Source organism: Ictidomys tridecemlineatus, chromosome 8 (genome assembly GCF_052094955.1).
Source record: "Ictidomys tridecemlineatus isolate mIctTri1 chromosome 8, mIctTri1.hap1, whole genome shotgun sequence".
Lineage (NCBI taxonomy): Eukaryota > Metazoa > Chordata > Mammalia > Rodentia > Sciuridae > Ictidomys > Ictidomys tridecemlineatus.
The window spans coordinates 53,386,720-53,530,898 of NC_135484.1; the positions used below are offsets into that span (position 1 = coordinate 53,386,720).

The 144,179-nt window shown below is 34.5% G+C and overlaps 2 protein-coding genes, 1 non-coding gene and 1 pseudogene across 8 annotated transcripts; 3 read left to right on the forward strand and 1 right to left on the reverse strand.

The window, feature by feature from the left end:
* Window positions 1-3,372: 3,372 nt before the first annotated feature.
* Window positions 3,373-50,462, reverse strand: Cdc40 (cell division cycle 40). 2 transcript variants are annotated; one of them, XM_013360718.4, is made up of 16 exons: window positions 50,365-50,462; window positions 49,915-50,164; window positions 38,001-38,087; window positions 30,074-30,203; window positions 25,459-25,542; window positions 22,854-22,993; window positions 21,624-21,720; window positions 20,191-20,330; window positions 19,213-19,287; window positions 17,051-17,096; window positions 14,880-14,981; window positions 13,226-13,341; window positions 12,858-12,991; window positions 7,838-7,914; window positions 6,342-6,486; window positions 3,373-5,236 (listed from the first exon to the last, which is right to left on the reverse strand). In XM_013360718.4, the coding sequence occupies exons 2-16, from the start codon at window positions 50,101-50,103 to the stop codon at window positions 5,059-5,061; spliced, it is 1,740 nt and encodes a 579-aa protein (XP_013216172.1). In that variant the 5' UTR covers window positions 50,104-50,164; window positions 50,365-50,462; the 3' UTR covers window positions 3,373-5,058. The 2 variants fall into 2 exon arrangements, with proteins under 2 accessions (XP_013216172.1, XP_040139139.1); XM_040283205.2 differs by lacking the exon at window positions 50,365-50,462 and having other exon boundaries at window positions 38,001-38,083; window positions 49,915-50,053.
* LOC101965552 (ATP synthase peripheral stalk subunit b, mitochondrial pseudogene) lies at window positions 23,350-24,298 on the forward strand (annotated as a pseudogene).
* A 39-nt stretch (window positions 50,463-50,501) lies between the features above and the next one.
* Window positions 50,502-110,394, forward strand: Wasf1 (WASP family member 1). 5 transcript variants are annotated; one of them, XM_078019506.1, is made up of 10 exons: window positions 50,536-50,641; window positions 51,800-51,939; window positions 92,418-92,578; window positions 98,902-99,036; window positions 100,752-100,905; window positions 101,909-102,026; window positions 104,441-104,613; window positions 106,337-106,516; window positions 107,972-108,600; window positions 109,538-110,394. In XM_078019506.1, exons 3-10 carry the CDS (start codon window positions 92,446-92,448, stop codon window positions 109,693-109,695), a joined length of 1,680 nt encoding a protein of 559 aa, XP_077875632.1. In that variant the 5' UTR covers window positions 50,536-50,641; window positions 51,800-51,939; window positions 92,418-92,445; the 3' UTR covers window positions 109,696-110,394. The 5 variants fall into 5 exon arrangements, with proteins under 5 accessions (XP_021585404.2, XP_077875632.1, XP_005330219.2 ...); XM_040283206.2 differs by lacking the exon at window positions 50,536-50,641 and adding an exon at window positions 50,976-51,107; XM_021729729.3 differs by lacking the exon at window positions 51,800-51,939 and having other exon boundaries at window positions 50,502-50,641.
* A 20,328-nt stretch (window positions 110,395-130,722) lies between these two features.
* Window positions 130,723-130,828, forward strand: LOC120889409 (U6 spliceosomal RNA). Its single transcript, XR_005733305.2, has one exon. It is a non-coding gene; the product is annotated as a U6 spliceosomal RNA (small nuclear RNA).
* The last annotated feature ends 13,351 nt before the right edge of the window (window positions 130,829-144,179 follow it).

Genomic DNA, 144,179 nt, shown 5'->3' on the forward strand with positions numbered 1-144,179 from the left:
CTAATTCACAATAGTTGCAGGTGGGGGGTGGGAGTAGAGTGGGGGTGGTTTGGAGGAATATAAGTACTCTGGGTTAGACAAAGAGGAATGAAAGTAAGGGAGAGGGAATGAGAATAGAAAAGATAGAGAATGAATTGGACATTACTACCCTATGTGCATAAATCACTACACAACCAATGTAATTCTACATCATGTACAACCAGAAGAATGAGAAGTTATTCTCCATAAGTCAAAATACATTCTACTATCATGTATAATTAGAATAAAAAAATTTTTTAAATTCCATAATAGCACAGAGATGCTTAATCTCTGCTTTAGCTCTGAGTCCAAATAAACGTTTCTCTTGAGAAACCAAAACCTCAGATCTGTTCAAGTTCAATAATTGAATTTGTCTTAAATCATATGGTGAGCAAAACCATAAGCTGAGAAATTATGATAAAAAACCTGTATCAAGGGTACATGATAGGAGCAGATGTAAAACGACTCTGAAGGGACATTTCACCAATCCAGGTTACAGGGATTTACTCAGAATAGTAAGACTCAGCTAAGATGAGCTCATAACAAAACATTACAAGTGGTAAGGAAAGAAAATGATTCCTCATGAGGTAGAGCTTACAAACATAAGGAATATGGGAACTTTCAGCCTCGTACTTGAGATTATAAACAGTTTAATATGATTTTTCCCAAAAGACTACATAGAAACATTAAGAAAATAAGACACTATGAAAAAGAATACGTAGAAATAAACAAGTACAAGTAGACCTTCCAAAAAGGAAAATAGTTGCTGAAATGAGAAACCAAATGGATTATAGAGCAGATTAGATACAGCTGAAGAGACCTTAAAGTGAACTGGATGATAGATTTGAGGAAACTACTCAAAATATAGCACAGAAAAATGTGAACATTTATATTTCCTATAAAAAGCTATTTTATGAGCTGTTTTAATCTTAGAATATCTTGCAAAAGATGAGGCAGTAAAATTGAATATCTGAGCTCTTCTGTAAAAAAGTGGCTGTAGGATAATACCATGAAATATGGTAGCCATTAGACACCTTTGCTATTGAGCACTTAAAATGTGGCTGACTGAGGAACTGAATTTTACTTTGTTAGTGTTGGGATTTGAATTCAGGATCTCACATTTGCAAAGCATGTGGTTTACCATTGAACTCCACTCATTTTAAATATTTCCTTTGATTACTTTAAGTTAAAAATTTTACATTTGATTTAGTTATTAGAAAAAAATTATATTTATAATAACTTGGGAGGTAAACATGTGTATGAAAAATTTTTTTTGGATAAAAATTTAGTGTCTGAATTGAGATGAATGTCAGTATAAAATATATACCTTATTTCAAAGACTTAGTATAAAAAATAGGTAAATTACTAATTTTTAAAATAATTGGACATATGCTGAATAAAACTTTGGATATTAAGTCAGACATATTAATAAGATTAATTCCCCATTTAAAAAAACTGCTATTAGGAAAGTTAAAATTATATATATGACCCACATATTTCCATTGGCCAGCACTGTACTAGAACATAAATTCATAAAACATAAAATGTTTGATAGTCCTCCACATCTAAAAATCTAAAATGCTGGATATTGGAGAGAGGCAAGTGGGGAATTTAAAAATTCATGTGAAGACAGCTCTTGCAGTTATAGGAAGCTATAGAATCAGAGAGTTATCTCTTTAACTTATTGCCATTAAATATGAAGCCATTCCAGGTGTTTTGGCTATAATCTATTCTATTTCTATTCCCTTAAGTTCCAGACAAAATTGTAGTTTTTAGGTTTAGAAAAGTAGAAGGCATAAACATAAACATGCACATATATTTTTTTGACCAGCTAAATTTCTCTATGGCTTTGTGTATTTCAAATAGTCTAGATTTTTAAATGTACAAGATAAATTTGGGTCTCTATTTCAGGTGGTTCTCATCCTTAGTGCAATCTTGCTAAATGATCATTTGGGAATTTTGCCAAAAGTTTTAACTTTGATTTGGGAGGTCTGTTTTGGAAACAAGAATTGTGCATTTTAGAAAAGCTTCCCAGGGATTTCATAATGTGTGTGTCTGTCTATATCTATTTATCTATGTATCAATCATCTAATTTTTACTGGTATCTCGTTAGCTCATTCAGTTTATTTACCCACAGATTAAACCAACATTTTATAACATAAATTCTGAACCAAGTGCTGTGATAGACAGCTTCCTACTATTGGATCTTCTCTTCCTCTCAGGACCCTTAGTACTTGCTTTGTTTATACTGTATTTAATTAATTATTTTATGACTCACTACGAATGCTGGCCTTGATTTTAACTGTAGTCCTATTCAAATATGTAAAAATTAAAAAATAAGTGTCTCTGATGAAATATGGCATCAGTGTTACCCAGGTTTCACCTTGAGACCCACATTTAAGACTACTGATGGATATTGTGCCGTGGATGCCACTTTACCCTATACCTGAATTCATCATGGCTCCTGTAACTATCTATTGCTTTCTTCTGAATTTTATATCTGGGTAAGCAACACAATCCCCAGGTGATTCCAATGCAGATGACTCAGTTCACACCAGTCTTCGAGGATAGCCTCTGTAATTTCTTTTTTTTTTTTAAATATTTATTTATTTTTTAGTTTTCGGCAGACACAACATCTTTGTTTGTATGTGGTGCTGAGGATCGAACCCGGGCCGCATGCATGCCAGGCGAGCACACTACCGCTTGAGCCACATCCCCAGCCCCCCTCTGTAATTTCTTGCTGGTGTGTGATCTTTATGGCTGCCATTCAAGGGTTTAAGACTTCACTGTTGATGTTTTCTTTTAGGTTTTAATTTATAAACATGCTAAGGATACCAGCCAGGCCTACAATGTGTCCTCAAGAATCACATGTAGTAGAAACTACATGTTTCTACTCAGAAATAAGCCTGTTTGATGCTACTCACAGTTCTTTATCTTAAATTTGTCTCCTTAAGACAAAATATCCCCAGCTTGTGCTTCAATATTTGAATGTCATTCACTTACATCTTTTGCTAAACCATCACTTTTATTCTAACTTTTAGGAAGGAAATCTATCCTGGTGTGAAAAAATAATCTTGAGACTTTTTTGTTTTAAAAGCTAGAAAAGAACCCCATTTGTGTGTGTACACTAAAATTGGGTGTAACCATGACCTAGCATACCACTAAGGGTACTTACTGCCTTGTATTTTTATCATTTAATCAGAATAAATATATTACTAAGTATACTGCACCCACAACTAAAGCATCATATTTTTTCTATACCACGCATTTAAATCTTCAAATGGTTTACTCTGGTGTCTCAACAGACTTAAGACTTAAAAGGACACTAACAAAGAACATTTCAACCACACTGTCTACAAAAAAATGTTTTATTCAAAAATAGGATCTTTTCAAAAAAGAGAAAACTTTTATATACAGTTACTTAGTTTAGAAACAGTCAAAAAACAATAGAATAAATCCAGATTAAGAAATTATGATTTGTAACATATACAATACTGGTGCTGAATAACAGTTTAAATGTATGAATTCTTTTTGTCCCGTCACATTTCAATAATTCACATTTGTTTTACCAGTGATTGGGACTAAGGGAAGGTGTTGTCTGAATTCTTTCCTCTTATTTGCCACCCTTCCTGGGCAGATACAAAAACGGCAGGATCTAGGCAGTGTGCTTCTATCTCTTTGTGTGCCTGTATATCAAAAACTATACCTCCTTCATCTTTATCCTCTTTTACTATTTTCTTCTTTGAAATTTATTTGTATGTGGCTACAGAGCCTGGTCATATTTTTAAATTTAAAAATGGAAGCTCTCTAAGGGAAAGGAGCATGTACATGACTCCTAGCTTAATGCTCCTAGGTTATCAACAATCAACATGATTTTGCTCTTCAAGTCAGTACTCTGCATAGCTATAACCAATCTGATATAGACTTAAAACAGGAGAAAGGGCTTGAAAAACTTAAGTACTATTAGCTACTATACTTCAGAGGCTACCTTGATTTCATAATCTGAAATTTTTATTTTCAAACTGGTAAAGTCTAGCCACCTTGTAGCATTATTATTTTTTTTCAAAGATTTTGAAAGAAGTTTAGTATTTTTCAATCTTAAAAAGTTGGGTTGTATGTAAAATCAGAATAATTTTAAAGACAAAACATGACTTCAAAGAAATTACAAACTAACATTTTGGAATATGCCCTCATACCTTAAATTCTAGAAGGAGCATTTTAGTAGTAACATTGGTGAAACAATGACCTTAGGAGATCCTGATTTCTGGAAGTGTAGCCAGGTCCTTACTGAGAGTGAATAGTAATGAAATTCAAAGCCTTGGTGCATTCTGTTGAGTTCTATCTTCAGAAATAATATAACTCTTTGCTTACAATAGCTCTGTCTGTACTGATCAGTTAGAAAGTAGAGAAAAGAATTCTGGGCTGATTTTTATTTTACACTGTTAAAAATTAGAGGAATGCTGCAGTCAAAGAAGGTTAGTGACCTACAACTAAAAATATGCAACATATGTCATAAAAAATAGTGGAACCCATGAAGCCCAAAGGATAAGAACTTGATGCACTGAAAATAATGGGAACAGTAATTGTGGGTGGTTTTATCCTTCTTTCAGACACATATTAAATTATATTATCCCTGGTCTTTACTGCCCTTTTGAATAGGTAATTATATGGTATCTTTTGGAGTCATTAATTACATTATTTCCCCTAGAATCCCCAAACCACTAGGGATTCTTTCTTGATCTCAAAGAGATCTTTTCAGTAATGCCATGGGGACAAACCCCAACTGCCTGCCAACAACAACTACTCATTGAATAGTCAATGGTCATTCTTTGTATAAATAACATCTATAAAGAACAAAATGAAGTTGCCAATGAAATTAAATGAAGCAAATTTATAAAGCTTTTTTTAAACAATGGGTCAACTTCATAAGGAAAACATTATGTATAAATCAAGTTGTCATCCAACACATTTAATAATTAAATATAGTTAAATATGACATTGGATCAAAAATGATCCTAGATAGTTTCAGGACTAATCCCATTAATCCCACAATTTAATGAGACCATCCCAGCCACATGTAATGACCTTAGATGTTTCATGAGGATGCCACACTGCACCTATACACACTTTATCATGAGCTTTAAACCGGCTATAGAGTTTTGTGGTCTTCCAGTCCCAAATGTTTAATTTTCCATTTCCATCTCCTGAGATCACATAGCTGCAACAGGAAGAAAAATTCAAAATTATTGTTTTTCAAATACCTTCAACTGGTAAAGTGGATGAAGAACACAGGCAGATCTCATTTTTTAAATTTAACATAAAAATATCATGGTAAATATACAAAACTCAGAATAATAAGGTAGAACATGACGCAGTCTATAATTTGAACTTCTACAAAAATACCTCCCTAAAGAGCTACCAATCAAAGAGTAGAAAATTATTTTTAGCTGGGAACACTGGGAATCCCAGGGGCCATAATAAATGACACATAACAGTCTCTGAACAGTCAAAATAGTGTAGAAGAACCAATTTCACATACAGTCAGTGAACATACTAGACACATTCTATCACAGAGAACTTTACTATCTTCATAATTACTTTCTATCTTCAAAATCCTTTGAATAAATCTAAGATTGAGTCACAGGTAGAAATCTAAGGCACAATTATTGGGATTTCTGAATTATCTCTACCTTTTTAATATATTTTAATGAAGAATGGGGAAAGGAATGTGGAATTTCACTCTTAACAAGACTGTAGGCTTCATGAATCAAGTGTGATCTAGAAATATTCAAAAGCTGGATTTCAGTTTTTAGTAAAAATAAGCTACAATAAAGTTGTTCCCTTCAACATTATCATATAGAATTAATTTTCTGGTATTCACTCAATCATAGTCATACAGTAATTGTAATACTCCTAGCCAGCTTAGAAAAGCAAAGAGAAAATAAAGCATTGTTGATACAGACAGGGATTTATAGGTGGTTAAAGGGCACAGGTCTAAGTAATAGTGTGTGGTTTTTTGTTTTATATCTTGTGGTGCTGGGGATTGAGCCCAGGGCTTTGTGCATGAGAGACAGGCACAACTGAGCTATATCCCCAGCACCAAGTCTAAGTAATATAAGGATAAAATCTATAGTAAAACCTAAAGTAAAGCAAAATATAATTTTCATAACTTGTTATTGCCTTTTTATCTGGTATTTTGATAGATTACACATTCTCATAAAATTAAATATGTGAAAATGATTTCTGAAGTATTGTTACTTGTACATGACAGTTTAGGTTTCATATATCTGAACATGAGAATAAATCAGAAGATTTAAACTTACCTCATGTCTGGTGAAAAGTCCACTTGACAAGCATAGCCTGCTACCATATGTCCCTTAAAAATTTTTTTCTTATTTAATCTGAATCTGTTCTGTGCTCCAAAAATTAAGATTTGGTTGTCCATTGATTGACATGCTAGCCATTTCCCTGTAAAGTCAATAAATGACACATTTTAGAGAAAGACTAAAAAAATTAAAATAAAAACTTTATTTTAAATGTTTGCTGTCATTATTATTTTTTGTTCCCAAATACTTTATTATACTAGAAAAAAACTTACCATGTTATCCATTAAGTGTGAAAAATATGTCACTGTTAAGAGTTATTTATATGTTAAGTAATGAATTCTGTTCCTATGATCCTATTATCATTGAGTACTCTTCAAATAAAAGGAAACAGAAGTTCCAAGCTTAGTTTTAATAGAAACAAATTAAATTTATAACGTGAAATTAATTGTAGTTGCCACAGATAACAGAACCAAGGAAAAAATGTAACCTATTTCTGACAAGTATGAAATAAAGAAAGATCATACTGGTAAGAAAATCTCTGATTATCAAATAAACAGCTCCAAAAAGTATGATTAACAAAATTACAGTAATTATTTTTAAAAGTGCTTTTCTGTACCCAGGATTCAAAGCCCTTAAACCCTAAACTACAATATTTACTTGTGTCTTATATATTTGTAAACATTACTAAGAAAAGTTCTAACCTTGACCTTGTTCAAGATGGGTACGAACATGATAAGAAAAGTACATAATATTGTGATTACCAAAGTAGGATCCAATTAAGGTTGCTCTTCTCATAAGAATGATAGGGCACTTAATAACTATTTTCACTCCGCCTGTGGCAGATGTACCAATGGAGGAATAGACTCTTCTTTGTCTCTATGACCTTGTTCTACACTTACAGTAGTTATGTGAGTTAACAGTGGCTTCAAAGATGATGTTCCCCAAATCTCAGACCCTTTACTTTAATATCCTCATGTAGAGCTATAATCATATCAATATATTTTCAGTATGTCTGAAGCACAAATTATATTTCACTTAAAAGACAATGGATTATTGAATAGGAAACAGTACGAAATAATTTATCTTCTTTATATTTTTACTTGAGAAAATCCTAATAAATTGCTAAGATGTTCTCATTAGAGTAACTCAGACCAAAATTCCCTATCCTCTTGAAAGCAAAGAGCTTATTAAATAATTTAAAGAACCTGATTCTATTGGGAGATTAAAACAACAACAACAAAACCCTAGTCACATAGAATTCTTAGATGCTCAGTCAATGTTACCTGAAAACTGTTTATTTTTTCAAAATGAGAGTGGGTGAGGTGATTCACACATAAAAACCAGTAATTATTTCTAATATTGAAAACATTTCCTTATATGACACTGAGACAAATTTTCCCCAGGAGGGAATGGACAAAGTTCCTATGAATATAGCAATTAGACTATCCTGTTTTAGGAGCTCATTTAAGATCACATTCTATGTATGAACTTACCATTTGGAGACAAAGTCACTGCAGGCATTGAGTGCATACTGGGTTCTGCTATATACTTGAAATCCACAGGGATATCCCTAAAATTTTAAAATAGCATATCAGAACAAGTAGTTAAGACAATAAAACTTTTAGCAGGAAAATTATCTCTGAAATGGAGATATAGTATTAAAGTAAAAGCAAACTCTTGAAATGATATATTTATTAAATCTTTTCATTAAACTTTCTGGAGGAAGAAAAATCACAAAATGATACTGTTTTGCTTATTAAAGCTTTTTACTTTATAAATGATTTTCCATGAAATATTTTATTTTCAAACTCTGAAAATTCAACTTTGACCTTAATATTTTTTTAAAAAAAATTGTTATATTTAATAACTCATCATAAAATGTACTATGGTAAGTCAAAACAAGATGTCTGTGCAAGCCTACAAGGAACGTTCTTTTAACTCAGCAATGCAAACAGACAGCAGATAGAGCTATATGGATCCGTGTGCTGGTCTATTCCATCTAGAAATAATGATCAAGTCTAGGGAGATTAAGTGCTTGGTACCTAGACTATTTTCAAAATATATGCTGAGCATTTCAAAAGGGTATGGTAGGAAAAAAAAAAAGCATTAAAAACAAAACCAAAAAATTTCATGTGAGTGATACAAAGGATAAAACAAAACCAATAAATTTGCAAAACCAGTTACCTAAATTTAAAACCATTGAAAATTCTAACTTTTTCATTTTTACTATTCTTCATAAAAAATTATGTCAGGGCTGGGGTTGTAGCTCAGTGGCAAAGTGCTTGCCTAGCATGCATAAGGCACTGGGTTTGATTCTCAGCACCACATATAAATAAATGAATAAAATAAAGGTCCATCAAGGTCTAAAAAAATATTTAAAATATATCATAATTCTAAAAGGAGTTTTGATCCTATTGTTTCTCATAAGATTTTTTTTTTTACAGAGTAATATCTAGGAAATGTAATTTGATGAATAAAACAAACACAAAATAGCAATTTCAATTTCAAGTTACAATTCAAGTTCTAATACTTCGATTAACTAAAAAATAATAATAATGATAATGACAACAAGAAGAATGATACTTTGTTTCATGTAAGAATTTTCTCTATCCATTTATACAGCCATCTGAAAGAAGAAACAAATGATTAGAGAAAACTTCTCTTCAGGTCTCTTGGTTAGAGGGGAAAAAAAAATCCCAGGCATAAAAAGGGGAATAACACTGTCAGATCACCAATCCTCAGACCTCTAAGGCAGCAGTGAGATCTGACAGCTACTAAAAAAAAAAAAAAAAAAAAAAAAAAAAAGCCTTGGTCAAAAAAGAATTCATATTTTCCCTCCTCGTATTTATTATTAGTTGCTAAAAATTTTATGTCATGGATTGAAAAATAAGGGCATTTTCTAAGTTAAATTGACCATATTTCAGATTCATATTAATCAATGTTTTACTACACATAAACAAAAAAATAAAATGGACCTTTATTTTAAGGAATCTTGGTACAACAAAGTTTAGAACAACAATTGAATCTGAACTCCTCTGTGGACTTCATTACTTCTAGTAGAAATGTCTGCTAGGCATAGTTAAATTTAATAAACACAACACTTTTCTAATTAGATTCTGCAATGCAGTATAATAAGCTAGTAACTTATCTTCAAATAATCTTCAACTTGGAAATGTATTCATAAAAAAAAAGTAACAAGTTTACAAAATTTTAAAGAGAAAAGATAAACAGTGTTTATCAACCTCTGTAAAATTTCTTTTTAAAAGTATTTTACAGAAATAAATACCTTTGGGAGAAAACATGACAATGACATTTCATGCATTTATCGAGTTAAAATGCCATATTTGCTGAATATTGAATATAAACTCCAATTCTCCTTCAGAACTACATAATAGTCTTAGTTTCTGATTGTGCTGTTTAAGAAAGTCAAGGTTCCTTTGATTTGTTTTCTTTTCTCATTATGCTACTCTAAGCAGGAAGAGGGAAGATAAGCTTGGTAAGCACCACTTGTCTAAAGGCCCTGGTGAGGTTAATTTTCCTGGGGTCAGCTCTCACTTTGAGATGACGACCTCCCTTCTACGCAAGCCACCAGTATCACTAGTAATTACTCTTGGTGGTGGCTATAAGACTTCTGGGGATCCTGAGCTTCCTATTTGCCTTTGCAACAAGACTGATCCTCACATTCTCTATCAGTTCCTTCATTCATCTAACTGCTCAGCCACATAATTAAGAACTCGAGTTTTGGAATATAATATAACTAAGATCTCAAGTTTTGGAATCAGTTTAACCCAAGTTTGAATTCTGGCCTTTTCCTGTCCTATATAACCTTGGGCAAATCAATTTAACTGTTTCAGTTTTCTTTTACAGAAAATGGGAATAAAAAAGTACCTATCTCATAAGATTGTACATTAAGTCAGAGTTCAAATAAAACACTTAGCATAGTGACTGGCATATAAAAAGGGTTCCATAAATGTAACAGCACTAATGATTACAACAACGACTGCTATATTAAGTCAGGGTTAACTGAAAATCTCAAGGATGTCATCATTTGTAACAAAACAGTATCATGACTTTTTAGCAGTATTAAGAGAGAGGGATAAAACACTAACATTTAAATATTTACCAATTTGTTTTACACCACTCTACATTTAAAAAGGGAAATGAAATGTCATCTGAAGGTAGAAACATCTAAATGTTTAAGTATAAACAAACTGTTAACATACATAAAATAAAACATGTATGTTTAAGAAAGAGTACTGGGACTGGGGTTGTGGCTCAGAGGTAGAGCGCTGGCCTAGTATACGTGAGGTACTGTATTTGATCCTCAGCACCAAATAAAAATAAAATATATTGTGTCCATCTATAATTAAAAAAAATAAATATTAAAAAAAAGAAAGAGTACTGTGCAAATGATTTAAGATGACTTCTGTAAAACTTGGTGTCCAAATGGCATGTCAGATCTTCTCTTACACTTTAATGAGTTACTGTCTTCATGGTTTTCAGAGTCTGAAATACTAATTGCTTTTGTGCTAATTGCTTACAAAAAAAGTAATGCTTTGCTATCTTATTTACTGTTGTCATTGTATGATCCCTGCTCTATGTATGCCTTTTCCAGCCACCCACCAATGGCTACCATGGATATCTGAACTGCCCTGATGCTAAATACCCTAAGTGCCCATATTCCACCAGACAGAATAGAGAATAAAGACTTTGGGTCACTTCCCTCAATTTTGCAGCTTGGAGATGTCATTGTCCATTTTTCCAAAGACATGGAATGAAGAAATTCACAATGGGAAAATGTGACAGTCGTCCACTTTATGCTTTGAATATATAGCCCTGCTGTTCTGCCACTGAGACTTATTTTTAAAATAAGTCTCTTCTTGATGTAATCTCTCCTTTCTGATCTTCCCCCTGATCTCCTCCTCCCTAATCTTCCCATCCCTAATTTTGCCTACCTAATCTCTCCAAACAGGGTTCCTTTTGAATCACCTCTTTAATAACCTCCTATCCCCCCTGATGGGCAGAATCACAGCCTCTGGGACAGGAATTCCCTGTGTTTCTTCTTTGCTAGCAAAGCAATAAAACTTCTTTTCCTTTTTCTCAAGAAAACAAAAGCAAAAAACTTAGTGTTCATATCCAGATTCTCTATAAGAAACATCATTTCTGAAGTAAGAAAGCTTTAGTTATGAGGCAGTCTTATACCATGGACCTCAAGAGTGATACTATATGCAACTACAAAGTACAATCAACTCTACTAGTTGGGAATAACTTGGATAAATGTGATAGTGGTGAAGAGTGTTAATTCTTCAATTATTAAAACTGTCCTGACAATGATTAGGGCCTGCTCAGCTCTCCAAAAGGATGTACACTGAGAAGGAAATCAAATTCAAGACTTCCCACTTTCCTTAAGTGTAACAACTTCTGAAGGTAGAAAGATGCATTTTCTAGTCCTTGCAAGGCTATAATCATAGTTGAATTATGCTTCATAAATGGCTACAAAAACAAGCTGGGTTCCATCTACACATTCATTTTAACCAAAAGATTATCTCATATTTCTTTACAACTTAATTATATTAAGTTATAAAATATAAAATATTTATAATTATAATTATAATATAATATTTATATTTAAATTATAAAACATGATCTATGACAGTCAATGAAACTAGCTTTAGTATTTTGAACTTTAGAAAAATGATTTTTTTCCCCTAGGAATGCAAAAGTAACCAATATAGTCTGATTATATTCTATAATTAAAACATCTGTAAAAGGATGATGATATGGGACAACTTTCAATATTGAATAATCATAAAATAGACATTTAAGGAACAGAGAAATAATGAGTATTTTCTTTGAGTTTTTTCTAAGGCATAATCCCTACATAACCAATATAGCCTATATATTTGTGGCTCCTACTTCTTATCAGCCAGTTATTTTGCAAAGATGAATAAAATAACTAATAAACAATGTAAGATAGCACAATTTAATGTCTATCATCACTATATGACAAGTACTCAAGTAAATATTCTTTGGATATTTATTACAGTTGAGTATTCTTTGGAAAGATTATCTAAAAACTGTGAAGACAGCCTGTTTAGAGTTTATGTCCAAATTGTGGACACTTAAACAGTTAACACACTGATTGGCAAGCCAGGATCACAGCTGTGAAAATATTTAAATAACTGCATATTATCAGGCTTTGTCTTTGGCTACACATTTTAAAAATTGCTTGTTTTGTATAAAGTAGTAAATTTTCTTTCTTTCTTTCTTTTTTTTTTTTTTTTCCTTTTCTGGTACTGGAGGTTGAAACTAGAGCTGTGTGTATTAGGTAAGCACTAAGTTACATCCCCAGACCTGTTAAAATTTTTATTTTGAGACCGGGTCTCACTGAATCACCCAGGCTGGCCTAAAACTTGCTATCCTTCTGCCTCAGTCTCCCAAGAATCTGGGATTATAAGTGTGTGCCACTGTGCCTTAGCCAAAGCAGTAGATATTTTACTGATGGAAACTCACCATTCCCAAACTCTTAGGCTCTTATCATCAGATGTGCTCACGAATCTCCTATTTTCATCAACAAAAACAATGGTGTTGACAGCTCCCAAATGCCGATCATATTCCTGCACAATTTCTCCACTTCGAATGTCCCACTGGATAGCAAACAAGAGCAAAGGTAAAAACAGAGATATAATTTTGGACAGTGGAAAGGAAAAAGATCTCTAAGATTTTTTATAAATTGACTGTTTTCTACTAATAGATACTAACAGAGTATCAGTAATCTCTATAAGTAGCAAATATTAAATGTGCTAACATTCTGTAATCCACTCCCTAATACAACATAAAGCTTAGAAAGCTTAATAAAAATACTGAAGGAAAAGACTTACTTGCACGATCTTTTTATCAGACATCCCAGCCACAAAGAGATTTTGTTTATCTTCATCAGGATTGAATTTGACACAATAGGGTACTTTCCTGTTTGTAAATCTTGATATACACTGTCCTAAAACCAAAAACTCAAATTAAATAAAAAATAAATTTGACCCCTTAAGGATGACAGTGGCATTAAGATCTATGGTCATTTGCTTAATAAATTTTGAGGAAAGGAAGTTTGCTTCTTCTTTTTTTTTTAAGATGGACACAATATCTTTACTTTTTAAATTTATTTTTATGTGGTGCTGAAGATCAAACCCAGTGCCTCAAATGTGTGAGGCAAGCACTCTACCACTGAGCTACAACCCCAATCCATGCTTATTCTTTGTTATAAACTACATTGTTCCCTTTCATAGTTTCCAGTCCTGGGGATTGAACTCAGGGCCTCATGCATGCTAGGCAAGTGTTCTGCCACTAAGCTATATCCCGAGACCCTTTCCATGGATTTTTAATAATTAAAAATAATTTTTCAAAACTATATCTGTGCCATCAACTGTTGAATAGATGAATATAATTTCATCAATTTAATGGAATATTTTGAGCAACAAAAAAGAATAAGTAATTGGCACAAGCCTTATGGGTAAATCTCAGATACTATTTTGTGTGAAAATAGATACAAAAGAGAAATTAGTTTATACAAGTTCATAGATACAGTTACCAAAAAGCAAAATGAAAACCACTGAACATCTATGCATTTTATAAATTTCATGTATATTATTCCTTGACTTTAGAAAAGACCTTAGAGTGGGAAGCTCTCAGCCCTGGCTATACAGCAGAATTACCTAGTCCATAGCCTGGACCAATTATACAAGGACCTCTGAAGGTTGGACCCGGATATCAATAATTTTGAAGCTCTTCAGATGAATACAATGTACAGCCAGAATTGAGAATCACTGCTAATGAGGTGAAGAACATGGACTTTGGCATCAGAGACCTTGGTTTGAACCCAATTGTATCACTGACTAGCTGTGTAACCCCAGAAAGTTATCTTTAAGCCTCAGTTTTACATTTATAATGTAATACTAGTACACACCTCACAGAGATATATTAAGATTACATGACATACTGCATATCAATGCTTAGCGTAATTGGTAAATATTAGTTATTATCAATAATCTTTAAACTCATTAAGATAAAAGATAATTTTCTAATAGTATAAAATTATAATGGCCACAAAATACTGATGCAATTAATATGGTTACAAATATGTAAAACCAACTGGTCAACAGGAATTTAAACCTACATTTTAATCAATTTGAGTAATTAAATTTAATTATACTCATAGACATTTATGTAGTTTCTTTATTTATAATGTACCACGCTAGGAAACATATGAGGACAAAAAGATCAATTAGATGGTCTAGGGAATATTTCAAATTTGCTTGTCCATTAACATGTTTACTTTATAAATTATATGTAGTAGGAACAGTTTCATAGTGAAAGAACTGCTTTTATAAATGAGTTTTAACTCAAACATATTTAACTGATAGTCAATGGTGGGACAATCAGCAGTGAGAGGAGGTGCCATTTTATTGGAGTCAGCTCATACCGATTCATATAAATGCTAACTTAGAAGATAAAGGTTTCTTAGTTTTAGTGCATTCTTACCTGTTTCAGTATCCCAGAGTTTAAGATATCTGTCATAGGCTGCACTAAGGAATTGTGTTCCTGCAGTATTGAAGCAGATGTCCCTAACAGCTTTACTGTGACCTAAAGGCAGAGGCAACAGAAATGGCAGTGAGATCAACATTTATATCTTCAGAAACAGCATTAAACAGTGGTTCCCAAGGAAGGAAGTTAGTCAAGATCATTGAACCCATCTTCTGATTTACTGACTTATAATCCAATATGGGTGTGCAATGAAGAGTGGGAATTTTTCTCCCTTACAGATGCTCCTCAGGTGATTCTGATACATAATGTTTGGGTAAGAACCAAGAGAACAAGTGTTAAGTTCTTCTTTTTTAAAAATTTGTAATGAGAATCTCTTAATATACAGTATAGACAACTGATAACTAACTAGCCAAGAATTTATGGAAACATAATTGACTGATTATTGCCAATGAAAACAAATGATGATGAAATTTGGGGGTTCACTATCAGGTTGCTCACTAGGCTGGAAATGAAAATAAAATGACTTAAACCTAAAGTTTATGAAACTGTAGCCCTTGTTTTATAAATGTATGTTTGGATAATTATGATCATGTTACCAAATTTTATAGAAAATGATTCAGACTCTCACAGATGAATGAACAATTTAAATATGAAACAGTTCTTATTTTAAGACAGCTTTTTAAGAATAAATTAATTTTAAGGCGCTGATTATGTTTTAGTTGGAAATCAATCTTGCCAGAATCAACTCTTTTGAAAGTTAACAAACAAAAGGTAGCTAAACAAAAGCAGAAACTTTCCTGTTTCTCACCACACCTACCATGACCAAGACATGTACAGTTGTACATAATGTGTATGGCACAAATTGTCAACCACATGTAGCAACCCTAAGCCTGGACTACCACTGAACTCCAGTCAGGCAGTATGCACCATAGCAATTAGAAATTCTTTTCTACAGCAAGAGTCCCAGTCAGAGCTGCTGTAATCTTCCTACATAAGAGAATTTCAGTTTTTTACTGAAAAATGGTCTGCCAGTACAGGGGAGGCAGATGGAGACCAAACCCACTATATCTTGACAGAGACATTTTGTTCCCTGACACAGCTAACAGCTTTCCATAAGTCTTCCTTTAGGCTGCATGCATGGTACCTTGGATGGTATTTATTTGCAGAGTTCCTAAAATCTTAACAAAGCACAGCAGAACAGACTCCCACTTTAATCTAAAAACAGAGCCACCACGACTTACACAAACAGAGTTTCAATGCGGTTTGGTTAAATTTGGAAAGAGTAATGAGCTTTCATATGGAATGACAAAGACAATAAACCTTTCTCTACCAGGAAGGCTAGTCTGTCACACAGCTATCCTCCCTTTGGTCCTCTTCTTTACTTCAAGTTCTCTCGATCTTGTCCTTTTTATCCCTCAGCTGCCAATTCCCAACCTCTCTTTCAAGTTGGACATCTGGCATTGCTTACTGGGTATTTTAACTTTGATATCCCAAAGGCAGCTCAGATTCAACAAGTCTAAACCCTCATCATCCTCGCATTCCCTCCTTTGGTGAACAGCACCACCATTCTTCCAGCCACCTAGGAATCACCCTAGATTTCTACCTAGATTTACTATATCCCATTACCAGACTCCATCAATTTCAATACTTAACAGGTCCTTTCTTCTCTCTCTTGCTTTGATTCAAACTCTCACCATCTCTGATCCAGATTAATAAAATAATTAATTTCCTTTCTTCTAATCAAAGCATTCTCCAGATTGCTATGCGATTTTCTGCAAACTTCCAATCATGGTACAACTTCCCTACAAGAGCTGTTCAATGGCTCTCTGATGCCCTTACAATAGTCTAAACTCTATTAATGGCACACAGTCCTCTGTACTCTAGTTCCCCTTTGACTACTTTTCTCTGTGCTTTTGCTCTCACTTACACCCTGGGAATTCTGCTACCTATATGGTTCCCCCAAAGCAGTTTGCTTTCTTATACCACATTTGCTTCTGCACTTCCCAGTTCTGTCTACCTGGGGGGACTGGCTCATTTTAATAGGCTCAGTTCAAGTTATGAACACTTTCCTTTACATCACTGTACTAAAATTACTGGTGTTGATGTTATCTCACTTTAAAAAGTCTTCCCCCAAACAGATTTATAGCCAGGGACAAAAGAAGTATTACCAATAAATGTTCTCAGACATCGCCGGTCACCATAAACCTCCCAGAGCTGGAGAAAAAACAAAATACATAGACATGTTAGGTTTTTTTTGGTGCTAGGGACTGGACTCAGGGCCCCATATATGCTAAATATGTGCTTTGCCACTGTGCTCCGCCCCAGCCCTGGAGATATTAAATTTAATAAAAATTTTAAACCAGTAATAATGTCATATTCCGGCTATGTATGTGCATATCTGTGTGTATAGAGGATTTAATTATTAAATTTTACTTAGCACCACCAGTTTGTGTTATATTACTTGGAGCACATACACATATATACACATACACGTTCTTATATAACTAGAATTTTTTAAAGATCTTTTCATCCAAAGTGATATAAAACACCTGCATCAAAATACCAAGAGACCTTGACTACAGAATGAGTTAATCCAGGTGGTTCCATTTATCATTGCTCTTTTTTTATACTGTAGTTATTTTCTATGATAAAAAGTTTCTACTTTTGTAATACTACAAACTTTATTACAACTGCCATGTATATAACATTTTGATAGTAAAAAGCTTTTAAATACTTTTCTAATGTAACAAGTATAATAGAAGCAGTGGGAAAATAATGATCTAGACTAAAATAACAGTCTCATAATTCTCATCATATCCAAAGTGCATGAATACAAAAGCTTCAAAACTAGCTTTATTCTTGCCTGCCTCAAATCCAATCCTTGACAATACTGCTAGTGCTCTAAAATAGAAAGCATTTCCTGGCCACCCAGTGCCAGGAGGATAAAGTCTTACTTCCCGCAGCATGTCACAAGAGGATTTCTGGGACCTGGTCCTTTTCCTATTATCATTCTTTGTCTCTTAAATTTTATGCTTGGCCAACCACAAAACTTGTAGTTTTCGGCACACACCATGCTGTTCCATTCTATTTGCTCTTCTCAAACGTACTCTATTCCTTCCCTTTAACTTAACTTTCCTACTGAGGAAGCCAGAGTACATGCACCTTGTGCCTGCCTCTATAACGATCATTTACCTCATCATACAACGATCACCTTATGGGTAGAGATAGTGCTTTAACATTTTTTTATCCTCACCCCCTTCACATAATGGCTACCTAATGAGTGTTTACATACGTGAATCTAACTAAATTCTGTATTTTTTTTTTAGTTGGTCAAAAAAAAGATCATAACCTCAATTTACATAGTTCGTATAAAGTAAAGGTTAAAGAAGTAAGAGTTTTTACTATAACTGACTCAATTAGTGACAAATCGAGACAAATTATCTCTATTAGAGACAAATGTCTAAATGGTTGCTCTCATCCAAAGATGCTGTCTTTATATATTCTTAATATTCATGCATTATTAAGAAGGAAAAAGCTTTAACGATTCAACTTTCCAAGCCACAAGACCATTATAGGGTTGGTATTTATCGAACCACTGTAAAGATAATAGTCACAGTGAAGACCAAAAAACACAAAAACTATCCTTTTAGATTTAAGATTTATTTCAAGGCTTTCCCCATATCTAGGTTGACATGAAACTTTAGATATGAGAACTATGAGCCTATTGTTTTAGTCTAGATCATTATTTTTGTACAGCTTCTATAATATCTTTCGATTCAGGAAAGTTCAAAACTAAAGTCTTTCAGTATCAAAATGCTATACTTGTGACAAACAAGTCTTCTGTACCACGTACTACAGAGTTGAGCAGAAGGTAAAGGTGGAACTTCCTAAGACTACAGTGGGAGAAGAGACTGAGAGCACTTCTGCTACTTGTTATCTAAAAGTATTCAAAGAAAAAGGATAAATCACATTGTTTATTCTGAAAATGGGATTTCTATAATGTGTCCTCTCTACCTCATTTGGTTTTGAGGAAAAATGAACACTATTACATATCTAAAACCTCTATAAAAATGCAAGACTAGTGATTAAATATTTCTGTGTCTAATGCTAAACTGATTGGATTACATTCTAATCAGTATTCTAAGCTTTAAAAAGAACCTAGCCAACTGGACCACATGGCTATATTTGAAGTTTGGAAACCGTTCATAAATAGCTGAATTTACAGGACCTAAGAGAAAATTATAAGCCTCCAATTGCCTAACACCCAAATTTATTTACAATTAACCAGATTTAACTAGTAACAAAGCTGCCAGTGTTATCAAAAACTCACCTTAATTTTACAATCCATGGAACAAGACAGCAATAAATGACCAGAGAGGGGAAACAATCTGACTGCACTGACACCCTGTAAAAAGGTATCAGAGTTATAAACCAGAAGCATTTTGAATATTGGCTAGAACACAAGACAAAGAGGGTAAACTTTAAGCAACCTAAAAGCAACCTTTTCTATTTTTCTTCATTCCAATCATCATGTCCCAGAATAATCATCATTAGTATTCCAAGAGCAGGCCTTACTGACACTAAGCTTTTGAAGGTATTTTTTTTTTAACCTTTAATATTGACTTTCTCACTCAAGGGAATCCTGAGTCCATCAAATTGCTAATGCCCCCACTTCATTTCTTTCTTTTATGTAGTTCCTTTGCTCTTTGCAAAGAGCTGGAAATTAACAGCTGGAATTGTGCAGATGACAAAGAATATCAACATGGAAAATTTTCATGTATCTTGTCTTTGTGTTATTACCTTGGCTTATAAACCACAGAGCATCTCATCTCTGCAATGGGATAACCCCTCAAAACCAAGGCAACATTACAGGCTAAGCAGGAGACTTGATGCTAGGACCAGGTTGTGACTCAACTGACTTGGTGTCCAAGAAGAAGCAGACTGTGACTGGAACTTGCAGAGAAAGGGCTGTGCTGGGGTCAGGACACCCAACCACAAACACAGGTGTCATGGCCACGCCAGAAGGTTTTCATGACTGATACATGTGAGCGTCTCCAAAGTCTAATCCAACATCAACTTCAATATGACTCCCCTGTCCTATCTTTACTTCCCTATATACTCACCAGAAATACGGAATGATCCACATCCATGATTGAAACTTTACATTGGCTTCACTATTATAACATTTTACAATCCATGGAACAAGACAGCAATGAATGACCAGAGAGGGGAAACAATCTGACTGCACTGACACCCTGTAAAAAGGTATCAGAGTTATAAACCAGATAGAAACAGCCAACTTGCTTACCTTTGTATGTCCAGACCACACATGAATTTGTTTTTTGGGAAGATAACACTTTTCAGGTGGCACAGTTGACCGCAGATTGACACCAACATCCTGAGGTATGTGAAGATAGGATCTGCCTTGATAGTCATACATTTCTTTAACTGAAACAAAAGGCAATAACCAAATAATTTACAGCCACAAAATCTATATTCTTAAAATGATAAACATTTCATTTTTAGGGCTATTGCCTTTATCAAGACTTAGGTAATAACACTCTGGTGATGTTAAGATTGTAGGTTAGTTAAAATTAGCTGCCTGAAATCCTTGCTATCATTTCCAATTAGAAGCAGTATTTTGGAATTCCTGAATTCCTAGAGAGTATTACACCTTTAAGATCTATATTTCTTTCACTCAGTCATATACTTTAGTGATATATAATAAAGACTTCACTGCAGTATAATAAGAGTGAGTAAAAAAATAAATAATACTTGGGCCTCATGAGCACTGGTAAAGAATCAGAAGCAAAACAGGCTAAGAAAGAAATTAAAACAAAAAAATATAGACTATCCTTCTTCCCACTTTCTGCTTTTATGCCTTTCTGGTTCCTTTCTATTCCCCTTTTCCTGATTTTCACCTCAAAATTTTATAATAGTCATGTGGGTGACTTAGATGGCATAGCGTACAGAAAGCAGTTAGTAGTATGCCTGGCACAGAGTGGGTATTCAATAAATGTTGAATGGTATTGCTGTTACAATTATACACGCCATAATACTAAACAGATTCCTTAAATACAAAACTGGAGCCTGATAAACCAAATATGGCCTGATTATACCTAAAAATCTGATGTGATAAAACATCAGAAAAAGCAACACACTATTTGTGCAAAAGAATCAGTAATCACTATGTAATTTCCTAAATGTAACTAATCATTAATGCATAGGTACATTCTAGAATATTTGTAATTTATTTTGGTGAATATGCATTTTCTTCCACAAGTCAAGGCAAGTATGAGTCTTAATCTCCAGTTTACTTATATTTAATGACATTCATAAACTGTGAAGATATATGAATATTTGGATTGTGTTAAAAATAAACAGTTTAATGATTCAGGCATCATTAATATATGAAAAGAGTCAACTTTATCTTAAGAAACAGCATATTAAGAACCATACAAGTTTCTTCTTTATTTTTAATTTTTTTAAAATTCACTAACACTTCAACAAAAATTGTATGTGGCTATCATTAGTCATGCTACTACTTTTTTTTTCTCCTTTATTAGCACAAGGAAAAGTCTGCTGTGATTTTTTTGGGGATACAAACTGTAAAATTATAATTATTCTTAATATTATGATTGTATGGCAGCTGACAGTAAAGGCAATTGGTATTACATGAACAGAGAACAGACTACATATGTGAGCTTTTTCATGAAATGAAGAAGAATGAAAATACATTACCATGTAAGATTGTCTTCTCCTCCCCAGGTTTCTCTTCTTCCTGTTTGCCTTTCTTCTGCCTCTTTGCTGTGATTTCATCCAATTCTTTTTGTTCTTCCTAAGAAAATGAAGGAGTGAATTTTAAAACAAATGTTTGAGAATCCCACTATGTCCAAAATTGGTTATAAATTCTTTATAATGAGGTCTTCATTTTTGTGAAGTAATTGCTATAAATATACTTCCCCAAAGAATAATTTCAATTCTTCCATAAGCAGAGATTGATTATCTCTTCCACAGATTACAAAATGGAAATAAACCTATAATGGATACTAGATAATATTTTTAAACCAATTTTATACAAGCTCATCCTTCTGGAACATCTAGAAATAAATTGAACATGTTATGCTAATTGTTCAAGTGAAAAGACAAGGCAATTAGAAAATCTGGTACCAGAAAGGAAAGGAAACTGAATTTTAGTACATAATGTTGTTCTTCAATAAATAGCTTTTACATAGTCATGAGGGTATAAGCAATTACTATAGATTTGTGACCATTTTGGCATGAGCTGGGGAGGGAAGTGGGAGAGCAGTAAATCTGTATCTATAATAACAATCTAAAATAAATAAAGAAATAGCAGCACATGTACATTATTAAGCTAATAATGTACAATAAAAAACAGCTAGAAGATAAGCTGCATGAGGCCAGAATTTTCTTGATCTTGCCCACAGCTATATCCTAGGACCTAGACTGGTGCCTGGCTCATAGAGACAAATGGGATTATGCAGGTGGGGAAAGAAAGGGTGGAGTTCTGTATTTTAACTTTACTGACTTCATAGTAAAAAATTTTAAAAAATAATAGATAAAATTTAAGATTTTTGAATAAATTAATAAGTAAAACCCATCATCAATTCCAATATGAAAAAAAAACCCCTGATTTTGTAGTTACTATCTGAGTGCCTGGTACCAGAAAAACAGCTATCATGGCAGTTTAAAAGCTTTATCAAGGCAATTTAAAAAAAAAAAATTGCGCAATATTCTATTTTTATAAGAAAGTACCAAAGAAAGTAAAGCAGAAAAAAAAAGTAAACAAAAATAGTACAGAAAAATTTATTGTATTTTCTTAACAAAGGCAGAGAAATTCTGAGGAGTCACTTGGTTCTCTAAGAGAATCTGAAAAGTTTATTAATAGAGATATGATTTGTAAAGACATAGCATACACTTGAACTGGAAATGAAAAAGATCAAAGCTTACTTCTGAAGGTTTGGCTACATCTTTTTCGTCCACATATTTTGCCCACGGTCCCAAGAAACCATCAATATTAGATGCATCGTTTTCTTTGAACTTTTTCCTCTTTTCTGTTTTCTTTTGACCAGTTTCAAATACAGTTAAACCTACGTTAACAACAACAAAAAGAAATTATAAATATATGCATTTTCTTCAAAAACATCAGCATACATATGATTTTATATAGTTAAAGAAATGTGATTGTTCAAGAGACCAAAAACAAAATTAAAAGGCAAATGAATCTGCAACATATATTAACTAGCTCAAGTTACATGAAAAGGGATTGAACCTTGTGAGGAGAGAATCTTCTAACCCTGTTGTGTTTTGCAAATTTTGCTATATTAAAAGAAAAAAAAAGATATCCAATCCTACAATGTACACAGCCTTTTTAATGAATCAAAAACCTGTATCTGTAGACTTTTACTAATTCTGAAAGAAACTCAACAACTGATGTTGCTAAATAATGATAAAGCTACTTTTGAAAGTAAGAATTGTAATTTATTGCTTAAAAACAGGGCTGAGGGTTGGGATCAGAGGGACATTAAGGCTGCTGCCTAGACATTGCTGACCACACTCTCAGGTGATACTTTCTGCCGCCACAACAATGACCCCCTGTCTCAGAATGCAGCCTTCCTAGGACCAGGAAAAAAGTACCTTTCACACAGGGCAGCCACATCTTGCCCCTCTACCACCTATGCATATGGAGGAAAAGTTCTTCTTGGGCTGATCCCTGAGGAATTCTTCCAGTTTCTTTATCCTAAAACTTGTGTAACAGGACCCTACATGCATGAAACTATATTTTCTATCCAAAGAAATTTATATGACTGCTCCAGAGACCTTTTCTACCACATCAATAGTAGATTAATTGTCTATGTGATTAAAAAATATGGTGCCTCTATTGGAAAATTTATTGAAAATCTAAATGAGCATAAAATTGCCCAACTAGAAGAGGTGAAACAGGCTTCCATCCAATAAATCCAACATGCAACTGAGTTGTAGAAGTCACAGCAGGTGCTGGTTCAGAAGTGCCATTATCTTTTTGATGTCCAGAGGAATAACATTGCTATGGCCTTGAGGTTTCTTACCAGGAAGGGCGACAAAGTATACAAGGAGGTAAAGAATTGCCTGGATTATCATATCTCTGCAGAATATTATGCATTGAAAGGAACAGGAGTACAAGATAAACTGGGTGGAGAAACACGTTGTACAGAGTATTTCTGCACAGCAGGAAAATGAGACGATTGCCAAGTGCATTGCAGATCTCAAGCTGCTCCCAAAGAAGCCTCAAGCGCAGCCAGTTATGTAAATGTATCTGTCCCAGTTGAGACAGCTATACAGTTGACTGAGTAAATGAAAACTAGTCTACGTGACAAAATCTTCCTCTATTGCTATCTACTGAAATTACAGTTTATGTTTCCTAAAAAAGAAAAGTTCAAGTTTCCTTGGGAGATTACCAACTTACAATTTAAATTTATAATTAATTCCATCATCTTGCAATTAAGTAATGATTAAAACAAAACAAAAAACCCAAACCAAAAACAAAACAGGGCTGAATTAAAACCATATTAAGTACTTAGTAATGTATTTTTACTATGCATGTAATAGAACAATATAAATTAAACAAGGTTTCTCAAAATTTTGGTATTTCTTTCATATGATCTCATTCTAAAACCGATCTCTAATATCACCTTTAGTAAAAAGAAATGGAGGAAGAAAGATGTTTCTGAGATTTTTTAATTTATCAGTAGGAGATGGCATACTATTTATTAGATTGCAAAAAGAAAGTTTTACAGGAGTCATAGTGAAGGTTAACTAAGAATCTAGCTCCATATACATAAGAAAGGGGAAAATAGTTCATATTAATTCAAATTAATTTCCTTTAGGCTGTGTTACAACAAAAGCATGGTAAAGTCTATTTTAACAATCATCAAGCACAGAAGGCAGTTTGATCATACAGGGTCTATTTTTATTTAAGTAGAAGTGTCCCTGTGTAACCTGAACTTTTTTTTTAAAATGGCATTTTATAGATGAGATTCAGTAGTCAGATGAGCTTTGTGACAAGTTAGCATTTAGCAAGCATGATGCCTTGCCTTGTTATAAAAGATGAATATGAACACAAGCATATTTAAAACATATATTCAGACTCAAGCCATTAAAGAAATCCTTCAAAGACAATCCTCACAGACTTACAAAATGAAACTTTACTTCTTTTAAAATTTAGCTTTACTTACTGTGGAGATGCCAACAGCCAAAATTATCTATACATTAATTATAATTTATTGAATGATTTCTATAGGGTTGGCATGTACCAAGTACTCAAAATAACCCCAAATGATACATAACCACCATCTTCCTTACAAGGTTACACAGCTAGTAAGTAGTAAAAACAAGCTCTAAACCATAATAGTTCTAAACTATATTGCTCTAAACCCTATCACTCTATTATTTCAACTTAAAAAAATCAAGAGCTAAATATGGGTTCTTTCCTACTATCTAATTACTGTGAGGCACTAATTATGAATGTGTATGTGCGCGCGCACACACACAATATTAACTATTTTAAATAAATTACCTTGATTTTTTTCAGCTTCTTCTACAGAACCAATGTATTTAGTAGACACTTGATGATTATCCAATGAAGGGTCCAATGCATAACCTGAAAGGAAAAAAGTGCAAACTACTGACTCAATTTTGCCACTTATAATTCATTTTATTACTACCATTCAAATATACCCATTTCATATTTTCTTTCCCAGATATTAAAAATGGTCTCTTTAACTATGGACCAAGTCTTCTTTTCTGAGCTCCATTTCTCTTTACCACAATTAATCCATATTCTAGGCTGGACCCTGAATGACTTCAGCAGAATAAAATGTATCTTAGAGGAGGAATTTAACATCTAGCTATTATATACTAAAAGCCTTTCTGGCTATGAAATCAACTTTAGTTTCAAACATTTGAAGAGCTTAAAAATACATGTGCATTATATGTTTGGAAGTTTAGAAACTATTTCCTTTTTCTTTTTGGTAATGGATATTATAGTTTATAATATATAAACTATTAAATTAAAAAAAGAAATAGGGTAGAAGTTAATCACATAATGTCTAGCTATTATTTTGAAAATGCTATTCTCAGTAAGGACTGTCTTTCCTCTAATCTTAATCTATTTCTACTTCAAAATCATTATTTATATTTCTTTGGTAAGAGAAGATAATAAGGATAGCTGGTGTATAGATATATTCCTTCAACTAGTTCGAGTGTGTACCTACATTTGGTCTCCAGTGGTCTAAGAGAATGAAGGGAAACAAAGCCTACCTAAATTAACTCAAATCATTTTTTTTTTCTTTCCTCCAGTGGGTGTGCTAGGACAATAAACATTTGGTTTAATCTGTTTCACAAAAATCTGGTATATTAACAAAAGAGAGTTGATCATTCATTAGTCTATGGTCTACAACCCATGTGAACAATCACAAAGTGCATAAAAAGTACTAACTCATTTTTTTTAAAGGGCCACATCCTAATGGACATATCTAACATTTTTATTTTGCAGCTAAAGATTAAAGGGAACTAATTTTGGGGAATGGAAAAAGATTTGTCATGAAACATACTTTTAAAACAAGCTAAGGATGTAGGTGCTCAACTCACCCTCGTGATATGCTAGAATAGAACCAACCACCTGGCTATTAGTTCATTTGGATATAGTTTTTTTCAGCATTAAAATATGTTCTTAGCCAGAGAAGAGAGCTTGATGGCAGAAAAGCAGCTTTGGAGTTGAATCTCTGAAATCACAGGTTCAAATCCCATGAGTTATTTTAGCTTTTACCTTTTTGTACCAAACAGTGTTCTATGTGTGATTTTTTAGACAATGAGACTTTTATAAGGCTCATATAAAATTCAGACCATCATACCCTGAATTAAAAATTCCCATCTCAGCCATAAAACCTTATTTAGAATGTAAATTCTACCATGGAAGGAGTTTTATATCTATATAAATGGCATTGTGTGATGTGTTTGGAGAGGTGGAGGTTGAGAGAGAAGGGTGTCCCTGGTCCTCCTTATCTCTATGTAAGCACCAATCCCCAAATCTTCTGGCCATACACAGTTTTGTTTCAATTAAAGGAACTTATGTTTCCCTCCCGTTTTTCTTTGTGGTAAAGATCTTTTATTGCCACTTGTATCCCCTCCCCATTCCCTACTACTCCAGGTGATTAGTGAATAAAATTAGTCTCCGGTTACAAGCAAGAGACATTAAATATTTATCCATATACACTACTACAAATCAGCCAGTGATAGAACAAACAAGCTCTAACTAATACTATGGAATTTCAGTCCAAATGGTTTTCTATTACTCTACATCTCAAATAAATGAATGTATCTGCACTATAATTCTTAAAGGTTCTTGTCTATCTTTCGGAAGCCTATTTTCTATTTTACTTTTTTAATGGAGTTCATGTCTACTTTCTTTAGGAAGTAGCATCTGAAATGGCTATAATAATACTAATTTATTACTATATCGTTAAAACTATCAATACTAATATTCTGACAGATATTTACACTATAAACAGTGTAGACACTATAAACAATTGGCAAAGAAATGGTTGTGAATAAACGAAAAATCCTTTAAAATCAATGGTCAGAAAAATCAAGTCAAAATAAAGAAACAGTGTTTTGATTATCAAACACAGGAAAAAACAATCACATATATGGATCTTAGATAAGGAGAAACAGAACTTTCATTCTTGGTGGTGGTAGAATTGAGAACTACTTGACCTACTTTTAGGAATTCATATAAGAAAACAACAGTGAAAAAACCTGCAAAGTTTTATGCTCAATAATATACACTGTCACATAAAAAGGCATTTTACTAGCCGGGTGTGGTGGCACATGCCTGTAATTCTAGTGGTTTGGGAGGCTGAGGCAGGAGGATCTCATCAAAGCCAGCCTCAGCAACAGTAAGGCACTAAAGCAACTCAGTGAGACCCTGTCTTTAAATAAAATACAAAATAGTACTGGGGAATGTGGCTGAGTGGTCAAGAGGCCCTGAATTCAATCCCCTGTAACCACTCCTCTCACAAAAAAAGGGCATTTTACTGCAATATAATATATACAGTACCTTTTTAATAATGAAAACTGGGACCAACTTGAAATCTAATGATTCCAGAGATTCTTAAACTACGGTAGTGGACAATTTTAAAAAATTATTTGAAGTATTAAAAAAGAATTTCTAATGTTGAAGATAAAACAATGTTAAAAACGACTATGATGAGACTACACTATTTATTTAAAATTCTATTTCCACTTCCATAATGGAAAATAGTAGTGAACATTTTGAGTGAACTCTGAACAACAGGAAAAAAAAAAAAAACTTCATTGAGAAGCTCCAAACAAGACCAACAAAGGAACAGTCCAGAACTCAGGAGAAAAGAGAAGAAAATAGGACAAAAAAATTCACATATCCACTGAAGGATTGAGATGGCAGGAGAAACACAATAAACAGGAGCTAAAAACCAAATACACTGCAAATAAATGAGATAATAATAGGAAATGAGACTATCTTCAATGATAAGGACTCTACAGGCTGGTTCTATGAAAACTAAATGTATTGTAGAATATACATCTTCTAGAAGTTATTTATTGAGATTATAACAATGTTACAACATTTAAAATAGGAAGAAAAATAAGTTCAATTTTTATTCTGCATCCAAGCAGTGATATTCCAGAGTTACAAATATGAAACTTAGGTAAAACTAAATTTATGTGCCACCTCCTTAATATGTCTTATAGATAACAGTAGTACAAGATATAAGGAAGGTGTGCTCCATTGTATTTTGTAAATGAGGGACTGTATCAGAAACCCCAAGGTGTAAGAGTGATAAAACAAACAAGTACATAGGAAGCTGGCCTAGAAATCACTATCTGGTCAGGTAAGAACTTTCTATGGGAAAACTGTAACACTTATACTAACAGAAGCTATACTTGATCAGTGCTTGAGTGTAAGGAAAAAAAGAGACAGTGCTAAACCTGAGGTTGGTTAACTTATTAAGTTCAAACAAATTGCTCTCAGTTCTAAGATGTATCATAAGAGAGACAGACCATGAAATTCTTAGTTTTGCCACTGGCCATTCTCTCTGACTAATATACTATAGTCTTAAATTGAACTCACTAGTTCAACCTCTGTCCCAGCCGACTACCTTCTAGCAGGAGAGGGAAAAAAAAAAAAAATCACCGGCTTTTTTTTTTTTTTTTTTAAATAAGCCCATTTCTAACCCAAGTCTAAAGCCAATTGAGTAGTTTTAAATGCTTATTCTTGCTATAAGGTAACTTAAAAGGAAAAATAGGTATCGGTATAAATTGAGGTAAGATCCCACCCCTTGTTTTGTTTTGAAGACACTTAAGCTATCTAAATTATTACTTAAGGCCCTTAGAAAACCCAAGAAAGCAAGCTATTCTTTAAAACTCCGTTTTAGTATTAAAATACAATAAATTGTGATTCAATAGAGTTGATTTTTATATGTGGCACGTTACTTTGGATTTACCCTTACATAAGTAATGGGTATAATGCAATGATGGTCTAGCAATTGGGAGTATCACTGAAATCTTTTGTTGATTTTAGTGGTATTCAATCTTAAGGACGTCTTTTGGCCAATTAAAACCTTGCCATGATGAAACATGATCTAATATATAATAATCCCTTTCATAATGTTTCCATGCATGTTATTTTACACAATTAATTTATGACTATCCTATTTTCTGACATCCCTTAGTGATCAAGAGAAAATATTTCAGAGATAAGATTTGAGAACAGAGTAAAGTTAACTAGGGTATATGATTTAAAAAAAAATAACTTCTTAACTCTCTCTTTATTTATCAACTTTAACTGCAATCTGCATATAGTGGACATTCAATAGCAAGTGTTCATTACCAAGAACAACAACAAAAAGCATTGTTTTTAAGATCCCAGAATATATCCAGTATACAGAAATCATACTGGATTTAAAAATGACAGTTAAAAATATTAGCTCACCTTTTAATTTATGTAAAATATTTATAGATACAGATTAGAAGTCCATCTGAAAGACTCTAGATTAATACACTTTAAAAGCCAGAAGCTATAATAGATTACTGGACACACAACTCATACTTCCAAAAAGGCCAAATTTAAAACTGTTGAAGTCGTATAACCTTACCATACGTGGCAAAAGTTCTTCTTTGCTGTTCAAACATGAAATCATTGATATGGGCTGGTTCAGCATAGCCAGAAAGCATATTTCTAGGAGCAGCCATTTGCTGTGTTCTAAAGGGATTTTCTGGTCCAAACTGCAATATTATCAGAAAGAAAAAAAAAGGGGACAGGGAGGAGGGAAGAAAAATATAAGTTCTGACTATATGAAAGCTAGAATTACTAAAGCTTATACATTTTCAATTTTAAATCGGGGGCTGATTAACCTGTTTGGGAAAATGGTAGCCTCATATGGTTTAGTGCAAATGGGCAATGGTTGGTTAGCAGTTTGTCAGTTCCTGGGACTGAAATAGGAGAGCCCAGCTATTTATTTCAAGAGTTCAGTAGTCACACGTGGTTACTAGCTGCTGCATTCCCATACTGCACAAAGTCCTATTTGGTCATATTGCTGTGGATAATTAAGAATGACTACAGTTTTTTCTAAACCATGATTTGAGGAATTTTGGATGACATTGTGCCAATAATGGCACTATGATATAAGTTTTTGAAAGCCGTATTGCTATTCTATTAGATTTTGAGTTCCTCAAAAGTAGATATTCAGAATCTTCTATACTTACCACAGTGCCTGGTATATAGAAAGTATTTATGAAGGAAAGATAATCAGAATCCCAGTGGGGGCAAAGGATAGGAAAACAGACAATAAAAATTAAGTGCCTGAAAAAGTTCCTAGGAAAAGATATCACAAATATAAATAAAATTTCTCCACTTTGAAAAGTTACCTTATTCCTACAACAAACTAATGTTCTTATTATCTATTTGTTAATGCTTTGAATTTCAAGAATAATTTTCCAAGTTATTTAATCTGATTTGTATAAAAACCCTGAAAACTTAGATAGGTAGTTTCCTTCTCATCTCACAAAAGAAGAAAAAGCTGAAGACGATATATTTTACTTGTCCTAGGGTCAAAAGTTTATTAACTGGTAGAACCAAGGCTAGAACAAACCCTAGTTAAGCATCTTATTGCATCACAACATTACTTAAAAGTACAAACATAGGGTCTAACTTGTTAAAAAGTACCAGAATATATTAAGTCCTATTAATTTAATGCTATTATAAAAAGCATCGGGGAAAACCCAATTCTTTTTGTTTTGTTTTTAAATGAAGAAACAAATGAGCTTTCCTCTCTGGAAAGAGTGTAACAGAATATTTATTTGAACTTGAAAGATCTACTGTCCTGATGAAGTGTTTTGACAATAGAATATTTTAGGTCACTATCATTAGAAACTATCTTTTTAATGATGTGTTTACAGAGCCACAAATACAAATGACTGATCTTCCCTTAATCAGTATGCTGTTTTCTCCAGACATCAATATTATACTACATAAAAAAATGAATTTAAATGATGTTAGATTATTTGCCTTACATTTTTTTTGCTTTATTTGCTTCCATTTCTGTTTTAAATAACTCAATTTTAAAATACCTGATTTACATAAAAAGCTTTTATTACCATTCTAAGTATAAAGGATAGTGCAAGACTTTGCAGCCCATATTAGTTCTCCCTGCAATTGCCAATGGATGGAAACATAAAGGGGGAAAATCTATATTGATGAATGCTGGAAATTGTTATCAGTGTCATTCCATCATGAAATTTATTACAGAAACAGAAGAAGTCATGAAACTAAAGCTAATAAAATTATTTAAAAGTTTCCAAAGATGCACTACCTGCCATAGTCATTATCCACAAAGCAACATCTGATATTTCTGGGATGGAGAGATCTAAAATGATAAAAATCCCCAGTGCCCTTATTGTTACTCATATAACATAATAAATTATCAATCACTGTGCTTATGTATAATCTGCCATTTAAAAAAGGAGATTATAATTTCCAGTCTTATTTTATTAAGATTTTACCAAAAAAAAAATTCTTCTATAGGCCATACTTATCAAACTCATTCTACTTTTTAAAGAAAAATGCTTAAAGTACTATGATTTCTAAACAAATACAGATCCATATATTAAAGCTAAGTGTATTTTACATATGGTGCTATACTAAAAGCAATCTTAAAATGTGCTTATGTCTTGTAGATGCTTTAGCTGAGACAATAACAACAACAAAATCTAGTGACGGAGGAAGCTGGGTGGGAAAGCTGGGTGGGAGGATTTTCCATCTATTTGAGGCTCACCTTAATTGCCTGATTCCTGGCAGTTATTGGAGCTGACCTCAAAGACATTAAATGACAACAGAGGGAAGCTGAGAACACTATGCAGCAGGACTCAGCTCTTCCCAATTACTCAAAAATGTCTCCCAGATGTTCATGGTCTCTGTGAACATGCAACTCTTTTAATTCTGGGGTAGACATTAAAAAACAAAACAAAGTACATAAAAAGTATACGAAATTCATTTCCAAGTATTTCTTTTTATGTTTTGGTAGCTAACCAAGTTTGAGTTAATTTGTGCTCAAGTGATCTATAATAATTTTTACCAATATATAAATGAATATATAAGATCTGTATGTAAATTTATAACATTCGCACAAATTTGGGTTTATAAGCAGATTTAAGTTAGTAAGATATGGGTATTTAACAGATTTTAGCTAAAATGATATCCAAATACACTAGTGTTAATTACAATATATACATGTAGGGGAGAAAATATTTTTAAGCCATATATCTAATAAGGAGTTAATATCCAAAATATATAGGGAACTCAAGCAATTCAGTAGCAAGAAAACAAACAACTGATTAAAAATAGGCAAAGTACCAGAATAGACATTTCTCAAAAGAAGTCATGGCAATAGGTATATAAAAAAGCGTTGACATCACTAATCAGAGAAATGCAAGTTAAATATCACAATATTGCCTTATACCTGTTAGAGCAGTTATTATCAAAAAGATAAATGTTGAGGGATAGAGATGTGATTCATCGGTAGAGTGCTTGCCTAGTGTGGATGAAGCCCTAGGTTTGATCCCCAGCACTGACAGGGGATAACAAAACAAAACAGAAAAAGACATATGTTAACAAGTGTTGGAGAAAAGGAACTCTTGCTTATTGCTGATGAGAATGTAAATTAGTACAGACACTAGGCAACACAGTATGGAGGGTGCTCAAAAAATTAAAAATGGAAACTGATCTAGCAATCTTATTACTGGATGCATATTCAAGAAGGAAATGAAATCAGTATGTCAAAGAAACGTTTACTCCCATATTCACTGCAGCATTATTTACAATAGACAACATAAGGCATCAAACTAAGTGTCCTCCAAATGATGAGTGGGTAAAGACAATGTGGTGTGTGTGTGTGTGTGTGTATGTATATATGTATATATGTGTGTGTATGTATATATGTATATGTACATGCACACACATACATAATGAACTGCTTGCTATTCAGTTTTTAAAAAAAGAAGGAAATCCTGTCATTTGTGGCAACACAGATAAACCTGGAAGACATTATGCTGAATTAACTAAGCCAAGTACAGAAAGACAAATACTCTGTGACCTCACTTACAAATGGAACTGAAAACAAGTTGGATATACAGGCAGAAAGCAGAATGGTTACTAGGAGTGAGGGGGTGAGGAGGTGATGGGTAGTGTTGTCAAAGGATATAAATTTCAGTTAGAAGTAATAAATTCAAGAAATCTTATTTTGTACAACATGGTGATTTAGTTAATAGCAATGTATTGCATTCTTTTTTTGGGGGGGTGGTATTTAGGATTGAAATACCAAATACCAATACTGAACCACATCTTCAGCCCTATTTATTTTTTATTTTGAGCTTAGTTACCTAGGGCCTTGCTAAGTTGCTGAGGCTGGCCTTGGCCTTGACCTTGTCATCCTACTGTCTTAGCCTCCTGGGATACTGGGATTACAGGCATGTACTACCATGCGTGGCCAATGTATTGTATTCTTAAAAATCTCGAAGAGAGTAGATTTGAAGTGTTCTCACCACAAAAAAAGCTAAGTATGTGATGTTTGCTTATGTTAAGTAGCTTGACTTAGCCATTTTATAGTGTGTGTGTACATATATATATTTTTCAAAACTTCATGTTTTTGCAGTAAATAAATATACAATTGTCAATTTCAGAAATAAATTAATTTTAAAAATACACATTTAAACCCGGTGCAGTGGTGCATGCCTATAATCTCAGTGGCTTAGGAGGCTGAGGTAGGAGGATCGAAAGTTCAAAGCCAGCCTTAGCAATGGCAAGTGGTTAATCTACTTAGTGAGACCCTGTCTCTAAGTAAAAATACAAAACAGAGTTGGGGATGTGGTTCAGTGGTTAAGTGCCACTGAGTTCAATCCTGGATAATCCCTCTCCACCACCACCAAAAAACAAACAAACAGACAAACAAACACATTTTTAAGTACTAATTTAGATCACTATATCCAAAGAATGTATGATGTTCCCAAAAGAGGTAAGCATTCTTACATCTTTCAACTGTGTAATGATTTACTTATATAATTGGGTGAAAAACATTTTTAATTTGTGAAGATACTGGTAGATAACTCCCAGAGATTTAGTATAAAGAAGTAGTTCTCATAAGTCTTCAGTAGGCAGAGTACTTGACAGTCAATATCTTAGTAGTATATCATTATATCATAGGAATTCAGAAAATTTATACTAGTCAAAATGGACAACATGAAATCATAATACTAAGTTTACATATAAGAAAAAAATTATTAAACTAAGATTATAAATTATTGTTAAATTTTTCATTAATATTTATAGCAATCATCAAAATTTATAAATAAATTTTGAGAAAGGGCCATTAACTGAACTGTTTTCTACAAATTAGGAAAAGACCAGAATTCAATTTGCTGACAGAATAATTTTGTAAGATGTATGCAAAGTTTATTACTTGAATAAGAAAATTTCATTAGTGCTGGTTCCATGACCTTGAGCCTCAATTTCCTTATAAAATAAGAGATAAGATATATGATTTCTAAAAAATTTATTCTAGCTTTAATATTTATAGCAGCCCTTACAGCCAGATTTTTAACAAAATTGGCTTTTTCCCCCCTCTTAACTTTTATATTTTTTTCTTAAAAATAGCATTATTTTAATGAGTCTGGAATTCTTCCTGAGACCTATGGGTTTTATGAATTAGAGAAGCTAATAAATACAGCTTTTTTTTCTAAGCAGATTCAAAAAGAATTGAGTGAAATGAAGAAAAATCACTAGACTGAAACAATGGCTATTATCTCTTCAAATTCTATCTATCCATTATTTGACAAAACTTATCTGTTTAAACTTTTCCATTTAGGAAAAGTCCTTGGTTGGGAGGAAGGAATAATATTTTACAGAATTAGTAATCTGTTTATTTTTCAAAACTAGCAAAGACAAAGGAATAGAGATATATACCCTACAAACTCCACAACATTCTTTAAACTAGTCTTCCAAATATATAGAGAGTATTAAGAGTGAACTGACCAGAATCCTCAAAAATGTCACTTGCTGATGACTTATTTGCTATAAAATAGGGATAAAGATTTCATAAGGTCATAGGGAAGGCAAAAGGAGAAAAGGTATGTTAATTCCTTAGTATGATACCTAGCACACATTAATAAATATGACAATAAGCATGGTAGTTTTATCTTGTTAGTCTCTATCTCTATCTCTGTTCTTTTTTGTCATAAAACTCTTATCAAATAAACTTTCTAAAAATTCTGTTTTGATTATGCTACTTCCCCACTTAAGACCTTCAGAAATCTATCATCTATTAAATCAAGAACAAACCTTCACCTTGGCTCCCAAAGCCCAGTGCAAAATTATACAAAGCACCATTCTAATCTTTTCTCTCTACTCACTCCCACTGATAATGACTAAGGCATTCCTCCTCTTTAGATCTTTTTTGATTTGGCTCCCGATATTCCTTACTGCTTATAATCTTTCCTCATAAAAGCCTACCCAATCATCAATACCAATACTATTAATATAAATAACAATATTAACTACTACTTGTTAAATGCCTGCTCTGTGCTAGAGCATTTCCTAACCACATCAAACATAATCTCAGGACAGTAGGAATTATCTTAATTTTATCTGTAAGTAAACCAAGAACATTCAAGGTCATATAAGAGATACCAGGTAGTCTACTGAGCTCAAAATTTCATGCTCTTCACCTGGATTGTATTTCCCATTTCAAATACTACTTCTTTCATGGAACTTTAAAAAGAAAAACTGGAAGCAATCTCTCCTTAAACTTGAATAGTACCTTGGAGGCATTACAGGAAATAGTCTGGTATCTACCTTTTTAAAAAACACACTTAGCACACACTCTTTGACAAAATACTAGCTTAAGGAGAGGGACTATACCTTGCTTTTAATATGTATCCTCAAAATACAGAAACTTGAATTTAATCTAGCAGAGTTGCTACTGGCACCTTCTGCCAAGTGATTCAGATCCTAGTCATAAAGCAGAGTTCATAATTTGTTATAGCACAGATGACTGACTCATTTGGCAATGAGGAAAATGATAATTTGGCTTCCATTTTAGATCCCATCACTTCTTCCTTAAATTGTTAACAAGTGTGGAAGTGTTCCAAATGTAAACTAGTTTATATATTTAAGATGGGGCTCCCAAATATGAAAAAAAGAAGAGCTGAACATTAAAGCGTTGATAATCCCACAGAGAATGATAGGCCTATTGCCTTATAAATATCACCACAAAAACTTTTAACTGACCTTTTAAATTTTTCTTCAAAGTTCTGGAAACTTATCATTACACAACAATTTAGTTATGCATAAGATTTCAAAATTCAAAAGCAGACTTCATAGAAAATAAGCTGACATCCAAATGTCACACACCACACTAATTCCCAATTTTCTCAATTTAGTAGCTCGATTTTATTGAAGTACTTTTTATTTTAAAAATCATGAAGCTTACATATAATGTACAACCTCTCTTCAATGGGCCAGCTGAGACAATACATAGGGATTTGACACAGCCTCCAGTTTAACGAGCTAGAAGGATTTAAGAAATAATAGAATAAAACTTAAAATGTACTATAGGTTTTGCTTACTGAATGCTCAGAGAACAGCTGGAACATTACATCTCTGGCTGTGCTACATATTCAGTGGCTTTCTTTTAAGTGACTATGGAAACTGAAGTGGGTAAAGTGTATGAAATAACTGTAGGATTCTGATATATCAGAAAGTATATACCATAAATAAAAATTATTTTAAAAGTACCTCATTTTCTACCAAGATACCATATAATATAGCTTCTTACATTTACCTTTAACATGCTTCTTAAATATTCTGCTATTCAAATCTAATATTTTATAATTTTATACTTTTCTGGCCTTTGGGTCAATCAAGCACTCTTTTCCATTTAATATTTAAAAATGTTAACTTCTTCTACAAACTGTCCTATATGGATAATACTCCAAGACCTCCTTAAATGAACAAAAGGAATTATTTCTACTTTTTTTCTCCCCTCTGTTTTATTAAAGCTTCTATTACCATTTATACCAAGAGAAAAAAAATCCACTATCATACTTTGTTTCACTCAGTATCAAAGTATGTTAGTATGACATTTCAGAGGCATTTTTAACCAAATGTTTCCTACTATACTATGTACTGATGCTAATAAAACAAAATTTTTTTCTTTGTGGTTAATTACAATACTTCCTTGTCAATGGCAAAGGAACAGTTACGTTCTCATCAAATATTTTCAGATTACCTTTTACAAAAGACATAAATCCATAGTATCATATATTTCTATGCAGATGGAGAAGCAGCTGATTTTAAAAAATATTTTCACAAAAACATACTATTTATATCTTTGGAGAATACAAAGATATATTTTCCAAAGGTTTAAATAGTATACTTTCGTGAGAAAACTTTAAAATTCACCAACTGTTTGTCTTCTTATGTATAATTTAAATCCTTTAGCAAGAAGCAGAACCTTGAATATGTTTTCTTACCTCAGGAGCAAACATAGTCTCATAGGTAGGATTATATTGAACTTCTTTGACAGCAGGGTCAAGGTGAACTCCAGTTTCTAAATCTTCCTAAAAGAAAACCAAATGAATATTAAAGACTGGATAAGCAATTATTTTATTTCAGATACTACATCAAACTCACACCCGTATTTTTTAACATTAACTTTATGATTATTACCTTAGTACCATATGGTTAATAATTCTAATAATCAAAGATCAATAATATATATAAGTATAATATAACAATCATTTTCTTTTCAAAATACCAAATTTATTAATTAAAAATTTCTAAAGAAGTTAACACTACCGAAAGTCTTAGAGTTTCTAACTCTTCTTTTCTATTAACTCAACAAACCCTGATCCTTTGCTGGTTGCAGTGGCACATGCCTGTAATCCCAGCAGCTTGGGAGGTTGAGACAGGAGGATGGAGAGTTCAAAGCCACCCTCAGCAAAAGCGAGGCACTAATCAATTCAGTAAGACTCTGTCTCTAAATAAAATACAAAATAGGGCTGGGGAAGTGGCTCAGTAGTGGAGTGCCTAAGTTCAATCCCTGGCACTCAAAAACAAACAAACAAACAAACAAACAAACAAAGCTTGATCCTCTAGTTCCAAATTCAAAACAGGCACTTCTTTTTTATTTAGCAAACTTTTTAGATGTGTAAACAGATGGCACTCTCTTAGATATGGCAGAAGAAACAAAAGGAAACAACAGGTTCTCAGTCTTCTAAATCTGAAGTCTTACAATCCATGTCAATGTTTCAACCTTCTTAAATTAATTTCCCAGGTTAATTAACATAATAAAAGTCTCATTTTCACTGCAGAATCACTGGCAGTCTATCTTTTTAACTCTACCACTACACAAGTATACATCTATTCCCAAATTGGCTTCTCCAGCCTGAACCTCTCTCTTGAACCCTACAGCCTTATATATTCAAACCACTGGACCTGGCATCTTTTCTCCCATGCCTGGTATCTAACAGACCTCTCAAATTATGCCTGGTCTCCCGGCCCCCAACAAACCCTCTAGTCTTCTCTAAGTTAATCATGATTACATCATTATAGTTGTTCAGGTGAAAACCTCAAGTTATCTCTGACTATTCTTTCTTCAAACTCTATATTCAATCCATCAGCAAATGTGCCTTCCCTCTATGTCCAGAATGCAACCACTGCTCATCACCTCAATTCAACATAGCATCTCGTATCTGAATCATTATAATAGTTAATTAACTGCTTTCTGCCTTTGCCTATGCACAGCCTCAATCCACATAGGAAATCAAGGCAATTCTTTCCAAATATTAGATTATGTTATTGCTGTACCCACCCCCTGTATCTTCCTCATTCAGAGTAAAAGCCTGATAAAAATCTATAAGGACCATTATAGTTATTCTCAGAAAGAGGTCATGATTTCCCAGGAGAGTTTTACAGGGCATTTTTTTTTTTTTTGTCATCCTCTTTTGTAATGCCTGACCATTCATATATCAAAAACATATTTTTCCTTTAGTTAGAGTATTCAAGCTGTATTGAGAATTTTAAGAAAATTAAACACCTATGAATTATATTTCAGTAATGCCAGCTTATAAAATTGCTATTATAAAATAAGGATCCTTAGTGCAATATGTTGAAAATCCACCCTCCATGATCTGCCCTGCCCCAGCAACTTCTGTCTTCATCTAGCACTAGGACTATGTTCACCTTACCCCAGTCTCACTGGCTCATGTGTTATTCCTGGAATATACCAAAGGACAATCCTGCTTCAGGGGCTCTGCATCTGTTCTCTCTTTTTGAAATATTTTCGCCTAAATATCCACAAGACTTTTCTCTCTTTTTAAATCTCTTGCTCAGTTTTTTTTCCTGCTTTACCCTTACCTTACTTTATTTTTATTCATTTACCATCACCTGATATATGCATGTTTATTATCAATCTTTCTCCACTGAAAATGTAAGGTACACAAGGTAGATTTTATATGCACAAATATACAATCAATCCATAGGACTACTGCAATCATGTTATCATCTTTACTGTTGGCCTCTCACTGATGGTAGAATACACCCGTAAACCCCATACATTGGAAGGGACACTGCAAAGTTTGCAAAATAGGTGGAACTTCATAAAGTTGACAGTGATATAGACAATACCACAAATGAATGTATGGTAGTTAGGCTAGCCAAGGAGTAAAGAAAAACCAATAAGAGAAATAATATCACAGGCACACAGTTATTGTTCCAAAATCTTACCACTCTTAAAACATCTTACAAAAACTCCTTTACCAAAGCAGGATATTTATCTTCAAAGATATAGTCTATCAGCTATTATCCTGAAACTTCTCTCCTGTCTAGTTTTAAAACTCTCCATTTCTTGGCTTTTTCTTATCTTTCTCATGACTTCATTAATTCCCCCCAACATTTTTTTTTTTTTTTTGTCAGCCCTGACTCCACTCCTGGCTTTTGGATGTTCAAATCCAACTACCTACTGAATTTCATTATATATGGATGTGACAGCATGAAACACCACCCTAGAGAACATATCATTCCCCCATTACTCCATCTTCATAAACAAACCAGGCACTGAGTCTTTCTCATTCTACCTGTGAATATTTCTCCAGCAATCCCTTTTCTATCCTCCCTGCCCAAATTCTAGCTACCACTGTCCTGGTTTAGAGCTTCGGCACATCTTGCCTAGTTTATTATAGTACTCCTTATCTGGTTTAATATACCCCCACTTTTAACACATTACACTGATGACTAATTTTTTTTTTTTAAATAGCAAGCACTCTGATGCTTTTTGTGCCAGCAGCATGTTACTGCCTTGTATCACAGGCATTCACTTTGTTATCTGATAATAAATTATCTTATTTTCCCTGATTTCTTCCCATCTTCTGGCCTTAGGAAAACTGCTTTGTTGTCTACAGTCCTAAAGAATGTTGCATTCTTGATAGAACTTGTGATATGTTATTGGTTGCACATAGCAATTACTTACATTTTAAATCCTTACTATCTAGTAGAATGCAGGGCATTCAGCACATGTTCAATAAACACTTGTTAAATTACAGGGAAGAAAGAAAACAAATCCATAGAGAAATTAAGTAGGATAAGAATAACTAAAGATCATTTGGCAATTACATTACAAAAAACCTTTGCTGCAGTGATTTGGCTACTGAGGTGGACCACAGAAAGTCAGCAGCAAGGAGTATTGGTATATGTGAAGATTTAGATAAGAAAAGATTAAGTCTGAGACATAGTCAATCATACTGCTAGAGGAAAGGAGACAGCAGAAAACATACACACACACACACACACACACACAAAAAAAAAAAAAAAAAGGAATGAGGAGATAATGAAAGGTATCCTAGAAGAAGAGATGATAGAATCCAGGACATAGTATGAAGATTAACCTGTGAAAAGAAGGCTCTCTTTGAGATGGTAGGTGATAGATATTTAAAAGTGCTGGGAGATGGTTGGAGTTATAATTGATCATTTAATTTTCTTTGCGCACCTTAATAAAGCAAGTATATACCTTCAGATTCATTTATTCATTCAACAAATATTAACAGTATGCCTAATATGTGTCAGGCACTATTGTAGGCCCATAGAAATGAAAAAAGATATTTGTCTTTGTAGTTTATAGAGTAGACAAACCACAACTCATTTAATAAATAAATGAACTATACATTTTGCAAGAAGAGGGTAAGTACTGATAAAAGAAAACACAGATGTGCTGGTGTCAGAACAGACACATTATTTCACATAATCTTTATAACACTTTTGTGAAGTACTGCCAAGATTAAGTCATTTAGCCCAAGGTACTAAAGAATTAATGATAAAGATAAGAGAGTTTAAAGTAATCACAATAAAGAGACTCCACTAGCAACAAAAGGAAGAAAAATCATTGGCATAGGAACTAGGTATTATCAGACAGGGTTCTTAGTTGCAAGCAACAGAAATCCTTATAGGCTGATTAAATGCTATTGAATCCTTATGCATTTTTCTTAAAATTGCCAGGAGGGACAAAGAATCAGATTTAAGAAGCAGGCAGAAATAAAAGGTGAGTCTGCAGATGGAATCACAATTCAATCAATTATATCACAGAATCAATTCAGTGAAGATGACAGTTTATTATTTTTCAAAATCAATGCTAAGTTGCTACTGCTGCCAGTGGTTGCTGAAACTACTGGTGTGAGAAACTGGAAAATGTTGGCCAACACTGTCACTTAAAATCCTGACCCCTTGTTTCTTTGCAGATTAGTTTCAGACTAGAAAGTTTAGGTGGGTACATCTGTTTGGCTAAGCTCAAGTACAGCTCTGAGCCTGAGTTGAAAGAGAGCTGGACTCTCTATGAGGAGGTGCAAATGCTAGGCCACCTAAAAGATGACAATTACTTATCACCCTAGAATGCACTCCAGAGTCTTCTCTGATTACAGACAGCAACTTGCCTTGAGCCCAATATCAAACTTATTACTATAAAATTAAAAGGTTACATACAAATTGCTTAAACTGCATGAAAACTAAATTAAATGCTTTTCCTTCTTAATACTGAACTCTGAGTGACAAAGTGCTTAAAAAAACAAGAAGTTTAGCCACCTTCAAATCTCCCTGATGGATTATAGAATATAGTTGCTAGAACCACTTTATCATATGGGTTACCAGATCTTTCCAACTAAGAGTATCTAAAATATCCTAAATTTTAATTATATTGACCAGGGTATCACGAGATACCAATTTTTAAATGCAAAGTACAATTTTAAAAAATTACCCTTTATATAAGCAATAATGGCAACTAATAAACAATACAAAATAGATTCCAGTCTGGCTCCTATTAAAATTATAGAACAAATTGAACAACTCTCCAGAAAATGGGCTGTTAATTTTACATTTAATTAGAAGAACTTGAACAATACCACAACCTTGTTTTAATACTCATGAAGAGTTCAACACCAATTAGGCTTGCATTTGGAATTGCTATAGAATTACAAAAGATTTCTATTTAGTTTCAATTATCCACAAAAATTAAAGTGCAGTATAACTGAAGGGCCCTCTATGGGTCTAATAAGTTTAAACAGTTTATCTTTTGTTGACTCAAATTAATTTGAGAATAAAACTAAACAATATTCCTTTTTAGTCTTTTTCACATTTCTTCCTGTGTACAAATAAGGAAACAGACATGAAAACACCATGTACACTGCAAAGTAGATGACAACTATTAATCATTATCATAAAGTATTTCTAAATTTATGGCATAGGTTTATCCCCCCAGAAACTGGAAATGATAAGGCTTCTTTTTTTTTTAAAAGAGATTCTTTTTTAAAAATTTATTCTAATTTGTTATATATAGCAGTCTTTTTTAATATTTATTTTTTTAGTTTTAGGTGAACACAATATCTTTATTTTATTTTGATGTGGTGCTGAGGATCGAACCCAGTGCCTCATGCATGCTAGGTGAGTGCTCTACCTCTGAGTCACAACCCCAGCCCAATGAGTTTCTTAAAACAGGAGTTTAGATGATGAAATAAGAAAACAGAAATCTGGATATCCTTTGAGTTTGGGCCTTAACAGATGTAGAGGAAAAAAGGTGATTCAATTGGGAATTCACAAGTAACAAGAAATATCATCCAAGAAGAAATTAAAATCTGTGCTTCAAACTGAGAGGCATAATTTTCATTTTATTCAAGTTGGCTATGCTAAATGAAGCAGGGAAGCCCCTTGGGGAAAGTAACATAGTGATTGACTGAAATGAGATAAAGCCAGGTTGTTTTTATTTACTTATTATTTTTTTTTAACTTTAAAGCAAGTTAATAAGCAGTTCTGGTAACCCAAAAGGGCTTATCATGTTTCTAAAGTGATGATTTATTTCCTTTGATCATTTTTAGTGCATTTTAATTGTACATAACAGTGGGGCTTCGTTGTTATACATTTGTACCTGCACATAACATAATTTAGTCAATTTCATTCTCCAGGACCTCACCTTTCCCTCCTCTTCTCCCTCCTCTTGATCCCTTTCCTCTACTCTACTGATCTCTCTTTTATTTTCATAACATACCCACTGCCTCTCCCTGCTTCTCTCTCTAGCTTCCACAAGAGAGAAAACATACTACCCTTGACTTTCTGAGTCTGGCTTATTTCATAGAACATAATGTTCTTAAATTTGATCCATTTTCCTGCAAATGACATAATTTTGTACTTCTTTATGGCTAAGTAAAACTCCACTGTGTTTATATACCATGTTTTCTTTATCCATTCATCTGCTGACAGACACCGAGGCTGGTCATCATTTGATTACTGTGAGTTGTGTTGTTATAAACATGGGTATGTATGTATCACTATAGTGTGCTGATTTTCATTCTTTCAGATAAATACCAAGGAGTGGTACAGCTGATGGTCATATGGTGGTTCTATTTCTAGTTAAGGTGATGACTATTAATGTACAAAATCTGACATATCATTCACCATCATCTTGTGTAAGATGTTTGTTATGTATGTGTACAAAAATATGCACATGTGTGTAAGCGTGCGTGCGCATGTGCGTGCTTACACACACACACCAGACAAAAATAACTAAAACAGGGGTGAGAGAATTTCATTCTTGGATTTTAAGAAAGTGAAGGTATAGATTAATTCAGACACAGGGTAATTTATAGGAGTAATTACTCAACAGAAACTGAATTCATAATTTATAAATGATGACAAGGAAAGAACAGGAAAAAAAATCCAAAAGAATGGATGTCTACCATACTGTACTTTCTGCCTTTCTTCTTTTCTGCTAAATGTACATAAAACTTTTAAAAAAAGTTATTGCTATAGTTGTGTTTCACAAGTTTTATTGAATATTGTTTTCTTATTGTTCAGTTCAAAATATTTTGTTATGCTTTTTCTTCCTTTGGCCTATGAGGGGCTTTGGTAACTTTTGGTAAGTGCAATTTCACAAATTTCAAATATGAGAATTTTAGAATTACTGTTTTGTGACTAGTTTCTAGTATAAATTCACTGTGGTCAGAGAATGTCATCATATGTGATTTAAAATTTACTGAGACTCATTTATAGACTGATAAACAAATCTAGCCCACAGTCTGTTTTCATGCTAACAAGCTAAGAATGGCACTTACATTCTTAAAGCATTGCTCAAAAAAAGACAAAGAAAGAAGGAAGTGACAAAATTATATGTGGTCAATACAATTTAAAATATTTATTATCTGGTCTTTTACCCAAATTCACCAATCCCTGGTCTTGTATATGGTCAGTTCTTTAAAAATGTTTCATTGGTGCTAGAAAAACAATACTCCATATTAAGTACGGTTATGTGAAACCGTTTACTAATATAGATACAGATGAAAACAATACTCTAAATTAAGTACGGTTATGTGAAACAGTTTACTAATACAGATTAGTAAACTGTATCTTTAGATATTATTGTTCAAATTTCCTGTCATTATTGATACTTTCTGCTTGTTCTATCAATGATTAAGAGGTGTATTAAAAACTCCCACTGTGATTTATACATCTGTCAATTTCTCCTAGTAGTTCTGTCAATTTTTGCCTAAATATTTTAAGCTTACATTGTTATATACCTTTGTTAATTAAAACTTTTATTATGAAATAACCCTTTTTTGTCTCTATTAATATTTTCTTAAAGTCTATTTTATTGATCTTAATACAACCAGTAACAACTTTCTTTTGGTTAGAATTTGGTATATCATTTTTCTATCTTTTTGTTTTTTATCTTTCTGGACAAATAAAGAAGGAAAGAAAGAAAAAAATAATGCCATGTTTACAAGTGGTACAATTTTGTAAGCAGTAACACTGAAAGTTAAATACTTGGAAAAAATAATGTTATTATTAACATCAAGCATAGAAATAATAGGCCCTTAGAAACACTTGCAACAAAACCATGTAAAATCTTGATGGATAAGACTATAAAGTTTGAAGAAATTAAAAAAATCAAAGACTTAAATTAATGAATAGATTCCAAAAATGATCTATGACTCAATGTAATCTCAAACAAAATCCCACCTGGGTGTTAGCAGAACTTTACAGGTTAATTCCAAACAGTATGTAGAATTTTGAGGGCCAAGAAGGGCCAAAACATTTTTAAAAATCAACAACAGAAAGGTGGTGGGGGGAGGAAATTATCCTATCATATATCAAGTCATAGATTTAAGAATATTCATACCAGGCTGGGGTGTAGCTCAACGGTACAGTGCTTATCTAGTATACACTATCCTCAGTAACAGACACACACACACACACACACACTCCAATAAAAAATAAAAGGGGGAGGGGAAAGGAATGAAGGAATGTTTGCACTATATACAAAAATTAATTTTATGTGGATGAATTAATTATATGTGAGAAGCAAACATGTAGCATTTTCAAAAGAAAGAATATTTTCATGACTTTCGGTTAAGGATTTCTCAAAAGAGAAACAGAACCACAATCCATAAGGGAATAATTTAATAAAACCAAATAAACAATTTTGTTTAATGAAAGACAGAGAGCGAGAAAGAGAGAGAGAGAGAGACACTGAGAGAAGACAAGTTACAAACTGAAAAAGTTTTTTTCAACAAACTGACAAAGGATAATATCCCTAACAAATCAAAATGACAACCCAAGAGTCATTTTTGCAGAGGAAAAGGAAAAAAAATCAAGTCACTAACACAAAAATGAAAAGATGCTCAATATCATTAGTGTTCAGGAAAAGATAGATTAAAACCACTGCATAATTTATTTCCTGCCAAAATACTTGCTATTAGTCACAACACAATTTGTTAGTTACAGATGAAATTATCTGCATGCTTCATATCTCCTTCCCTCCTTCCTTGGTAATTTTCCAATCTTTTGCAATCATTACTTTTACTGTAATGACTGGACAAATAAGACTCCAATCTCCCTTCAGCCACAAACCCCTACCCACCACCACTTCATATAAGGAAGCGTTGGTGTTGGTTCTCAAACCAGCAATAAGAACACTACTAATCTCTCATCATGCAGCCCAAATTGCTGGGGAGACTAGCCCCAGCTCTGCTTCTAATGGTATTTTACGTAACCTTTCCTTCTGGATTTCCTTTTTTATTGAACTAACTCCTTAGTGAACTAAGTAAGCTCTAAAGACCCTCTTCAATCTTGCCACTGTCTACCCAGCTCTAAAACTCAGATTCTTAATGTACATATTTTACTAAGACCTTTCTTCTTCCATTTTCCTATCAAATATATTTCCTTTAGTGCACTAGGCATTGGAAACATAAAGGAATGGACACAAGAATCTCTGGGATCAAGAGCCTCACAGACCAGAAAAGAGTAAAAAGTTAAATCCAGCCATGTAGCAAGTGCTACAGCTGAGATAAGGGACTCTGGGAGACACAAGAGGAAACAAGTGCACTGAGGCTGAGGAGCAGCAGAGTTTGGGGTGTGGAAGTGGCAAGAGGCAAGGGATTTTCAGGCAGAGACTAATGTGGGCAAAATCTTGAGAGGAAAAAAGAAAATTGGACTTATGGAACTTTTTTTATAAAGATTTCAGCATGGGATAACAGCAGGCTTCACATGCTACATAAAGAACTTACAAATTATCTAATAGGCAACATAGTGTCTTTGGGCAGGGAAGTGATATGATGAAACTAGAATTTAGAAAGAATGTTCTAGAGACATCATGGAAGAAAGAATGGAGTTGTGGTATGGAATACTGGGAGATAAAAAAGGAGAAAGTACAAAGATCAGTTAAAAGGCTATAGTTGTCTGTAGAATGGTAGGTTGTGGAGTCATTAATCAAAATGAGAAAAAGAGAAGTGAATTTTGAAGGGAAAACACTGAATTGGAGGTATCCAATCATTCTGGAAGACATACTTATTAGATCTTGAGCTAGGAAGGAGTTTAGAATTGGAAATATGAATAGCTGACATATATTCAGTGTTTATTGTGTGCCTAGTCCTGTTAAATTTGCTTTACAAGCATTAGGTTAATTCTTGTAACTCCATGAGATGGAAGCTAATGTTAAATCTACTTTAAAAATGAGGAAAATTGGCACAGAACCCTTCAGTAACTCATCCAAGGTCACCAAGTGGTAAGTACTGGAGGCAGGATTTGAATCCTTTGATTCTTGACACAAACCTGTGCGAATCACTCCACAGTGGTCATCTGAGAGCTATCAGAAGCAGAGAGGGTGAAGGTACAGGAGAATATGTTTAGTGTAAAGAGGACTAAGGAAGGCAGAACAAGGCACCAGAAAGCTAAGGATAGACAAGTGGACATCAAAGGGAGACAGCATTTTGAGAAAGAGGAAATATGTAATATTGTCACTTGATGAAGATTCAAGTCAGATGGCAGAACCTGACAACTGAAAGGCCTGGGACATCATTCTGGGAGGTTAGTTTTCCAAGAGGCTAAGGCTAGACTGCTTTGGGTTAGGGAGAATGGAAACAGGTGAAGAGAGCTCCAAAAGACCTGCCTGTGAAAGGAATAAAGATTAGGAGGGTCCTGGAAGGTTTTAAGTTGGGGCAGTTTTGTTAAAAAGACAGAATTCCAAGCATTCTTTCATGTCCATTAGCAAAAAGTAAAATTCATAAATAGCTCATTAAAAACCTATGAAAAACTTCTTAAGTCATAACAGTGGATTTGGGGACATCTTACAAAGGAATTTTTGAACAGGCTCCTCGCCACACATTGAGCTTCTAATCAGCCACTTGGAGTTCTACTCTCAACAAGTGGATACTCTCACCTAGCTAGAGACATATCAACTTCTCCTCACTTCCTGAAACTAAGCTCTCCACTTTCTCAGGTTTGCCAGTTACCTATGCCTAGAAACTCTTTGCTTCCATGGGCTAGCTTTTTGTTCTTGGAAGCACCCTTTTCAGGGTGGAGGTCCCTGATCAACCTACCAAAATTATACTCCTATCAAAATTATTCTCCATTATAGGGCTGGGGTTGTAGCTCAGTGGTAGAGCACTTGCCCAGGATGTGTGAGGCACTGGGTTTGATTCTCAGAACCACATATAAATAAATAAAATAAAGATCCATTGACAACTAGAAAAAATATTTTAAAAAATTATTCTCCATTATGGTACCTTATTTTGTCCTTGATAGTACTCCATTCAACCTCTAACTACTTTATTTGATCACATTTAATTGGCTGCCTCTAACACTAGAATGTAAGATGCCTCCGGCCTCTGTGGCTTCAGTTCTTAGAACAGTTCCTGGTGAAAAATAGGTGCTTGGTAAATGTTTGTTAAATGAACTATCTGACCCAATTTCTTCCTTTATCACCTTCCTCCATTAGATCATGCATTATTTTTAAACCCAATAGCTTTCCTCAATGTATTAACAAATACAGTCACAATAACTAACATTTATTGCACTCCCACTAGATAGCTGGCTCTGTGCTATAAGCTTTATTTGTACAATTTCAATTATTCTTCTCAATAGTTCTCTCATATAGATAAGTGCTTTAAAAATGATCCCAGTTGTACAGGTGAGGAAACAGGAGGTTGCATAACTTGCCCAAGTTCACACAGGTGGTGAAGCCCGGGTTTAAAACCTAGTTCTTCAAAACCAAAACAAAGTCAGGCCACTGCTCATTTCGAGTGAAGGCACATACCTAAGTTTGTGATGTCTTGATCTAGTTTTATTTATGCTATGGGATTACACCTGCCCTATTTAAGTCATATCCCAAGCTCAAATTTTACCCACTTTCCCCACTTGCTTTCTGAAGGTGAGAAGCCAGGGCAGCGAGTAATGGAGAACTGTCCCCAACTTCCAGTTCACAGCTTCTCCGGAGGAAGATGCAGGAGGGATCGAGAGATCTACGCGTTAGCAACTATCTCTCCGCACTGAGAGGTAACTCAGGACTTAACAGGGGAGCGGGGATTTGGGAGCAGAAGCCAGTTCTGGGACCGCATCAGTGGCCAAAACACTTACCTTAACTGCCACCTCCGGAGCCGAGTCCACCGCCACTGTCAGAGAAGGCTTGGCCGAAGGCGACTTAGTCAAGTGCATGAGAGAGTCGGCGGCTGGCAGCGGACACCTACTGCCCTCACTGTCCGAGTCCGATTCGGACCCTGAACCCGAACCATAAGAAGCGGCCAGAGCTGCAATCGCAGCCGACATCGCGGCAACAGATCCTCTGCACAGACCAGGCCCGGACGGAAGAAGAAGCGGCTCCCAGGTCCTGACAGATTATCACCGAACACATTATTTACCTCGTTTACTAGGAAATAATCCATAACATTTTGAAACAATAAATTAATCATTACAAAAACTAAAATCGGACCGGTAATTTTGAAACATATAGGAATGGAGAGATGATCATAATAGTTCACAACTTTCAGGACCTATTTGGTTAGATAGAGACTAGGAGTTCTGAAATACCTTGAGGCCGCGAGGTCCTGCACTCCCGGCTTGCAGTGCGGCGGGAAGTACGAAGAGGCACAATGGGAAGTGTAGTTTGGATCGAGGGGGCGGTGCGGTGCAGGAAAGCCTCCCTTAGACCCCGCCCCTGAGTGGATGGTTCATTCAATTGGCTATCATCTTCCCTCATTCCCTGGCCAAGCACGGTTCTCTCCGTCCCCCTCCCCCAAACTAAGGATTGGGTAATACCACAGAGCCTCAGGAAAGGGGGAAGAGCGATCTTCGCCCCCTATGATGGGTGAGTGGGCGGAGGCTGAGTTTCCCACCACCGTTGTACCTGGGCACTGGGGGCTGAGGGAGAAAGTGAGATTCTTAGGTTCTAAAACCTATGGGTGTCCAGTAGTACCTCCCGGGGGAAAGGATGGGAGATTAGATAGAGTGAGTGCTGCGGTTCCCCCTGCTTCTAGAGCGGATTCTGGCGCCCGGTTGTGGAGCGTCGCGCGCGGGGAGGGGGCGGGTGGGGGGCAGCGGCGGCTCGCGGTGTTGTTCGCTCGCGCATCGAACACATCGTGGGTCCGGCGACCGGCAGGCGCCCTAGGCGGCATTCCTGGTGGCCCGGCGCTTCAGCCGCTACTCGAAGCGGGTTCCGCCCCGGAGCCCGACGCTCTTGTGGGCTGCAGGTGGAGTCCCCGAGCTGAGCGGGACCGGCGGCCGCCGCCGAAGCATGAAGAAGGGGTAAGGCTAGAGCCCCCCACGATTTCACGGTGAGCGCGAGTCTCTCAGGAATTTTTTTTGTCGGGGGAGGGGATCCTGGGAAAGGAACTCTTCCTACCGACCCGAGGTGTGTATGGATCTCCGGTCCGCAAAGGTTGCGGGGATGGATGGGCGCGCCTCCCCCGCGATGGCCCCCACCCCCATTCCGGGTTTCCCGAGCTCCCGCAGCCCACCAGCCACCCGGGCTGGGTGCCGAGGAAGCCGGCGGCGGGTGCGTCTGGATCTTGGTTGCACCGACTGGCTGGAGGCAGTTCTGGGCGGAGAGACTGCGGATCTCACCTGAGGTGCCGTGGTCTGGGATCCCCTGCCCACCGGCACCCACGAGCCGCCCCGAGCCTCCTCGCCCTAGGAGAGGCTGCAGCCCGGGATAACGGAGAAACCCCGGCTCGCTGTACGTGCCCCAGGCTCTGTAAAGCAAGCTCATGCCTTAGCGTGTTTGCGCTGTGGATCTGTCTAAAAACAGAATGGTAAAGCGAGTGCGGGCATCCTTTTTTCGTTTGAAGAGGCTAAGCGGTGCGGTCTCTTCTGATGCCTGTTAATGGAGAGGTGCCTCGGGCAGAGTTAGGGAGCCGCTCACTGAGCTCTGATGTCGACAGGACTCGCCCATTGTGCCACCCAGATAATTATTCAACTATGCAGCATCCATTGCACCTTTCCCATTTTTCTTTTCCCCTTGCTACAGCATGCCCCCTAGCTTCGGTACTCTGACACCTCTTGCACTTAACCGATGATGAACTAGAATGATGATGAAAAGAAAGCATATTCGACCTGAACATTCACGACCTGTCCTGTAACCGATTAATTAATTAATTCCCAACTGAAGTAGGTACTTTGATACGACTAATTCTAATACTATCCCTTTTTATATAAGGTCTGCCTTGGATTCTATTTTTTTTTTAAATTGAGGGGGGGGTAGTGTTAGATTTACATGTTACCCGAGTCTTATTTTTTAGTTCAGTAATTGATTGTAATCGATTTATTGGCTATTCAACTGGTCTAATGCTCTTCAATTTGTATAATAGATAACTTTCATTTTGATAATTGTTAATATCATTGTATAATTACCAATGCAATCTAAGTTTAAACTCTCAGGAATAGTTTGCCTTTTAAGATCTAAGTTTCTGTTAGAAAAAGTACTTATTTATAGTGAATATTTGAATAAAGAACTTGATATAAAATCTCCCAAGTTTGAATAGGAAAAGTTTTGTATTTATTTTTTAGCAACAGAATATTTTATAAGCATAGGCTTACGTTGAATAAAAGGAAGGATTTAACATTTAAGGTGGGGTCTTAATAGATCATTCTTTAGTTTATCTGAGTTTTATTTTTATTCACTTCTTTTCTTTGCAATATCATGTATTACTTGTTATGGATTTTTTTCTAATTTTTCTAACTTCTATCTACAAGAATGAGTAGACGTCAGTTTTGCACGACCTACCTGAAAAAAGAAGTATTATTTTGAAAGCATAAGAAACAATTGTTGGTTATAATGTTGCAGATTACCATTTGAGTCTCATGCTTTAAAAATAAATGTTTTACTACCAAAAATGTTTTCTTTTTGTAATCTACCTTTTTCATCTTTCCTTGTTTTAAGCTTGTTGCTTTAACCCTTTTCATGAAAAAGGAATTGCACATAGACATTGCAGATACAGTTTTAAGGTACAGTAATTGTTAAATGGAACTTGGAAGAGGCGCACACAAAAGTTGATGATGTAGAATCAGTTGTTTGGTTACGAGATGACCTTGCAATTTACAAAATGGACACTGTTTTGCCTTGGTTTCCTTAAATGTAAATGGAGATAATACTTATTCCACTAGGTAGTGTATATAAATTCTGTAAAGATGTTTTTATGGTGGTTTAAAGAAAATGTGAATGTTTTAATTAGTGATAATGACCATTTCAGTGTAAAATACCATCAAAAATGTTTTTAGGATTTCCCTGGCACTTTAGATTGGCTGATTTACATTGATTTTTGCTTTGGAGAAATATGGTTCTAAATTGAAGAATTTCTTTTTTTTTTTTATTGGTTGTTCAAAACATTACAAAGCTCTTGACATACAACAGTTACTAATAGGGCATTATGTAAAAATGTGGATGTGTAACCAATGTGATTCTGCAATCTGTATTTGGGGTAAAAATGGGAGTTCATAACCCACTTGAATCTAATGTATGAAATATGATATGTCAAGAGCTTTGTAAATTGAAGAATTTCTTATCAAGCGTTTTTAACTCTAGAATTACTAGTTACTATAGCTAATACATGTGTACAGTTATAGTATAGGTATAAATAGTTAATACTGTTGAAAACATTATGTGACTTGGTAGAAAATTCAGTCAAGTTTGTGAAAATAAAATATCCAGAAAATGTTAAGGCTTTTTCATTAAAATTTTTTCATGAATCAGCTTGGGGATATATAGCTCAGTGATAGAGTGCTTACCTAGCATTCATGAGGCCTTGAATTCAATCCGCAGCATGCAAAGAAACAAAAAATCTCAAGTGGCACAATCCAAAATATATTATTGTGATCACTTGTAAGGTATGGAGCTACTTTGTTTACTTTTCAGGTTGGTACATATCCATATATTCACAAATAATGTAAGAATATTGTATAATACTGAAAGTATACATTTTGCTTAATTTTAGAAATAATTTAAGATGTCTTTTCCAAGTATTTGATTTTCATTATTGTAGTAGATAGTAGCTTTTGATTTCCTTATTGGAGAGTCAATTCAGTCAACTTTCACAGCAAAACTACTTCTGAAAGATTATATTACTAGAACTTTTGCTGAAACAATGTTTTCGGTTTCTTTGTGGTAAGACTTTTTTAAAGTGTCTTTAAAATTACAGTTACAGGCTGGGTGCAGTGGCACATGCCTGTAATCCCAGCAACTGAGAAGGCTGAGGCAGGATGATTGCAAATATAAAGCCAGCTTGGGCAATTTAGTGAGGCCCTGCCATAAACAGACAAACAAATAAATAAATAGGGGTGAGGGGTGTGGCTCAGTGCTTAAGCATCTTTAGGTTCAATCCCTGGTACCAAATAAATAGATAAACAAGTAAATTACTGTTACATATGTTTTTTAAACAATTAATTTGATTACAATTTATATATTTTTTAAAATGATGAGCAAAAATTTAGTAGTCATCACTTGGGTAAATACAGTTAACTAGTGGTTTTTCTTAAAAGAGCTAATCTGAAGCTTATTGTCATAAATGTGTGGCAGCATAGTGTTTAGCAGATAGCAAGGATTCAGTTTTCTTTGTTGAACAAATAAAATGAATGAGTGAGAAATAGCCACTGAATTAATATACTAAGTGAAAATTGTTAAAAAAGATTTATCAAACCTTTTAATTAATGCAACAGTTTTATCTTGAAAAGTGAAAATAGTTTTTGGAGGTTCTTTGAGAACTTTTACTTTTTAAAAAAAATTGTATTATTTTATCTCTTTTTATAATCCTTTTACCACAGCTTTTTAGACTAGTACTAGATACTGAGTAATGTATATGTTAGCTACTTAAATGAAATATTAACAATTTTCTTCTTATCTCTTATAATTCATTTAATTAAAATGTATATTAACTTTTTGTTACTGAATGATATAAAAATGTTTTTCATTCTGACTTAAGTTTTCTGGTGAAATGTTAATAAAAAAGATGGATGTAAATTAAATCTTGTGCAAAATGTCTTGAGTACATAATTTTAAAAATAAATGATCCCAGAGTTAGAACTTTTTATAAAATTAAGAATCTTGTGTTTTTAGTTTATTATATTCAGCTTAGAATTTTGACACTTTGTGTGAGTTGGTAGTCCTAACTTAGAATAGGACTTATTATATCCTTAAAATATAAATATAAAGTGGTTTAGAATCTGGAATTTATTTTTTCAGACACAATATGCTTGGTAGTTAGATTCACAGAGAGCCCACTAAAATATTTTTAGCCTGTAATATACCTGAATTATAGGACATGCCATTATTACTAGACAATTATAAACTTATAATAAATACTATAAAATATTTATAATACCATGACAGTTTTATCTTGGTATGTATAACAACATTAGGAACTTAGTCTCCTTCACCCACTGGATGTGAAGAGGAGGATATCCTTCCATTCACTGAGTAGTCTAGCTTTATATCATCTAGGGCAGGAAATTGGGGTGTGATAGAAATTGGAAGGAGGTAGGGTCTTCTACATGACTTTACCTCTCAGAGTTTTTTGGTTTTGTCAATTGTAAAATCAGAAAGTTGAAGTAGATGACTTCAGAATCCCTTTTAGCTACAATTAAAATTCTAAGGCACTTGAAAGATCTGGATAACTTCTTTTTTTTTTTTTTCGGGGGCGGGGGCAGGGAGTTCCCTTTTTAATATCACTACTTACATACTTCCTGTCAGGGAATCTATTCTGGATCTACTTCTGAAAAAAGATTATAGTTCTAATTTTTTTCACACTGCAATTCTCATATGCAAGACTTTTTAGTTTATTGTTGTTATGTTTGCTTTTTTATTTTGTTTATTTTAATTAAAAAACTTCTAGCACAACCAAGAAATGGAATGTTGTGGGGTTTTGACATAGGTGTGGTAGAGTTGGAGACAGAGTGACAAAAAAGAGTTTATCGACTCCTCAAAGAAGGAGACAGTTTGAGTTGTTTTGGTTTGGTTGATTGTTTAGCTTTGCTTTATTTTATTTTTGTTTTCTTCATGCCTATTCTTTAAGCTAAATGGATTTTGAGTAAACAGAATTAGTACAGAATACCAAACAAATAGTTCTTTTGGACAGCTGGTAGGAAAGATCAGGGTGCTGTGAGAGAAGGGGTCATGAAACAGCTGTTTGTCGTGTACATTATTTTGTAGAATTTTAAACAATTTCTTATTTGAAGATTAATGATATTCACTGCTAACATGTAGCATCATCTCCTAAGAGGAAAGGAAGTAATATTGCATGCAAGTCACTTTATAGGTACTATTAAATTTATTGTATTTAATTGATATCATAGATCTATAAAGATTTTATGGAATTGAGGGAAACTGAATTGAACAGGTTTTTGTTCTGCCCAGAAGTATTTCAAGTTCTCTTGGGAACTACTTTCTCCTTTCCTCAATAAGTTACTGTTGGAAAATTCATTTTAATGACTAGATGATGACAATTATACCTACCTGCTACCCTCCCCTCATTTGCAATTGATTAATCTAGTGTCATGCTAAACCAGTTATTCATTTAGCACATAATTATTGAGAGCCAACTGGGTGTCAAAAGGGTAGGTCTTTAGTCTCTTAGAGTTAACAGTGCAATAAAAGACACATAGTGAATAAATACACACATTCACAATTAGAAATTGATGAATGCTATAAATAAAAAGAAGGAAACTAATTTACATTGAGAATCAGGGAAGGCTTTTTGGAAGCAGATTAGTGAAAACTAGGTGGAGAGGGAAGAAGCTATAAAGAAAATGTGAGACAATTTTATGGTGGGGAAGAGCTTGGTAGTTCAAAAAACTAAAAAACAAAAAAAGGAAAAAGAAGTCTAGAATAGATGAAGCTTAGTAAGAGGATTTTAATTTAATAGAAGCTAGCAGAGGTAATCAGGAGCCAGAATACACAGGGCCTACATAAAGTCTGGTTCTAAAGGGGTTATGGATTTTTATTATAAGTCTGTTCAAGAAGCACTAGAACAGAGACCCTGCCCCTAATAGAAGAAAAAATAGGCCCAAATCTTCACCATATTGGCCTAGGATCTGACTTCCTTAACAAGACTCCTAAAGTGCAAGAAGTAAAAGTCAAGAATTAATAAATGAGATGGATTCAAATTAAAAAGCTTCTTCTCAGCAAAGGAAACAATAAAGTAAGGAGAGAAAGCCTATAGATGGGGAGAAAATCTTTACCACATGCGTCTCCGATAAAGCATTAATCTATAGGATATGTAAATAACTCAAAAAACAATACCAAAAAAAACCCCCAATAACCCAATCAATAAATGCGCTAAGGAACTGCACAGATACTTCACAGAAGGAGAAATACAGTTGATCAACAAATATATGAAAAAGTGTTTAACATCTCTAACAATTAGAGAAATGCAAACCAAGATTTGCATTTCTAAGATTTCATCTTACTCCTGTCAGAATGGCCGTCATCATGAATACAGGACAGGCAATAATAAATGTTGGCGAGGATGTGGTGAAAAAAGCACACTCATACATTGCTGGTGGGACTACAAATTGGTGCAACCACTATGGAAAGCAGTATGGAGATTCCTCAGAAAATTGGGAATGGATCCACCATTTGTACCCAGCTATCCCAGTACTCAGTTTATATCCAAAGGACTTAAAATCAGCATACTACAGTGGCACAGCCACATTAATGTTTATAGCAGCTCAATTCATAATAGCTAAACTATAAAACCAACCTAGATGCCCTTCAACAGATGAATGGAAAAAGAAAGTGTGGTACATATACTCAATGGAATATCACTCAGCTTTAAAGAAGAGTGAAATTATAGCATTTGCCAGTAAATGGTTGGAGTTGGAGAATATCATGCTAAGCGAAATAAGCCAATCCCACAAAACCAAAGGCCAGATGATACTAATTCATGATAGAGTGGGGTGGGGGTGGGGGACTAGCGTTACCTTAGGGTAGGTAGAGGGAAGTGATGGGAGGGAAGGGGAAGGGATGTGGGGATAGGGAAGATAGTACAGTGAAACAGACATTATTATTGAATGTATGTATGTGACTATATGACTAATATGATTTGGCAACATGTACACTCAGAAAAATGAGAAATTATATCCCATCTATGTATGATAGATACATCAAAGTGCATAAATGTGTTCTACTGTCATGTATAACTAAAAATTTTTTTTTTTTTAAAAAGAAGAAGCCAATGAAGACTTTAAATAAGGTTAATCATTGGATCATACCTATACGGTTTATAAAGAGCACTCTGGCTTGGGAGGGTGGGTGTTAGGGAAACTGATTCAATATTTCTATAGTTTTAGACATTTGCACTGAGTTGGGTCTCTCAAATTTTTTTCTGAGTCCTAAATGCCCAGGGGGTAGATAAGTTTATTTGATTTCTAACTGATGAAGATATAAAACACTGAAACTCTTAATTGGCCTGTTTCTTGCCATATGGACTAAGTAAGAACAGGCATCTAAAGAAATAATGTGAAGAGAAGCACATTATAGAGTCCTGACTTTATTCAAGTGCCTTTGTCCGTGGTCCTGAGTTAGGAATTCCAATAAACACCCTGGTATCTTTGTAATAAGTCCTCATTTTTGCATGAACTAGTTGAAATTCTATTTCTGGTACTTGTCAACTAACCCATACCTGTCATATAGTTTTAATTTGTACAAGGTCAAATGACTAATAAAAAGGAAGGTGGAATTTGAACATAGACTTGAGATCTCAAAAGTTTTTTTTTTTTCTTACTCCCCTGTACTGCCAAAGTACCATTTTGTAAAATTAAGGATTCTAAAGGAATTCAAAGGAAGTAGATTTTGGGTGTGCCAATATCTATTGGATGATGATGGCAGCAAAGTTTTGTGGTGTGTTTTTTTTTTTTGTTTTGTATTTTGATATGTTTGACAGTATTCCAGCTTCTTGCTATTCTTTTCCTCCCGAGGAACAATTGCTCAGGTCTGCTCCAATAAGTTAATGTTTTTTTGTAATGACTAAGTCATTTTGAAAGAAGAACGAAACCTTATGTGTTGGACATGCATTCAGTTGTTTGGCTTCTCTAACAAAAATTATGAAGTCTGTTGTTTTTCATATTTCACTACAAAAGTAAGCTTTTGTAGTTTTTTTTTGACAGGGATGTCTGTTTTCTTCTTTCTCTCATAAATTTGTATAACAGACATCTACTAGAGGTTATGTCAGAGAATTGTGGAAAGGTTAAGCAAAAAGAACAGGAGGAATGTTTTGTATTTTAGTGGAGATCAAAGACTAACACCCATTTTTTAAAAAATCAAAATAAAAGCTCTGTGTAGTACATTATAATATGTGGCTAGAACTTTTGTCACTTTTATTGATATATTCAAAGAATCCTCATTTGGTCTAATTGATTTTCTGTTTTCAATTTCCTTGATTCCTGTCCTAATTTTTGCTATTATTTTTTTCTTCTACTTGTTTTAATATTTACATTATTCTTCTTTTTCAGATTTCCTTGGGTGGGAGATTAGATTGTTGATTTTATATAGTTCTTTCTAATATAGGCATTCAGTCTATAAATATCCCTCTAATCACAGCTTTTGATAAATCACACAGATTTTGAGAAATTATATTTTCATTTAATTCATAGTATTTAGAAACATCTCTTGAGACTTTGAACTATGCATTATTTAGAAGTATGTGTTTAATCTCCAAATATTTGGGGATTTTCCATCTATTTTTCTGTTGTTGCTCTCTGGTTCAATTCTATCATGCTCTTCTGAAACCATACATTGTGTGGTTTCTTTTCTTTTAAAAATAAGGTTTTGAGGTGTGTTTTATGATCTGAAATTTGGATTGTCTTGGTGAATGGTCCATATGATCTTGAAAAGAAACTCAAGCCATTGTTGGATGAAGAACTATATACATGTCAATTAGATCCAGTTGATTGATGGTGTTACTTAGTTCAACTATGTCATTACTGATTTCCTGCCCAGTGGATCTGTCAGTTAGTAGTAGAAGATGTCAAAGCCTCCAACTGTGATAGTGGATTCAACCATTTCTCCTTACAGTCATATTAGTTTTTGCTTTACATATTTTGATACTATTGTTAAGAGCGTATGTATTAAGGATTGTTATGTTGTCTTGAAGAATTCATCCTCTTTATCATAATATAATCTATTTTTTAATTCCTGATAATATTTCCCTTTTTCAGAAATCTCTTTTGTCTACAATTGATATTGCTATACCTCAAGCTTTTTTTAGGTTCATGTTTGTATGATATATAAAGATATTTTTTTAACTGTTCAAATTCTTTTTATCATTTATTTTTTGTTCATTGTGAACTGCTAATTTTTGAAGGAGATATCTTAAATATAAAGACATCTTTATCCCTTTTTTTTTAATCTACCTGACTTTATATGTAAAGTTGGTTTCTGTAGACAATATATAGTTAGGTCTGTTTTTTCCCCCTTTTTAATTCATTGATGTTCTCTGCTTTTAGCTGTTGTATTTGGACTATTCATATTTAAAACGGTTATTGATATAAGTGAATCAATATCTATCATATTTATAACTGTTTTGTATTCTTTGCATTTTTTTTAAAAAAAAACTTCCTTTTTTTTTTAAGTCTTCTCTGACTTTGGGTATTTTGTAAGGTTTCATTTTCTCCTCACTCTTTGCATATCAGTTATGTATTGTTTAAAAAAAAATTAGTGGTTGCCCTAGAGTTTTTAGAGTTAATTTACAATTCATCTAAGTCTATATTTAAGTAAAAAAAAAATTAGCCCATATTAAGTACAGAAAGATAACAGGATGACCTATCATCAGTTGAACATGAATTTTAATATATGTTTCTTGAGGTAGGGGTAAATTCTCCAACCAATTTCATTTTATTTATTTAATATTTGTTTATTTTCTTTTGAGACAGAATCTTGCTATATTGCCCAAATTAGTCCCAAATTCGTGGATTCCAGGCTCAAGTTATACTCCCACTTCACTCTCCTGAGTAGCTGGGACTGTTTTGAATATGCCACTCTGACCATTCTTCAACTAATTTTAAATTTATTAAATTCACTCATTGAAAGTCTGTTATAGGAGAGGACATGGTAGGACCAAAATCTGTTGATTAAAATAGTGTTTACTATCTTTATGAAATCTTTGGAGGGAAAAGAAATAATTGCTTAAAAAGGGCTTTTGAAATAAGTGTATTAATATGGGTGCTGCTGATATATTTTAAGCCCTTAGATTAGGATCATAGACATAGTTATGGTTTACATATTTAATGAAATATCCAGCATGGTATTTAAATATTTCTGATATGGTTAATGATTAGAATAAATAATAAGTATTTGTTTTTGTTTTCATCAAATTAGTTTTATCACTTTAAATTTTTAAATGACTATACCAGTCATGTTGAACTTAAAGAAAGGTGGTGAGATTTATTGAAAATTATTAATTATTTTTAATTTGTGTGTGTTTATTTGAATCTGTTCTTCATTTGCAGCTGCCTCAGCAAATAGTATTATTATTATCTGTAATTAACTTTACTTGGGGACAACAGTGAAGTATTTACATTAAGTTGGAGATGTTGTCTTAAGGTGGGTCTCACTTTTAAGAAATGACATGGAATGAGTATACATAAAAATAAGAAAAGATCCAGGGTCTAAAATTGTAGTATATGTTTCAGGAATGCAGACTGAGAATGAGATAGAAGGAAAGCCATGGACTGGAAGTGTTCAGAATGCCAAATTAAGAAAATGCTTAAAGGATGGAACAACTATGACATTTGATGTTAGTAGGTTGAGTGAGAAGAAGCCTGAGAATTAACTATTGGTTATAAGTAGAAGATAACAAAGCTATCAGGTCTACCTGATAGCTTCTACCTGATAGCTTGTGTGAATTTGCTTTAGTCCAGTAGAATCCAAGATTTTCTGCTTGCGTTTTTCCAAAAAGATATTTGAAATACTATATATTTTATCCTCTTAAATATTTAAAGTTGATGTCTAGTAGTAATATGGTCAACTCATTTTTTGTGTATGGATGGTAGAAAATAATAAGCATTTTTATAGCATGAATATTGTCTATAGTTGAAATAAGTAGCTAATGTTATTTGATGAAGTAGATTTTTGAGAGTTCTATTGAAATAATTGACCTATAATAAACTGCAATTTGATCAGTTCTCAGGAAGAGAATTTACTCAGGAAATAAATTGTACAATTGGATGAATTTTGACTTTTGGATTCACTCACCTATCGAGATAATGAACTCTCAAAGGTTTCCTATTTCCCCTTGGTAATCCCTGTTTCCTAACCTCTTCCTACTTCTTCCATCAATCCCAACTATGGGGAGACTGCCAATGCCTCGCCGGGAGTCCTTCTTCTTGCCCAGGAGGGTGTAAGGCAACAGAGAAAAGAAGTCAGAAATGAGTAGTGAAGAACAAAAGACACAGAGTCAGAAATATAGTTTTAAAGGAGAGCACCATATAGCCCACATAGGAGCTAAAGCTGGACAATTAAATATTGGCTCTTGTGGTTTATTTAAAGGGATATATCAAAGGCAGGATAAGGTTTCAGGGGTGGAGTCTTGCTTCCAGATGTCTTGCAGTCAGCAGGTTGATTGGCATCCTTGTAGGTCACACCCATCTCTGAGAGGTTGTGTGACTGCATCTCCTGTGCTGCGTGAGACTTGCATCAGAGCTTGAATAGGGTCACATGTGTCTGGGCAGTCTTGACCAGAGGAAATTTCCTCTGGAAGTTCTCAGACACCAGATTCTCCTATTCACTTGGCTGCCATGCTGATGTAGTCCACACACAGCCAGTGGATGGTTCTCAACTCCCAATTCCTTCCCTAAGCAACTGCTAATTTGCTTTCTGCCACTATAGGTTAATTTATACTTTTAAAAGCTTTATATGCATGGCACGTGTAGGATATATCTTTTTTTAAAAAATTTTTTTCCAGTTGTAGATGGATAACTTGCCTTTATTTGTTTATTTTTATGTGGTTCTGAGGATCGAACCCAGTGCCCCACATGTGCAAGGCAAGCGCTCTGCCACTGAGCTACAGTCCCAGCCCTATATATCTTTTTTTTTTGTTTGACTTCTTTCATTTAGTGTAATGATTTTGAGATTCATCTGTATTGTTACATCATTAGTTTAATACTACTCCATTGTATTAATACTATTCCAATGGATTACAGTTTGTTACCAATTCATTTGTTGATGGACATATGGATTGCAGGTTTGACTTCTATAAAGACAGTTGCTTTTAGCATTCATTACAAGTCATATTTTTAGATGTATACTTTCATGACTCATGAATAAACACCTAGAAATAGAATGAAAGGGTTATGTGCTGGACACATGTTTAATTCTGCAAGAAACTGCTAAATTGATTTTCACAGTGGTTGTGTAATAGTACATTACCACAAAAGCAAAGAATGAGTTTAGTTGCTCACATCCTTACTATTTCTAATTTTAGCTATCTTAATAGGTGTGTAATGGCTTTAATTTTCATTTAATTTGCATTTCCCTAATGACTAAAGAGTTTGACTATCTTTTTGTATGCTCTTTGGTAATGTGTTTAAATTTTTTGCTCATTTATCTGTTAGGTTGTTTCTTTCTTTTCTTTTGTGGGGGAAGCTGTTTTGTTTTTAAGACAGGGTCTTACTTTGTTGCCCAAGCTTGTTTCAGACTCAGGTTCAGCTGATCTTCCTGTCTGGGCCTCCCAAGCACTTGGGTCCACAGGCATGCACCCATATTGCAAGCTTATTTGTTTTCTTATTGTGGCCTTGGGTCATTTACACTAAATAACATCTCTTTGCTTCTACAAGATTATGCTTCTTAAGGAAAGAAATTTGAAACTTACTGTTTTTTCTGGGTCTCCCAGCACAATGACCTACATGTAGTGTTGTGAAAAAATATTATTGAATTGACTTTAAGTTTCTATATACACTGTGGGTAGTATAAAGTTGTGCGATATATAGTAAATACTAGTGAGGGAGAGAAAATATGTATTGGTCATGTTGAGTTATTTTAATGTGACAATCAAGAAGTAATCTGCAAAAGTTCCACCATCAGTGTAACTTTAATTTTAACAATGACTGCTAGTTACATAGAACCTAATGTATTAGGCTGTGGATGTGCATTATTAAAATCCAACAGAAATCTTGTGATGAAACTGATGCTCAGAGTTGTTAAATGTCCCTCAGTAGTAAAGGTGATTACATTTGAGGTTGGATTGATTCTATGAAGAGATGATGGCATGAGCAGAATTCTGGAATGTGATAATAGGAACAAAGTATATCACTGAATTGAAAGATACTTTTCCATTCTTTTTCTCCAGAATTAAGGACAAACTGTTCATCCTTACAAGCATCATATCTGTTTTCCTCTACCCTTCTAAGTCTTGATTTTCCTTTTCCTTGTGCTTTGACAAATGAACTTGGTGGAAGTAATGTTTTCTAAGTTCTGAACCTGGGCATTAAGAAACTTTGCGTGTTTCCACATGTTATATCAAGCCTTGGCTAGTCAAATTGAAGATGAGGGATCCTATAGAATAGAGACAAGCCATCTCAGCTGGGCCGTCTTAGACCAGCTAGTCCATGGTCTACATGGCAGCTGTCCACAAACACTTGAATGAGTCCAGGCATGATGAGCAGAACTGCCCAGCTCAGTCCAGCCTTAATTTCTGACCCATGGAATCAATTGTTGTTTTAAACTGTTAATCTGAGCAGGTGTTTATTACCTAACAAAAATCAACTGATAAAATCAATGTCCTTAAAAAATTCTATTAAATAATAAAAAAAATTTTTGAATGGTACTATTATTTGCCATATAATTTTGAAAAAAATATGTCTATTATTTCTCTGTTTTTTTAATCCTTAACTCTTAATAGTCTGCAGTTAGTGTGGTTGAACTTAAGTCTTCATGTAATGTTGTTTTTCAAATGAGATTTTTTAGAAATAGAGTGTTACACTTTGAAATAAATATGATGTACTAAGCCCATTCAAGCTGTAAGGAAAAGAAATGCTCAGGTTTCCTTAGGCAATGTAAGTTCACTCTAAAGTGGACCTGGGGAAGTAAAGAGGCTCAGCATACATATGGCCCTGAGTCCTGGTGATTACAGGATTAGGATTTACATCAGGTTGTTTAGGACACAGTAGCTGCTTCAGTGACCCTTTTTTTTTTTTATTGGTTGTTCACAACATTACAAAGCTCTTGACATATCATATTTCATACATTAGATTGTAGTGGGTTATGAACTCCCAATTTTACCCCAAATGCAGATTGCAGAATCATGTCGGTTATACATTCACAATTTTACATAATGCCCTATTAGTAATTGTTGTATTCTGCTACCTTTCCTATCCCCTACTATCCCCCCTCCCCTTCCCTCACATCTTCTCTCTCTACCCCATCTATTGTAATTCATTTCTCACCTTGTTTATTTTCCCATTCCCCTCACAACCTCTTATATGTAATTTTGTATAGCAATGAGGGTCTCCCTTCATTTCCATGCATTTCCCTTTTCTCTCCCTTTCCTACCCATCTCATGTCTCTGTTTAATGTTAATCTTTCAGTGACCCATTTTTTAATGTTTATATTGCATTGATTTTTACCTAATAAAAGATTTGATAGAATTTGAATCTTCCATGGAGGCAAAATTGTATGCCATGTCACTTTCTGTGTTATTGGCCTGTGTTTTGTCATATGTGTCTGTTTTTAGATCAAACACCAGTCCAGTGGCATGATCCTATTAGCAGGTTTGATTTTATGGAAGGCAAAATAGTACAACTCACTAGTTTTACTCTGTATAGAAATAATCTCATTTCTTTAGTAGGTGGTTTAAAATTTATATCTGTTGTCTTTCATAGGGTAATAAACCACCCCAAACCTGGATGGATTAAAACAACCATTTTGTTTGTGATTCTGTAGGTCAGCAATTTAGGCTGCGATCAGATGAGCAGTTTCTTTCCTAATCTCATCAAGGTTACTTACATAGCTGCGGTTATCTGTTGGCTTAACTAAGGCTGTATAGTCTAGGAGGACCTCACTCATATGTCTGGTAGTTGGTTCTGGCTATTAATCAGGCCGTGTATCTCTGAGATGACAGGCAGATTATCTGGAAAAACTCCAGGAGAGCAATTATAGGAGCTGCAAGGTCTCTTGAGGCCTAGACTGGCAAGTTGAACTATGGTACTTTCACCACATTATATAGTCAAAGCAAGCCATAAGACTAACTTGTGTTCCAAGACATGGGAAATAATCTATTAGAGTTGAAAAGAATTTGTGACCATTTTAACTTTATTATAGGTTCTAAGGCACTTAAGGTTTTATAAGCTGGATACTTATGTATTAGTTCATTTTTGTTACTATCATGAAATACCTAAGGCTAGGTAACTTATAAAGAGGAGAGTTTATTTTAGCTTATGATTCTGTTCCAAGACTGAGGGCCTTTATCTGGTGATAGACTTCCTGTTGGCAGAGATTCAAAGTAGCACAGGGCATTGCATGCCAAGAGACAGGGAACATATGTATATGTCTTTCTCCTTTATGCTATCAATATTAAATCATGGAGGCCCAGTCCTGATGACCTTATCTAATCCTCATTACCTCCAAAAGACCCCACTTCTAAAGAGTGTAGTTGGATTAAGTTTATGCCCTCTTAATACATGACATGAACTGTTGTGGAGCACTCTCAAGTAATATGCAAACCATATAAGTAAAGATGTACAATTATTTACAGACTAGCACGAAAAAACGACTTGGGTTACTTGGTAGAATAAACAAGGCTATAGCCATGAGGCAATGTGGGAGGTGATAAAAGGATTGGGACTGCGGCATTTACTTTTCAACTCTTTGAAAACAATAAATTTTCAAATATTATTCAGAGATGCCATAAGTGTAGATTTAAGTTTTTATAGTGTTCTTCATGTGAAACAATGGGACAAAATGGCTTAAATAACATGGAATAGCCCAAAGGAATATTATTTGTAAGGAATGAATCCTCACAAAAGAGCAATTTCATAGTTTTGTTTTAAGACAGATTAAATGCAAATGGACTTTTAGAACTCTGAGAACTGGATCTCTTTGTTTTTCTATACTTAGTTGTCACTTGATAGAAGAAGGAAGTGAAAATTTATCACTACCTCCTGATTTTATAACTTCTAAGGCAATTTGGTTAAATAAACATTTGGACTATTAAGAATATAGATACAAGAATAAATGACTAAGATATATTTGCATTTTAATTCCAAAATTGCTTCTCTTCTGCTGAATCTTAAAAACCAGTGTTCAGATTTGGTTATTGATTATGTTAAAGATCAGAACAATCTGTCTGAAGATTTGATGAAGTACTTTTTTACAAGCTTATTACATAATGGATTTTGTGGTCATGCAAAATAATAGTTCATAAAAGGGAAGATGGCAGAAATCCAAACTTTGGTTCAAATATTGTCCTTTAAAATAATTCCAATTATATTAAGATAGAGTAGCCCTTTATCCATGGAAGAGTCAGCTTTAAGAAATACTTTCAACATCCCAGTGTGGTAGCGCATGCCTGTGATCTCAACAGTTTGGGAGGCTGAGGCAGGACGATCACAAGCTCAAAGCCAGTCTCAGCAACTTACTCAGGTCCTAAGCAATTCAGCAAGATTCTGTCTCTAACTAAAATATAAAAGATGTAGCTCAGTGATTAAGCACCTCTGAGTTCAATCACCTGTACCAAAACCAAAAACCTTTTGACACTTTTTTACCCCCCAAATATATATATATTTGAGTCCTTATGTGCTATGGGCCAGGCTTTATGCTAGTCACTTTCTTTTATTTAATCCTCATTAATGACCAGATGAAGTAAGTAGGATTGGCTCTGGAGGCATAAAGAAGTTAAGGTCCTTAACTCAAGTGGTAAATGGAGCCAGGATTCAAACCCTGTGTTTCAGACTCCATATAAATCTTATACATATTTTGTTAGATTTCTGTGTAAGTATTTAATTTGGTGGGAGTACAATGTGAATGGTATTGTGTTTTTAATTTTAATTAAAAAATGAAAAAAAATTTCACTTGATTATTCTTAGTATTTAGGAAAGCAATTGACTTTTGTATAGTAATTTTGTAATCTGCAACCTTGCCATATCATTGCTTATTTGTTACAGGAATATTTTTGTTGATTTTTTTTTTTTTTTTTTTTGCGGGGTAGACAATCATGTTATCTGTGAACAAATAATTTATTTTTTTTCCCAATCCATATACTAGGATTTCTGGTACAATGTGGTAAGAGGGCATATTCTTTTTGTTCCTTAGCAGAAAAGTTTCTAGTTTCTCATCATTATGTATGATTAGTTGTAGGTTTGTTGTAGATGTTTTCTGTTCCTAGTTTGCTGAGTTTTTGTAGTGAATGGGCATTGGTTTTATTAAAATACTTTTTTCTGTATCTCTTGATATGATCATGTAGTTTTTTTTCTATAACGAATTGATAAAATGAAATATGTTAATTGATTATCAAATGTAGAACCAGCCTAGCATACCTGTAATGTACCCAGGTGGTTCTAGTGTATAATTCTTTTTATACATTATTAGAATCAATTTGTTAATATTTTGTTGAGGATTTTTGCATCTGTTAAAAAGAGATGTACTTTCTTGTATTACCTTTGTCTGGTTTTAGTTTTAGGGTACTGCTGGCCTTATAGAATGAGTTAGGAAGCATTCCCTCTGCTTCTGCCTTTTGTTTTATGACTTTTGAAGCAAGAGATATGCTGCTTGTGTGATATATCTTGTTTTATGTCTTCTTGTTTTAAGAATTCTGAACAATGAAGGAGTTAAATTGTGATCAAGTCCGAGTAAACCCACACAGAAAACTGTTCGAGGACCTGTCCTAATAAACCAGAATTTTTTCATAAGTAGTATGTGATATGATTATATTATTTTTACTCTTTGAAAACACATTGACTGTATTTTCTTAAATATATTCTCTGAAGTACCCAATATATCAATGAGATAGAATTCTGCATTGTACCATTCTTGTAGCTCTTTAAAAACTTGTTTGGTAACAAGCTTTAGATTTTTAAAAAATATATTATTTTTAGTTGTAGTTGGACACAATATCTTTATTTTATTTATTTATTTTTCTGTGGTGCTGAGGATCGAACCTAGGGCCTCACACATGCTAGGCGAGCGCTCCATCGCTGAGCCACAATCCCAGCCCTTTTAGATTTTTTTAAGCTCATTGGTGATAACATAGTTTCCCCTATTGTATATTTTGTTTGAGGTCCTTTTTTTTATTGGCTTATGTGTATAATACATAATAATTGAAGACTCCCCACATATTAGATTTCAGCTGAAATGTGGTCGTTTCATAGAGGTCAAATTGAGACATGGTTCTTCCTGTTATGTAGCCAGTTTTTAGAAGACAAAATTGCATTGTTCATCATAGTAAGTGAGAAATCTGGAATGCAGACATCATTATAATAATGCAAAAAGGTATGATTACTTCCTAGTTTTTATTTTAATTTTTTTACTAAATGGCAAGGGAATACATTTGTATGAGTTTTTAAAAGTTTTTCTTGACTAAACAAAATTAATGAAGATATGGAAAATATCTTGATTTTCTTCATGGTAAACATAAATGCAATGCTATAGATAAGTAAGAACATTTTTCAAATCTTGAGCATGTAAAAATATCAGGGCAAGTAAAAAAATCTAGTAAGCTAAGGTACCTTTGACAGGGGAATGATCCTCTTCGAACAATTCTAATGATCTAACAAACTTACTTGAGCATGATGAACATATTCTAGGGACCAACACAGGAAAGACACCCAAATTCATACAACTGTTGGTAGGGTTTCTAGGCTAAATTTCTAGATTGTCAGTTAACCGAAACATTAAACTAGTACCTTTCTTCTAGATAAATATATTTTTCATAAATAAGATGACATTAATAGATAAAATGAGGTTAGAGGGTTGAAAATACAATACACAGTTTACTTGTATTCCACAGCGTGTCATGAATAAAAAAACCTACTTATAAACAAGAAATAAAAGACACTTAAGTATTTGTTAAATGAATGAATTTAGAATACTGCAGTTTGTCTTCTCAACTTAGAACTTGGCAAAAGACTCAGTGAAAGGATTCTTTTATTTTTTTGGAGCTTTGATTTTTAGAGCTAATGGTTTTTAGTCGGATAATTCATTAATAGTAATAGCTAAAGATTTTCCAAGCAAAACATATTTTAAACTTTCAGTTAAGCACAAATTCCATCTCTCTCCTCTAGATAGTTTCAAATTCATAATTGGTAGAATATTATTAATTATGATTTTACTATATTGATCTTCCAGTTTTCTATTGTAACTAAAAATAATTGATTAAGCATAAATTACTCCTTAGGCCTCATCTATTTTATTACTAAAAGTTAAAAAAGCTTCGTTGAGTATGAGGAAAAAGAAATAATATTAGACTTTTAATTCTCATTTTTATTCAAAATTGGAGAAATCAACATGTTAAAACAGCTATTTATGATAGCTGTGACTGAAAAAAAATTCAGAATCTTCAAGATAAAATTAAAAAGTACTCTATCTCAATAGCAACTCCAGATAGCAGGTGTTATTTTAAAATTACTTCAAACTTCTACTTCAGAAGTTATGTATTAATAAAAGTAGAATAGTCTTGAAAACGTCTGCTTTTAAAAATAAAGTGTGTGGTGACAGAATGTTAGTGGTTTTTAAAATAGATTTGAAACTAATTTCTCCATTTTCTCCATTTCTTATAAAGGTTTCGCTAAAGTCTTTCAGGCTCAAGTCTTCCTTTTCTGTATCTAATGATTTTTTCCCCCTTCTTTTCAACTTGCAGCAGTCTTAAGTCCAAATTCTCATCAATTCATGAGTTGTAAAATATAATTGCCCCACCCTGAAAGGTCCTATATCCAGTTTTTCGATTAATTTGCCCTGTAATTAGGTAACATTTATTCTTTCTATATTCATAATTTCACTAGACACTTGATTTTGAATCAACTATTCTTACTATATTACTATTTTTTACTGTTACTATTTATTACTATGTTTATACTGTTTTAAACCAGTATAACATTTAATTTCAAATACAATTTTCTCATAAATATTAGAAAATTAGACAGTATTCTAGCTAAATAAAATATTCAAGATGGTATTCTTGAAGATTATCATTATAATACTAAATACAAGTAAAAAATTGCTGAAGCCATGGTTATTTTAGAACCATTTAGAGAAATAAGTTTTCCCCAAAGTGATTGTGGTTTTATGAGTAATGCCACTTAGTCAATTTGCTGCTCATGGCCCAATATTAGGCTTAACCAGGTACCCTCTGGTGTTGGTGGGAGTTGATACCTGAAGACTCCTATTAAATGCCAAAAGATGGAATAAAGATATGGAAAGAATCTTGTAATGTCATTCCAATTCACCAATAACATTTCTCAGAATCTGGAAGTATCTTATAGTTACCCCCCATCAGTTGTTCTCAGTTTTACTATGTTCTTTACCAAATGATGTGACAGGATCGCATGGAACTTGGTTAGAATTCTGCTTTCTTCAACTCAACAGACAACATAACACAGTCCCACCTCTTCCTCCTGTCTTCCTCTTTCCCTCCCTCTCCCTCTCTCCCTCCCTCCTTCCCCAACCCCTCTTTTAAATGCAATGTTGACTCTCCTTCTAACCTGTACATAATTATTACTCATATGCCCTTTTCTCTTTATCTGTGCTTTCTTCTACCAAATTTTTATTTTCTAGTTTTTAAAGTAATCTGTAATTTCTTGTTCTTATTGAACCAATTCTAAATAGTCAAAATCAAAATGCTATTAGTTGCAATAGGACATAAAAAGAAATACTTAGATATGATCACTATCTTTAGGGAGCTTATTTTGTAACTGAATAGATAAAACATAAGCTTGGAAAATTGAAATAATGTAAGAAACAATTTGAGAAAGGTTATAAGGCAGTAAGTCTTTATTTGGTTAGCAGTAATAATAAGTGGCATAGAGAACAGAACTATAAATTAGGTTAAGTAAACAATAACTCGTGAACTAGGTATATTGAGAAAGTTTTCATGATTTGTTCAGGAAGGATTTGTTCAGGACATTGAAGAATGAATTGGCTTGAGCTACATGAGGAGGAAAGATATCCTTTCTCAAGAGAAAAATAACTGGTTATAATTTTCATGACTAATTCCAACATGAATTAGATCATTTTAAGAAAATTTGCTGAGGTGAGTCAAATAACCCATCTGAGGGAATTGTTCACTTACTTTATCTTGGGAGTCAGTGAAATTCAGGTGAGGGTTTCTCTATTCATCCTCTAAAATTTCCCTTTTATATTACAGGAGATTTTAATCAAGAAGACATCTTAGAAATAATGTAGTCCAACTTCTCATCTTCTAAAAGCATCCCCTTTAGAAGCAACCCATTTCTTTTTGGACATGTGTAATATTAAAAGTTTTCTTATATCCAGCTTAAATGTCTCCCCATCACTTAGTCTTTTGGTCTATATTTGTTTTATTAGAACTCTCAACCTCATTCCAAATCAGGAAACAGTAATGACAAAAGAGTTTAACCAAATTTGCCCTCTTAGTTTTTGTTCCAGTTTGACCTAATATCAGATACAAAGAATATTTAAATATTAATTGTGATAATATATTGAATACAAATATTGAAGAAGAGCTTTAGATTGAATCAATTATGTTGATTTCACTAAAGGTGAAGTTGAGAATTATATCTAATTGGGAATTTGTAGAGTCTTTTGCCCAGTTGATAGTTTTTGAGTATCTTAGCAAGAAGTCATCTACCATGAAGGTGAGAACTATCTGTTTCATCAGTACTACCTAGTATACTACCTACTGTACTACCCATTTGTAATTACAGCATATTATGTCCTTTTATTCCTTATTAGATATTAGGATGTTCTTAGCAGAATTTTTTTACTTATGCCTGACTTTCACCAAGGACAAATTTACATGAGATTCAAGCTTTGGATCTCTTTAGGTTTTTTTGCACATAAATTTTTATCCAAATTCTGTGTTTTGGTTTTGTTTTTTCCTAGCTCAGCTAAGTTAGAAGCAATAACTGAAAAATCTTTTGACATTTTTGAGATAGAAGAAGAGGATCCCTTGCACATTTATAAATTTATAAAATGCTTGATTGCCTCTGTTTTTAGTAAATTACATCTACCTTTGATGGAGATATGTTTAGATATTTATCATTTATCATAAATATATATCATCTTTCATAAATGTATATATCAAATATATATAAAGATGTCATATTTATTTGTCATTGATATATGTAGCATTTGAATAGTTAATCAGAAGAAAGTGTTTGTTATTTGAATAATGACTAATGGATAACTTGGAACAAAACACTCTTTAATTTTTATCCTCATTGCTTCTACATGAAAATTAAGTGAAGTTTTTTTGAACTTTCTATTTATATATTTATTTAAAGGCAGTTTTTTATAATGCATAGTTACTATACTGGGCAAATTCTATCAGTATATTTTTGATATTGTCTTTAGCATTCTTTTCTAAAAGAAATTGATTAATTATTTTCTTCCACTTCAATACTAAAAGCTGTTTTTATGTCCTGTGTTCATATATATAGACATTAAGGACTTTAACACATGGAGTGTTCATTTTTTAGGACCTTTCATTCCCATCAATGTGATCGATTTGATGTTCTATTAGAAATATAGACAACTATAAAGCACATTGAAAAATATGTCAGAAAAAAGTAAATTTTACGAAAAGAAACAGGTCTCTCCTCAGTCGATTGTCTTTGCTACTTTCATTGAGAGAATTTGTAGAATCTCATTTTATCTAAAATTTTTTATAAGACTTGATTTCATAAGCTTGATTTATACATATTTCATTAAATCTAATGGAATATTTAAAATTTTTGATAAAATGAATTATCTAATTTAAATATGCAAATATAAACTAAGATTGCTTTTAGGAAGGGAAGTATTGAGGGTAACCTTGGAGTGAAAAACGAGAGGAATTTTTCTAAGCTCCAAAAGTAAATTTCAGGAGAAGCTATAATGACGGAAGGCAGGTCGGTGATACTTGGGAGATCTAAAGGGAGTAAAGGGAGATCTTTCAAAAGGAAATAAAATTTGGGGAATATTTGTGATTTCACAGTATTAAACTCTGTTAAAACTGTTTTAATTATGATCAACTGTACACAAGTATGTGCAATGTACTAATTTTCTAGTGCTGCTTAATGAATGACCACAAATTTAGCCATAGTTTTAAAACACCCCTTTTAATTATCTCACAGTTTTATAGGTCAGAAGTCTCAATGCTCTTGGCTAGATTCTCTGCTTAGGAACTCACAAGTCCAGAATCACAGCATTGAGTGAGCTGCATTAATTTCTGTAGACTGAGAAGGGGGAAATCAGCTTATAGGCTTATGGTTGAGGTTCCTTTTCTTCCCTCAAGTGTTAGCCAAAGGTTGCTTTTAGCAACCAGATCCACTTTGAGGTCCTTTCCAAGTGGAACCATTATAGTTCAGCCAGCAGCTGGTATTCTGAATCTCCCTCATGCTTCAAATCTTTGACTTCCTCTTCTACTTCAAGCAAGAGAAAACACTGCTTTTAAAGCATGTATGTAATAGATTCTGTTAAGCCCAATTAGATAATCTCCCTATTTTAAGGTCAACTGATTCGCAACTATTAATTGCTCTTAACTTGTAATATAACATAATCATAGGAGTAGCACTAAGGGCTAGAGATCACAGGGACATCTTAAAATTTTGCCTACCAAATGACTTACATTGTTCTTCAGTGTTATATCAATAAAGTATATATTTAAAAAAACAGGACAAAAAGATATGATAATCTTTGTTTTCAGAGGGATGGTTGTGAGACTCAAGATGTAAGTTGATCATTTTTACCGATTTGATTCAGCACCACATTTCCGTGGACAGATCATGGTATAAAACTTAAGATAATAATATGCCTAGTATCCTTTCTTTTTTTTTTTTTTTTTTTTTTTTTTTTTTTTAAAGAGAGAGTGAGAGAGGGGAGAGAGAGAGAGAGAGAGAGAGAGAGAGAGAGAATTTTTAACATTTATTGTTTAGTTCTCGGCGGACACAACATCTTTGTTGGTATGTGGTGCTGAGGATCGAACCCGGGCCGCACGCATGCCAGGCGAGCGCGCTACCGCTTGAGCCACATCCCCAGCCCGCCTAGTATCCTTTCTATGTTTGTATTTTCTTTTATCTGTGATGAGAATGAACAATAGAAAGGTGAGGATATAGCTAAAAGTCAAACAGAGATGATTTTGTTCTTTAAATTCTTGACTCAAAATTGTGATTATGCATACTGTGACTTAATGTATATCTGTGAACATAAATTTAATATTTAAAAATCCCTATTTATTTTTTAAACTTTTACAATAGATTATCTAGTGCAGATATGCATTTTGTTGATCCTCTTATTGTTTAGATCAATCTTGAAATTCTCAAGGTTTTTATTTTTTTCCTTTTTGCTAGGGATCAAATCCAGGGGTGCTTTACCCACTAACACCTCAGTTCCTTTATTTTTTATTTTGAAATAGGGTCTTGCTAAGTTGCTGAGGCTGGCCTTGAATTTGTGATTCTTCTGTCTTAGCCTCCCAAATTGCTAAGATTATAGGTGTGGACCACCATGCCCAGCCAATTTTATAGAATTCTTAATTTACAGAATGCAGGGAATACTGTGTTTATGGCATTTAAAAAGTTTTATCAACTCCTTATTTATTTTCCAAAAATGATTAATCAAGAATTATATATTTAATATTTTATTTTAATTATTATTTAATGGCCAAAGATTTTAGAAATTTAAAAGCTCTGATTGATTAGATAAAACTTTAGGAGAATGACAAGATTATTAATGTACAATGCCACATGTTACCAAGGGTATCAAATAACTGTAGCTTTCATTATGAAACTCTCCTAAGTTGCTGGTAAGGATATAAGTGCTTAGAAAAACTGGCAATATTTACAAAACTTGTACATATGTTTGTGTTTATATACCCTATCATTTAGTTACCTCATAATGTGCACTAAATCTCTTTTTTAAGATCAACTGTTTGTCATCTTTTACTCTTTTTTAAGAGAATTATTTGTTTTTCATTGAACATCAAAGTTTACAGTCTTCAGTTTGGTTGCATTTTTTGTTTATCTTTTATTCCTACCTCTGAGTTCCTTTCAAGCAAGTTTTCTTATTTTTCCTCTACCTATTTTTTCCTTTGGTGATGGAGGAGATACTGTGTATTGAACCCAGAGGGACTTAACCACTGAGCCACATCCTTAGCCCTTTTTTATATTTTATTTAAAGAAAAGGGTCTCACTGAATGCTCATGACCCCACTGAATTGCTGAGGCTGGCTTTGATCTTCTGATCCTTCTGCCTCAGCCTCTCAAACCACTGGGATTGGTTGTATGCCATTAGGCACATGTTTCCTCTCACTCTTAAAATATCCTCAATCCCTGACAGTTTATTCATTATAGGAGTAGCATTAGGGACTGAGGATCATGGTGTCATCTTAAAATCATGCTATCCAGTAGAACTTTATGCAGTGATGATAGTGTTCTGTAACTATCCTGTTCACTATGGTGGCCAAAAGCCACATGTGGTTTTTGAGAACTTGAAGTGTGGTTAATATGACTAAGGAACTAATTTTTAAATTACTTTTAAGGTTTTTTGTTTGTTTGTTTGTTTGTTTTTTTAAAAAAAAGGAAAAAGAAGGTTTATTCCTTTGCTAGCAAAGGAGAAACTCAGGGGACTTCTGATCCAAAGGCTGTGATTCTGCCAAACAGCAGGAAAAGGGGACTTTTCAAGTTTTAATGTAGTCATACACAGCTAATAATTACTGTATTAGATAGCACAGGTCTGTGTTAGTATTTTTCTCTGTAATCTCTTTAGGTTGTTTTGATTTCATTTTCTCTGCTTACTTAATAGTATTACTCTATTTTAGACTTAAAATACTAAATTTTCATTGTTTCTAAATTTTTGGTGCATATGTTTGCTTATTATTTTGTAAGCTTCTGGGTGATGAAGCTATTTTACTTCTTTTATATCTTCTTCACTGTTTGTGTTTTAAGTCTAGCATATAATCTGCAAATTATTATTGAAGAAAGTAGTCATTTGGGATTTGGGGAACCTTATTTGTAGCTTCAGAATACCTTGGAAAGTCTTTTAGGAGATTGTGAAATTTGGTAGGCTGATTTGTTAAGAATATAAATTGGATTTAAAAATAATAACAAATAAAGAATTGATCAAGCAGTAGATTTAAATCTGCAAACCTAAAATCTGGTCTCAGATCTGCTGTTAATCTTGTGAATTTAAAAAGGTTTCTTAACTTTATCAAGTAAGTTTGCTTAGCTACAAAATAAGACAGGAATCATTTAGTTTTTAATGTCTCCTCTAGTCTTAAAAATGGTAGTCTTTTCTGAATTGAAAACTATTAATAATAAAAATTAATATTGGCACTGCTTTTATTTTATATTTTGAAATGTTCAGGAAGGAAAAGTACACATTAAAATGCCCAGGTTTGAAATGACAAAAAACTCTTCTGTGTAGGGAAATTCCAAGATGACAAATTATGTGATCTAAGAAGACTTATGAGTGGGCAGGAGAATAGCAAATGAGCTTCTTTGTAGCAATCAGTGAATAAAATTAAGGAATTATAAAACCAAATTTAAATGATTGTATATTCCAAGTAATTAATTAGCAAATTCAGAAATAAGATTTAGGAGTAAATGTCAGTAATAGTGAAGGAAATACTGAATTGGAGATCACAACTGAGATCACAATCCCTACAGGGCCAATAATTAGTTGTATTGTTCACATGCAGTAAAGTACAAAGAATACTTATTTCTTTGTACCATAGCATGCATTCTCAGACTATAAGATAAACTGAAGAGGGGCTGGGGTTGTGGCTCAGTGGTAGAATGCTTACCTAGCATGTGTGAGGCACTGGGTTCTATCCTCAGCACCACATTAAAAATACATAAATAAATTAAACAGGGGTTAAAAAAATAAACTGAAGAGAGTGTTCATATGCTTTCAAAAGACCTAGAAATAATTCTATTATGCCTCATATCAGTTCATTTCAGTCAAGTGGCAGGAAAATCTACCTTTGTTTTTTTAATCTTCTAACTCACAAATTCACAGTGATTTCAGCACTCCTCATTTGACTCATTTCTTTACTTCCTTCCACTGTGTTCCAGAGAGTTTCTGCTTCTATAACCTGCAAACATCCCTACATGTAATTATTTTCATTCTTTTCTCCAAGCTTAAACTTCCCATCTCCTTGTCTACAAACTGACCTAAAATCAGTTTCATATATACCCTCTTATGTGTTAACTGTGCCACATATATTATTATTACATATGTTATCTGCATCCCTCATATATTTATTTTGGAAAAGATCTTTGTTCCCAAATGCTGCTTCCAAACATTGTTCCCACTTTAAGGTGAGTCTGAGTTCTACCAGTTTTATCTCCTAATGTTCAGTGTTGGTGATAAATTATAATAGCTGCAGTATTTATTGTGTACCTCCTGTATCTGGGATTTTTCTAAAAGCTGTACATGTATTAACCATTATAATCTTCACATTAAACCACTTGAAGCTGGGCGGTGGCACACACCTATAATCCCAGCAGCTTGGGAAGCTGAGGCAGGTGGATCATGAATTTAGCCCCAGCCTCAGCAACTGCAAAGCGCTAAGCAACTCAGACCCTGTCTCTAAATAAAATACAGAATAGGGATGGGGACGTGGCTAAGTGCCCACGTGTTCAATCCCAGGTACCAAAAAAACAAAAACAAAAAACCCCACAACCCACTTAAAGTAGGTGGTGATTATTATCCTTGTTTCAAAGATGAGGAAATTGACGCACAGAGAAGTTAATTTTCCAGAGTTTCATAGAGCCGAGAAGTCAGGGAGAATCAAAATTGTGTACTCTTAGGGAAGTAATTTGGAAATGTTTCAGAAGCCTTGAGTTTTTTATATTCTAAGAAGAGTGACCAGAAACTTGAGCACAGGTTTATATAATGAAAGCTTATTCTAGTATTTATTATAGTAAAAACCTGAAAATCAAGAAAATGTCCAGCATTAAGAAAATGTTAAATAAATTATAGCACATCTCACAGACCTATAATTCAGAGATTAAAAAGTGGTTTCCCTGCATGCTTTTTTTAAAATTTATTTTTTAATTATAGTTGGACACAATACCTTTATTTTATTTATTTTTATGTGGTGCTGAGGATCGAACCCAGGGCCTCAAACATGCTAGGTGAGCGCTCTACCACTGAGCCACAATCCTAGCCCCTCCCTGCATTCTTCTGAGGATGGAAAATATAAATTTGTAGAACAATTTTGAGTATTTATCAACCATTTTCAAAAATGTGAAGGCATATGTCAATAGTTTGATGCCTACCGTTCTTCTGCTAGGAACTTATTTAATGGATCTTTTTGTACAATTGAAAGTTGGAAGAAAAAAAGGATTACATTATTTCTGACTTGGCTATTGTTTGATAGAACTGTTAGCTAATATAAGAAATAAAGAGCCAGGTTTTTGCTGGGAAAAATATAACTTTAGGGCTTGTTGATTTTTGAGGTGTTCCCCCACCCCATTAGAGGTATGAGAAAGGGACAACCAGCCAATATTTGGAAATATATATCCACTGGAAAGTGGATGCCTAGCTTGAGCATGAGAAAAAGACCAGTGGATGGGAGGAGGTATAAATTTTCCCATTTCTTGGCAAAAATCATGTGTAGAAGGAGTCTGTGGGCGGGCTTGTTCTCGTCTATGATGCATACTGATGTACATTGCTACTTTTAAAAAATACATGTTCCTCTGTTTTAGTTGATGAAAAGAATAATTGTGTTTTTTCTCTTCAGTGAAATTTTGCTCATTCCCTGAATAATTAGCTATTAAAATGTTTTCATAAAGTGTACATTATATAAAATTCAGCTTAATATGAAAGAAGCTATAGAATGTGAATAAGGAAAAAAAAAAAAAGGTTCTACTCCTAGCCCTACCTCTTCAGCAACACATTTCTCCTCCTTTGAGTAATGTCTTTAGCTTGCTTAGAATAGTTCTCATCCTGAGCATATATTTGCATGTTTGTGAGGGTTTTTTTTTTAATTGTAGGTGAACAGAATGCTGTTATTTTATTTATTTTTATGTGGTACTGAGGATCAAACCCAGTGCCTCATGCATGCTAGGCAAGCACTCTGCCACCTGAGCTACAGCCCCATTCCTGTTTGTGAGTTTTCTGTGAAAATTTAAATTTGATTTTTGAAGGATTTCTATTCTTTCAAAAGTTTGTCAAGTAATCTTAATATTTGTTTCTGTATCTGTTTTTGTTTATGTTTAGCGTAGCTCTAGTGTCAAATAGTATAACTTGAATTGTTTCAGTCTACTATGTACAAGCATTTTGCTATATAATAGTTGTATTTGTACATAGTAAGCCTAACTAGTGTCAGCCAGGTAATGTAGGAGTAAAATTTCTTCAAGCAGAGAAAAAGCTATGATTAAATAGAGCAGGATAGTTATGAACACAGTAAAGCAGATTTTCGAAGTAGTACAAGATTCATATAGCAAACAATCATTTAGAGGAAAAGAATTTCCTCATATTAACTAAATGCTACTATTTTGAATTTTGTTGGTTTTGTAGTTTTGGTGTATTTATTTTGGTTTTATGGTTATATAAGGGTTACAAGGATTTTATACTGGTTTTATATTTGTATATTTTAATTAACCTGTTAAAAACAATTTAGGTAAATACAGAAATCTTGAAAGATTTTTATAAATATATAAACATTAAAAGTTTCCCTATACTGTGTGTCACTGCACTAGTAGATATTCTGGGAAGTCCTTGAACTCTCTACTTTGGATACTAAATTTCAACAAAAGATAAATGAAATTTTGTGCTATTGTGGATGAGTAGTTTCACAGAATAGTATAGGTATTGCTGTTGACATGGTCACTATCTATTATGTTTTCACTATTTGATTGAATTTTCTTCACATATAAGTGAAGAGAAAGCTATAGTTAAACATTGGAGAAATTGTTAGTAATGTAAATAGTATTCTGCCATGCTGTTCCCTACAGAAAGATGATGTTACTAGACATGTCATATAGGTTGAGGTGGCATTGAAGGTGAATTCTGGGAATATTGTATTCACCCTGGCTGTGTTGTCTAGAAGTCTAGTGGACTCAAGTTACAAAGTATAGAAAATAGGAACAATGTAGAGACAAAAGAGTTAAATGGGCCTAGAATCATGAAATATAAAGAAAAAATGAAAGGGAAATAAAACTACTAAATATAGTTTCGCCTTCCCAATTGATTTTGGCTTTAAAACTCATCATTATTCTACTATTACATGCTCCAAATACCATTAATTACCATCTCACTTTTTCCATGATCTCAATTAGCTATCTGTAGAAGGTTTCTTATGCCAAGAACTGGGCCTCACTCACATCTAATCAATCATCATCCTGTTTCCTTCTACTTATAAGATATATCTTCAATTGACATACTTTTGTATTACCAAGTCCTGGTGACTACCATCACTGTTACTTGGATTACTAACCAGTCTACTTCCTTTTAGTCTGCCATCCCCCACTACCCAGGTCTTCATAGAGAGAATGAACTGTCATTCCTGATCTTGGGACTGCCTGGCTTTAAAAATCCTTCAAAGGCTGCCCATTAGGATAATATTGAAAATCTGCCCCATGATCTTCCAGATCCTACTTAATCTGACCCCTTACTAGCCTTCCAATCTTCTCACTACACTTCATACACATTGGCCTGCTCTTTTATCTGCCAGTTCTTCAAACTCACAAAGCCTTTCTCAATTTGGAGCCTTTTAGCATATGATATACCTTCTAAGTTAGAGTGAAAGTGTGCACACACGTGCGCGTACACACACACATAGTTCCCCTAACATATCTGATTCCTAATAATCTTGTGGTCTGAATTTCAAAATGTCATGGAACTAGGTCTTATGTAATTAGATACTAGATTCTAGCTGATCCATGTAGAGCTGTTTGTTTCTGCTCACCCCTTTATTTTTAGCACTTAGCACAGTAATTGAATCACTAGTATTCAATAGATGGATAGCAGTGTATCAGTGTTGCCATTTCTCATATAAAGTACAATATTTAATAGGTAAATATTGTTTTTAGAGATATTACTTTTTAATATAAAAACACTTGATCTTGTTTTTCAAATTATTTAATTCTGAATTTGTGGTGTAGATATTTCAGATTTCAGATTAACATCTCTTAAAATAATCTTGATGTAGTATTATGCTTACATAATGAACTTGTCAGGTTTCAGTAGTGGGTGCATTAACTTGAAAGAAATACATATTTTCTTTGAGAGTACATGGAATCATATAATAAACTACTAACCTAGTGGATCTTATTACAACTTCCTTATATTGAGTCTCATTTCCACTCTATAAGTATCTAATACTATTTATTATTTTATTAGCATCCAGTTTTCTTAAATCTGTCAGCATTTTCAGTGTCATGAATTGCTGAGTATGTAGCTTATTTCATTTTCTTTTACTTAAGTTTATATATCAGTGTGTTCTTTTCAACCTCAGCCTATCAAAATTTAACACTTTACTCTCAAGGCTTGCCATGCAAAATGTAATTATCTATTTATTGTTTGTAATGATAGTATAGTTCTTAGGGCAGGTTCTTTAAGCAAAGGCCCCAGCATATCAAAGCAATCAACTTACTGGAGGTATTCAGCATGATTGATAATTCTTTAGACCTGCAAGTACTTCAGTTGAGTTTGTCATCTCCTGTGTAAAGAATTTTAAAGAATCATGAATAGTAAGTATTTTAAAGTTTAGTGCTTCCTGTGAAGGGGAAATTTGTATTTTTCCTGAGGTTGTATTACATAAGCTTCTGTTATTTCACTGGTAAGTTCAGCTACTTATTCACAATAATAAAAGTTTGGAACATATACGTTATAGATTTAGAGGGAAGTTAAGTTATAAAATTCTGTTTTGATATACTTTAGAATAATATCTTTTAAAATATATTTTATAATACTGTTCAAAGACCTATGATTTTATATTATTGTTTTAAAAATAGATTTAGTCTGTTTGTTAATATGGAGTTCTTTCTTATTTCATGTATTCTTTTAAAGCTTTTTATATTACTTTAATTAGTTGTCTGTCAGAATTATACATCATTTTGTCATTTGATTGTAGATTAATGAAATTATTTCATTTAAATATTAAATATTCATTTAAATATTAAATACTAAATATTTCTTTTAAATATTCAGATGCCCAAAATTATTTAATTGGTCTGTTAGCATAATTAAGCAGCTTCTAATTGCGGGAAGGTCATTCATTTCTTAAAATGTATTTACTCTCTCAAAAATTCTTAGAAATATTTAAAATATTGAAATTAGTTTGTATTTGAAAGTTATTTTATACTAAATGGTTCTCTCAATCATATAATTGAATCATTTACTTTGAATTTAATACTGTCATGAAAATTGAATATTATATTTCTGTGATTTCACATAAATTTTTAAATTTAATATCACTGTCGCCTTTAAAATTCAGAAATACCCTTAAATGAGCATAGACTATTTCATTGACGTTAGTTTAAAGAATTAGTCGCTTGTCATTCATTAATGACATAATAAAATAATTTTTTAAACTTCTTTTTAATTATACATGAATTTCTTATATATTCCATAAAGCAGTGATTAACTATAATAATTTTCTGGCATTTTATTTTTTGTCAACATTAGTAACTATAAGGAATCCTTTAAAAATTTAAAATAAATTTTACAGGTAATATTTGGGGGTTCTGAAAATGAGAATTTGATAACTTGTTTTTCTGATTTTTCTAAAGTTGTAACATCATTATAATGTCTGACCCTGAGATATTTTTAGCACTTACGTATTTCTTTATACTTTTATTTATTTAGTTAGTTTTTAGTTGTAGCTGGACGCAATACCTTTATTTTATTTATTTTTATGTGGTTCTGAGGATCGAACCCAGGGTCTTGCACATTTGAGGGGATCGCTCTACTGCTGAGCCACAACCCCAGCCCGTATATTTTCATACATAATATATGCCTCATTTTGGCTCAACAGAAGGCATTCGTAAAATAACTTAAAAAACAAATTGTTATTAGCAATAGTCGCCAAAATAAAGTTTTAATTTAGAATGCTATGGTTAGATTTTAGTAGTTTCATTTTCCTTGTTCTCCTAAAAGAGGACTTTCAATTTACTAATTTAATGAACATGAAGTCTTAAACACTATTGTAGCCAATTTATTTTTAATTTTAAAATCTGTATCAGGAATTAAAGTTTTACCCATGAAAAGTTATTCTGATTAAAAATGTAGAGATTATAGCTGAAATTTTTTATTCTAAAAATTAATTCTAAAAATCTCTTTTACATGAGATATTCTTTTTGAATATACTAACAATCTCTTGATTTTTGCTTTAGTAATTGACAGTTTAGTTGCTGAAAATACATGAAAGAACCTGAGAATTGGTTTAGCTTTTTACATCTCCAGTGAACTCAATTACTTTTAGAACCAAATGGGTTATAAACTAATTGAGAAATTTTTGGTTGCTGTGGTAGGTATCTTTAACCATCACCTTAAGGAACAGATTAATCATTTCAAAAATTATTTTATATATTAGCACGATATATTTTAGCTTTCTTATAGATAAACAAATTTCTCCTGAGTAAGCAAGTTAGGCATTGATAGACTAAAAGATGTTAAATTATAGGTGATTGATGTACTTTTTTTCTATGCAATTTTTAAATTGCTTTTAAACAAAATGTATTATCTGCAGTATTAAAAAGTATTAAAAATAAATTTGATCTTATATTTACTTGATAATTAATTTATACTGAAAGGGTAAAGTTTCTAAGCTGCAAAGCCTGAATTAAAATGTAAAGGACTAGGTATTGTAAAGTTTCTGAACTGTACACAGAACCTGAAATTCCTGAGGCAGTTAAGACAATGTCCGGTACTGACCATTTAGTTGTTAAATAACCTGGACCCTGTGCAGTTTGGCACGTAGGCATTCAGGGCCCAAACCAATCAGTTTAAATGTATCCCCCTCTTTAGGAGTAACCTATCACCCCTGCCCAACCTGTTCCTGCCAATGAATGTTTGAGAGTTGTTGTTCAATTTTCCCGTGCCTCATGATGATTTGCTCTGATGTATGCAAAGCCCCCGCCCTCCCCAAAAAGTGTGCTTAAGCACTGCTCAACCCCTGCTTGGGGCTCTTGGCCGCTCTCCCTTCTTGAGTGAGCCTGGAGCCCCAGCGCGATGGATTGGATCCTCAGTAAATCCCCTTTTGCTGTTGCATGAGCCGGTGTCTTGGTGGTCTCTTCCTCCAACGTTCGCCGGACCCTTACAATACCTTTAAATTTTGGATTTAATTTTTACTCTTAATGTGACAAATGATCAAGTTTTTTCAGGATTTAGAAGATGAAGTTGTTACATTTTATTTAAATTTTGTTGTGTTTTATTTGACATTTTTCCACTAAGGTTTTTGAGTTAGGACAGAAAAATATGAAAATGAATATGGTATTATAACTGAAATAAAAGAAAAAGATAAGGAAAGACTTCTCTCTCCAGAAAGCTTTTGCATTGTGCCTAAAGACACTGTTTTAGTCCCAACAAAATTCATTTTTCTTTTAAGATTGGAATAATACTTTAGACTATGGTAGTTTAACTCTGAGACCCTAAAGATGCAGAAATGAATAAGATATTGTTCAAACTTTCTCTTATGAGTGAAATAAGCAAGCCTGTGATTCTTCAATGCAATTGTAAGGTATCAATTTTCTCAAATATATTCCTTTTCTATACAAATAAAGCAAGTAATTCCTTAGACCATGATTAAGTAGTTGCTTTAGAAAAGTGTATGTGTGTGCTCCTCAGTTACCTAAGGGATTTTTTTGTTTTTTTTTTTCCCCTCTGTGTGTGTGTGTGTGTTTATACTTCATGGTTTTGTTTTCTCTTTTACTTACATATTTATCTTATCAATTATCTCCTGTTTTTTAGATCTTGGATATACAAGCTGAATAAGGCAAGGTTTTGCCCTACAGGGTCTATCACTTAAGCATAGATATGTAAACAAATAAGTACAGTGTAATTGAGAGAACTGAGGTGGATGCAAAGGTGGATCTGTGTAGAGGGCACCAAAAAGTAGATTGCCACATCTGCCTAGAGGATTCAGTTAGGCTTCAGATGCTTGAGTCTAGTGTGAAACAATTAAGTGCTCTTTGTTGAGGATAAGAAAGGGAGAGACCTCTGCAGAGAGAAGCATGAGAAAAGGCGGACTGTAAAGAGTGGTTAATCGTGGGAGTATAGTGAGAAATGAGGCTAGAGGAAGAAGTGGGGACTCAATTCTGAAGAATCTTGTATATCATGTTTGGACTTTGTTATGACAAAGAGACACTGTGGAAGGGTTTATTTTTGCAGAAGGACATTACCAAACTTAAGATTTTGATAATATTCTTAAGATGAGGTATAGGATGGATTGGTGGGAATAGTGATATACATGGAATGGCAGGAGAAACTTATAGGCTAGTGAAGTCCAACCAAGTGAGGGTTTGGATTAAAGATGTCATAAGTAGTATAGAAAAGGAAGGTCAGTATGTGAGATATGTTAATGAGACAGAATTAGTAAGGCTGATCTCTTATTGGATATAGATGGGGACTCTAGCAGGTAGGGCAGAATTAAAGGTGATGCCTAGATTTGAAAATGAAATATAGGGAGTTTAATTTTGGACATGCTGAATTTGATATGTTTTATGGAACATATGGATGTCCAGAAAGTATGAATGTCCAGGAAGCAATTGCATAGGCACATCTATAGCTTAGTAAGAGAAGTTTGAATTATAGTTAAGTGGTGTTTTTTTTTAGTTACTCAATAAATACATGTTGAACTTTTTTTTTTTTTAATATACTAGGTATCCAATATATTGTGAGAAAAAAAATTACACAAAACCTGCCTTTGGGCGCTGGATTTGTAGCTCAGTGGTAGAGCACTTGCCTAGCACATGTGAGACACTGGGTTCAATCCTCAGCACCACATAAAAATAAATAAATAAAACAAGGGTACTATGACCAATAACAACTAAAAAACATTTTTTTAAAAACTTTGCATTTTGATTAATAAAGGAGACAGATCAATCATGGATATGTTTAATTACAAACTGAGACAAGTGTTTAAATGAAAAATGATAGATTGCTATGAGAGAATTTTAAAAGAGGGACCACATCTGGTCAGGGCTAGAGGATCAAGGAATGCCCTCATCTTAGCTGAAATTTTAAGAAAAGTAGGAGTAGGGAAAAAAAGCCTGTGGACGAAGAGTATCCTGGGCAACAGGAATATTATTGGCATCATACAAATAAGTGTTTAAAGTTATTAATCTGAGTTAAAAGAAACACCTAACTCTGTCTATCAAGAGACAGGTCTTGGGGCTGGGGATTTGGCTCAAGTGGTAGCACGCTCACCTAGCATGCGTGAGGCTCTGGGTTCGATTCTCAGCACCACATGATATTATGTCAACCTAAAACTAAAAAAAATATATATATATTAAAAAAGAGATAGATCTAAAACATAAAGATAAAGGAAAATGGGAAAGCTATATGATTCAAACACAAGCCAGAAGGAAACTGGTATAGCTATGTTAATATCAGAGTAGACTTTTATGCAAAGGACCATATTATTAGTGATAATAAGAAAACTTCATAATGTTAAATGTACCTAATACCATAGTCTCAAAATAATAAATCATACCAAGAATTTAACAAATTTACTGTCATCATAGGAGATCTTAACATATCTCTCTGATAGAACCAGTAGACAAAAATTCAGTAAGGCTACCTAAGTTTGGTATTGCAAGAATGCAAAGTTGTTTAACAACAAAAGAAAAACATCAATATAGTTCATTACATTAACAGAATAAGAGAGTCATATGATCATCATCATAAATGTAGGAAAAACATTTGGTAAAATCAACATCATTCATAATTTTAAAAACCTTTTAAACTTTGCTAAGATAGGAACTTTCTTAATCTATTAAATGGTGTCTACAAAACAACTTAACAGGCAGTACATATGTGTAATCCCAGTGGCTTGGGAAGCTGAGGCAGTAGAATCAAGAGTTCAAAGCTAGTCTTAGCAACGGTGAGGTGCTAAGCAACTCAGTGAGACCCTGTGTCTACATAATATAGGGCTGGGGATGTGGCTCAGTGGTCGAGCGCCCCAAGTTAATCCCAGTACTCTTCCCCCCCTCCAAAAAAAAAGCACAATTTAACAAAAACCCTACTCTTGTGAATGTTGAAGCCTTTTCCTTTGAGTTCAGGAAAAAGACAAGTATGCTTGATGTTACTTCACATTGTATTAAAAGTTCTAGTTAGTATGATAAGGCAGGAAAAAGAAAGAAAAGATGTAAGATACTTGAAAAGGAGGAATAAACAGTTACTATTTATGATATTTTTGCATATACTTTTAAAATCCAGAATAATTAGATATTAGAAAGGCCTCTGGATATAGGACCAAGTTTTATTCAGAGATTTATTTTCTGTATATACAATAAAGAAAATAAAATGAAAAAACATACCATTTTCAGTATAGTAAAATATCATGTACATACAAATCTAAGGATATGTAAGCTTTTCAGAAAACTATAAAACATTGAGAGACATTTAAAAATCCTGAAATAATTGGAGGGATATGTTATATTCATGCATAGGAAGAAATGTATTAATATTAGTACTCCCCAAAGTGAGCTATAGATTTAGTATAGTTCCAATCAATTCCCAGTATGTATGTATATGTGAGTTAATAATCTTACTCTAGGGGCTGGGGATATGGCTCAAGCGGTAGCGCGCTCGCCTGGCATGCGTGCGGCCCGGGTTCGATCCTCAGCACCACATACCAACAAAGATGTTGTGTCCGCCGAGAACTAAAAAATAAATATTAAAAAAAAAATTCTCTCTCTCTCTCTCTCTCTCTCTCTCTCTCTCTCTCTCTCTCTCTCTCTCTCTCCCCCCTCTCACTCTCTCTTTAAAAAAAAATAATAATCTTACTCTAAAAATTTACAGGGAAATAAAAAGGACCAAGATCAAACAAGACAAGGTAGAGCTTGCCCTGTTGTATATCAAGACTTATACAAAGTGTAAGACTGGAAAACGCCGCACCACACCGCACCACACCACACATTACCAAAGGTTTTCCCCTTTATTACAAAAGGCTATGTGTTTATATAGGTCTAAGGAGAGGTTGCCCGTTTATTGGCAAGCTCTCCCTTATGTCAGTTCCGGAGCCCAAGAAGTTAATTCTAATTGGGGCTAAGGCTTCCCACCAGCAGGATTTGAACATTGGCACCAGCAGAACGTTTCACGCCAGTGAAAGAAACAAAGATGAGAAAGAGGGTCTTTAGACCCCATGCTGGGGTTTTTCTCTGGGGTGCTGCTGCTGTTATATGTTTTCCCAACACAAAGTGCCATTAATTAATTAATTATCATTAGCTCTAGGTAAGACACATCAGTGGAATAGTTAGTATAGAGTCCAAAATTAGATAGATTTAGAAATTATAATATAGAAACTTGCTCTATGATAAAAGTTATAAAAGAATTATAGGAAACTTGACTGCAATGTTATGCCACTCAAAAAATTAATTCCAGGGGCTGGGATTGTTGCTCAGTGGTAGAGTGCTCGCCTTCCATGTGTGAAGCACCACATAAAAATAAAATAAAGGTATTATGTCATCTACAACTAAAAAGTTTTTTTTTAAATTAATTCCATATCAGTTGTTGATTTAAAGTGCAAGACAAGAGCAACAACACTAAGTGAAAAAAATGTAGATGGTCATATTTATGATCTTGGTATAAAAATATTTTAAAAATTAGGCTTTCATACTAAAGCTAAAAGAAAAAGAATAATAAATTTCACCATACTGACTGGAAATGTCTGTTTATTTAAAAATATCATTGAGAGAGAGAACTAGTGAGTAACAGAAGATATTTTCTCATATATAATTTTTAAGTTGCTCATATCCCATGAGCCCTTACAGAAAAAAAATGTACTTCTTGAGAGAAATCCAAAAGTTCATTGAACATATGAAAAGATGCTAAACTCATTAATAATTAAGAAAACACGGGGCTGGAGATGTGGCTCAAGCAGTAGTGCGCTCGCCTGGCATGTGTGAGGCCCGGGTTCGATCTTCAGCACCACATACAAACAAAGATGTTGTGTCCGCCGAAAACTAAAAAAAATAAATATTAAAATTCTTAAAAACGAAAACACTAAAATACGTTGCTACCACATATTCTCCCAAACAGCTAGAATTTAAAAACTGACAGTATGAGGTATTGTAAGAATGGGGTAGCAGTAGCCTCTTACACTGCTAAAAAAGAGCATACATTGGTATAGTTACTTTTGGAACAGTTTGGCATCATCTTCTAAAGCTGTTCTCTTTGTAATGTATATTCACAATATATATTATTCCTTTCACTTCAAAAAGCCATCATAATACTCATATTTAGAGTTTCCTACCTCGGTGGTGAAAATATAAAGAAAACAAGGAAATGCTTATTTTATATACATACACACAATATAATATATAATATTATATATATATTTTTTTAAAAGTTGTAGTTGTAGATGGACAACATGCCTTTATTTAATTTTTAATTTTTTTTTTAAAGAAAAGTTTATCTTTGAGGAGGAGGTAAATAAGGACAAAAGAGTCCAAAGTGGAAGAGTCCTGAGGTGCAGGCATGTTTTATTTCTTTTATGGAGTTATATGACTGTTTAAATTACTAAGTTATACAGTTTTGTGCATACCTTTTTTTCTGTATGCTTAATATTACACAATTTTTAAAATATTTAAAAATGTACATAGAATTTTGTGCAAAAAGGTCAAAGGAGACAAATTTCATTTGTTTTTTTTAAAGTATGTTAATTGACATACTTGCAAAATGTTGTATGTATAAGTAACACTTGAGTGTTTAATGACTAACGTCTTTGTTAGTCGTTAAAGCTCAGGAAATAGTAAATCTCTTCCTTTATAAAGTAACCAGTATTTATCAGTAGGTAATTTTGGGCAGTCAGCCTCACTTTCAACAGTTAGGCTGGACTGTAAATATGACCATGCAAGACTGAAAACTGTCTTTATTTGTGAGAAAACTATAATTGTTCATGCTCTTTAAATCTTTTTATCAAAACATTAAAAACTCTTGGTAAGATGTATAAGGACAGTGTTAAAAAATAAAACGATTATTTAGTACAATGTAATTTACAACTTTAGAAACAATATTGGGTTTTTGTTGTTTAAAAACAAAACAAAAAAAAGAACACTTTGAACAGTGTTTGTCTTGTGTAACTTAAAAGAGCCACAGCTAACAGAGCTCAAACATCTTTTCTGTGCCTTGGCAAATTATAACACTCCCTTTCTACTAAATTTGGATCCACTTCCAGCATTTTATCTTTTGTACTTTCAGTGCAGTGAAATAACTCTCAGAGTCCCTTTAATTTTTCCCAGGATCCCTTCCTGGGACATATTTCTTATTTTTGTCAAAACTACATTCCTCACTTGTAAGTTTGCCTTCCCTAAGTTCCTCTGGCTGTATATCTAGATTTTCATACTAAATGTTGTATGTTATAGTAGCAACATTTCCACAGTCAGCTCTTCCACTTACATTGGATTTGAATTTCATTTCCAGTGTTATCAATTTTTGGTTGTTTGCTGTTCTTTTGTCTCTATTAGCAAATTCCCACTTTCTACTATTCATTTTGTAAAATTTCATATTGGTTTAGCAGTGGGAAGCAAGAAGTCAACACAGGTATTGGCTTTGCTGTCTGTGGAATTGAGTGACAACACATGGAGTCTTACCAAATCAACTGACTTGGAAAGATGACTACTGATTGTAATGCACATCTCATATTAACAGTGATTTGTTGACTAGAATGTTAGCAATGAAGTTTGTATTTATGCAGTTATAGTTAATAGATGTGATAGTGAAATTTGAACCATGTTGCTGGGAGATTGCTGTTTAAATTAACTTTGGTTGCTGAAATTGGTGCACATGAGAAGCATACAAAGTGAAGACAACCTCTAATTCAAAGATGGATTTTTGGTCAGTTAAAATTTTGGCAAGTTTGATGAGATTTTTGGTGCTAGGCTGCTTGAACTATTTGATCTCTGACTTGATGAACACCTGATGTGTTTTATATGAAATTATAAATTTGATAGTACTCTCCTAGCTTTTTACGATTCTTAGGTAATTTCTTAGAAAGGCTCTCTGGACACCAACTTTGTAAAACAAAACCAGTATATATAGTAAATAGAAACAATGGTTTTAGGAGAATAATAGGGATGGCGATTGAAAATTCACCATGATGTAGCATCTGATATTGAAAGTAAGTTTTTTAAAAATGTTTTATATCATATTGATGTTCTAATAATTGAAAGTAAACCAAAGCTAATAATAAGTTAGATTCTTTTAATCAGATGACTATTTTCATTGTCTTCATACAAGCATATAACTTTATTCTTAATTATGACAGAGTCTTATTCTGTGTTGGTTGAAGTTGAATAATGTTAATTTCTTTTTTTGATTTCCTACAGGTGAACTAGCACAGAGGTTTATCTCAAGATGCCGTTAGTGAAAAGAAACATCGATCCTAGGCACTTGTGCCACACAGCACTGCCTAGAGGCATTAAGAACGAACTGGAATGTGTAACCAATATTTCTTTGGCAAATATAATTAGACAGCTAAGTAGCCTAAGTAAGTTTTATATCTATTAAAAAAAATACTTGCAAACCATAATTTTATGCTTTAGACTATTAAGAAGATATGCTTGCAGTTAATTTGGGGGAGGATATTTGATAGAGTATATAGTTATCCTGAAAAACGTAGTCATTTTAAGTAAAATTAATGAGCTTTAGAATCATTTCTTCTTCCCCTGCATGTCCCCCCACCATCCCGCCCCACAAGAAAGGGAAATAAGGGCAGAATCTCTGGAACACAATCACATGATGGATGAGAATTATTAAAATCTCTTAAAAATATGATTCAGTGTAAGACCAGAGTAGTACTCTTGCTTGATTGTTACCTATATTAGTTTTAGAAGTTTTAGCTGTCTGTGTATCTCTTTCTTTCCTAAAATGTTTTCATATTATCAAAGATCTAAAGTGAAAGGATTAGACTAATCAAATGAGTTTTGTCTAAGGGACATTAAAATGAGAGTCAAGAGTCTGATATACAGAAAAATGTGAAGACAGCAAGTAATTTGGCTGCTGGCAGATAGAAGGCAAACCGATTAGCCAAAGAAAGGCCTATAGAAAGAGTAGGTAGTGGAAAAGGAGACATGCAGTATGTTCCCATTTTAAGATTATAGAACAGAAACTGGACATGATGGCACAAGCCTATAATCCTAGGAACTCTGGAGGCTGAAGCAGGAGGATCCAAGTTTGAGGCTATCCTCAAACTTAACAAGTTCCTGAGCAACTTAGTGAGACCTTGTCTCAAAAAATAAAAAGGACTGGGGCTGGGGTAGTGGCTCCGTGGAAGAGCGTTCGCCTAGCACATACGAAGTCCTGGATTCGATCCCCAGCACCACATAAATAAACAAACAAATAAAAAAATAAATAAATAAGGAGTTAGATTATTAAAAAATAAATAAAAAGGACTAGGAATGTGGTATAGCACCCTTGGTTTCAATCCCTAGTACCAAAAAAAAAAAAAAAAAAAAAGCAAAGAGCAAGAGAAAAATATTATAGATCAGAGCTAGTTAAGGGATTATTTCCCATTCTAAATTTAATCGGGTAGAAAAATTTAAAGCTAAAACAAATTTATTTTCGAATTAAAGAATTAGCTTTTAAATAAGACAGCTATACTTCATTTCAAATACATAACAAGATATTCTTGACCTAAACATTCTACAAGGAGTCCTAGATTTATCATGTCTGTCGTACCCATCAGCATAGACTCTTCTAATAATAAGGGTATTTTCCATTTCTTTTAACTTTTGTCTTCCCTTTATATAACTTGAGTAGTGTCATCCCTTGGTATTTCTGGGAGATTGGTTCCAGACCCCCCCTCGGATACCAAAATCCATAGATGCCCAAGTCCTTTATGTTTGCATGGAACCTACACATATCCTCCTATATGTTGCACTTTAAATCATCTTTAGATTACTTAACAGGACTGTAAATGCTTATTTAAATAAATATTTGTTATACTGTATTATTTAGAATAAAATGAAAAGAAAAAAGTCTGTATGTGGCTTTTTTTGGCCTAGCATTGATTGATCTAATGTTCAATACAGATGAAGGTTTTTTTCCCAAATATTTTTGGTGGTTAATCTAATTTGTGTCAGGTGAGAGAGTTTGGTCATATATCCTTGTAGCTAAAACATCATAAAACATTATGAAAGTACTCCTCATGATGAGGTTATGTTCCAGTAAACCCATCATAAGTTGAAAATGCCTTTACAAAAATGTATTTAACTGCCATCTGTGTTGGTGCAGGCCTACAATCCCAGTAGCTTGGGAGGCTGAGGAAGGAAGATCTCGAGTTTAGACCCAGCCTCAGCAACTTAGTGAGGTCCTGAGCAACCCAGCAAGACCCTGTGTGTAAATAAAATATAAAAGGCTGAGGATATGGCTCAGTAGTTAAGCACCCTTGAGTTCAATCCCTGGAACAACAACAACAAAAATATTTAACTTACCTATCCTACCCAACATTATAGCTTAGCAACATAGTACACTATAGAGCATCACATGGCTCATCAGCATGTGACTGGGAGCTGCGGCTCACTGCCACTGCCCAGAATTACGAGAAAGTATTGTACCACATATCACTAGCCCAAGAAAAGATCACACTTCAAATTTCCAACTATGATTTCTATTGAATACATGTCACTTTGTAAAGTTGAAAAATTGTTAAGTTAAACTATCATAAGTTGGAGAATTCTGTATTTGAATGTTTTTTGTGAGAATACCAAATTTTTGCATTGCCTGTGAAATACTTGTAAGAATAAATAACAGGCTATTTTTTTTAATTTGTTTTAATTATATTCCTTGTTCCTGTTGGTGGTTATTTTTTCAGGTTAGTTATTGGCAGTGAATCACTAAGATATTGTATTGTGTGATTCTTTACCAGGAAAGCCAATATGTAGTATACCTCTTTTTCTTTTCTTTTTTCTTTCTTTTTTTTTTTTTTTTGACTAGTACATTTTAATTATACAAATAATAGATTTCATTGTGGGTGTATTTATACATGCATATAATGTGGTTGTTACTTTTGAGACTAATCAAAAGAAAGTCTTCTGTTGACTCAGATATTACATTAACATTATAATTAATCATATTGTTTAAAGATATTTTGCTGACTTTTTGTGGCCTAGCATTGATTGATCTAATATAACGTGACTTTATATAAAATGTGTTAATGTGTATGTGAGTGCATCAGCTTGTTAGATACATGTTAAGAGCATAAAAACAACCTAAGTAACTTTAGACAAAACATTTTTTAAACAAAATTGAAATGAATTTTCAGTCCAACACAGGTAGGTATCTTGCTTTATGTATATACCTAATATAGATTCTAGAATTAATGTGACTGTGTGTTAATTTGCAATAATTAACATTTATTATATAATCTAAAGATGACAAGACAACATAAGGAATTTTCAAACCTAATGGAGTCCATATAAGCAACATCTGTCAGTAAGCTAACCAAATCTGGAAAAATAAACATATTATAAAAATAAACGTAAGTTACATTTGGGAATATTCATATTTGGAATTAGAGGCCATATAGATGCTTTCTAACAGTTTATAAAAATTCGAAAACAAGATAAACCTATAAGGTATTGTAGCAAGGTGTAACAGTATTTTTTTTTAATTACTCTGAAATTAATTTTTCTGGCAGGTTTTCCACTTGACATAGTTGAGAACCTGGAATTAAATCTAAAAGGCCTCTATATAGCCAGAATAAATAAGCCCACACAGTAAAGATAAAAATAACCAATTGATCCCACTCTCAGAGTGTGTTTACTTTTGCTTTGATAGTTCAGACAGATTTGATGATGTTATTTCCAAATATTTATGCTTCAGAAAATTAAAAGAGGAGGTAGAGGGAGCAGCACATAATAATAGAATAAGGCATCACAGAAGCCAACCAAAAATGGTAGTTTACAGCAAGGGAGGAATTGACCAAAAAAGCAATATAAAAACTGGAAAAAGGCCATTTAATGTAAAAGCAAGTATTCTTCTTCATTTCAAGGCTGTTTTCTGGCCTGGGTTTAAAAATAATTAAAAATAATTGATTTTTATAATTAATTCATGGCCATGAGTCCTCAACAAAGGGGAAAATTTCATTTTGTATCCATTTAAGAAGACAAGGAAACTCAATACATTTCATAACAATTTTTATCCAAAGTAGTTATAATAATTAATGAATTTAATAATCTCTGAATTACTTAGAAAAATTAGCAATCTAAAATGATTGTGAGTAATTGAAGTATTCACTTCGGTACCACTGTTTGCACCAAAAGTTCTTCAGAATACAGTAATGAAAATAAACTATAGGCTTTCATATGGTTTAGGGCAAGACACTCTCAGCCAGATATTCTTGTCACTTCGTAAAAGAGTACATCCCAGTATTTCATGAGATTTTTCCTATTAGAACATAATTTTGCTTTTTAACAGATGATTATTGAAAACCTAAAATCCACTTAATGTAAATTTCCTCTTCCCCATTTTATTGTTATCTTAACCATTTGGACTGTATATCAGAAAGTTTTTACTGTTCTTCCTGTGGCTTTTCTCTTGTTGAATATAGTCAGTTATGCTGCCAAGATGAAGTATAAAGTCTATTTATTGCTTTCAATTATAGATAATTTGGCAGATAGTATCTGTAACAAAATATCTGAATGTGGGCACTTATGAAGAAAAGAGGTTTATTTCATAGTATCAAAGGCCGAAAGTACAAGATAAGTGACTTCATCTATTCAGCCTCTGAAAAGGGCCCTCTTTACTGGGACTCAGCATGATTGAGAAATACTGTAGAAAGGGAACAAGTTGAATGCAGAAGAAGCCAAGTGGCTTCACTTTATAATATCCTTTTTTCTCTAGAATTAACCCACTCTGTGAGACATAGTATTAATTCCTTCTGAGAGTGTTGCCCACATGACCTAATTGTCTTGCACTGGACCCCACCTCTTAAATGTTTCAGATTACCATACTGAGGACTAAGCTTCTAGCATATGGGGGACAATTCATATCTAAACCACAGCATATAGATAGGTCATAAACTGGAAGGGTAGAAGGATTGATAACACAAATTAGATTGGTAGACATTAGACGGATATTAGTGAATTACTTCGTTGTATTATAAAGCTGCACGGTTCTTATTCTAAAAGAATTTATCTCATTTGGCAAATTTGAAGAATCCCAACTAAGTATAGAATACAGAAACCATTCTGAATAGTATGAGCAGATGTTAACATCATGAATTTTAAATTATAGAATTTATAGAAAAGAGATAGTCATAGGTGAAATTATTAAGGGAGGCTTACTGAATGAAAGGTGAATTGGGCCCTTAAGGACCAAATGAATTTTAAAAGAATAGGGAAGGAAGGCATTTCAGCATGCATGACCTAGGTAAACAAATAGAGGCAAAAATAAATAATACGTATATAGGGGGATTAAAAAGACAACTGATACTAGGTAAGTGTGGTGGAACCTGATAATGGAGGATGTAGATGTTAGATGAGGGGATTTAGGTTTAAATTCATAGATAATGAGATACAGGTTCTTGAGTAGAGAAGTGGTATAATGTAAGAGTTGAAATTCAGATGTGCACACAGTTGTTATTTCTCTGGGAGGGGAGGCAGAGTTAAATTTAAAAAGAATGAATGGGATATCTGCTAAACTGGCATTTAAATGTGGAAGAGGGGCTGTCATAGACTTTTTCTTTAATTATTAAAAAGCTCCAGAAAAATGCAAATGCATTATAAATCTGCATATAAATTCAGGTGATATACAGATTAAAATTTAAGATTCCCTGTGTTCAACTAGGTTCTTGAACACCATTCCACTCCCAAAAGTTAGGTGCTTTCTGCTGTGTGGTTTTTACCTGTTGTTGAGCTCCAACTCTGTATCAAGTATACCACCAGGCCCTTTGCTCTCTTCCTAAAATATATTTTTAGTCCTATTTTACAGATGAGAAATTTGATGTCAAGGTCTCACAGTGATTTGAATTTAATTGTTTATTAAATTGCTTTTCATATTTATTTAAATGTCTGTTTCTCCCTCTGTTCAAAGTTTACCAAAGGTAGAAACCTTCTTCTAGATATTTTGGCTTGCTTTTTTTAATAAGAGGAATTTACATAGCTAGAGAAATACATGGTTTTTAAATTTTTGATGATTTTTAAAGAAATTATAATAAGAATGCAGAGTATCACTCTTAAGTTTTCTGAAGCTGTGTCTTGGGTCTTAGACATATTTGAGACAGGGCATCCAGTAGGCCTATGAAGACTCTTGCATTCTGTCACCTGGCCAGAAATTCAGTTGAGACTAGTGTGGAGTCTATGTATAAATGCTGATTTGGGATTAAAAGAAATATTGTTTGGGGCTGGGGCTGTAGCTCAGTGGCAGAGCATTTTCCTAGCATGCATGAGGCATTGGGTTTGATCCTCAGCACCACATAAAAATAAACAAAATAAAGGCATTCTGTCCATCTTCAACTACAAACAAAATTTTTAAAAAAGAAGAAATATTTTTTAATGTACTTTTACATCATAATCTCCCCTGACCCTCATTAGATAGCTAGATATCGGTAAAGTAAGTTGAATATTTCCACTTTAGGCACAAGTCATTGAGCAAAAGGTGGTAGAGCAGGATTTAAAATCAGATTTCCCAGAGTTCATGTGTTTATTTTTCCACTCTGTCATGACTTAGCGCCTGTAGGGTAGGATTAAAGTTTAAAGTATTTCCAAATAAATGACAAATTTAACAGGACGGTACTTTATTTGTTCAGTATTTATCTCCATGATCATGATCACATTAAATCTTATGAAATATGTTTCATTTTTTGCTTAGGTAAATATGCTGAAGATATATTTGGAGAATTATTCAATGAAGCACATAGTTTTTCCTTCAGAGTTAACTCACTGCAAGAACGTGTGGACCGTTTATCTGTTAGTGTTACACAGCTTGATCCTAAAGAAGAAGAATGTAAGTTTATTCATATCTTCTTCCATGTATATATTTTAGTTAGATGAGTATATTTAAGAATGGTATTAAACATGAATTTATTATAAATCTTTTTACCTGTTTTAATACTTGTTATAGTCAATCAGGATATTATCTATAAATGCCATCAATGTGAATCTCCTGGCGTTTTATTTCTACATGTTTTTGTTTTAATCTCTTTATTTCGTATACTATTTAGCTCTTAACTTTTTGACATGAAGAAGACATTTTAACCAGACCTTTTCTTCCATTCTTTCTGTTTCCTTCCTTATAATTTATTTGTGTACTTTTGTCTTAGAAATAAAAAGTATTTGAAAAGTATATGAAATCCTAAGGTTTGATTCTGTAAGAATGTGGAGCCTTTTAATATGCTTTTGTGTGCTTATGGCTAGTCTTGTCTGCTTATTTTAATTAAATATTACTACCACTTTAAATGAACATTTCAAAAACAAATTGCCAGTATGTAGGGTGGAAATGTTCTATGCCAAGATTAAATCAGGGATATCAGGTTGGAAAAAAAAAAACACACTACTGGATAAAATTATGGAAGAAACTGTAGTGGTAAAAGCACATTTCATGCCTTGACAGAATATCTCTGTATTTTTTATTCTTAAAAAGAAATGGAACTACTAAGAATATAATTTTCACTTATCTACTGCTATGGTATAAAGCATTTGTATACTTAAAGCCATATTAAATATATGAAATAACCTACTTTTTTAATATAAGGAAGTCACTCTGAGTGTTACTAATGTAGCATTTCAATATATTCTTTATTTTACCATGCTACACATGTTAATTCAAAAGAAAATGAGTAAATGAAAATATTTTAAATTATCACAATTGATGGCACTTTGTGCTTGTTCCTGAGGATTCTGCTAAACAAGATAGTCTCGGTCTTCAAGAAGCTATAGCTAAGTAGATAGAAATCTTTATAATACATATAAAAGAAATAGAGACTAAGGCTAATATAGATCACCTGATACTTAAAAATAATTTTCATGATTGTAAAGTTTATTTTACCTTTGTAATATTGATACATTTGTAATATTTATAGTAATTTTAGTAAGAAGTCAATAGTGTATTTCTTTCACAGTTATTTCTGGCTATCAGCAAAAAAAGAAGGAATAAAGGGAGATAGGAAAGAAGATTATAGAGGAAGATAGAAGTTGTTGCAGACTAAAAGTGGAAGATTAAAAAAAGATACATTTTGATGGAAAGTGTAGGTGCACTTCAGGAATCATTAGGACCTTCTGAGCCTTAAAATCAAGAGTTCAGTTAAAATCCATGTTGTTTGGAAAACTAGGCACAGAATAATAATGATAAATATAATGATAAAGCATTTAAAATTATTCATGATTGATAAGCCACTAGGGTCATAACCTTTTGAGTCATTCTGGCTTTTAAACAATTACAGAATATGAATTTGTTCAATAGTCAAATCATTTTAGGAAAATAAAATGAATTCTTGGGCTGGGGATGTGGCTCAAGCGGTAGTGCGCTCGCCTGGCATGTGTGCGGCCCGGGTTCGATCCTCAGCACCACATACAAACAAAGATGTTGTGTCTGCCAAATGCTAAAAAATCAATATTAAAAAATTCTCTCTCTCTCTCTCTCTCTCTCTCTCTCTCTCTCTCTCTCTCTCTCTCTCTCTCTTTAAAAAAAAAAATGAATTCTTGGTATTTTGTTTGTTATAGTGTCTTTGCAAGACATAACAATGAGAAAAGCCTTCCGAAGTTCTACAATTCAAGATCAGCAGCTTTTCGACCGCAAGACTTTGCCTATTCCATTACAAGAGACATATGATGTTTGTGAACAACCTCCACCTCTCAACATACTTACTCCTTATAGGTCAGTAGGTTAATAAGTAAGAAGCCTTGTTATTTATATCAGACTGCAGATTTAAATGCTAAATCCCCACACATTCTTAATTTTATTGTGCTTCTGGCCAACACAGAGAACCTTTCTTTCTGTCACTAAATGAGTTCCTAAGGTTCTGACATACAAAAGAAAAAGACATATTCAAGGGGTTGTTTAAACAAATATTACTAGAAAAAGCACTGGCAAACCTGTTAATATGAAGGTCAAGGAAATGTTATTGTCCTTTTAACTTAATTTTTACTCAAATGAAAAATAAAGATCCCAAAATTCCACCATACTAACAAAATAAGTATTTTATTTTTGCTTGTTCTATCTACTCTAAGTATATATATCTATATACAGTAACTTTTTGCATAATGACTATATAGTATTTGTTTTAAAAATGCTTTTTTACCACTTAAAATTGGAATTATTCAGCCTTTCTTTGGAGTTTTCTCACGAATTATTAAATGGGTAATTTAAGATGCACAGCACATAAAATGGTATTAAAATTATTATTTAAAACTGTAAATAAATATGTAAGCTATTGGATATAAATATTGCTATTAAAATGACTATTGGGTGACATCTTTTAGTTTAGTAAATTAAATTCATAAATAAATTATACTACTGGAAGTAACAGTAAAAACTTTTTATTCTAAATAATGTTATTATCTTTTCAGGCTTTTATTTTTGGCAGAACTCTTTGTAATTATTGAAATTTCTCAAAGGACTTTCAGAAAAATTTGACATTCAATGAGATGAGAGTTGCCCAGCTATACTTTTAATTTTTTAGTACTAACCCTGGAAAGTCTGGTTTTTTATTTTCCTTACTCATTTGTAAGAAATTTTATATTGCTGCAATATTCTATTTTGGCAATATTTTAACATGTTATATTTTACTAATGTGAGAAGAAAAAACATTTCAGTAAAATTATTTCTATTTGATTGCCTCTTTGCCTTACTAGTATACATTTCAATTTATGTATTCCAGAGATGATGGTAAAGAAGGTTTGAAGTTTTATACCAATCCTTCATATTTCTTTGATCTATGGAAAGAAAAAATGTTGCAAGATACAGAGGACAAGAGGAAGGAAAAGAGGAAACAGAAGGTATTAACAGAGATTTTAAAAATTGAAGTTATTTTTTATATGTTTATGTTTATTACATTTATGGAACTTTATTAATCCTGTACTTTGATGGTTTTATTTTACTTGGATCCATACTGAAGTCTTTATATCTGTACAGCTGAGTCTTCTAGGGAAGCAAATGAGCAATTAGATTATTACAGTATGGTAGTGCCATAATGAGGTTTGTTTAGAGGTTTGGGTAACACAAAATAGCATATGCTTTAGCCAGCAGACAAAGCTTTTATAAACAATCTTGAAGAACAAATGAAAATAAATTGGACCGTGGAAGAGAAGGGCATTCTAGTATGGAGAAATAAAGGAATATTATATGCAGATATTGGTAAAGTAAGTAAATTAAGCTAATATTTTCTTGCCAAAGAGCACATCCTAAAGTTTTCCAAATGTTTTAAAGAAGTTAGATTCTTACTAAACTCCTGTTATCTGTCCCTTGTGTTGTCAATTTCTACTTTAATGCATTCACTTGGATCTGCTTTCTTTTATCTTAATGATAACAGAAAATATGGAAGAAGTAACTTGGATTTAGGCATTTATGAAGGAGGCAAAATCTGTCTTTATCATTCTTGTTTGTCTTGCAGCTATTTCTACTTTTCCCAATCTCTGTAATGCCCTTTTGTCATCTTCTGTGCTAGACAGTGTCCCTGTGTTCTAACCAGTTTGCAAACTGGTGACTGGCAAACCAGATTACGCCATTAGGCAGGTTTCATTTGCCAAAAAGAGGGGTCTTAAAGTTTTTGAACTGGAATTTCTTAGATGAGATATGTCTGTCTAGTTCACAGCCTACCCCATCATATACTGACTAGCTTCATTCCTGTATGTTATCTGCTTGGCTTCTTTAGGCATTCGATATTTGTTACACCTATTCTAGACTTTTCTCCCCTAATTTGAATCACTTTGTATTCTATTGTTTAAAAACCCAGTGTTCTGTTGAGTGATAACAATTATTATGGATAACAGAATTTTTTCCCCATGTGTCAGCCAGCTAATTAGTTGCTTCCCAGTTAGCATAATCTTGGTAAATTTTCACATTGGTTAGAAGCAAACAATGTATAATTTATGGCAGAAATTTCAAGCTAATAGATCTTGGAGAGAGGGAGGGTTTTTTAATTTATTTTTTTAAAGAGAGAGTGAGAGGGGAGAGAGAGAGGAGAGAGAGAATTTTTTTTAATATTTATTTTTTAGTTCTCGGTGGACACAACATCTTTGTTGGTATGTGGTGCTGAGGATCGAACCCGGGCCGCACGCATGCCAGGCGAGCACGCATGCCAGGCGAGCACGCATGCCAGGCGAGCGCGCTACCGCTTGAGCCACATCCCCAGCCCCAGGGAGGGGTTTTTTGTTTGGGGATATTTTTTGGGGGGGATGTTTTGTTTTTATTTTCATTTGAAAGGAATTTCTGACCTCCCCATTTATTACTTAGACATATTTGTTAGTCACTTTTACATCACTGTGACTAAAACACCTGGCAAGAATAACTTAGAGGAGGAAAAGTTTATTTTTCAGCTCATGGTTTCAGAGACTTAGCCCATGGTTGGCCCACTCCATTGCTCTGGGCCTGAGGTGATGGTGGAACATCATAACAGGAGGGTGTAGAAAGGAAAACTGCTCATTTCCTGACAGTCACAAAGCAGAGAAAGACAGTAAGGTGCTGGGGACAAAATGTAACCTCAGTGGCACGCCCCCATTGGTCTACTTCCTCCATTCACACCAGATCTATAGTTAGACCCAATACAGGAATCCTTTCAAATTATTACTCATCAAATGGATAAATCTACCAATTAGTTTATAAATGGATTAATCTACCAATTAGTTTGTAGATGGATCACATGTTGCTATGTCACTCAGCTATGTCACTCGTAACTGAATTGTTTCACCTCTAATCATTGCCACATTGTCTCCTGAGCTTTTGGGGATACCTCATATTCATCCCACCATAGCATATTCCAATGTGTTCAGCACATCAATTCAAAATTGTGGTTACAAAACATGGCACATGCACAACACCACACCTATAATCCCCACTACTCAGGTGGTTAAAGCAGGAGGATGACAAGTTTGAAACCAGCTTTAGCAGTTTAATGAGACTCTCATCTGAAAATAAGAGAACAGAAAGGGTTGGAGATGTAGCTCTGTGATAGAGTGCTTGCCTAGCATGTGGGAGGTCCTGGGTTCATTCCTGTATTGTTTTAAAAAAGGCAAGAAACTTGGATAACTGCAGACTAACTCTGAATGTATAAGTGAACTGTCCCTGTGTTACTTTTATCGTATTACGGTATTGTCTTTCAATATTTCAACTTTTCAAATTTTATGATAGTTGTAACCTCTTTTTAAAAATTAGCATTTCAGCATTTGGCTTTGTTTCAATACATCTGTTATAGCAGAAAAATCTAGATCGTCCTCATGAACCAGAAAAAGTGCCAAGAGCACCTCATGACAGGAGGAGAGAATGGCAGAAGCTGGCCCAAGGTCCAGAGCTGGCTGAAGATGATGCTAATCTCTTACATAAGCATATTGAAGTTGCTAATGGCCCAGCCTCTCATTTTGAAACAAGGTTTCTTTTCTTTGTTTCTTTTATTTGTTGTTATTTTTAAATTAATCATAGAATATTGGCTTTATTTGCAATATCTGTACTGCTAAGTTTTGAGTCCTAAACTGTTGAACTGGAAGACCCTGTTGTAATTATAAAGATTATATCAAAATCCTGACCGTTGAGCCTTCTGAAATCTGACCTTGGGCAAAGTCATTCCTATATTTGGACTTTATTCTTGTCATCTGTGGAAAGAGGTGGTTGGAGTAAACGATTTTCACTGTTGTTTTAACTTTTATCTGAAGTCTCAACTCTTCAATATTTCAGGTTTACTAGAGTTTCACAGTAGAGTAGGGTCTGAATTTTTTTTTTTTTTTTTTTGCATATAAAATGGGAGTTGAAGAGGGGTTCTTTTTTGTCCTTTTTCTGTCCACTGACTTCCTTTCTGTGCCACATTCCTCACCTCAGACATATCAGGACTTTCAAACAAATTTACTCAACCTCTTTTGCAGAAATATAGAATTGGTCCGTTTCCATTATCAGTCGCCAGGGGCCCTTTCTAAGTAACAAGCTACCATAGCAAACACATTACACTGGCATGCCTCTGAAGAAATTTGTGTGTTGTCATGTTGACCTTTTAATGGAAAAGAGATGAATGTTTTCTTTTAAATAACACAGGTAAATTATTGGGCCATTACTGTGAAATATTTTGGCCTATTTTAAGAGAAATATACATCTGAGAGATAATATTTATCTGCGTTATTGAAAGAAACTGAAAGAATTGAGATTTTAAAATAATAATTACTGTTGACAGACATTTTTATTACAACTATATAAGATATTTATGACTTGCTCTGTGTACATCTATTAAATCCAACTTTGTCCCCAGATGGAACTACAATCTATAAATATAAAACTTTACATGTTCAAGCTGAAATTTTGCTTAAATCTGATCTGGATCACATGTTGCTATGTCACTCAGCTATTTTCTGAGTGCTTTCCCACTTTTTGAACACTTAAAGGACACAACAAATTGAGCTAGGCATCTCTGTGGTGCTAGAATCAGGGAGATCTTTTGAGAGCTGTAAGTTTAAGAGAACAACAAGTTTTCATAAAGAGTGTGGTAAAAATTTTCAGTTTTCATATTCTGTCATTGGAAGCTTCTTATGAAGAAAAAGATGAAATATAGACAGGTAATTTTAAACACTATTTGCCAAAGTTAATTATTTTCATGTTGTTGGGCACAGTGATGCACACCTGTAATCTCAGCAGCTTGGGAGGCTCAGGCAGGAGGATTGCAGTTCAAAGCCATCCTCAGCAACAGCAAGGCACTAAGCAACTCAGTGAGACCCTATCTCTAAAGAAAATATAAAAAAAGGGCTGGGGTTGTGGCTCAGTGGTTGAGTACCCCTGAGTTCAATCCCTGGGACCAAAACAAACAGAAAAATTATATATAAATTACAGGATTATATATGTAATGTTTTTAATCTTTAAAAAATTAAATTAATATTTCATTATAAAGTAATAAAGTAACTGGTGGTCACAATAATAAGACTAAATTAGTAAGTAAAGATTGCTTTATGAACAGCATTCTTTGTTTTAAAAGTAGGTTTTATTAATATATTTCTGTAAGAAGTTTTTTAAAAATAACTAAACTACTGGTATTCAAAGATAAATTATTTCACTTAGAACACTTTATTTCACCAGTAATTCAAGAAGGTGCACTGATACTGTGTATTTCTTTTAGACCTCAGACTTACGTGGATCATATGGATGGATCTTATTCACTTTCTGCCTTGCCATTTAGTCAGATGAGTGAGCTTCTGACTAGAGCTGAGGAAAGGGTCTTAGTCAGACCACATGAACCACCTCCGCCTCCACCCATGCATGGAACAGGAGATGCAAAACCCATACCCACCTGTATCAGGTATGTTGGGACAAGCATGTGATGTTTTATGTTAAGGTTTGGTAAGCTTTTTCTTTAAAGGAACAAATTCTAAATGTTTTAGGATTAATGGGGATGATTTCTGACACAAGTAATCAATTTTGTCATTGTAAGAAAATAGCTATGCACAGTATATATCCAAATGAATGTGTCTGTGTCTCAGTAAAACTACATTAATGGAAACAAGGAACTGGTCACATTTGGCCTATGGGATATAATTTGCTGTTCTCTGATTTGACCTGATACATTTTCCAGGAAAATTTTACTTAGTAACAATTTACTTTAAAGAAAGTATGTTTTGTTTTATTATAGCTTTGTTATCAAGCATGTCATGTACAGTTGTATTAAGAAAAAATAAGAACTTTTTGGACTGTCATTAGGCTGTAAGAAATGTAGCTATGAATACTTAAATAGTTTCAGAACATCAAAGACAATTAGCAGTTTTGCTTGTAATACTCTTTTAGTAAAGCTATTCTGAAGTTAAATCTTCTTCAGTTATATAAAGTGTACATTTTTAATAGGTATTAAAGAAACTTAACTATCAGCTTTACAATTTTCTGTTAAACTAACCTTTTATTACTGGTTCATTTGTTGTTCCAGCCTCAAGAAGAAAGAGGGCTGTAAATTTGCTTTTGTGGTTTTAATTAGCTGTCATTGACTTCACTGAAATGGCATATGATGAGTTTTTAATAGGTGCAATATAAATACAGCATTGTATTAGCTACAAATATTGCATTATGATAAATATTAAATCATTACAGAGACTCATCAGTGTATAATTGGGAATTTTATTTATTTATCAACAAAGTTAGCATAAAATGCTTGAGTGAATATGAAATTTGCATGACAGGATGAGACTGTTTAGAATATTACAAACCAGGGTTGGGGTTGTGGCTCAGTGGTAGAGTGCTTGCCTGCCAAGTGTGAGGCCTTGGGTTCGATCTTTAGCACCACATAAAAATAAATAAATAAAATAAAAGTACTATGTCCAACTATAACTAAAAAATAAATATTAAAAAAAAAAAGAATATTACAGACCAAGCAAGGCGTGGTGGCACATGACTGTAATCTCAGCGACTCAAAAGGCTGAGGCAGTAGGACTGCAGTTTTGAGACCAACCTCAGCAACTTAACAGGACCCTATCTCAAAAAAGAAAAGGAAAAAACTACTGGCAATGTGATTCAGTGGTTAATTGCCCCTAGGGTACAATCCCGTTATAAAAAAATAGATATAGAATATTACAAACCAAAGTACCACCCACTAATTTTCTCATTGATGTACTTTTAATTCTTACTTCTTCTGAAATAGTGTTAAAAAATTTAAAATTTCTATAGGAACATGTTTATGTATCTATTTTATAGAATTAATTTTAATCATAGTTTCTATAGATTTTTTTTTCAGCTTTAATAACTTGCTAGGATTTCTTTATCATTTCAGTTCTGCTACAGGTTTGATAGAAAATCGCCCTCAGTCACCAGCCACAGGCAGAACACCTGTGTTTGTGAGCCCCACTCCCCCACCTCCTCCACCACCTCTTCCATCTGCCTTGTCAACTTCTTCATTAAGAGCTTCAATGACTTCCACTCCTCCCCCTCCAGTACCTCCCCCACCTCCACCTCCAACCACTGCTTTGCAAGCTCCAGCTGTACCACCACCTCCAGCTCCTCTTCAGATTGCCCCTGGAGTTCTTCACCCAGCTCCTCCTCCAATTGCACCTCCTCTAGTACAACCCTCTCCACCAGTAGCTAGAGCTGCCCCAGTATGTGAGACTGTACCAGTTCATCCACTCCCACAAGGTGAAGTCCAGGGGCTGCCTCCACCCCCACCACCGCCTCCTCTGCCTCCACCTGGCATTCGACCATCATCACCTGTCACAGTTGCAGCTCTTGCTCATCCTCCCTCTGGGCTACATCCAACACCATCTACTGCCCCAGGTCCCCATGTTCCATTAATGCCTCCATCTCCTCCATCACAAGTTATACCTGCTTCTGAGCCAAAGCGTCATCCATCAACCCTACCTGTAATCAGTGACGCAAGGAGTGTACTACTGGAAGCAATACGAAAAGGTAATTTTTTCAGGACCATGAAAAGCATTGTAATAGCATTGAAAATTTTCTAAATAATTTAAGGCAACAATGCAGTCCTCATTTATAAAATTTTAGATGATTTTGTTTTTGTACAAAAGTAAAGGCATGTCCAATTTATATTTTAAATTATTCTTAAGAAAATACAAATCGTTTAATCATTTTATTTTCATACTTAGGGATTCTTAAAATGTTTATTGAGTTAATGAGAAACTTAAAACATCAGATGTAAATATTATAGAAAATTTAAATTCTCTATGTTTAGTGTTTATGTAAAATGTTTTACAAATTACAGAATTTTAAAATTTTTTTTTCTTCAGTGTCAAAGCTTTTCATTTGGGATAGCATTGACATTTGTTCTTCTAGATGCCTGTAAAGCTAAGTAAGGGTTAAGGTTCTTCCCTTAGTTACCAAGAAAGACTTCTTGATAAGATGGTTATTCATTTATTCATTTAGCATTTCTTTTTTTTTCCCCAGTTAGCGTTTCTTAAGCAGCTATTATATGCCAGGAATCAGAAGTATAAAATGAATAATAGTGCTTTTCCTTCAAGTACAGAGGATAGTAAAGTGACAGAAAATATATTCAACGGTGTATAATTTATCTGACTATAATGATAATAGAGGAAATGTATTATCTGGTTAACTTTTTAAAGGATACTAAACAGGAGGTACAGTAGACCATGATAGATAAATATAAACTGTAGCTATCCATTGGGTAAGTTTTACTAATTAACTCATAAATGATGATGTAATGAAAGATTTAATGCCTCTGATTATAATTACTTCAAATTATTTTTAATCGGTCTTGCTTATTTTCCTATTAGTATTTCTCATATTTATTTGATCTTATGCGAGAAATAATACTATCTAGTGTTTAGCATTTTGATTTAAAATGAATGGTTTGGATTTACTATATCAGGTATTCAACTACGCAAAGTAGAAGAGCAGCGTGAACAGGAAGCTAAGCATGAACGCATTGAAAATGATGTTGCCACCATCCTGTCTCGCCGTATTGCTGTGGAATATAGTGATTCAGAAGATGATTCAGAATTTGATGAAGTAGATTGGTTGGAATAAGAAAAATGCATTGATCAATATTACAAAACTGAATGCAAATGTCCTTTGTGGTGCTTGTTCTTTGAAAATGTTTGGTCATTCTAGTGTTTTGCTTTCTATTCCTTATAATAAATAACCCTTTTCCTCCATAATTTTTGATTTTGAAGAAAAGTATTAGCATACATTTCAAACTAAATGTTTTACAGTGGCTTATATTTTTTTTTCCCTGAAAAGACATAATTTGGTCCAACAAACCACTAAGTATTAAGCATGGACAGCTGTTGTTAGAGTAGCAGATTCAGTTTTTTGATATATCTTAATTGTGCACTTCGTGAATTTTAATTTAAGGAAAGCGAATGAGATTGAAATCTTGAGGGCAGCTGTAATATTAATGAGCCTTATTCTACTTCCTGATGTTTTAAAAGAAGAAACACTGCCTTGATATATGAATACACTCAGAAAGTACATTTAGCTTGTAGTGTTGAATTCTCTTAAAGGAATGCTTAAATTTTTTATTATTATTTTATTGTTTTAAATACTTGCCTTATTTGAATGTTTAGCAGTACTCCTTTCCCACTTATATATTGTGTGATACAATTTTGCTTGCCTATAGGAGTTTAAAAATTTTCCATGTGAAATACTCTGAATTAAACATACATGTAACTTACATAACTGTTAGAAATAACAGTCTGATTTAATAAATGGTTCATTTTAAAGGTTCCTGGGTGTTGCTCTTTGAATAAAACTGTTTCTGATCACTTATCGAATACTCCAAAGTAGCTTTAAATACTACAAAGCTGGACATGATGGCAGCATACCTAAAATCCCAGCAGTTGAGGAGCCCAAAGCGAAATTTGAGGCCAATCTTAGCAACTTAGCAAGACCCTGCCTCAAAATAAAATGTTAAAAAAACTAGGGATTTATGTTAGTGGTAGAATGCCCCTGGATTCAATCCCCTTTATTAATAAATAAATAGAAAATGAAAATTTAAAATCAATTTCAGCAATATAATTTTCTCTTAGTTGTACATATTCATATTGTTTAATATGGTAGCTTTTATGTCATTTTTTTTCAAAGGTTAAAAAATTTATATTTTCCACTCCTTGAGATCTTAAATTAAAACTGAATTTGCCATCTAATTTCAGCATATCTTGTCTTCATTTAACTGCATTCTTGATGTTATAATTTACAATGGTAATGAGTTATTAATGTTTAAACAAGCAGATTTAGGGTTCAAGGGGAAGCAGCATTATTATTAGATTACCTAGTTTGAAAAGACTAAATGAGGTTTGAGTAAGTTGATTTTAAAGGCAACTTCAGTATTCCACCTTTGCCTGTATCTACCACTTTTGCAATGCAGAATCTAATTCTTCCCAACAAGAGGTGAATACTGGATGGGGTTGTAGCTCAGTGGTAGAGCACTTGCCTAGCACATGTGAGGCACTGGATTTGATCCTCAGCACCACAGAAAAATAAATAAATAAGATATCATGTCTATTTGCAACTAAAAAAAATTTTTTTTAAAGTTGAGTATTGTTCCCACTCCCTTAAATCTAGGTATCCCTGAATTTTGCATTAGCATGTGGCAAAATTGATATTATGCCAATACTAAACCTAGGCCTGAAGAGACCTTCCAAGCTTCACTTACTCTCTTCTCAGATCTCTTTGTCTGCCCTGAGAATAAGCCCAGGCTCCCCTGCTGAATATCAGAAACCTCATGGAAGAGAATTGTACCAGGTAAAACCAGCCAAGCCCAAGCTTTCCTGCTGACTGACTATAGAGGTAAGCAAGCCCAGCCAAGACAAGCCTAGCCTAGCCTAGCCACTGACCCATCAACTCATGTACAAAAATAAAGGCTTATTTTCTTACACTTGAGTTTTGAGGTGAATTATTTCATGCAAGATTATTGTGACAATAAATAGTTGAGCTGGATACAGTGGTGCATGCCTATAATCCCAAGTTCAAGCCAGCCTCAGCAACTTACTGAGGCCCCAAGCAACTTAGCAAAACCTTTTTTTAAAATTAGATTTAATAAAAGGACGAGGGATTTGGCTCAGTGATTAAGCACCCCTGGGTTCAGTCCCTAGTACCAAATAAATAAATAAATATTTGTTACATGGTCAACATTATCACTTGGTTATTTAGAGAAAAAAAAAACACTAATGTCCTATAATCTTTATAGAACAGAAATAATGAACCAAATTCAAATGTAGCAATTCAATTTGGATATAAAAAACATGTCTTGATGGCTTCAATAAACAGGATTTGACTTGTTCTTTTGGGTAGCTTAGCTTACACCAAGAGCCTAGATAGTCAAGGTTTGTTTCCAGCTTTACAAAAATGCAGTTCAAATTTAACCATAGAAAATATGACACAATTTAAAGTCTGTCTTCCTAAGTGTGCCCATGGTTAAAAACTAAATGCTTTTTTAATAAAGCTCAACCATGGCCACGTAAACAAAACATTGTTACTGGTGTTGGAGCACTTAAGGGTAATAAAAAGGAAATTGCCAAAGATTTTCTAATAGTAAAAGTAGATGCATTAATCACTAAAGCCTAGCAATATGTATCCTAAATAGTTCATGATAGATTTTTTTTGTTGTTTTTAGAACATTTCTGGAAAATAAGAAAGTGCTTGCAGGCTGAAGAGGTCACACATATGTAGTATTTACATTAAAATCAGAATAACCTTTTCATCTAGATTTTCAACTTAGCCTGCTGAAATAATTTTGGAACAAATCATTTAAGAGTCAGTTTTATTACTATAAGAAGAAAGAACGTTACTGGATAGTGGCTGTTTATCATTGAAATATTTAAGTATTCAGGAGGTTACACATAAACCTAGAAAAAAAATAAATTGTATACTCTGAGGTAATAATTGGCCTCACTTGTTTTGATTGAAGTCATCCATTTATGCCCATATTATTAAATCCAGTGAACACATTTTAGTTCTTAACTTATTTAATCTTTATTTTGTGTTTATTCTACCTCCTTGAGACTTTCAGTCCTTTGACATTTGTGACACTGTTTCTTCCATTTCTTCTTCCCAATAACAGAGACAGAAGGGAGAGAGGGCAGTACCTAGCAGCTGTGGTGTGTGGGATGAAATGTAGTCATTGTTGAGGGAAAGTCTCTACATCTTTTCCTAAGTAAGGGATACCCATAAGCTTCAGATTTGTGACACATCAATTTGGACAGATTAGATGACTTCAAAAACATTTTCAGGTTATAAATATTTATTAAAAGACATTTAAATAATAATAAGTTTCCTTTGGGTTTTGCTTTGTAAATTATGGAACAATTCTATTTCCACTTTTAGAAAATCTTACCCTTTCTCTACCCAACCTACTTCACATCATATTTCCACGAAGTTTTCTCTGATAACTATAACTGACATTCATATTCCTTTTGAATTTTTCTAATTTTTTTATTGTAATCTTTCCTCAGATGATACTCTTATACTATTTTTCATCATAGTTATTACCTACTTGAAATTGCCAAATAGATCACTCACAAGACAGCTGGAGTGTTTTAAATAGGCAACCCAAAATATCTCTTATAAATAGCTCAGAAATATACCCCTTTTTATTCTCTCCTGTGGGCTCTTTTTTTTTTTTTTTTTTTTAATTTATAAAGAATAGAAGTTGATGTGGCTTACTCCTCTGGAGGCTGGGAATTTCCAGAAGATGATCCCAGTATCTGTTCAGTATCTGGTGGAGGGCCTTCTTGCTGCTTCCTTCCTAGGCACTGCTCTTGTTTTAAACTTCATTCTCCACCAAACTCAGTAACACCGTTGATGTTAAATTAGTCCCAATTTCATCAGAGTTATGTGGGTGTATTTGAATATATATTTTAATAAGTGGAAAGTGTAGGAATGAATCTTCTGGCCCAAAAGTTAAAATCATTTATATCTCTGAAGCATCTCTTAAGGAGAGGTCAAAATTGATTGTGTTTTAGTTTATGGGAATTCTCATCAATTACTTTCAATCCACAACTTTAACTTTGCCCTTAGTAAACAAACCACTGCTCTTTATTTTTCTCGTTTTCTTGATACCAGCTTTTAAAAACAAAACAAAAAAATAACACTTTGACTCCCTAAACTGAAGCAAGTGTAAAATAAATTATTTAAAACTTCTAAATAGTTCAAGAAATTTCTTTTGGAATTCATTAACTCTTTAATATTCGCAATAAAAATGCAAGTAAATCGGGGCTGGAATTGACTCAGTGGTTGAGCACTCACCTGGCAAATCTGAGGCACTGAGTTTCATCCTCAGCATCACATAAAAATAAAATAAAGGTATATGTCCATCTACAACTAAAAGATATATATTTAAAATTTTAAATGCAACTAAATTGATGCAAGATGCTCATGTAAAAATCAGGATTTAAAGATAGCTTTTCTGTATTGAATTAATGAAATGGAATAGGAATTTCTAGGTTTTCTCATTTGACTAATTAGTTAAAGTTACAACTGTAAATGGATGAAATGTAGAGGGCCTTGTAATACAAAGAATAAGTTTTTTCCTTCCTTTATTCATTGATGTATTGAGAATAGTTTATTTATGTTCTGTTTGAATTGGCTATAAAATTCAATCTCTGTTGCTTTTCAAGCCTGACAAACAGGCTCTGAATAAAGAATGAATACCAGCCTTGAATGAACATTTCAGACACTTTTTTTTAAGGGCTAGTTATCAATACCTTTTTCTCATTATTGTAAGGCCAGCTGCTCTGACTTTTTTTTTTCCCTTTAGAGAAAAAAAAAAAAACAGCATGTATTGAAGTCATCTTTTTTTAAAGATATTTATAGTTTCTTTTCTGTAAATTTGGTAATGATCTTGAATATCTATATAAATATGATCCTTGTGGGCCATTTGTATATTATATTCAAAAAGACCTTTTGATAAATTCCTTATTTATCCATCCTGGCTTTAGGCTAGATTTTTCAATACAACTCTTAATAAAGACACAGATGTCTTCAGGAGTAATAAAACTCCTCATCCACCTCTCTGACCTGGAAACAGTATTAGAAGACACAGAAGCCATTATGTCAAAATATGTCTTCTATTATAACATCTTCCAATATTACTTAAAGCATCTATTTCATTCCTATCTTGGAAAGCTATGAAGTGTACTTTTAACTCTAAAGTATATAGCAACAATTTGTCTAGATAATTTCGATAAAGGAACATCTCTTATTAAGGGTTTATTTTATTATATGTTATTATATTTCTTTCCATATATTCAGGAACATTTTTGGATGCCTACAGAGTCTTGAGACTGCTGGCACTGTGTATTGGGGCCACAACAGTGAATAGACAGAGCGATCCTTTCTGAGTATACAGATAAGTTAACAAAAAACAATGGGTGTTATGTTAGGGAAGCTTAGTGAAAGTCAGGAAAGGCCTTCTAGGGAAATTATATTGTGGTTTTGAGATTCACTTAAACAGACAAATGTTGAGGAGTCTCTTCTAGTCTGTTGATAGAAAGAGTTGGTGCAGAGAATGCAGTAAGTGGAACGCCCAGTAGATCAGGAAGGTTAAGCAGGAGCAAATCATGAGATTCTCTTCAGAATCAAGTTAAAAAGTTTTGTTTTATTCCACGGGCAATAAAATTGGAGAAGTGACATATTAGAATGGCTATGAAATGGTAAATGAATCAGAAGTCATCTTGGAGACCAGTCAAGCTGTTAGAATAGGTGACAGATAATAGGGATAGTTAGGGTGATGGCATAGGAGTTAGATAAGGAGATCCAAGTGAAAATTAGAATAAATTAGACTTGGTCATTGGAAATGGGAGTCAAAGATGACGCCTTAGGTCCTGAATTAATGATACAAGGAATGTTAGAGGAGGAGCAGGTATATGAGGATGGGTGATGTAGGTTGGGACTTAGGAAGAGGATCACTGGCATGGTTGAAATGACTAAACTTTTATTTGTGGAATGAAACTTTTGCAGGACAGAGGGTAGTTGTGAATAGTTAAGTTTGAAGGTCCGGTCCCCAAAATTGAGACAATGGCATCTGTTTCCTCTGTAGATGACAACACTGCTCAGGATGATTGAGGAACAGGAGGCGTGTCAACGGTTTTAAGAAAAATAGAGATGATCTGAAATAGTTATGAAAAATGAGAAAGCTCTCTAGGGACATAGGAAATTATTGAACCAATTTTGAGGTTGGTGACCATGTATTTATATTGGCTCCAATAAACAACATGTGGAACTTTGTTTTCAGCACTCTGAAGATAATTGTCGGGCAACAGAATTCATCAAGCTATGATTTTGAATGGGATGCAAGGATGATCTCTAGGGAACATTGACTGATTTTAATGTGTCAATCCCATGATTGAACTTCCATATTGAAGTTTTTCTCATCTAAATAGCTGTAATGCAAGTTTGATCTCTTTTTCTTGTCAAGTACATTTACAGGTTCTCCTGGATTGTCAATCTGCAAATAATCTTTCTGTCTTTGCAATACTTTGTTCTACCTCCCCTAAACTCAACATCATCTTGGTTTTCTTTCTACTTAGGTTTATTATGAAGTCCCCTTTTTATCCCACTGTTAAACCTGCATTACTTATATCTTCTCATTTTAAAGTGCATAACTACCCTTTATTCAGTTATCTTACAAATCTTCTAAATATTCTTCTATGAATGAAGATTATGTAATTTGAAACAAAGGAGAAGCAAAAAGAGGCTATTTGGAATTTTGATATCCTGCCTCTCTCTTTCATGTCTGAGTTATCTCATCTGCTTAATTATACTCCATCAGCAGAAATCCTTTTTCTTTTGACAATATATCCCTCAACTCCAATAATAAATATTTATACTGTAGTCAATTACTTTTGGGTTTTAGAGCATATTAAGATGAGCCCAAATTGTAAAGTTTAATTCATGGATTGGTTAACTTTCCACAGTTCTTTGGCAGTAAACTCTTTACCCTTAGCAAGCCTTCTCAGAAATGTCTGGCAGAGGGTCTCAGCAAAAGAATATGGATAATTCAATGTAAACTGCTTATCATTATTTATAAAGTAACTCAGAGAAGGCCTACTACCCAAATACTAGGTTTTTCATCAAAGACCAATCCATTCCTTTTGGTTGTGTAATCTTTTTAATTGTGGAACATATCATACAGAAAGGTGCAGCTCAGTTTTCTATTGTAGTGTAACCATCATCCAGGTCAAAACATAGAATATTGCCATCACTCCAGAATGCTACCTCTTAATCCCCACCTGTTACCTAGCTTCAATCTCAAAGTAATAATCACTTTGCTTCTATGTAAATGTTTACATCCTAAGCATGTATTTCTGAATACTTTAATTGTGTCTGATTTACTTAATTTTGTTTCTGAGATTTATCCATGTTTTTACATGTAAACTGTCTTATTTTCACTGTCCATAATATAAATACACCACAATTTATCCATTCTTTTGATGGATATTTTAGTTTACAGTTGGGGGCTTTTACTAATGATGATGCTATAAACATTTTTGCATGTGTTTTTTAATCGTGGGTAGACATTTCTGTTAAGTATACCAAGAAGTGAAATTAGCCAGGTACAGTAATGCATGCTCCCAGCAGCTCAGGAGGTTGAGGCATGAAGATCTTGAGTTGGAAGCCAGCCTTAGCAAAAGCAAGGTGCTAAGCAACTCAGTGAGATCCTGTCTCTAAATTAAAAAAAAATATACAAAATAGGGCTGTGGATGTGGCTCAGTGGTCCCGTGCCCCTGAGTGCAATCCCTAGTACCTGCTGCCGCCCGCCCCCACCCCCACCCCCCGCAAAAAAAAGAAACAAAATTAGTCATAAGATGTTCATATCTTCAGTCTTATGAGATAATGCCAAAGTGTTTTTCAAAGAAGTTGTGTCAATTTATGTTCCCACTGGTAGTCCGAAAATTCCTGTTGCTTCACATCCTTGCCACCCTCTGGAATTATTCTGTTTAATTTTAAGGCATTCTTGTGGGCATGTGACATTTTCTTGTAGTTTAAATTTTCTCTTACATAATTAATAATAAGGTTGAGCATCTTTTTATGTGTTTTTTTAGTCATATCTTTCTCTGGTGGTGTCTTCTTCTAATGGTGCCCTTTGAAGAAAGGTTATTACTAATTTTATTATAGACCATTTAATCCGTTTTTTTGGTTAGTGCTTTCTGTGTCCTGTTTCAGAACTGTTTTCTTGTGCTAAGGTTATAAATGATTATCCTGTATTGTCTGTATTCAAGAGAGTTTTTTGTTTTACCTTTTACATTTAGATTACAATCCATCTGGAATTGTTTCGTGCATGCGTGCATGTGTGTGTGTGTGTGTGTGTGTGTGTGTGGTGAAAGTAGAAGTTTTCTTTTGTTTTTGTATCCAATTGAGCCAGCACCATTTTACTGAAAAGATTGTCCTTTTTCCACTGCTCTTCAGGCTATTTTTTCAAAAACACATAAACATTGATAAGAAATAAATATATGTTTATGCTGGTATATGACTGTATAGTATGGTTTGTGTAATGATGACAGCATGAACATACACAAATACATGAGTCTATTTATAGACTTTATTGGTCTCTCTTTACAGGAGTATCAATTTTTTTAAATTGTTATAGCCTTAAAATAAGTGATATCCAGAAAGCAAGCCTGTCCACATTGTTTTTAAGATTATCTTTACTATTCTTTATTCTTGGTTCTTCATTGCTTCTTGGCCTTTTGGCTAAGATCAAATTTATTCTTGGTTCTTGCTTTTTTATATACAATCAGATGGACAGCTAATTCCTTAACATTCAGAGGCAGCAGTAGATTGGCTTTGGTAAGATGGAGGCTTCTTTTTTGCCACTGTGGCCATTGTTTATATTCATGCAAATGTTTCTGGCCTTAGTGTAGTAGGCCTACCTCAACTGAATTTTTTTTTAATTTTTTTTATTATTAGTTGTTCAAAACATTACAAAGTTTTTGACATATCATATTTTATACATTTGATTTAAGCAGATTATGAACTCCCATTTTTACCCCATATACATATTGCAGATTCACATCAGTTACACATCCACTTTTTTACAACTGAATATTTAAATATCTCTAGAATTCTCTGCCTCTAATGAGCAGATCTTTAATCAGCCATTCAACTATAATTATTCTTCCTTAGTAACAAATAAGGGCTTCATTGTAAGTTACCAAACTCAACTTTCACACTTAGATTTTAACCTCTTAGGAGTCCTCACTTTCTCATCCCTCTGTAGAGCCTCACATCAACTTAGCAATAACCAATCAGCTACACTGTCCTTGTAGGCATTGTTTTCCCCATTCCATTCAAATACCTGAAACATTGCAGCTAGAAGGGCGTTCTCCTCCCTAAAGTTTTTTAAAAAATATTTATTTACTTTTTAGTTATGGTTGGACACAATATTTTATTTATTTATTTTTATATGGTGCTGAGGATTGAACCCAGTGCCTCACACATGCTAGGCAAGTGCTCTACTGCTGAGCCTCAACCCCAGCCCTCCCCAACATTTTTTCTCAACACATTGGTGAAATCTAGTAATTTGGCCACTATCTTGTGCCAGAGACTTCATGCTCACACAAGTCAGGATACCATCCTCTTTGCCCACCAGGCAATGGATAAGACAGTCTAAAATTCTATTCTAACACTTAGAATTTCAGACTATTCCTGCCACTGCCTATGTTAGTTTAGGTCCATGGAAATGAGTCTGCCAAGACAGGATTCCATGTGTAATGAATTTATTAGGGAAATGCTATGAAGGAGAAAGTGTAGGGCAGTCAGAATAGGCATGTGGAAACCTTCATATGCCAAAGGAAAGGAACAGAAAAGGAGGACTGATTGGAAAGTGTCTTAGACTACAGTACTGTTCTAAGAAAATTTTAGTCAAGCCTATAGGGAGTCCTGAAGCCAATGTTGCCTCTTATAGGAATGGGCTAGTAATTCTTAACCATGCTGTGCTCTGTCAAGCTTGTCCTTGAAGGGCTGTTGATATAGCTCAGTTGGTAGTGTGCTTGCCTTGCATGCATAAGGCACTGGGTTTGATCTCCAGCGCCACAAAAAAAAAAAGAAAGAATAAAACTTGGCCTAGACATAAATGTTGTGGTAGATTCAGAAAGCTAAGGGCCAAGGTCATCAGTCAACTATGCTTTCCCCTACAGGAGATAAGCATGGTACATTTTCATGGTTTAAATTACTGGTACCTTTTCTAAGTCTTGGATTTACGTACTAAAAACCCTCCGATTTATATTTCAAAATTGTTTAGATATTCTAGGTCCTTAGCATTTACACTTGAAATTTAGTGTAAGCTTGACAATTTGTTAAAAAAAAAGGGGGGGGGTTGGTGGCATTTTTCACTGGATTACTCTGAATCTATAGCTCAACTTGGAGGACATTTGGCAGCTTAACAATTTTTGAGGCTCCCAGGCTCTCAGCATGGTTTATCTCTGCTTGAATTCTCAGTTGTTTCGTTGTTTTCAGCACAGAGGTATTGCATGTCCTTTTTTTTTTTTAATGTTTTTGGCAGTAATTAGATCTTTGAAATTTCACTTTCCAGTTGTGTGCTGTTAATATGCAAAAGTACAGTTGATTTTTGTTTATTAACTTTGTGTCCTATAAACTGGCTAATAAGCTCGCTTATTCTAATAGTTGTTTTGTACATTCCTTTGAAATTTTAATGTAAGCAATCATGTCATCTGTAAAGAGACATTATGTACTTTCTTTTTTATATGGATGCCTTTTGTTTCTTGTCCTTGTTTTATTACCCTGGGTAGAACCATCAGTGCAGTGTTGAATAAGAGTGATATGAGCCTAAGACCAGACTTTCTTGATTTGAACCCATCCTCAGTGGGGAAAGCATTCTTTATTTTTCCATTAAGTGTGATATTAGCTGCAGGGTTTTTATACATGCCCTCTACTGGAAGGGGATATTCTCTTCCAGTTCAAATTTGCTGAAAGGTTTTATCTTGACTTGGAGTTGAAAATATTGTGTGATACCTTTTCTGTATCTTTTGAACTGATGATATGGTTTCTCTCCTTTATTTTATTAATAAAATTGGTTACATTGATTTTCAAATATTAATGAACTTTTTATTTCTAGAATAAACACATGCTTCATCCATGACTAGAGCTCTTCATATATAGTTGGATTTGATTTTTTTTTATTTTGTTGTATTTGATTTGCTAATGTTTTATTAATGATTTTTGTATTGTTGTTCAGGAGAAAATAATAGCTTTCTTTTGGGAGGAATGTCTTTGTCAGATTTTCCTATCAGTATTATGTTGGCCTCATAAAAGTGTACCCACCTCTGTTTTCTAGTAGTTCATGTAAAACTGACACCATTTATTTTTTTAAAACTGTGATAAAATTCACCAGTGAAACTAGCTAGTCCTATCGTTTTCTTTGTGGGTGATTTTTTATGAAAGATTTAATTTTGTTAATAGAAATTAAGATTTTTCATTTGTGTTCATTCATCTGACTTGTTGAATTTATTGGCATAAAGTTGTTCATAATATGTATTTATTGACCTTGTAATATCTATAGAATGTGGTGATAGTATAGGTTTCATTTTATTTACGGTCCTAGGAATCCAAAAGTCTTCTTCAATCTGTGGCTTGGTATTTGTCATAAGTTTTGGAGCATTCTTAGTTCTTTTTTTGTTTTGTTTTAATTTTTATTATAATTTGTTATATATGACAGCAGAATGCATTACAATTCATATTATACATATAGAGCACAATTTTTCATATCTCTGGTTATACACAAAGTATATTCACACCATTCATGTCTTTATACATGTACTTTGAATAATGATGTCTATCTCATTCCACCATCATTTCTAACCCCCTACCCCCTTCCTTCCCCTCCCTCCCCTTTGCCCTATCTAAAGTTCCTCCATTCCTTCCAAGCTCCCCCTATGTTAAATAGAAGTAGTGAAAGAGGGCATCCCTGTCTTGTTCCAGTTTTTAGAGGGAATACTTTCAATTGTTCTACATTTATAATGATATAGGCCTGGGGCTTAGCATAGATAGCCTTTATGATGTTGAGATATGTTCCTGTTATCCCTAATTTTTCTAGTGTTTTGAACATGAAGGGATGCTGTATTTTGTCAAATGCTTTTTCTGCATCTATTGAGATGATCATATGATTCTTATCTTTAAGTCTATTGATGTGATGAATTTCATTTATTGATTTCTGTATGTTGAACCAACCTTACATCCCTGGGATGAATCCCACTTGATCATGCTGCACAATCTTTTTGATATGTTCTTGTATTTGAGTTGCCAGAATGTTTGTGTCTATAGAGATATTGGTCTGAAGTTTTCTTTTCTTTTTTTTTTTTTTTTTTGATGTGTCTTTGCCTGGTTTTGAAATCAGGGTGATATTGGCCTCATAGAATGAGTTTGGAAATGCTCATTTCTCTTTTTCTATTTCCTTAAATAAATTGAAGAGTATTGGTATTAGTTCTTCTTCAAAGGTCTTGTAGAACTTGGCTGTGTATCCATCCAGTCCTAGATTTTTCTTGGTTGGTAGACTTCTGATGGCATCTTCTATTTCATCTCTTAAAATTGGTCTGTTTAAATTGTATATATCATCCTGGATCAATTTGGGCAAATTATATGACTCTAGAAATTTGTTGATGCCTTTGTTTTCTATTTACTGGAGTACAAGTTTTCAAAATAATTTCTAATTATCTTCTATATTTCTATAGTGTCTGTCGTGATATTTTCTTTTTCATCATGTATGTTAGTAATTTGAGTTTTCTCTCTCCTTCTCTTCGTTAGCATGGCTAAGGGTCTGTCAATTTTATTTATTTTTTCAAAGAAGCAGCTTTTTGTCCTGTCAGTTTTTTTCAGTTGTTTCTTTTGTTTCAATTTCATTGATTCCAGCTCTGATTTTAATTATTTCCTGTCTTCTACTGCTTTTGGTGTTGACTTTTTCTTCTTTTAAGGAATGAACTCCATGCAATGAACTTTCCTCTTAGTACTGCCTTCAGAGTGTTCCAGTGATTTTGATATGTTGTATCATTGTTCTCATTTACCTCTAAGAATTTTTTAGTCTCCTCATTGATGTGTTTTGCAACCCATTGATCATTCAATAGTATATTATTTAGTCTCCAGGTGTTGGGGTAGTTTTCATTTTTATTTTATCATTGATTTCTAATTTCATTTCATTATGATCTGATGAAATGCAGTGTAGTATCTCTACTTTTTTGTGTTTGCTAAGAGTTGCTTTGTGGCATATTATATGGTCTGTTTTAGAGAAGGATCCATGTGCTGCTGAGAAGAAAGTGTATTTGTTCATTGAAGGATGAAATATTCTATATATGACAATTAAGTCTAAATTATTGATTTTATTATTGAGTTCTATAGTTTCTTTGTTCAGCTTTTGTTTGGAAAATGTATCTAGTGGTGAGATAGGTGTGTTAAAGTCACCCAAGAGCCTTGTGTTGTGGTCAATTTGACTTGAACTTGAGAAGAATTTGTTTGGTGAACATAGGTACTCCATTGTTTGGGGCATATATATTTATAATTGTAATGTCTTGTTGGTGTCTGATTCCCTTGAACAATATGAAATGTCCTTCTTTATCCCTTTTGATTAACTTTAGCTTGAAGTCTACTTTATTTGATACAAGGATGGAAACCCCTGCTTGCTTCTGCAGTCCATGTGAGTGGTATGATTTTTTCCCAACCTTTCACCTTCAATCTGTGTATATCTTTTCCTATCAGATGAGTCTCCTGAAGGCAGCATATTGTTGGGTCTTTTCTTAAAATCCAATCTGCTAGCCTATGTCTTTGGTGAGTTTAGGCCATTAACATTCAGGGTTTATTGAGACATGATTTGTATTCCCAGCCATTTTTGTTTATTTTTGTTATTTACTTGGTTTCTCCTCTAATTATTATCAATACCTCCCCCTGCTGATTTTCATTGTTGTTTTTCATTTCCTCTTCAGGGAATATTTTGCTAAGGATGTTTTGTAGTGCCGGTTTTCTAGCTGTAAATTCTTTTAATTTTTGTTTATCATGGAAGGTTTTTATTTCATCATCAAATCTAAAGCTTAATTTTGCTGCATACAAAATTCTTGGTTGGCATCCATTTTCTTTCAGAGCTTGTTATATGTTGTTCCAGGATCTTCTAGCTTTTATGGTCAGGGTTGAAAAAATCTGAAGTTATCCTGATTGGTTTCCCCCGATGTAATCTGATTTCTTTCTCTCTTATTCTTTCCTTATCCTATATGTAGGACATTTTCATTATAACATGCCTTGGTGTGGATCTGTAGTGATTTTGTACATTTGGCATCCTGTAAGTTCTTGAATTTGGTCTTCCAATTCATTCTTCATGTTTGGAAAGTTTTCTAATGTCATTTCATTGAATAGATTGTTCATTCCTTTGGTTTGGAACTCTATGCCTTCCTCTATCTCAGTAACTCTTAAATTTGGTCTTTTTATGCTATCCCATATTTCTTGAATGTTCTGCTCATGGTTTCTTATCATTTTCACTGTGTTGTCCACATTATTTTCAAGATCATATATTTTGTTTTCATTCCCTGAGGTCCTGTTTTCCCAGTGATCTACTCTGTCGGTAACATTCTCAATTAAACTTTTAATTTGGTTTGTTGTTTCTTTCATTTCAAGTATTTCTGTTTGTTTGTTTGTTTATTTGTTTGTTTTTCTTAGAACCTCCGTCTCCCTATTGAAGTCATCTTTTGATTCCTGTATTTTTTTGTATAGCTCTTTGTCAAAATGATGTTTTGCTGCCTCTATTTGCTCTCTATATCATCCTTTATTCACAGAACATTTTAATTTATGTACATCCTGGACTCCTTCTCTGTAATTTCTTTTGCTGTGCTGGCCATGGATTCTAATAATGTGGTATCTTGATTGTTTGGGGGAATTTCTTCTCTTGTTTTTTCATATTGCTGGTGTGTCTTCCCTTCTAGTGCTGTGGGTCTGAGGTGTTATTGTTTTCACCCTGTAGGCTTCTTGGTTCTTTTCTCAAAAATTTTCTCTGCCCTATTTTCTTTCCTTTTTTTTTTTTTTTTCTTTTTTTCCTTTCTGGAATTACAGTTGCCTACATATTAGTCTTTCTCTCTGTCTTCTGTTTGTCTCTTACTTATTCTATATTGTTTATCGCTTTTGCCTATGTTTTATTTGAATGTTTTCTTCTGGCTTCTTTTATAATTCACTTAATCTGTATTGAGTGTGCTATTGAATCCAGTGACTGAATTCCTAATTTCTGTTATGTATTTATTATTCCTAGAATTTCTTATTTTTAAAAAGATTCTAGTTCTCTATCAATTTTTAATCTTGCCTTTATCTCCTTGATAGCTAGTTTACAGTCTCTGAATCTGATAATTCCTGTATCTGGGGCCCTATTAGGGAGGTTGCATTGCAGTTCTTGGCAAGATTTGTCTATTTCTGATGCAACCTTATCCCCATGGTGCAGCCCTTTAGGATCTCAACATAAAGGAGAAAAGCTCACATGGCCTTCCCCTAAGACCGGTCCTACACTTCACTTTCTATCGTACTTGCAGCCTGAGACTGAAGAAGTTCTGCAAACTCATCCAAGAGAAAAGTGACTAAACACTGAACCATCAAATACCCCCAAATCTTGACTTGGTAATTCTTTCCTATCTTGTTATCCCTCAGGTGGTTTCAAGCACCTATCTTTAATATTTTTCCAGATTTTTCTCATTGCCCTCTGCAAGAGGGTAAGTCCAGATTCCCTGCTCTACCATTACAGAAGAGATTGGCTAACCCAGTTGTCAACAAAAAGGAAATTAATGTGTTAAATCCTCTTTTTGCATCTTCAACAAAGTAAAAATTAATAGCCAAACATTTTTTCATCCTAAGTATGAATTATATAAAATGAACTTTACAATTTTTAACTGTGTTCTTTAAACTCACAACTAAACAGTATGTTGCATGCAGCTGCATTTAAAGACATCAAAACAAAAAGAGAACTGTGAACAATCAAGTTATTTTTAACTAACAAAGCCAAGTGTTCAAAAGCAGAAACACAGAGGCTTATATAAGTAGAGACAGTGCATCCCTGGAGTATTTTGAGGAATAAAAAAAAAATGAAGTGACAGACCTGTCAAATGACTCCCATTTTACTACTTGGGACTTACAGAATGCTATTTGGAGCTGTGCAACTTGGAAAAACTTCACCATAAATCAGAATTCCCCTGTGACACTTCACTTTGAAGCATTCTTGCTTAAGGAAAGGCAAGTGTGTTTGAAATATCTTTTATACTTCAATGCTGTTTTAACTTTTGAGTGACTCTAGAATCTTAGTTGATTACAAATGACATCCTAACAGGTATCACTGATAATACTTCTGCTAAGGGCAGAGACTGAGTCTTTCTCATCTTTCCTCTCCTAGTTCTTGGTAATGCCTATTAAAATGTTAGCTATCTAGAATCCTTGAGAAATAACTATTCTGGATAAATGTCCTTTACAGATAACTAAGGGTTAAAATTTTATGTACTACAAAGGAAATGTTACTATTATTACTAACACCAACCCCCATCAACCATCTGTAATTTTTGTTTCAGGAAGTATTCATACAACAGGATGAGATAGGAAATGATATTAATCTCCATTTCACAGAGGAAGGAGTTGTGGTCCAGAGCTATGCTAACCCATGTCTCACAACTTATATTGAAAAGGGACTGAATAAGGCCTAGATTTGAATCTAGTTCCAACTCCACAATTCTTAACTAAAAGCATTATTATTACTGAAAACTACTATGAATTTCTTGGACTTACAAAAAGAATATTCTAGGGGCTGGGGTTGTGGCTCAGTGGTAGAGCACTTACCTAGTGCTTGTGAGGCCCTAGGTTCAATCCTCAGCACCACATATAAATAAATAAAATAAAGGTATTGTGTCCAACTATAATTAAAAAATAGTTTAAATGTTTTAAAAAAGAATATTCTAGACATTTCCATTTAGAAATGAGACTAATATAGCACTTATTAGAAAGTGTTATAATTATTTATATTACTATCTCCTTCTATTAGACCGTGAGAATCTTGAGAACTTAATCATTTTTGTGTCCTCGGACCTCAGCATAGGCCATAGTTCATAGGAGGCTTTCAGTAAATGACTGTTAAAATAATGGAAAAAAAAGGATGAATGAGTGTCATTATCATCAAAATTAGTTACTGGGATATGCTAAAAATATAGAAGTAGAAATAGATGTAGATTATTGTGTATAGAGCTAATATAAGGTAATGTTTTTAATCCTTATACTTGAATCTTGCTTTCTTTTAGAAAAGTTCTAGATATCTTTTTTTTTTTTTTTTTTTTTTTTTTGCTCATTTCTTTCAACATTCAATTAGTATTTACTAATAGTTATATTCTGGGCACATAAAACTGTTGGGTGCTTGCAAATAAAAGAAGCATAGATCTGAAGCATCTTCTAGTCATTTTCTTATAAAGGACTGAAGCTGGTACAGCTGAACCTCTTTTGGGAGGTTATCATAGGGAATTTTCTGGCTTTAAACAGAATCCTCTTCTTTACTGTTCTATTTATATTGACCTGTCGGCATGATTTATGCCTCATTAATACAGTGAATAGCAGATACTTCTGGTTAGCTTCTATCCACCCTCTGGTTCACTTAGATTGTCAGTTCATGGAGTGAGGAGAAATAGCCTATTATTTACCCTGTAATTATCAAACCTGGCTGATCATCAGAAGGTATCTCCGGAGCTTTTGGAGACTTTTCAGCCATTATTGTCTCATCAAATATTTTCTCTCTCCTGTTCTCTATATTCCTGTGGGAATTGGAGTTCAGGGAATCATTACAAACATCTGACATTCTCACTACTCTAAGAAAACCTTTTCATTTCTTACCCACGTGTCTCGAGTATTCTGTCAGCTCCATGAAGCAAACCTAAAATTAGAATAAAAGCATAGACCCTTCTGAGATACTCAACTAATCATGGCTATGCCATTGATCAGGTTTTCTAAGATTTGTTTGGAACTGGATCATCAGGTATGATTGAATTTTCCCTTTTTACTATCAGCTGTTCTGCATCATTCCATGAATATTCTGAAAGTTGAGCATATCTTAGAGGCCTTACTCTCAAAACCAATGTTTGTTCTCAAACCTATGCCAGAAAGGAATAATTTCCCCCCTGGAAACATGGTTGTATCTTTTTACCTGTAATAAATGAAAAAACACAGACTTTATCAGAACTGGAACTTGTTATAGGGTCTAGGCCTCCAGGGACTAGGTTGGAAACTTAACAGCTGCCCCTTTTCAGAAGCCTCCTGCCATCTCCCCCTGCTCCCCCTCCACAAATTTGTTTTATTTCAGTTCTCCCCCTCCACCCCCCAGCCCCGCAAACTGAAAAATTAAGCCATTAACTTTGTTTCTTAATGTTTTATTTAGAAGTAATTTCAAACTTAAAAGTTACAAGAATGAGAATAGTACAAAGAACACCCATATATCTTAATCCAGATATACCTATTATTCACTTTTTACCGAATTTCTCTTATCAGTTACTCTACATGTGTGATCCTGTGTGTGGTGCAGGTACCAGTTTGCATTTGTGAGGGGGAGGGGGCCCTGGGGATTGAACCTAAGGGCACTTTACAGCTGAATCATATCCCAGCCCTTTTTAGTTTTTGAGACAGTCTCCCTAAGTTACTTGAGGGCCTCACTACATTGCTCAAACTGGCCTCGAACTTGCAATCTTCCTTCCTCAGCCTCCTGAATAAACATTTGCACTTTTTAAACCAACCTGAGAGTGATACACATTCGGGCCATTCATTTTTTTTATAAGCTTACACTTGAGGTTTACCTTTTTCCCAATTCTATTCTGTTGCAAATAATAGTAGCCTGAAGTTTTATGTACTTGGGATGCCTTTGAGAACCTAAGGAACTTGGTAGATGAGGGTGTGGGCAAGCAAATAGCTATTTCTGCTTCACAGGAATTTACATTTTACATTATGGTTCCACATGAATATAATACATTAGTGTCTTCAAAGCATTTTTTTAGGTACCATTAAATTTGTTTTATTTCAGTTCTCCCTTAGTTTAGGATATAATTTAAAGTTTCATGGTTTCTACCATTATTTGGAATAAAATTTTAAAAATATTAATAATCTCAAAAAGCTTATATGTTGGTTTATATATGTATGATTTGTATTAGAAACTTGCAGCAAAGGAACTTCAACTGATTAGCTCACATTGAAAACATTAGCAAGTGCTAATACTACACAAATTATATTATTTATGGCTTGTAGTAGCTTTGTGGTACCAGTCTGATGCACACAAAAAGAAAAGTAGCTTAAAGAAAAGGTAGGTACAGATGAACCATTTGATAACTGAGATTAACTATTTTAATTATCTGGGATTCTGTGCACATATCCTTGGCACCACTATAATGTCAAGTAAATAAGATAGAAAATATTCTCTGAATATTTTAATGAAATATAACACTGAAACCTGGATAGAGATGGGCAGAAATTGTAACTAGGTTGCTTATGCTTTGTTTAGTGCCAGATCCACATTAATTCCATAGTTAGTTTTGAGAAAAAGAAGAGCTGGTTTTAATTAGGATTTAAGTTCCCTGCTGTGATTTGTGCTTAAACAAGAAAAAGAGAATGTCAAGTTGACTTGAAATGACACAGAAGCTATCTTCCTAAGAAAATAGAGCCAGGAACTTCTTACCATAATTTTACATTGTTAAGGCAAATAAATGATTCTATCAAAATTACATCTAACTTTAAGAAAATATCTCAACTACCTTGTTACAGAAAAGGCTGGAAGGCAATTTCTATTTGTTATACATAAAATTTATAAACTGTATTATTGATATATTGTCTACCTAGCTTAAGAAATATATACTAAACAATATTTTATTATACATATATGTATTTATTATGAATATATACACATGTATATTTATAACTATATTTCATAGATATGTGTGTATATAGAAATAGACCAGGAAAATGTTGGTGCTATCCCTTAGAAATATATAGCATTTTTTGTGCATAGCTTTCAAACTTTGTATTCATGGTACAAATGTGGCTTGCATTTTTTTCAACAATAAGTTTGTGAGTTTCATCAATGATGATATATTGGCTCTAGTTCATTCATTGTTACTGTCAGAATAATATTCCAGTGTAGGAACAGACTGTAACTTATTTATTCTCTTCTTAATGACATTTGAACCTAACAGTGACAGGACATGGTGGTGCACATCTGTAATCCCTGTGACTTGGGGAGCTGAAGCACGAGGCCAGCCTGGACAACTTATCAAGAGACCCTTTCTCAAAATTAAATGGGTTGGGATGAACCTCCTGGGTTCAGTACTTCCCCCATCCTTTTCTCTTCCCCCCAAAGACAAGGAAGAATAAACTTAAAGGTTATAAATCACTAAGGGAAGATAGTTGGCTCTAAATGTACCTTAAGTAAGGCCTGGGGCCAGGAGAGAAAGGACTGCTAGATGATATCCTAGCAGAGCCCAGAAGACAACAGGCAGGTTGGCCCAGAAAGCCAGAAGGACTGTTTGATGTCAGCGGGTTGGGCTCAGACAGGAAAATACCTTCTTATCCACAGACAAAGGCAACCTGTCTGAAAGGGAGAACAACCTAGCACAGGGTTAAAAAGCACTCAGAGCAAGCAAACCGCACCCTCTTTTCCCCTCCCCTCCCCAACAACTGAAAACTAGGAAAGGGAAGCACAGAGTGGTCTGAAGGAGACAGTCTAATATGCCTCAATATTGTTTTCAGTTACTCAGGATGTACTTCCTCCTACAGTAAAGATCACAACCACGCCTTGTTTCAGAGGAAGGGGAAGGGATGGGGGCTCCACTAAGAAGAAAAACTAAAGAATAATCCTAAAGCCAAGGAAGCTGTCAACAGGGAAAATTTACCCTGCCTCCCTTTTGATGGGGGAGGTGAGGTGGAGGGAGTTGGGGATTCATGAATAGTAGCTAAAAGTAAACCAAAAGCAAAAGGCTTAACCATGACAAAAGAGCAAGACTTTGGGGAAGGGAGATGCCACTGGGAAGCAGCTCTTAGGTTTCATCAAAAGGTTTAAAATATATATATATTGAAGTGGTAACTTTGGCAGCACATATACTAAAATTGGAACAATACAGAGAAGATTAGCATGGCCCTGCACAAGGATGACATGCAAATTCGTGAAGCACTTCATATTTTTTTGATGAAATTTTTTAAAATAAAAACAATTAAAGATAACCACAATTCCCTTTTTTTAGGAAGGGAACACTTAATCATTTTTAAGAGTTAAAATATATATTCAGATTCTTAAAAATTGGATAGGCATAATCCCAATTATGCACATACAAACATAACACTTAGATATATCAAAATATTTCAAGAACGTGGGATTATTTTTTCTATGAGTTAACATGCAATTTCTATGAACCTTTATAGAAAACTTTGAAATATTCTCTATATTTCAAAAAACTCTGAAACCATATTTTAGAGTTTTAAAAAAGTCTATTGAAGACCATACTGATGCTGGGTTAGACTCACTAGCTAAGGGGTGGGAAAGAAGGAAAGAAACACACATATGTGTATGTGTGGACATATGTACAGGCAGAGAAAAAGAGACTTAATTACTTTCATTTATCTCTCCAGAATAGATTTCCCACCTCACTCCCAAGGCCCCTCTCCCTCTCTTCTCATGCCCCAAGTGCCCTTCCTAACCACCTCAAACTTGGCGCTGTTCTGCAGCTACCATTTCTGTCTCCTCTGAGCAGAAGCAAATGCTTCACCCCATCCCATCAACAAACTCACCAGTTCTCTTCCTTTTCTCCAGGGGCTTATTGTATCCTATCAGTAATCTAGTTATCAAAAAGGTTTATCACTAAGAATTTACTACCTTTAGGATCTTTTACAGAAGGTATTAAAGACCAGAAAAGCTAAATGAAAAGAATGATAACTAACAGGTGATTTTTGGCATTTTGAAAAAGTGTGGGGCCAAGATTTACTGATGCCTCTCAGCTCATGCCCAAGAGCTGAGATTATGGATTGATTGTATGGCTTGGGGTGTCTTGTCTTTTCCTACTGAGCCCATAAGTGACATCTCAACAAATGCAGCTATGGAGGAAGGAGCATTGTGTTTAATCCAGCTGTGGGGGCCAGCTGAGCTTTCCTAGTCCCTCTGCTGCATGTTCTATGACCCTGAAGAACCTTGTATTTTTCTTTGGTAAAACTCATATTATTCTGGATGTGGCCTTTTGAAATGTTTGGATAAATCATAGCAAGCAGTCATGATTGTGAGATCTAGTCCTTCTAGAAATAGAGTAAAATAATAAAAGATTAGGAAATAAGAATAGGGTCTGAAACAGAGCCATCCCTAAGATGGTTTAAAGTTAAAATACTTCAGTTTCTCGAAAAGTTAAAGAATATATATATTCTTTAACATATATATATATATAATACTTGTAGATTTATATAATATATTCTGCTAGCATGAGCTACCTTTTAGACATATTTTATGTGCTTCTGTAATTTATCAACAAGATTTATTAGACTTCTGACATCACTACTTGATTCATCCCTGTGTTTTCAGCAGGAAATAATTTGTCTTTGCAAAGAAAATGTGCAGTCTCTGGAGTTCTTTCAAAATGCTCTATTTTTAATACCTAAAAATAATGCTATCAAAGTCCTTTTTTTTTATCAATAGCAGTACCAACTGTCTTAAGGTAATATGTGAATTTAATTTAATGTTTGTTAGCTAAGCTAAAAGGTAAAAGTACTAAACTCACTGTTTCTTTACTGGAATCCTGCTGACCTCCACCAAAATAGAAACTGTTCAAAATTATATGGAATATAAAATTTTCCTGGTATGGTATTTTAGAAAAAAGCCATTCTAGTTAAATGCCAAAACACAAGAAGATGTGATATCTAAATGATGAAGCTTTTAAATAAAATATTCTCAACCTTCCAATTTAAATGCTTCAACAAATCAACAAACATTAATTAACATTTATGTGATAGGCATTTCATATAAAGAGAAAGCACATAGCATAAATATTCAACAAATATTTGTATAGCTCCATGGTGCAATAAAAGAAAACAGTGTGATGAACAAGACCCATTCAGCCAGTATCTATTCAGATGTTACCAAAGTCCTCAATGATATCAGTTTTCTCCAAACCCCAAGATATCACAGATCTGCCTTTCATTAAGATGATATTCACAGGAGCTTTGTGACTCCTTTATCTGAAGGAATTCATGTTTACATGTCACCTCTATAAAATCTTAATTTAGTATACACATTTATTAAAAAAAGAAAAGATATGACATAAATGTGGAATATATATCCTATACAGTGGCTTATCGCTGCCTGTACCTCTTGCCAGGAGCCTGCATGAAAAAGACGACCAACAGCTTCTCACTGTTGGCTTGAGTTCAGCAGAAACTGGATCCCATGCCAGTGTGCACTGTGATAATGAAGGGGTACAAAAGGGAGGTTTATGGCTCCCTGATGGGCAATGGAAACCTAAAGACGACTGTCGGAGCTCCTGACGTCTGCTGTTTGTGTCTGACTTACCTGCTAGGATTCCTTGCCACACGTGGATACCGTTTGTTAGGACTTGAGACACTGGAGAGAAACTTCATAGTAGAAGAAGGGAAAATAGCATTGAAAAAGAACTAATGCTTTTTTAAACCCACATCTTAATAAATTAAAATTAGTTACAAAATTGTCTGCAAAATCTGAATATGAAACAGTTCAGTGATTAGGTAAAACCATTAACGGCCAACATTCATATGGCACTGGCTATACTTCACATGTATTATGTCATTTCATCTTCAACCACCTATAGGGTAGGTACTGACTTAATAGAATCCAAGGACAGCAGGTAAAATAAGTATCATGAGGTTGCCTAAATAGCTATTGGTAGAGTTAGCTTTTGGTAAAAATTTCCTGAATAGGACCTCATTAACTCAGGAAATAAAAGGAACAATTGACAAATGGGATCTCATCAACTTACAAAGCTTCTGCACTGCAAAGGGAACAACAGTGAAGAGATGACCTACAAAAATGGGGAAATATTTGTCAGCTATTCGCCTGACAGAGGATTAACATCCTGAATATATAAACAACTTCATAAATTTATTCTCCTTAGTCTTTCAATGAAAGAACAAGTAATACAATATAAAAATACAAGGAAGGAACAAATAACACAATTAAAAAATGAGCAAATGATATGTACAGATACTTCTCAAAAGTAGAGGAACAAATGACCAGTGAATATATGAAAAGTTCTTCAACATCTTTCATTGTCAGAGAAATAGACATCAAAACCATATTGAGATTCCATCTCACCCTGGTCAGAATGGCTATTATCAACAAAACAAAAAATAACAAATGCTGGCAAGGATGTGGGGAGAAAGGAACCCTTCTATGCTGTTAGTGAGGTTAACAGCCCACTATGGAAATCAGTATGGAGGGTCCTCAAAACACTGAAAAACATATACCAGTCCCAGGTAATGAAGTCAGCATAAGTAAGATACCTGCACACCTGTGTTTGTTGTGGTACTATGCACAATAGCCATGTTGTGGAACCAGCTTAGGTGCCTGTCAGCAGATGAATGGATAAAGAAAATAGGGCATACGTATGCAATATTGTTCAGCCTTGAAAAAGAACAAAATCATGTCATTTATAAGAAAATGGATGGAACTGGAAGTCATCGAGTTACCCCATGTTAAACAAAATAGGCCAGACACAGAAAGATGAATATCACATCTTCTGTCTCATGTGTGGAAACTTAAAAATAAATAAATAAAAATAAAATAAAGGCCAGACCTGAAAGTAGAGGAGGGACTATTAGGGGAAAAGAAGGCCATGGGGGTGGGGGGTGCAAGAGGGTGGTAGAGAGGTTGGATGTGATCAAAATACCATATATGTACATATGGGAATTTCACAGTCAAACTCATTAACTTGCACAATTAATATGACTTGTTAATGATTTTTAAAAATAGAGTTAGCATTTGAACCCAAGTGGCTGGCTCCAGTGCCCATGCTCCTCACCTCTGCACCCACACTACTTCTGATACAATGTGAATACTCTCAGTGCCCGCTGCCTGGAGGGGGTTAAGCAGTGAGTATCCTCTTTAGCTGGGCCTCTGCTACGCCAGCTGGATTGGAATTGGTAACCGCCTCATTGAGTTCCTGGCTCTGGTCTGAGTGGCCGGGGCCATGATAATAGATCAGCTGTTTCAGTTACTGTCAACTGACCAGGGAGTGGAGAATGTCTCTTCAGAAGAGCCATGTGTCTCTATTAAGGTTTTGGATGTAGTAATGGAGTTTTCTCCCCTCTTCTACAAACATTAAACGTTACAGAGTCCCAATAAAGGAGGACCCATTATAGACCACAGAAAATCCCACCAAAAGAGACTTAGGAATTATGGAACTGAATTATTCAACCTCTCTTGCTGGCTTTTAAAATAACTGAATGGTTGGCTAGAAGATAACTATGCATTTCATACCCTAATAGGCCTAACATGCTGTCAGTGAGCAATAGTCTGTGTTCAGGCAAGAAAAGCTTTGAAATCAAGAGATCCCAATAGCAAATTTAACCTTGTGATTAACCAAACATTGTGTGACTTGAGGAACTACCAGTTTGTCTAAAGAAATTAACCCAGGGCCCATTAATTTCACTCTTGGAAGTATATTTTTTTCCTTTTCTTTTGGGGCTTTATTTCTTCTGAGTTTTTTTTTTTTTTTAATGTAGCTTCCCCCCAGGAGAGGGCACACAACTTTTGCCTCTATGAGCCCATACCTGATACTGTCCATCCCCAGGAGGAGTTGGATGACGGGCAGCCCCATGGAGGAATGACCCTGGGATCTGTTAGAAGGGTGAAACAGAAAAGGTGTGGAGAAGGGCTGAAGACAAACTAACGCCTCACAGATTTTCCCAGGCCTGGCGCCTCCGAAATTTGATGAGTACAGTATTCAACCTAGAAAAAAATAAGGCTTTTGAAAGTCCTTTACAAAGAATGTCTTGTTTGACACCGATCCTGCCGTTCTTCTGGTCACTTGAGCTTGAAGTTTTGATTCTAAGACATAGAGAGTTGTTCGTTCCTTTCTCTCCATTCCCTGAACCCGGTCACTTATCAAGTCGCATCATGTTTCTCTTTTCATTATTTCTTCTATTTGTCCCTTTCCTCTTGGATTCGACTTTTAACATCATGGCCCAGACCCTTGTCATGTGCCTAAGGTACTATGTGAAAGGTAGTTCAGGGTGACCATGGATCATAAATTGCTTTGAGATGTACAATTTCAAAATGAGGTGAGGAAGTCCCTGAGTGGCCTATAATCCACAAACAGTGTTCCGCCTTCACTGTAAACGAAGGCCCACTTCCCAGTGACAGGAGCATTCAAAAAGACAGTGCAGAACGCAGTAGCAGAGTGGGCTCAGGGACTCAGGAGGGAAGGAGGGTAGGATTTGAAGAGCTCTACCCTCAAATATAGATAAGAAGTGAGCATGAGCCCCTAGGTACCGCTGATTAGGATCTCAGAGATAGCAATATAAGGACTTGTGCGGTTCTGGATCCTGGGGACTTTTATTGTTGCCCTCTTCATTCTCCTTAAAAATACTTCAAAGAAGAAGGTCCTATATGCTCAGGTGCAGGGATAAAAGAAAGAGAAAGAGCAAGTCACTGAGCAGTGTCCAAAAGGTCGCCATCTGGGGTACTCCTGGTGCACAATGTTTGCTCGTATGTACATAAACCATCTCCACAAGGATACCTCCTTGCAGGAGGCTGAGAGATGGGGAAGTAGGGAGACAAATTTTTTTTGTTGTATGCTTTTTAAATCTTGTAACGTGAACATCTTTTTAAAATTAATTTAAAAGGGCTGGGGTTGTGGCTCAGTATTCGGCACTTGTCTCGCATATGTAGGGCACTGGGTTTGATCCTCAGCACCACATAAATAAAAAAATAAAGGTATTGTGTCCATCTACAACTAAAAAATTTTTAATTAATTTAATAAAACAGGGAGAGAACAATATAAAGACACATACTCCTCCACAAACTCTTTTATGTGGAGTGAGAACTTCAAAAAAAGAAATGTAAGCCTGGAGCGGAGGAACATGCCTGTAATCCCAGCGGCTCAGGAGACTGAAGCAGGTGAATCACCAGTTCAAAGCCAGCCTCAGCAACTTAGTGAGACCCTGAGCAACTTAGCGAGATCCTGTCTCTAAATAAAATATTAAAAAGGCTGGGGATGTGGCTCAGTAGTAAAGCAGTCCTGGGTTCAATCCTCGGTACCAAAAAAGTGAGTGCCTTGGGGACTTCCGGAAAGAAGGAATAAGATGCATGGGGTACCTACAACTGAGGTACATTTCCCACTGATCCCGCAGTGGGAATTTAGGCAGAAAACAGACCAGGATATTTTCAGAAAGTAATTCAAGTCTCTCTCCATCTAATTATGATATAGCAATCTAACCAGCATTCCTGAAACATACCATTCCCATATCATTTTCCCACTCAAAACACATTCAAAGGGTGGTTTTTGAACTTCCAGTGGTTCCAATGGTGGGTGAGTCCCAAAAAATCCTTCAGATGATTCTGATATGTAGTCAGTGTTGAGAACTTTGCTCTAATCTAAAGGTGACTTTAGATTCAAGAGTCTGTGTAGATAATGTGATGGAGAGCATTGAGTGTTAGCATATGGAGAAGATGCAGGTACTTCAAGTTCAGACTCCACCTTCTGCAGACCCATATTTCAGTGTGTTTGTGGGGAAAGTCCCTGTAGGAAATGACAATGTGAGAAAATGAACCTCACATTGACAACCAAATAATTTCCTTGTGAAACCCAGACAGGATTCTGAATCTGAATTACAAATAAAATTTTAGTTGTTTTTTTTTTTAAAAAAAGGACACAGAGTGACGCTTAAGTCTATCCTGAAAATGTATCAATTTAATGCAGGTGAGCTGCAATATAATTTCCAAAAATCTTTTTAATATGTCCCTGGACAAAAGGTGGATTGGCTAGGCTCAGAGTCTAATCAGAAGCTTGTTGAAGGGGAAGATGTCTGTTCTCCAGAATCTACCTGATGAGACAGCTTAGTAAGTAATCAAGAAGAGAATTCGCATAGGCTCCACCATTGCCTGGCAAGGTGACTGGGGACCTGTACCATGAAAGAGGAGCTCTGTGGGCACCTCTGCTCCTCAGGGTCCTGTGAGGGTGGACCCTCCACCTCAGGCTGGCAGCAGCATAGGATCTGTACCTAGCTCTGCCACTTGCCTGCTTGTGTGTGTTCTTGGGCAAGTTTCTTGACCTCTGAGTTTTAGATTCCTTGTCTGTAAAATTGGGATAATAGTACCCATTTCCTAGTCGTGCTGTGTGGAGTTAATGAGAAATGCACACAAACCAGCACAGTGCCTCATAATAGTTAAATGAATGTCACTCATGATCCTGGTGGTTATTCTATGAGAGATTCACAAGACACAGAGAGTAAGATAGAGAACATCTGGCTCCATTCCTCTGGTTAAACTGGGGCTCAGAAAGATTAAATGACTTGTTCAGGGTCACATTTGTGTGTATAGGTACTTATTAGAAGCTCAGGGTGTGTCCTGGCAATGCTATTCAGCCACAAAAACTCTCTTAGGGGCAGCACACGGTAGCTGGTCTTTGAATGTGGCAAAATTAAAGGACCTACAGAATATAGTCTTCTAGGTTTAAAACAAATATATTTACTCATTGAAAATAATGGAACAAAACTTAGTTAAAAGTACTTTTTAAATAGACACTACACAATACCTTATATGAAAGAAGTAAAAGGAAGAAAATGTTCCAAATAGAAAAGGCTTCCTTTCCACTTAAATGGAGCTGAGATGAAGTTCCAGATATTTGCTTTATGTAATTCTACTCCCTTTTCTAGGATGCTCAGGGCAGTTTCTGCCAATGGTGTTCTGTTTAGCAGTTTGCAGTTAGGACTGGTGCTACCAGAAAACTTCCCTGCGGCCCACTGTCCAGGGACAGTAATATCTCACTGGGATCTTTCAGTCCAAATGAAAAGGACAGGGAACGTGGACGTGGACCCCACTCCCACCCTGCACCACTCCTCCACTGCCTGCTTGACCTCAGTCAAGTCACTCAACCTCTCTTAACTTTTCCATTGTTAAAATGAGGGACTTGAACCCAGGGGTCCATGAGGCCTTTTCTAAGCACAGAGACCACACAGCTGATGAAGAGCATGGGCTGACATCAAACCTCCTTGAGTGGAACCCAAGTTCCTCCTCTTACTAGCTCTGTAAACTTGGACAAGTCGGTCAGACTCTCCAGGCTGTAGCTTCCGCAGCTGGGGAATGAGTTGGCTAACAACATCCCCACAGCACCCCTCTGAGGACGAACCAGGGAATGTCAAATTGTGACGAAGAGCTCATGCTCCAAACATGAGCTGTGACTGAAAATTCTATGATGATATGGAGGGAATTTATTTATTTTGGCAATGAGGAGAATTCCTCTGGAACAGGCCCCTGACCTGAGAGGCAAATGATCCTGTGCAGGTGAGCCCTCAGGACGCAAGTTGGGAGGAACAGTTTTTATGGGATGTTCTTGGGAGGGGAGGGGATAGGGAGAAATTGTCTAGCTCCAAATTCCTATTGTCCTCATTCTATTCAGACTCCTATGTTAGCCAAGTTTTGGGGGATCTCTTTTATATCAGAGGCATGGTAATAATGCCATGTTTTGATCCCCAAACTTTTAATTTCTCCGGCAGAGTGACTTTATTCTATAACCCAGTTGGTTAAAGGAGCCACACCATTTAGCAACAAAAATCCTGTGTTTAAAAACCATCAAACCAATACCCAGCCAATATGTTTTACAAACGTGCAGTTAGTTACTTTCTTCCTGGATGTGTTTATTCATTCATTTACCAATATTTGCTGTTCGCACCCCCACGTGCCAGGCCCTACGGAACTCTGTGACCTGGGGGAGAGAAAAACCATGAACATGAAGAAGTCCCTGCGTTTATGAACCTCCCGTCAGACAGAGAGCCAAATGACCTGTGGCAATGCAGGTGGTGATTAGTGTGGTGAAGACAAAACAGGATCAAAGGATGAAGGGGAGGAATGTGGCGGTGGGGTTGTTAAAGCAGGCGGGGGGCTCCAGGGAGAGAGCTTGGAGAGGGGGAATGGGCGATTCCAGTTACAGGAACAGCAAGCGTGAGGCTGCATTTGAAACAGCAGAGAAAACCAGTGTCTGGAGCAAGGGGAGCGAAGGGCATGGAGGGGCAGCTGACCATGCAGAGCTCAGAGGCCCGGGAGAGAACGCTGGCTTTTATTCTCAGGGTGACAGGAAGATGCTGGAAGGTTTTGAGCAAGGTAGTGATAGGATCTGATTTGTGCTTTAAAGAGATCCTGGCTGCTGTGTGGAGAACAGACTGCAGTAAAGAGCAGGGACAGGGGCAGGGGACTCAGACCCAACCACATAGAGAGGGCAGCGGTTGGGTCCAGGATGGGAGTGGGGAGAGACTGGGGAGGGCCCTGTGTGGGACGTACTTGGTTCACGGAGCCGCCCATCTACTAAAGAAGACAGTGTGGGGCATGCTGTGTTCGCAATGCCTGTGAGACATCCACTGGGACAGATGAAGAAGGTAGCTGCTCGTGCCAGTCTCAAGTGCCAGGGTACAGGGGTATCACCGGCATGCGGGTGTACTTAGACCCATGATGTTAAATAGGATCCCATAGATCTAGAGCTAGGAAAGTCCTACAGAGTGGGGTGAGCTGAAGCAGCCAGAGAGGTTGGAGAAGAATTGGAGTCACACAGCGGAGTGGAGGGATGCTTCAAGCTGGGGCAGTAATCGCTGCTCCAGACCCCCCCATGAGATGAGTGAGCAGAGCCCAAGTTGGGTCACATATAGCCAGACCTGGCTCCATGCGGAATGCTTAATCTGCTGCCCACTCCGGAGACCAGAGTATTGAGGTCACTGGGTCTTTTGCTATCCATATCTGAGGGGCTCTTTTTTTGCTCCTATCTTTCTAATAACATGAAAAGGATTTAGTCAGAAGATCTGAGCTTGACCTATGGGATCCATTATCTGCTGTTGACTAACAGTTCAACATTAAAAAAAAAAAATGCCACAACTACAAAATCAACCTGTGTCTGGTGGAGTTCTAGTATCAGTTCCAGTCCCTCCTCCCTAAGCCTCATCCAAAAGCCTGAAGGAAAGAGTTCTGTCCTGTCTAGGTCCTCTTAGTTGTCCTGGTTCTTGATGGTGCACTGATCTTTTCCTGTGTTCCAAGCCAGTTCACCTTAGAATGGCCCCAGCTGGTCTGATGTATTCATTACAAAGAATTCTTTAGCTGTTTGCAAGGGCTTAAAATACACTCTTTATGTTCAGCCATCCTTAGTTGTCCTCATTCTTGTTCCCAGTTTGCTCTTTCACAGACCCATGCGGTGCCAAAAGTTCAGGCGTTTTTCCTTCCCTTTGGGTACCTTTGCATGGCTGGCGCTCTTGAATGGCTCTTCTTTTTCTGCAGAGTGGCAGTAGGAGGGCTAACAGGGCCTACCTGATTTTTGGCAGGAAAGAACAACTTCTAAAGCAAGTTGCTATAGTTACCACATAGCAGCCACTGACTAGATTTCTGTGTCTCTCTATCAGATGGTCTTGGGTACAGTGGCCTGGGGTTTTGTTATTTAATCATTTCGTGCCACTTCTGCGTGGGTCACATAGACAGTGAGACGCACAGGGACTCTATTTTGGGGAGCACACACAGACTCCCACACATCCATGCATGCATCTTTCAAGTCTGACATGCATGAGATCACAGCTGTGTTCTTCAAGTAGGAATTGTTGCTCTGAATCCACGTTAGGAGGCTTTCTACGATGACAGCAGATTGCATGTGGAATCATTTCATACGTTTCCCAGAAGTGTTTGTTTCTGTTTCTGGATACAAATTATGGGTGTGGAAAATTTCCCCAATTCTTTTCTCAGTAATTATCTATTTTTTTTCTCTAGGAGAAAAATAAAATAAAATAGAAGTTGATTGTAGATGAAATGATTCATTTGTGAGCATCTTTGAAAGTTAATTTTCACATCAAACTCATTGTTGAGCTTTTTTCTATTGTTTGTGCAACCGTAATGACTGGAAATGATGGTGTTTGGGGACTAATTGAGTCCTGTCTTATCTGACAGGCTCCAACATTCTAAGAATAAATTCAGAATACTAATGTAGTGGATCGTGCACATTATATAGCCTTTCCCCTTACCAGCTCTCAAGGAAACACACATACAGACCACAGACTGGAATGGTAGTCTGCTCAGTGTGGCAGTGTTGGCTTGGTGACAGAGCTCAGCATGATTCTTCTCTTCAGTTCCTAATCTCCATCCTCTGTTGTCCCTCAGTGGCAGTGAAGTGGTCCAGGCGCTCTGAGATGACTTTCTGGGTGGAGACTCTGCTTTGCTTCTCCTTCTGGGCTGTAGTACTGCCGAGGGGCTGTTGGTGGCAGCATTGGCTCCGTGACTCCTACCAGTTGTGCCCTCAGGTGGACTGAAGATGTTGGCCCTCTCTAATGACTGAGGCCAAAGAAAAGAGGTCTTTGTCCTGTCACCACCTCTGAGGTAGGCCAGGTTGGGCTGCCACCAGGAAGGGGCCAGTTTGAGGTGTGTAAACCAAAACATGCTAAAGGGATTTGGAGGATAAAAGTTAAAAGTTGGACAAAATGGCAGCCACGTCTCTCTTCCACAGGGGGTGGACTTCTGGGCCTGGTGGCTGGGCTTCTGTCTGATGATAAAGAAAGGTGTGGTCTTGAATTTCCAGACAAGAGACTCCAAAGACAAACCTAAATCAGAGCAACCACCAGCAGGAAAAGAAGGAGGTGCCTTCCCTGGCCAGCACCCTGGAAGGCCAGAGGCTCTGCACATCTCTCAGCCTGCGTCACCCTGCCCACCCAGCCCCCCTACCCCATGGAAGACTCAGCCACTTCCCCCCCACCAGACTTGCATTCTCCAGGCAGAATGGGTTCCCTGGTCACTTCTCCCACCAAAGCAGTGTTCCCTGTTTTTACCTGCTTATGGGTCTATTTGCAGTTAGTTCTAAACTAACTAGTTAGTTAGAGTGAATTGTTCTCCCAAACTCTCCCTCTGTCTCCTCCGCTCAGGAGGAACTTCTAGCTCTGTTGAGCTCCCTCCCTGCCGAGAGCCTGGAAACTCTCCAGGCAGCTGATGGTGTCAATTATATGACTCACCTCATTTATTTCTCCTCTCTCAGGGATCACGGTTCTGTGCTGCCTATTTCTCGGTATCTGAAAACCATAGGTTGTGTCTGTTTAGTACTTATTTAAGGCAGGAGGGTAAATTTGATCCCTGGTAGTCTGTCATGGCCACACGTGAAGTCTTCTTTGTGAAACACTGTCTTTTCCAGATACTTCTGAGAGCTGATATTCTCCTGTTGTGTCTGGGGCTCTCTGGAAGCTCCACTGTTTCCTTTGCTGGCTCCCTCTCCTGTGGCTGGCCATGAACTGGGGACTCCCTCCACCATCCCCCACTCTCCTCTCTTCCCACTGTGTGACTGCTCCCGGGTGAACTTGGCCACACCAGGGACTCAGTGACCATAGGATCATAAATGGGATTTCTAGCCTTGGACTCCTGTCACAGATACCCAACTGCCTCTGACTACATGACTTGCATATCACCAAGTACCTTAAGCTAAACATGTCACAGTGTATTATTCATTAGCTTTCCCTAGACTTGATTCTCATTTTCTACATAACTAGTTATGAAGTCAAAATCCACGGATCATCTGGATGGATTTGTCTCCCTTATCTACACATCCATTCTACCATCAAGTCCTGCTTATCATTTCTTTATAAAGATCTCTGATATCTGCCCTCTTCCCTATCCATACAGCTACAACTCTGGTCCAAGTAGTAGCTACCTGACCAACCTTCATCATCTCTATTTTGTTCTCTGCTGCAGCCAATAGTGATTTTCTAAAAAAAATGCAAATCTGATTATTACGTGTGACAACTTTGAATACGTTAAAGACTTTCCACCTGGAGGCAGGGGTGCACACATGTAACCCCAGTGATTCAGGAGACTGAGGCAGGAGGAATTCAAGTTTGAGGCCAGTTTGCAGCAACTTAGTGAGACCCTGTCTCAAAATAAAAAAATAAAAAGGGCTGGGAATGTGGTTCAGTGGTAAAGTGCCCCTGGGATCAATTACTGGTACTGAAACCAAAACAAAACCCAACTTTCCATTGTCTTGCCTGATTGTAGGCCTTCATTTAGTTTCCTAGAGGCCCACACTCCTTCCTGTCTCAGGGCCTTAGCACATGCCATGCCCTCTGCTAGAAGGCACTTCCCTGCATTGTCTGCTTTTCCCATGGAGTCAGCTCAGTCACCACTTCTTAGGAAAGCTTGATTAGCTAAAATCTCCTGGCTACACTCTCTCTAGGTACCATGTATCTCATTTTCTTAGTACAGTTATAATTATATTTGTCTAATTCAGTGAATAGTGTTGGTCTTCCTCCCTAGACTTGGTAAACTCTCTGATGGCTTTGAAATTTATTCTTCTCCCCATCAT

What these genes read in the sequence shown, in the direction of transcription:
- Wasf1 (XM_021729729.3), top strand. Translation starts at nt 92,446, where the DNA reads ATGCCGTTAGTGAAAAGAAACATCGATCCTAGGCACTTGTGCCACACA. An exon ending in TAGACAGCTAAGTAGCCTAA is followed by an intron (nt 92,579 to 98,901) that starts GTAAGTTTTATA and finishes TTTTTTGCTTAG; the next exon opens with GTAAATATGCTGAAGATATA. An exon ending in AACATACTTACTCCTTATAG is followed by an intron (nt 100,906 to 101,908) that starts GTCAGTAGGTTA and finishes TATGTATTCCAG; the next exon opens with AGATGATGGTAAAGAAGGTT.
- Cdc40 (XM_013360718.4), bottom strand. Translation starts at nt 50,103, where the DNA reads ATGTCGGCTGCGATTGCAGCTCTGGCCGCTTCTTATGGTTCGGGTTCA. An exon ending in AGAAGCTGAAAAAAATCAAG is followed by an intron (nt 22,994 to 25,458) that starts GTAATTTATTTA and finishes TTGTTAACGTAG; the next exon opens with GTTTAACTGTATTTGAAACT. An exon ending in ATGTCTGAGAACATTTATTG is followed by an intron (nt 14,982 to 17,050) that starts GTAATACTTCTT and finishes CTCTGCCTTTAG; the next exon opens with GTCACAGTAAAGCTGTTAGG.